The following is a 144,179-nucleotide window of genomic DNA, read 5'->3' as shown; positions in this document are numbered from 1 at the left end:
GGGGTTCAGACCCAGGGCCCCGAGCTTAATGATGAGTTTGGAGGGTACTATAGTGTTGAAGGCTGAGCTATAGTCCATGAACAGTATTCTTACATACAGTTGAAGTCAGAAGTTTACATAGACTTAGGTTGGAGTCATTAAAACTAGATGTTCAACCACTCCACAAATGTCTTGTTAACAAACTATAGTTTTAGCAAGTCGGATAGGACATCTACTTTGTGCATGACACAAGTCATTTTTCCAACAATTGTTTACAGACAGATTATTTCACTAATAATTCACTGTATCACAATTCCAGTGGGTCAGAAGTGTATATACACTAAGTTGACCCTGCCTTTAAACAGCTTGGAAAATTCCAGAAAATGATGTCATGGCTTTAGAAGCTTCTGAAAGGCAAAGTGACATCATTGAAGTCATTTGGAGGTGTACCTGTGGATGTATTTCAAGGCCTACCTTCAAACTCGGTACCTCCTTCCTTGACATCATGGGAAAATCAAAAGAAATCAGCCAAGACCTCAGAAAAATAATGGTAGACCTCAACAAGTCTGGTTCATCCTTGGGAGCAATTTCCAAACACCTGAAGGTACTACATTCATCTGTACAAACAATAGAATGCAAGTATAAACACCATGGGACCATGCAGCTGTCATACTGCTCAGGAAGGAGATGCGTTCGTTCTGTCTCCTAGAGATGAATGTACTTTTGTGTGAATCAATCAATCAATCCACAATCAATTGTGAAGATTCTGGAGGAAACAGGTACACAATTATCTATATTCACAGTAAAATTTGATTTTGTTCAGTGTAGGCCTCTACTTGATATTGACATAACCTGAAAGGCCACTCAGGAAGGAAGAAGCCACTGCTCCAAAACCGCCAATAAAAAAAGTCAGACTACGGTTTGCATCTGCACACGGGGACAAAGATTGTACTTTTTGGAGAATTGTCCTCTGGTCTGATGAAACAAATATAGAACTGTTTGGCCATAATGACCATCATTATGTTTGGAGGAAAAAGAGGAAGGCTTGCAAGCCGAAGAACAACATCCCAACCGTGAAGCACGGGGGTGGTAGCATCATGTTGTGGGGGTGCTTTGCTGCAGGAGGGACTGGTGCACTTCACAAAATAGATGGCATCATGAGGGAGGAACATTATCTGGATGTATTCAAGCAACATCTCAAGACATCAGTTAAAACTTGGTCGCAAATGCGTCTTCCAAATGGACAATGACCCCAAGCATACTTCCAAAGTTGTGGCAAAATGGCTTAAGGACAACAAAGTCAAGGTATTGGAGTGGCCATCACAAACCTCACTCCTATAGAAAAATCCTACAGAAAATTTGTGGGCAAAACTGAAAAAGTGTGTGCAAGCAAGGAGGCCTACAAACCTGACTCAGTTACACCAGCTCTGTCAGGAGGAATGGGACACAATTCACCCAACTTATTGTGGGAAGCTTGTGGAAGGCTACCCAAAAGTTTGACCCAAGTTAAACAATTTAAAGGCAATGCTACCAAATACTAATTGAGCGTATGTAAACTTCTGTGATGAAAGAAATAAAGGGTGAAATAAATAATTCTCTCTACTATTATTCTGACATTTCACATTCTTAAAATAAAGTGGTAATCCTAACAGACCTAAGACAGGGAACTAGGATTTGTGAAATTGTGAAAACTGCGTTTAAATGTATTTGGCTAAGGTGTTTGTAAACTTCCGACTTCAACTGTATATTATTTTGTTCAGTGTAGCCCTCTATTTGAATGCATATTCTACAGGCTACCTCTATCCTAAAAGTTACCTTTATGTTCACTGGGAATGAATCACACGACTGCTATACAGTTGTTAGTGAATGTTGCACTGAACTGTCACAATGACAATGTTACAATGAATATTGCACTAAAGAACCAGATGAAATGTTACAATAAAGTTGTAATATTAATGTTTAAATACATGTTGCACTAAAGTAACAATGTTACAATGTATGTTACAATGTTGAAATATGTTGATGGTTGTTTTTTTGTCTTTACTCTCAGTATTAAGCCCATTTTGCTCGAATTTGTGCATTACAACATTGAAGTGTAAGAGACCTCACATTATTTTTAATAGGCTGGATCTTTATATTTACCACTTGGATCCTGTTTCAGTAATAATGAAATCAGACTGTCCGGCCCAAGCTCCCAACTGCCAGGCCAACAGCCCTCCAAGATCCCCACCCACAGTTCCCCAAGAGCTGCCCCTCAACCGTTCAAAATCTCCCCAACAGTCCCTCCCCGAGAAAAAATCAAAATCAAAACAATTATTCCATTCCCCACCCCAATTAACAAAATTGACACAGGGAACAAATTGAGGACCAGACAGATATACCGTGCCTTGCAAAAGTATTCATCCCCCTTGGCATTTTTCCTATTTTGATGCATTACAACCTGTAATTTAAATGGATTTTTATTTGGATTTCATGTAATGGACATACACAATATAGTCCAAATTGGTGAAGTGAAATGAAAAAGATAACTTGTTTTTGCGGTGCATGCTTAAGTGGTGGATGCATATGTATTCTCCCCCTTTCCTATGAAGCCCCTAAATAAGATCTGGTGCAACCAATTACCTTTAGAAGTCACATCATTCGTTAAATAAAGTCCACCTGTGTGCAATCTAAGTGTCACATGATTTGTCACAAGATTTCAGTATATATACACACCTGTTCTGAAAGGCCCCAGAGTCTGCAACAATGCTAAGCAAGGGGCACCACCAAAGCAAGCGGCACCATGAATACCAAGGAGCTCTCCAAACAGGTCAGGGACAAAGTTGTGAAGAAGTACAGATCAGGGTTGGGTTATAAAAAAATAGCCGAAACTTTGAACATCCCACGGAACACCGTTCAATCCATTATAAAAAATGGAAAGAATATGGCACAACATTTAACCTGCCGAGAGAGGACCGCCCACCAAAACTCACGGACCAGGCAAGGAGGGCATTAATCAGATAGGCAACAAAGAGACCAAAGATAACCTTGAAGGAGCTGCAAAGCTACACAGCTAAGATAGGAGTATCTATCCATTGGACCACTTTAAGCCGTACACTCCACAGAGCTGGGCTTTACAGAAGAGCGTCCAGCACCTCTCATCATTCCGAGAACACCATCCCGAGAACACCATCTCCACAGTGAAGCATGGTGGTGGCAGCATCATGCTGTGGGGATGTTTTTCATCGGTAGAGACTGGGAAACCGGTCAGAATTGATTGAATGATGGATGGAGCTAAATGCAGGGAAATTCTTGAGGGAAACCTGTTTCAGTCTTCCAGAGATTTGGACGGATGTTCACCTTCCAGCAGGACAATGACCCAAAGCATACTGATAAAGCAACACTCGAGTGGTTTAACGGCAAACATATATATATCTTGGAATGGCCGAGTCAAAGCCCAGACCTCAATCCAATTGAGAATCTGTGGTATGACTTAAAGATTGCAGTACAACAGTGGAACCCATCCTGAAGCTAGCACCAGTTAGCCTTGAGCTAGCCTCGAGCTAGGCCCATCTCCCGGCTTGCCGAAGAGGTCCACGAGCTAATTCTTGGGCTACTGCCAATTGGCCTTGACCCTTTACTGCCGAACGGAGCCCCGCCGATCCATCACGATTGGTCTGCCGACATAATCGTCCGAGGTGGCTTCAACAGGCTCTTCCGTTGTGACATCGCCGAAGCCCCATCTGCTAACCCTGGCCCGCTAGCTGTCTGAATCGCCGTGTCTCCAGCTCGCCTACTGAAGCGGCTCCCTGACTCACCTGTTGCTACTATTTGGACCCTATGATCACTCGGCTACACATGCCTCTCCCAAATGTCAATACGCCTTGTCTATTGCTGTTTTGGTTAGTGATTTATTGTCTTATTTCACTGTAGAGCCCCCAGCCCTTTCCAATATGCCTTAGATAGCCCTTTTGTCCCACCCCCCACAACTGCAGTGACCTCACCTGACTTAACTGGTGCCTCTGGAGACAAAACATCTCTCATCGTCACTCAATGCCTAGGTTTACCTCCACTGTACTCACATCCTACCATACCCTTGGGTGTACATTACGCCTTGAATCTCTTCTTCCACGCCCAGAAATCTGCTTCTTTTACTCTCTGTTCAGAACGCACTAGGCGACCAGTTCTTATAGCCTTTAGCCGTACCCTTATCCTACTCCTCCTCTGTTCCTCTGGTGAAGTAGAGGTTAACTCAGGCCCTGCAGCCCCCAGAACCACTCCCATTCCACAGGCGCTCTAATTTGTTGATCTCTGTAACCGTAAAAGCCTTGGTTTCATGCATGTTAACATCAAAAGCTTCCTCCCCAAGTTTGTTTTGTTCACTGCTTTAGCACACTCCGCCAACCCTGATGTCCTTGCCGTGTCTGAATCCTGGCTTAGGACGGCCACCAAAAGTCCAGAACTTTCCATCCCCAACTATAACATTTTCCGACAAGATAGAACTGCCAAAGGGGGCAGAGTTGCAATCTACTGCAGAGATAGCCTGCAGAGTTCTGTCATACTATCCAGGTGCCAAAAAAATTTGAGCCTCTACTTTTAAAAATCCACCTTTCCCCATCTAGTCTCTCACTGTTGCCGCTTGTTATAAACCCCCCTCAGCCCCCAGCTATGCTCTGGACACCATATGTGAATTAATTAACGCCCATCTATTTTTAGAGTTCGTACTGTTAGGTGACCTAAACTGGGATATGCTTGACACCCTGGCCGTCCTACAAATCTAAGCTAGATGCCCTCAATCTCACACAAATTATCAAGGAACCCACCAGGTACAACCCTAAATCCGTAACGATGGGCACCCACTTAGATATCATCCTGCCCAACTTGCCCTCTAAATACACTGCCTCAGCACAGATAGGACACAGGCAATGCATTTGCTCAGACATTAATCATAAAAAATACAAATGGCACCACATCAGTGAGATTCAAAAGCTATGATCTTCTGTTCTCTATCCATGGAATTAGTCAACTGCACCACAAGGATGGAGCTAGCATTACATGTTTTTTTTTAAATAATATGAAGTTGTTTATTTTTGTCTAACTGAAAGGTTGCTGGATCGAATCCCTGAGCTGACAAGGTAAAAATCTGTTGTTCTGAACAAGGCAGTTAACCCACTGTTCCCCAGGTACTGAATATGTGGATGTTGATTATGGCAGAGGGGTTGGGTTAAATGCGGAAGACACATTTCAGTTGAATGCATTCGTATGTACAACTGACTAGGTATCCCCCTTTCCTTAAAAGAGTGCATGACCACTACCACCCCTACAGGTCAAAGACAGTACTACATTAGGCCAGCCAGAGCCCAACATGTGCAGCAGCCAGGGTGTTGCATTCTTTTGTTCCTCAGAGAGAACAGTCGGGCAGTATGACGAGACAAGAGGGGTGGAGAGGAGGCAGGTTACACTGGGTGGGTGTCTACCATGGAGAATGACTACAGAAACCAATAGGACTCTCTGCTGAGCTGAGGACAGTGTAGCATTGGCTTAGTGTGTTATGTAAAGAGCCAAGCTGGCAGTCCTCCAGTGACCTTTTACAGAGTGCCGCCACCCCGCCACAGGGCTCTGGCACTGTACACCTCTTCTTCCCCTGCCAGGTAAAATGATCCCCTAGGTTAGAACATAAAGTAGGCAGTAAGGTTTTATTACGTGAGCCATATGTATCAGCTCTCTGAGAATGCATGCATGGTGCCACACATCAGCCTTAAAAGGACAGCTCGCTCATAACCATCTCACACAAATGTTTCATTTTTCAGAGGGGAATGTAAACAACATTGAGCTCAATACAGTCATCATTGTACAGAGTATTCTGTTCAGCAGCAACACAGTGGGACCCTATCAGGAAAATACGTGTTGATTTGAACAGTGGCCTATTTACAACCAGCAACGCAAGAAGGGCTGACAACCATACCGTGTGTGCTAAGCTCAAAGTTGTTTGGGTGGCCTAATTCACCATTTTTATTACACTGACACAAAGAAACATACTGTATTACTGTCCACATCTACACTCATGTACACTTGCATACACGCGAGCACACACACACACACACACACGCACACACACACAGTCAAACACACACGGCACGCTCGCTTGCATACACGCACACCCACCCACACACAGTCAAACACACACACTACACGCTCGCTCGCACTATGCAGCCATCACCTGAATTGTGGGAGGCGTTATTTGTCAACCAATCATTAGGGTGTTTTTGTTTGACCCATGCGAACGTGGCCATAGGCATGGCTGAAACAGGAACCAACTTTGCCATGATTCTAAAGCCACAGGGGATACAAACTAAATTAATATTGGAGACCTCGCTCTAATCAAATAATTGTAGACGTTTTCAGTTTGGGAGTGTGGGATATAAGGGTATAGAAATGTTTATTTTGACGTTCATACATAAAAACCTTAAAAATAGCAGCTATGTTGACACTGCCATGTTGATCTCAGCCTTGCTGTTGGAAAACCACTACAGTGTCCGACTTTCAGCTGTCGTGGATGCACCTCCCCCGACTTCCCTGGCCGACTTTCATCCGCAGTCAGCTTCGTTGGGCCACACACACACACACACACACACACACACACACACACACACACACACACGGTTCACTTTACGAGTTACAAATAGCCTATATAATGTCAGCTTGCCAGTAGATTGTTTTTGTACAATAAATAGACACTGTACATCACAATACATGGTACTTGGGACCAACGTCTTGGGCATAAACCAGAACTATTTTGGACCAGGATTAATTTAGACTTCACACATCAGTTATGGTGTTGACCAGCCACCCAAACATTCCAGGAGCCCTATCAGACAGTAATGTTGTGCATGGACACTTCCTTTATCTGTAGGCTGTAGTATGGATGGTCTGTCAGTGTTTCCTCAGTTAAATCGAGACAATCGTCAAGACAATTGAGACATGAATTAGGTGTGCCATTCAAAGAGTGAATGGGGACAAAAAAATATTGAAGTGCCTTTGAATGGGGTATGGTAGTAGGTGCCAGGCGAAATGGTTTGAGTGCGTCAAGAACTGCAACGCTGCTGGGTTTTTCATGCTGAACGGTCCCCTACCCAAAGGATATCCAGCCAACTTGACACAACTGTAGGAAGCATTGGAATCAACGTGGGCCAGAATCCCTGTAGAACACTTTCAACACCTTGTGGAGTCCATGCCCCGACAAATTGAGGCTGTTCTGAGGGCAAAAGGGGGTGCAACTCAATATTAGGAAGGAGTTCCTAATATTTTGTACACTCAGTGTATATATATATATTTCTGCCAAGATGCGATTTTAAGGAATAGTGCGAGATTTTTGCAATTAAGCCCCTTTTCTACTTACCCAGAGTCAGATGTCTCTGCGTGCAGTTTTTAAGGAAGTTTCTAAATAGCATTGTGTTAGTGCAATGACTGGATGTCTATGGGAACAGCTAGCTATGGAAACAGCTAGCTATGGAAACAGCTAGCTATGGAAACAGCTAGCTATGGAAACAGCTAGCTATGGAAACAGCTAGCTATGGAAACAGCTAGCTATGGAAACAGCTAGCTATGGAAACAGCTAGCTTTTCCCATAGACAATGGCATGTGTAACTACCTTCAACTGCTTTTAATGCATGCAAAGACATAAAAATGGTATCCACGAGTTCATCTGACGCTTGATAAGTGGAAAAAGGACTCAATTGCCAAAATCTCACACTATCCCTTTAAGAACAGAGTGACAAGTTAAAAACATATTTGTATCAAACAGAGCAAGCAGTGGCGTGCATCAGTTATGTTTCAGACGGTATCAACGTAATTACATTTTCATGCATTTTGGAGTAGAATGTCCTTTTAAAAAGTTAGTGGCCTTCTCACAGTTGTTCTATAAAACAAATTCCCTGATCTATACAGTATAAGTAACCACTACTGTAAATACCTGCATACAGAAAGTACCAACTACAAACTAACTCACAGATGTGGCATTAAGCACTTTGAACTCTTCATATCTATATGGCCAGGAGGAAATGTTCATATCTCTCTATTCCTTTTGCCAGTGTGTTGTACTACCTTATAAACAGAGTATTATGTAATGCTCTACCACTCTGAGTATGTGGGAGGAGGCAAGTCAGAATAATAACTGTCCTCCCCTGACATTCAAAACACACACACTGACTACAGGACGTCAATAAGGCCTGTTGGCTCGGCTGTTTATTGGCTGTGTGTGATCCCCTATTTAAATATATGACAGTGAGAGGCGGTTATGGTTTACTCACCCACCACACCCCTGATGATTAGGGTGGGTGTCCCGTGTCAGAGCTGTACTTTGGTTTTTATCAGCCTCATCTGGTGGTTAACACTGGGCTGTGGGACGTATCTGCTGTAAAACTGCGTCCTGCCTGCATGAGGAGGAAGAAATAGTGAAATAGTGTATACTATAGATGGAATTGTACAGATTTGACACCCTTGACAAAGATGAGCTAAAATTACTGTATGAAATAAACAATTCAAATACTGAGCTACAGTGCCTACAGAAAGTATTCACACCTCTTGACTTTTTTTTTGTTGCATTTAAAATCGATTAAATTTAGATTTTCTTTTGTCGCTGGCCTAGAGACAATACCCCATAAAGTCAAAGTGGAATCACAATGTTTGTGATCATTTTTTTGAAAAAAATAAAATAATCATTCCACTTTGACTTTATGGGGTATTGTGTGGAGGCCAGTTAGTTAAAAATGAAAAGCTGAAATGTTTTGAGTCAATAAGTATTCAACCCCTTTGTTATTGTCAAGCCTAAATAAGTTTAGGACTAAAAATGTGCTCAACAAGTCACATAAGTTGCATGGAATCACTGTGCAATAATAGTGTTTAACATATATTTTTGAAGACTACGTCATCTCTGTACCCCACACATACAGATAATTGTAAGGCTCTTCAGTCGCGCAGTGAATTTCACACAGATTCATCCGCAAAGACCAGGGAGGTTTTCCAATGTCTTGCAAAGAAGGGCACCTATTGGTAGATGGGTAAAAATAAAAAAGCAGACATTGAATATCCCTTTGAGCATGGTGAAGTTATTAATTACACTTTGGATGGTGCATCGATACACCTAGTCACTACAAAGATACTGGCATCCTTCCTAACTCAGTTGACGGAGATTAAGCAAACTGCTCAGTGATTTCACAAGGCCATGGTGAATTTAAAACAGTTACAGAGTTGGCTGAGAAAACCGAGGATGGATCAACAATATTATAGTTACTCCACAATACTAACCTAATTGACAGAGTTAGAAGAAGGAAGACTGTACAGAATACAAATATTCCAAAACATGTATTATGTTTGCAACAAGGCAATAAAGTAATACTGCTGTAATACTCCGGGTGTCGTGGGTGTGGAGTCAAACGCAGGAGACAGAGAGTACAATGCTGTGCACTTTAATTGCACCAACGCACCACAGGGTGCTCACAATAATAACGGCCCCAAAACACAGGGAATGAAAAATGACTACTGAAAAATGCACGACCAGGAACTAACACGTTCCTCTACTATAGAGCCGAAGGTTACAATGAATAATCCCGCACAACAACCAGGCGGGCCGGCTGTCTAATAAAGACAAACTAATCATCACAAACAGGTGCTACCAATAAACATACAAGGAGGGGGAGGAAAGACAATCAGTGGCAGCTAATAGGCCGGTGACGACGACCGCCGAGCGCCACCCAACCGGGAAGGGAAACCACCCTCGGTCGGACTCGTGACAACTGCAAAAAATGTGATCAAGCAATTCACTTTTTGTTCTGAACACAAAGTGTTAAGTTTGGGGAAAATCTAATACAACACATTACTGAGTACCACTCTCCATATGTTCTAGTATAGGGGTGGCTGCATCATGTTATGGGTATGCGTGTAATCGTTAAGGACTGGGGAGTTTTTCACATCAGAAAACTAAACGGACCAGAGCTAAGCACAGGCAAAACCCTAGAGGAGAACCTGGTTCTGCTTTCCACCAGACACTGGGAGATTAATTCAGATTTCAGCAGGACAACAACCTAAAACGCAAGGCCAAATCTACACTGGAGTTGCTTACCAAGAAGACAGTGAATGTACCTGAGTGGCCTGAGTTACAGTTTTGACTTAAATCTACTTGAAAAAACATGGCTATACCTGATAATGGTTGTCTAGCAATGATCAACAACTAATTTCACAGAGTTTTAATAATTTTGTTCAGAATAATGGGCGAATGTTGCACAATCCCAGTTTGGAAAGCTCTTAGTGTCAAGGGTGCATATTGGCGGCAGAGAAGTCAGACGCAGGAGAGCAAAACTGTGTTTCCAATGGCTAAGTTTAATTATCAAAACCCACCGGATACAGAACAATAAAATACATGAGTACATAACACAACGCATACCAGAACATAACGTGCACAAGCACTGACAACAAACAATTACAGACAAGGACATGGGGGGAACAGAGGGTTAAATACACAACATGGAATTGATGGAATTGGAACCAGGTGTAATGGAAGACAAGACATAACCAATGGAAAATGAAAAGTGGATCGGCAATGGCAAGAAGGTTGGTGACGTCGACCCCCGAACGCCGCCCGAACAAGGAGAGGGACCGACTTCGGCGGAAGTCGTGACACTTAGAGACTTATCCAGAAAGACTCACAGCTGTAATCGCTGCCATAGGGGCTTCAACAAAGTATTGATTCAGGGCTGTGAATACTTATTTAAATTAGATATTTCTGTATTTCATTTTCAAGAAATTTGCAGAACTTTACAAATGTCATGTTTTCACTTTGTCATTATGGGGTACTGTGTGTAGATGGGTGAGAAAATTATATGTTATCCTTTTGAATTTAGGCTGTAACACAACAAATTGTGGAATAAGTCAAGGGGTATGAATACCTTCTGAAGGCACTCTATATTGTACGGAAACAAATTTGAAATGTATTTTATACCAATACGAGAAAGATTTAAAAAAATGTTAAGTACAATTTTTTTCTCAAAAAGGGAGGGTTTAAAATCCACAAAAAATTGTCAATTGGCCACAAAAATCAACATTTTGCAATAGCCATCTCAGTCTCCAGACTTGAAACCTTTTGAAAACATGTGGTTTGAATGGAAGAGGGCAGTCCATACGTGCAGACAATGGATATCAAGGATCTGGAAAGATTCTGTATGGAGAAATGGTGTAAGATTCCTCACAATGTGATCTCCAACTCATAAAACATTGGCTGTGGATAAGAGCATCTGCTAAATGACTAAAATGTACATGTAAAGTGAAGCATTGAATGGCAAAAAAAAACACAGGGCTGTCAATCATTTTGACCACTACCTTTTTGAGAGAAAAAAATAGTACTTGTTAGACAAAATCTCTTTCTCTGAATAATTGTATTAGTATAAAATAATATAATTTCCCCATTCTGTTTTAGCTTACATTTAGCTTACATCAGCATTTAAATCATTTATTTTATACTTTAGCTGTATACTTTAGCATCTCTTATCTTCAACCAACTTCCTCAGTTTAATAATACAGTAGGAGGACTATTCCAAATGTTGATCTGCATTGGGGGAAAGTGAATTCTCTTAACTCAATGTTTCCAATGTCATTATGCGACACATTACCCTGACACAAATACACAATTAAATATATGTTAATCACAACTAAAAGACAAAACAGTAAGTCATTATTTCAAAGGAGCCACGACGTTTGTTTGATGCAAACTTATCTACAAAGGAGGTTGATCGACCCTGTTTTGCCACTCATACGCTTGACTGGATAATGTCTATCAGGAAAAGTAATGTGGATAATGCATACAATCTGGGCTGTGCATGCCAATATCACCCCTCTAAACGTATGGCTGGTGTTGGCAGGACACGCCTGGCACCACGACAGGTCCAGAGGAGGGATGCTTCATCATCATTATTGCCCCATTTCTGTTACTCCTCAATGTTCAAAAGTACTGTTGATGTTAACTCTTATAAGAGCCTCAATGTGCACAATATTGGACAACACAAGTCTTACATCTTAGAAGAATCTGTTTAAAATATCACAGCATCCAAATATCCCATTTTGCTACTTGATTAATTAACATGGCCGCAGCAATAAAAGATCATTGTATGAAGTGAGATCTGAATCTGCTAAATGAGCTGTTTATATTGTGCGTCACGCTGTAGGCCTATTTGCCATGGTCCGTAAAAAAAGAGCTGATACTGTACGAAAGTTTTTTTTCACAATGAGAAGATCATATTCAAACACAGCCATGAGCATCAAAGACACACAAAGGCAACACATTATCTTCAGTGTCAGATGACAAATGTGACGTTCAGCAACCATAGGGGAAAAGGACAGACTACCTTGTTATTTACCACGAGTAAGGAAGACTCATGTGATAACATCATTAGGGAGCTTCGTGCCCCCATGCCATGCCTAATCACTAGACATATTATCTAAAACAAGGTCATTTAAAGGCCTCCCTGAGGGGCCATTGAAAGAGGCTGTGGTGCACCTAAACCAAATGTTTCAACCACAGGAGAGGGGGAGAACGACTCACAATAATGGCCAGAACAGAGCAAATGGAAAGGCGTCAAACACCAGGAAACCATGTGTTTGATGTATTTGATATCATTCCACTGATTCTGCTCCAGTCATTAACACGAGTCCGTTCTCCCCAATTAAGGTTCCACCAACCTCCTGGTGTTTCAACCACAACCACTACTGTTGATTGGAATATGTTTCGGGACTCCGCCGATAACATCCATGAGCTAACCACCTCCATCACCGGCTTCATTAGAAAATGTATCGGCCACGTTGTCCCCACGGTGAGGGTTCCATGCTTCCCCAATCAAAAGAAATGGATTAACACCAAGGTTGTCACGACACTAAAGGACAGGGCTACCGCACACAGAGCCATCGTAGAGGACCCTGAGGCTATAACCGAGGACAGGAACAAGTATACAAAGTCCCGCTATGACCTCTGCAGAGTCATCAAAGGAGTAAAAGGACAATATAGGGATAAGGTTGAATCATACTACACAGGCTCCGCTGCCCGCCACATGTGTCAGGGGCTACAGTCTACTACGGATTACAAAGAAAGACCCAGCCATGACCTGCTCAACGATGACTCTGTACCAGATGAACTCAATGCATTTTTTGCACGCTTCAACAATAACCACATTGCACCGAGTGTGAGGTCCATCACCAACCCAGAGGACTGGCTGATCTTGCTCTCCGAGGCTAACGTAAGCAAGATCTTTAATCAGGTCAACACCCGCAAGGCCGTGGAGACCAATGGTATTCCAGGGCACGTTCTGAGAGCAAGCACAGAACAGCTGGCATATTTACAGTAATTGAATGAATTAAATGTCATGAATATCGCCAAAACCATGTTTATTTTTTGTTCTAATTTCATGAGGAATCACCTTATTCACTTACACCAGGGCCTTCACACTGATGGATAAATTGAGGAATTTAATAATCATGCTTGATTGAGAGAGCGCTGACATTGAGGGGTTTGCTTTTGAAATGTGTCAGATTAAGTTTGCTACTCTGGCTCCAGGCAGACACAAAAGGCCTGCAGCCCAGTACAGGTCCTGCAACTGAGATGTGCTGCTCTCAGGATATCTTTCTCCACTGTCCCTGTCCCCAACGGCCTGAAACCAGTGATCCTCTGCTCACAAACACACTTGACCGTCCTTGATAACGTACCAACCGTTTGAGCTACACAAAAGGAAACTGAATTAGCTCCATCATCAACATTTCAAGCTAGCTGTGGAGTGAGTTTACAGCACGTTCTTAACGCCGTTGCACTCACCCCTTCTAAAGTCGCTACACAGCGAGCTACCCTGGCTGTTGAGCTGAGCCCAACTGCCGATACGGATCGAACGGCACCAGGGAAACCGACGTCAGTGTGCGGCTAACAGTATAGCTTCCTTTTTTTGTTGTTTCTTGTAGGGTTCTCTTGGAATTTCTTCAGAAGTGTAAGGTTTTGATGCAGATATCATACAGGCACAATAATAGGCTAACCATTAGCCACAAAGGACAACTGCACTGAGACAGCGACAAGCCAGGGAAAGCAGTAAGAATAACTATTTCTTAAGTAAATAACTAATCTCCTTCCTCAACCCCCTCGGGGAACAGGGTCCATATGGGAAGGGCAACTGGCTACATCTGAGGCCATCTGTGTTAAAACAAGAGCAAGAAAAAAAAATTGAGACAGACACCACAAGAAGCAGCTGGGCCTGATGGGTGGCCGATGCCTCTTCTTCTTCTCTGGTATAATGGTGAACCCGCAAATGTTATGTGCAATGCCGCCATCTACTGTACGGGTAGTGAACTGGAGAAAAAATGAAAGTCCATTGCGGAAAAGAGTAACAGCATTACACAAACAAAATAAATCTGACCACACGTTCTCAGAGACTTGTGAGGGTAGAAATTCGTAGAAAGGATTACTTGCAAGGCTTTGGCTGTGAAATCGCGGGTACCAAAAAAGCATTCAGCTGCACTCTGCACTCACAATGATGCCAATTTTCTCCAATGTATTCTCTGATTGTGCTGTAGAGTTTATAACATTTGCGATAAGTATATAAAGTCCACTTTTTCACATGCAATAAATCAGAATCCTTCCACTGGTTGCTCTACTACCATTGTTAATTCAATTCAAATCAAATGTATTTATATAGCCCTTCTTACATCAGCTGATATCTCAAAGTGCTGTACAAAAACCCAGCCTAAAAACCCCAAACAGCAAGCAATGCAGGTGTAGAAGCACGGTGGCTAGGAAAGAATTCCACACTTATCTCTCCTTCAACTCTTCTCATCACCTTTGGATAGGAGACAGGGTGAAGGAGACAGAATTAGCAATAAGGGCTGTAGAGCCTAAGGGCACTCCAGGAATTTGGGCCAGTGTGCGAATGAGACATTTTTCCATTTCTTTCTAGAATCATTATACAGCACATGACTATATTCTTCTTTTAGCAGTAAGCTACTGTTTGTAGCTCATGACCAGTTCTTTATGCACATTTTTGTACAGTATTTTCAAATAGTCAGTTCCACACATAAATGCAGTTATTTAGGCTACCTGTTTCCTGCCTACAACAGTGAAATGTTGTTTTGGTGCACAGAATCATTGTAAACACTCAAGTTAGAGAATATGTTTGTTTAATTCTGTTAATACTTTCCTTTGTTCATACTTCCCACGTTGTGTCAAAGTTCCGTTTGTCATGTCTTGTCTGTGTCATTTGAGTTATTATGGAGGTAATTATGTGGTTATTATGAGGAAGCCAGTTACATTGGCTATTAGTTATGTGGTTACTTGTCATTTCTACAGACCTATTTCTATTCTACCCTGCCTTTCTAAGGTCTTCGAAAGCCAAGTTAACAAACAGATTACCGACTATTTCGAATCCCACTGTACCTTCTCCGCTATGCAATCTGGTGTCAGAGCTGGTCATGTGTGCACCTCAGGCACACTCAAGGTCCTAAACGATATCATAACCTCCATCGATAAGAGACATTACTGTGCAGCTCTATTCATCGACTTGGCCAAGGATTTCGACTCTGTCAATAACATTCTTATCGACAGACTCAACAGCCTTGGTTTCTCAAATGATTTCCTCGCCTGGTTCACCAACTACTTCTCTGATAGAGTTCAGTGTGTCAAATCAGAGGGCCTGGGGGTTAAATGCTCGGGCCGACTCTCTTCTCTGTATACATCAATGATGTCGCTCTTGCTGCTGGTGATTCTTTGATCCACCTCTATGCAGAGGACACCATTCTGTATACTTCTGGCCCTTCTTTGGACACTGCGTTAACTAACCTCCAGACAAGCTTCAATGCCATACAATTCTCCTTCCGTGGCCTCCAACTGCTCTTAAATGCAAGTAAAACTAAATGCATGCTCTTCAACCGATCGCTGCCCACACCTGCCTGCCCGTCCAGCATACCTACTCTGGACGGGTCTGACTACGAATATGTGGACAACTACAAATACCTAGGTGTCTGGTTAGACTGTAAACTCTCCATCCAGTCTCACATTAAACATCTCCAATCTAAAAATAAATCTAGAATCGGCTTCCTATTTCGCAAACAAAGCATCCTTCACTCATGCTGCCAAACATACCCTCGTAAAACTTACCATCCTACCGATCCTCGACTTCGGCGATGTCATTTAAAATAGCGATGTCATTTAAAAATGTTAAAATAGCCTCCAACACTCTACTCAACTAATTGGATGCAGTCTATCACAGTGCCATCCGTTTTGCCACCAAAGCCTCATATACTACCCACCACTGCAACCTGCACGCTCTCGTTGACTGGCCCTCGCTTCATACTCATCACCAAACCCACTGGCTCCAGGTCATCTACAAGTGTCTGCTACGTAAAGCCCCGCCTTATCTCAGCTCACTGGTCACCATAGCAGCACCCACCCGTAGCACTCGCTCAAGCAGGTATATCTCACTGGTCACCCCCAAAGCCAATTCTTCCTTTGGCCGCCTCTCCTTCCAGTTCTCTGCTGCCAATGACTGGAACAAACTACAAAAATCACTAAAGCTGGAGACTCTTACCTCCCTCACTAGCTTTAAACACCAGCTGTCAGAGCAGCTCACAGATCACTGCACATAGCCCATATGTAAATAGCCCATCCAATCTACCTCATCCCCATACTGTATTTATATATTTATCTTGCTCCTTTGCACCCAGTATCTCTTCTTGCACATTCATCTTCTGCACATTCTACCATTCCAGTGTTTTATTGCTATATTGTAATAATACCATGGTCTATTTATTACCTTACCTCTCTTATCCTACCTCATTTGCACATGCTGTATATAGACTTTTCTACTGTATTATTGATTGTCTGTTTGTTTATTCCATGTGTAACTCTGTGTTGTTGTATGTGTCAAACTGCTTTGCTTTATCTTGGCCAGGTCGCAGTTGCAAATGAGAACGTTGTCACGTAGAGTAGGCCAGAAGGCTAAACTGGAAAACCTAACCTCTATCGAAATAAAAAGATGGCGGAGCCACAAAAGTTCTGTGCATGGGTGTTTATTTACATAGTGATTCCAGAACAAAAACAACACTACTGCCATCAATCATTTACCTTTATGGGACAGCTAAAAACAATGCTGCCCCATCCACAGCTCAATCCAAAATGTCTCTCCATGAACTGAGAGAGGCTCCTTTTATAGGACTAGCCCCTCAGAATAATTAACACTAATTAATTAAGCAATTACCTATTCAATCCTACATTTTCCATTCACTAAACATACTAAAGTATATACATTGCAACATGTTTTTTATGAAACAATATCCCAATATAACATTTACAAAATTACATCACTACTGACATAGTGTCTTTCAATATGGCCATTTACATTAATGAGCCATTCGGGACAGGCACTACAAAGTCAGCCCATTCCCTTAGCTCGGGTCCCTATCCAGCATACCCGGAAGCTACAGAGATGGAGAGAGAGAGGAACAGAACAAACAAACAAACAAACAAATTGTCTGTTTATTTCTTCATCCCATAACTGGTTACTGAAGTAAGTGTGAAATGTATGTACTAAGATAGAGAAGTTAACCTGTGTGTCGACCCACATTGTTATCTGATAATGGAGCAGGGAGGAGTGAAGAACATGTGCGTGCGTTAAAGTACCAAATGCTGCCCGCGGCCATTGGCGGACATCTACGTCACACTTATTCTCAACTTGTCTACCTGGTTAAATAAAGCTTAAATTAAAAAAATTGGACATGTGTCTGTTCAAGGGAGGGGTTTAGACAGTGGCGTGCCGTGGGCCTGGGGGCTGGGCCTTCAGTGAGGTCCTACACAGACCCACCCAAATTAATCCACCTCTTATTACCATCATTATGATGCCATGGCTAGACACTATACATTTAGACAGAAACGCAGTATAAAACCAGGCGTTGCGTCACCTTGAAATTTACATTTTTATTCATAGAATTGCAGGGGAAGAGTACAATACCTTTTCATTGTGCAGCTCCCGTTGCCCTGCGCGCTTGTTCGTTGAGCTGTAGGTCCACTCGGGTGTCCCCAAAATTTTTCAAAAGCACCATTGCTTGTAAGTGCCCAGCCGTCTCATTGCTGCCTTGGTTAGACAACTCAAGTTTGCAAAGCCAGTGTGGCTCCAAACACCAAATCTATCACTTGCAAATAATAGGCATTCCCAGCAGTACAGTTTGCAGTGCTTCTCGGAGCCTGTGAGCCATTGATAGCGCTCGTAGTTGGAACTTTGAAAGTGGCGAACGAACCCCTTTCCCGCCTGTGACAGGCTTTGTAGCGTCGGGCGACCTCTCCTGACAATGTCTAGCTTTTCTTGAAAAGTTTGTCTTGAGAATGGCGTTATAATTGTATCCTCGACCAAATCGATATCTTCTCCTCCTTCCGCCATTGTGGGTTAAAAAAACAGCTTAGTAGTATGCAAATTAATTAGTTTATCAAATTCAGTTTCCTAGTTCTGAGGTTTGCATATACCTGCCTCTCAATATTGGTAATCCAATCAAAAGACGTGCACGCACTACGCCTGCTAGCTGGCTCCTGTGTAACACTGGAGCCATCCAGCAGGCGTACAATAGCCAACTCTAAAGCTGATTGGTTGACACTAAATTTTCATTTCCATTCACTTTAAGCTACAAGCGCCCGCACTGTTGATTCTGAAGGCCTGAGGGCAGATTTTAGACCCCTGGCAACACATGATGGCTGAATATGATTGGATAAAAGATCTAACATAAAGACCAGCCCTCCAAATCTCAACCTGGGGCTGGAAGCAGTGCAACCAAGAGGAAAGCTATGAAATGAAGAGTATAACTCTTACTCTGGGGAATAATTTAATACATCATTTGTGGGAAAATATATATTTTTTAAATGTATATTCTGATGATGTTTAGGCCAGCAGAGAAGGCCTTGCTGGCCCTGACGGCCCACCACTGGGTTTAGAGGATATAAACGCCTGTTTTGGGTTTCTGCGTAGATTAAGTTTGACGATAGAGTAGGTTGCTGGAGCCAGATACACCCCTAACTTCTAAAAATGTTGTAATTAGCAAAGTCAATGCCCTTATCCATGATCGAATCATTTAACACGGTCTCTGATAAAAAACACCTAGAATCCTATCTCAATGTATAGCCCTTCTCTTGCAAATCGAAGATGGGGAAAAACATAAGAAAATGTTTCTATTTTGTATTTACCTTTTACCAGATCTAATGTGTTATATTCTACATTACTTTCACATTTCAACAAACTTCAAAGTGTTTCCTTTCAAATGGTATCAAGCATATGTATATCCTTGCTTCAGGCCCTGAGCTACAGGCAGTTAGATTTGGGTATGTCATTTTAGGAGGAAATTGAAAACAAGGGCCCGATCCTAATCATGTAGCTAATGTAGATTTCCTTGACTGGAGTAGAGTATTTAACATCAGAAACAGTTTGATGTGTGATGATGGTTGGGATAACCTGGGTAAAATGTGGGTTATATTGCAGTCAGTCTCTCAGAGCAGCCTTAAAATGGCCGTGCAATGTATAATCCCGAGACAGTGACAGTTTGGGTGAATTCCATCTTCTTTGTAGAATCTTTTCTCTTTCCAAAAAGTGTAAAAGTTATCAATAAAGACAACATTGGCAGCGTTACAAGAACTTTTTAGCCAGACCTGAAGTGATAGCAACCTACTGAATCTACTCTATCCATGCCTTATCGTGGGTATGAGACCGTTTATAATGGGACGCTGGTTTGGTATCTACAGTTTTGCATTTAGTTCCATGGAGTCACTTTTGAGCAGTTCAGAGCTGGCCAACTTAGTGTCATTAAATCCTACATGTACTATAACAGTATCCGTCTGCGTATTTTGGCTTATGGCTTCAGGAAGTAGCGTAGTGAAATACTTAACTTTTGCACCCGGATAGCATAGGGTTCGAATCCCTGGCAAGGAGATGTTCCTTACCATTGAGCTTCCAATGATGAGCGCCGGTCAGAACCCCCTGCTACCGTATCTACCGATCAGCGACAGGAGCCGCAGAAATTGGCTGGGGAGAAGGCCTCGTAGATCCCAATTGCCGGGTGGAGACGCTAGCCGCCCTACACCCTGAACACGACAGCGCATAGTGCAGCGGTGGTCGTCAGTGTAGAAGCTACAGCGTCTGCGTACCCGGTGTCCGTACACCCTGAGGAACACAGCGGGGACAGTAGCTCCAAACGAGTTGAGCATTTAATATCATGATGCTGCGAGAGAAAAAACTGAACGCTGGGGTGCAGGTCTCTTATTTGACACAGGTGAAGTTTCCAGAAAGGTCCTTCACTGGGATGACTGTGAACGTGTCACATTAAATACATTTAATGGCCTTATGCTTACTTGCAGGATCCTTTTCGTCAATACAACAACTATAAGAAATGATCAAATATAAGAATATGAACATAAAGTAAATGGCTCAGTAGAATAGAATCACATTTTAGCATAAGTACAGTATATTACAGGAGGGCACAATTTATTTACACGTGTTTTGGGGAAGGGGATTCAGGGACAAGCGCTTAAATTGTGCAGTATTTAGCAATCATAAATAGAGTCTGGTAGCAGCAGTTGTGGTGTGTGCGTGTGCATGCGTGTGTGTGTGTGTGTGTGTGTGTGAGAGAGAGAGTGCATGTGTTCTAAGATACGGAGAGTCAGTGCAGGTGGTCAGTCCAGTTCAAGTGTTCAGTAGTCTGTTTAGCTTGAAGATAGAAACTGTCTCTGAGACCTCATGCCCTGATACTGTCTGCCTGATGGTAAAAGAGTGAACAGCTCGTGTGTGGGGTCTTTGATGATGCTGCGGTCCTTCCTCAGGCACCGTTTTGAGTAGATGTCCTGGATGGATGGATGGATGGGAGCACGGTCCCAGTGATGTACTGGGTCATTTTCACTACTTGTTGGAGAGCCTTGCGGTCGTGGACGGAGTAATACCGGTACCAGGCTGTGATGCAAACAGTCAGGACGCTCTCAATGGTGCAGCGGTAGTATTTGGAGAGGACCCGGGTGGCATGCCAAATTTCTTCAGCTGCCTTAGGAAGTAGAGACACTGTTGCGCCCTCTTTACAAGAGTGATGGCGTTGTTAGACCATGTCAATCCCTCTGTGATGTGGATGCTGATGAACTTAAAACTGCTGACTATCTCTACTGTAGTTCCATTGATCAAATCCAATTTTATTTGTCACATGCGCCGAATACAACAGGTGTAGACCTTACAGTGAAATGCTTATTTACAAGCCCTTAACCAACAGTGCAGTTTCAAGAAAATACCTAAAAAAAGTAAGAGATAAGAATAACAAATAATTAAAGAGCGGCAGTAAATAACAGTAGCGGGACTATATACAGGGGTACAGAGTCAATGTGCAGGGACACTGATGTTGAGGTAAAATTGTACATGTAGGTAGAGTTATTAAAGTGACTATGCATAGATAATAACAGAGATTAGCAGCAGTGTAGAGGGGGGGGCAATGCAAATAGTCTGGGTAGCCATTTGATTAGATGTTCAGGAGTCTGATGACTTGGGGGTAGAACCTGTTTAGAAGCCTCTTGGACCTAGACTTGGCGCTCCGGGTACCACTGGGCGTGCGGTAGCAGAGAGAACAGTCTATGACTAGGGTGGCTGGAGTCTTTGACAATTTCTAGGACCTTCCTCTGACACTGCCTGGTATAGAGGTCTTAGATGAAAGGAAGTTTGGCCCCGGTGATGTACTGGGCCGTATGCATTACCCTCTGTAGTGCCTTACGGTTGAAGACTGAAAAGTTGCCATACCAGGCAGTGATGCAACCGGTCAGGATGCTCTCGATGGTGCAGCTGTAAAACCTTTTAAGGATCTGAGGACCCATGCCAAATCTTTTCAGTCTCCTGAGGGGGAATAGGTTATGTCGGGCCCTCTTCACAACTGTCTTGGTGTGCTTGGACCATGATAGTATGTTGGTGATGTGGATTCCAAGGAACTTGAAGCTCTCAACCTGCTCCACTACAGCCTTGTCGATTAGAATGGGGGCGTGCTCGGTCATCCTATTCCTGTAGTCCACAATCATCTCCTTTGTCTTCATCACGTTGAGGGAGAGGTTGTTGTCCTTGCACCACACGATCAGGTCTCTGACCTCCTCCTCTGATGGTGTTGGAGTCGTGCCTGGCCGTGCAGTCATGAATGAACAGGGAGTACAGGAGGGGACTGAGCACGCACCCCTGAGGGGCCCCCCTGTTGAGGATCAGCATCGCGGATGTGTGGTTACCTACCCTTACCACCTGGGGGCGGCCTGTTAGGAAGTCCAGGATCCATTTGCAGAGGGAGGTGCTTAGTCCCAGAGTCCTTAGCTTAGTGATGAGCTTTGAGGGCACTATGGTGTTGAACACTGAGCTGTATTCAATGAATAGCATTCTCACATAAGTGTTCTTTTTGTCCAGGTATGAAAAGGCAGTGTGGAGTACAATACAGATTGCATCATCTGTGGATCTGTTTGGGGCGGTATGCAAATTGAGTGGGTCTAGGGTTTCTGGGATAATGGTGTTGATGTGAGCCATGGCCAGCCTTTCAAGGCATTTCATGGCTACAGACGTGAGTGCCACAGGTCGGTAGTCATTTAGGCAGGTTACTTTAGTGTTCTTGGGCACAGGGACTATGGTGGTCTGATTGAAACATGTTGGTATTACAGACTCAGACAGGGAGAGGATGAAAATGTCAGTGAAGACACTTGACAGTTGGTCAGCGCATGCTTGGAGTACACGTCCTGAGAATCTATCTGGCCGTGCGGCCTTGTGAATGTTGACCTGTTTAAATGTCTTACTCACATTGGCTACGGAGAGCATGATCATACAGTCATCTTGAACAGCTGATGCTGTTTCAGTGTTACTTGCTTCGAAGCAAGCATAGAAGTTATTTAGCTTGTCTGGTAGTTTCGTGTCACTTGGCAGCTCACAGTTGTGCTTCCCTTTCTACACTGTAATCGTTTTCAAGCCCTGCCACATCCGACGAGCATCGGAGCCGGTGTGGTACGATTAGATCTTAGTCCTGTACTGACGCTTTGCCTGTTTGATGGTTCATCGGAGGGAATAGCAGGACTTCTTATAAGCTTCCGGGTTAGAGTCTCGCTCCTTGAAAGAGGCAGCTCTACCTTTTAGCTCAGTGCCATAATCCATGGCTGCTGGTTGTGGCATGTACATACAGTCACTGTGGGGACGACCTCATCGATGCACTTACTGATAAAGCTGGTGACTGATGTGGTGTACTCCTCAATGCCATCGGAAGTATCCCGGAACATATTCCAGTCTGTTCTTGAAAAACAGTCCTGCAGTTTAGCACCTGCTTCATCTGACCACTTTTTTGTCACTTAAGTCACTGGTGCTTCCTGCTTTAATTTTTGCTTGTAAGCAGGAATCATGAGGATAGAATTATGGTCAGATTTGCCAAATGGAGGGCAAGGGAGAGCTTTGGGTTTCAGGTTATGTTCCCTCCTCTGCTGAAGTCAATAATCGACTCCTTTGTTGACATTACCAAGGGAAATCGATCTCTCTGAAGAAATTCAGATTTTCACTTTGAATATGCTGTAGACATAATCAATAATGGTTAGTGTACACATTTAACATTCTGTTTTCCACAGAAATATTACGTTAAAACTTAAATACATTGACAGGTTGTTAAATCAAATTAATTTCAACATAATAATCAGAACCATGAAAATGTGACAGAAATAGAAATTGAATAGAAATTATGTAACATTTTAAATTTGATTCGACATACTGTATGTTATTTGACATTGTTTCAATGTAGATATAATAAAATGGTATGTTTGAACCAACGTCATTGTTTCAACGTCATGCCATCAACCTAAATAAAGAGATTGAAGTCAAATGTGGAGCCACAGTCCAATGATTTCTGCTCTAACAGTGACTCCTACTGGTATATGAGGGGTAATGCACTTCATTGAGAATAAGTCTACCATCCAGAGTCGTATCGCTACAGTATGTACTCTGTTCAGTTCAGCTGAGCTATTATGTCAACCCACTTAAACATTGATCAGCTTCCATACCTATTTGAGTAGACTACCTAAATAACATTGAATAGTAGAAAGTCACTCCTCTAACTTTTCTTAAATCAAATAACATTTTATTGAATGCAACGGGTGTAGACTTTACAGTGAAATGCTTACTTACAAGCCCATTCCCCATTCCAAGAGTAAGAACATGTGACAAACATTTACTAAATAAAAAAGGAAATAGTAACACAATAAAAACAATAAAGTGGCTTTATACAAGGAGTACCTGTACCAAGTCAATGTGCAGGGGGATGAGGTTGTTGGGGTAATTGAGGTCATGCAGTATGTACATGTGAGTAGGGTTAAAAGGGACTAGGCGATCAGGAAATACAGTATAATAAACAGAGTAGCAGCAGTGCATGTGAAGTGTGAAAGTGTGTGTTGGAGTGTCAGTGTAGTATATGTGAGTAGAGTCTAGATAACAATTATGTCATTTGATCTTTATTTAACTAGGCAAACCAGATAAGAACAAATTCTTATTTACAATGACGGCCTAGGAAGAGTGGGTTAACTGGCTTGTTCATGGGCAGAACAACATATTTTTACCTTGTCAGTTCAGTGATTCAATCTAGCAACCTTTCGGTTACTGGCACAAAGCTCTTGTAAAGCGGTGCGTAACTGGTGGCAGGGAAGCCAGACGTAGGAGAGCAGAACTAGGTAGTAGCCGGAGCAGTTTAATCCAAAACCCAACAGCATAAAAATACAACAGAATATGTGTACAAAGAACCGACGCGCATCAATAAACATGTGCATGCACTTACAACAAACAATTCCACAGAAAGACATCGGGGGAACAGATGGTTATATACACAACAAATAATGAGGGAAATGGAAACCAGGTGTGTAGGAAAACAAGACAAAACAAATGGAAAATGAAAAGTGGATCGACGATTGCTAGAAGACCGGCGACGCCGACCGCCGAACGCCGCCCGAACAAGGAGAGGAAACGACTTTGGTGGAAGTCGTGACAGCTCTAACCACTAGGCTACCTGCCACTCCAATTAAGGTCAATAAATAAATAATAAACGTGGTCAATGTAAATTGTCAGGGTAGCCATTTGATGAAATTTTCATCAATCTTTAGGCTTGGGGAGCTGTTCAGGTGCTTTTTGGTTCCAGACTTGGTGCTCCGGTACCACGTGCCGTGCCGTAGCAGAGAGAACAGTCTATGGCTTGGGTGGCTGGAGTCTTTGACAATTGTTTGGGCCTTCCTCTGACACCTCCTGGTATAGAGGTCATGGATGGCAGGTGGCTCGGCCCCACTGATGTACTGGGCCATACGCACTACTCTCTGTAGTGCATTGGGGTCAGGATGCCGAGCATATGGCATACTCAAATCAAATCAAATCAAAATTTATTTGTCACATACACATGGTTAGCAGATGTTAATGCGAGTGTAGCGAAATGCTTGTGCTTCTAGTTCTGACAATGCAGTAATAACCAACAAGTAATCTAACTAACAATTCCAAAACTACTGTCTTATACACACAAGTGTAAGGGGATAAAGAATATGTACATAAAGATATATGAATGAGTGATGGTACAGAGCGGCATAGGCAAGATGCAGTAGATGGTATCGAGTACATACATATGAGATGAGTATGTAAACAAAGTGGCATAGTTAACGTGGCTAGTGATACATGTATTACATAAAGATGCAGTAGATGATATAGAGTACAGTATATATACATATGAGATGAATAATGTAGGGTATGTAAACATTATATTAGGTAGCATTGTTTAAAGTGGCTAGTGTTATATTTTACATCATTTCCCATCAATTCCCATTATTAAAGTGGCTGGAGTTGAGTCAGTGTGTTGGCAGCAGCCACTCAATGTTAGTGGTGGCTGTTTAACAGTCTGATGGCCTTGAGATAGAAGCTGTTTTTCAGTCTCTCGGTCCCAGCTTTGATGCACCTGTACTGACCTCGCCTTCTGGATGATAGCGGGGTGAACAGGCAGTGGCTCGGGTGGTTGTTGTCCTTGATGATCTTTATGGCCTTCCTGTAACATCGGATGGTGTTAGGTCTCCTGCATACCAAGCAGTGATGCAGCCAGTCAAGATGCTCTCAATGGTGCAGCAGTAGGAGCTGAGAATCTGAGGGCCCAACGCTGAGGGCCCTACGCTGGTTGAAATGAAATGAAAACAGTACTTGTTGATTACTTTTTTCAAATCCAATGTATTTTTCACATGGATTCCATGTCACAATATGTAGAAAAATTACATTGAAACAACGTTGATTCAACCAGTGGGTTGTACATCTTCTGACATAGTTATGGTGTTTGGATTCTTTGCTGCATCAACAGGGCAATTCAGGAAAAGCAGTGGGCGTCCACTAATGACGAACGTTTGGTCAGCGTGTTCAGATGCAAAAGTCTTCTCAATTACCTGACCACATATTTTTGAATCCATGGAAATGTGTCTTTGTTATGGTGGGTACACCGTGCAACAACACACTTTACTGTTGAACAGAAGTCCCAATATAACAGGCTTACTGCTATCCAATCAATGTGTTCAGCTACAAACAAGCTCTGTTCACAGTCCCTTTGTCAAAACGCTTGATGACAACATGGAAAGGACATGAGAAGGACATTATGACCGTATGTTACTAGTTAAATGAGGATGATTTGGCCCACAAAGGGGGCACATTATGTAACTAGAGATGGGGTTAAACTTGCTTCCCTTTAGCTGTCAAAAGAGGACATAGACTCCTATCTGTCCTATCATGCTCCCATTGATTGCATTTCACAGATAAAGTAGCAAACCATTACACCAAAGACAGTACAGTCTGAAGATACGCTAAAACTGCTTCTCCAATAGAAATCCCCGATCACACTTGTATGGGATGTCATGGCGATGTTGGCTAGCTAAGCTCATGCATAGAAAGACATCATCGGGTCTAACGGTTTTCTCGCGCCGAACTGCACATGTGCAGGCCATCAAATCAAAGTCACTCCTTCCATATAAAGTTGTTTTGATTCAAAAGATTAAAACAGGTCAGTTTGTCACTTTCATAAGGTTAGAGTAATACAATGTTCAACTACTTAAGACATTGGCACAAATCTAGGTTGTGCCTTTAGACATTGAGAAAATGAACAACAAGAGGAAGAACTCTTGACTTCTTTCATTGACATCTCAAACCTCAAACCCTGGCCTGGTCTGTTTGGTCTGTTTCGGAAAGCGTTCCCGGAAGTCTCGCAATGTTGCGCCTCTGAGTTTAAAAACTCTGTGATTACAGTGTTATCATCATAGAATTAGGAATTAAATCATATTCTTAGCCTATATACAATGTTGCTTTCAGTCCTGTAAATAACTGACAATAAATTGATATTGTAAAACAGATACATTAAATCCTTCCTGAACGATCTTAGACAGATATGTCCATGAGGCAATGTCACTGTTTGTGTTTGGTTAATATACTGTATCTGACTTCTTGCAATGCAGTTGTGAAGCTTTTTTCTGCATATGTTAGATAAAGTAGGGGAGTAATCTGCCCTCTCCAACTCTGCAGGATGAGAGTGAATTAATTAGATATAGAGCAGGAGATGTGAGGGCCTATTTTCGCCACCGGGGGACATTGAAACAGACAGCCAGCATCCTGGAGGGGCTGTTATTAAATCCTGGCTTCTTGTGTGAAAACAGCAGATTTATATGCACTGTCTGTGACACAGGTGTTTTTTGCTGCTGTGTGGCAGTGTGGAGCTTGTTTTGTACAACCAAACATAAGATCAAGACCAACGATGGAAAAGGCAACAAAAAGATAAGAAACTCTGGGCCTAGTCTACACGGTCAGGGTTAATACACACAAAGTATTGGTTCACAGAATCACTACATAATTCAAACGCTTTGCTTTGCCCACCGTCATTCACAGGGGAAATGAGAGCAAAGCTAACAACACTCACTGACATCTCTGGCCATTTGGGTAGTAGTCTGACACAGAGTGTAGTCTGACTAGACCCTGTGGCTTCCCCAACTAGGCTACTTACTTCTCTTCTTCCTTTACATCCTCCCTTGCTTTATGTAATGGATAGAATCTCTATTCAACTGGATGGATTTACTGATTTTTTTTTAGCCCTTTTGTTTCTCTAGTCCTCAAAATAATGTCATGGCTATTCACAGGCAACTATTATTTATTCTCTTAATGTTTAAAAAAGCAGAAAACTCTCAGAGTGTAACAGAGGCCCAGTCACATCAAATGCCATCTGAGTGGACATCACATTATCCACACTCATTCAGCCATTCATCATCAAACAGGAAGTGATTCACTGAAAGGAAACAATGGATGTGAGCCCTCAGCTCCTGTAGCCAGGGTCCTGGGACACGCTACTCACACAGCTGAATAGGTGCTTCCCATAATGTCCTTGGATATGACTATGCAATAAGAAGAATGACTGGCAGTGAGGATATGATAAGGATAAGCTGCTTACTGAATCAAAAACTGATTTTAAAGTACCAAGCATAAAGATTCAATCAAAGATCAAGCATGAGGCTTAGAAGATTGATTGTGTTATCTGGTTCTGAGTGTCACAATAATGAGTGTCGTAATGATAACTGCCTCCTTTTCTCTGATTGTCATGTGCGTCTTCTTTTCAGCTTGATACAAGTGTCTCTTGCAATGCAGCCACGACAGATCATTCTACTCTCTGCACGCTCGCTGGTTTGGGGCTTGTTGACTGGGGTAACTGTAGTTAAAACATAATAAAAAATGTACCACAACAGAAGTACATGAAAATTACAACACACAATATACTAATAATATTACAGATGTACCTGATATTAAAAAAACACATGTTTCCCTTTGTTCATTTCAGAGACAAATAATCCTGTTAAAAAAAAAAATGCTATACAGTATCCGCCTCACTCTCAAAGAAATAAGTAGTACTACTAGGTTTTACAAATTTTTAATATTGAAATGTACAAATGATCCATTTTGTGATATTAATATAATTATTTTGTATTTGTATTGTAATATGAGATCTGTATGTAAAACATGTACATTTGACATTTCAGTCATTTAGAAGATGATCTTATCCATTGCAATTTACAGTGAGTGCATTCATCTTAAGATACACTACATGACCATAAGTATGTGGACATCTCCCTTTTGACCGTCTCATTCCAAAATCGTGGGCATTAATATGATGTTGATCCCCCCTTTGCTGCAATAACAGCCTCCACTCTAGTAGAAGGCTTTCCACTAGATGTTGGAACATTGCTGCGGGGTCTTGCTTCCATTCAGCCACAAGAGCATTATCAATCAATCAATCAAATGTATTTATATAGCCATTTTTACATCAGCCGATGTCACAAAGTGCTGTACAGAAACCCAGCCTAAAACCAATAACAGCAAGCAATCAAGATGTAGAAGCACAGTGGCTAGGAAAAACTTCCTAGGTCGGGCATTGATGTTGGGCGATTAGGCCTGGTTCGAAGTCGGCGTTCCAATTCATCCCAAAGGGGTTGAGGTCAGGGCTCTGTGCAGAACAGTCAAGTTCTTCCACACTCACCATGCTGTGTTTTAATGTGTTGCTGCCATGCTATGTTGCAGTCTTAGGTCTCTCTTTATGTAGTGTTGTGGTGTCTCTCTTGACGTGATATGTGTTTTGTCCTATATTTTTATTTTGTTTTTTTTTATATTGAATCTCAGGCCCCCGTCCCCGCATGAGGCCTTTTGCCTTTTGGTAGGCTGTCATTGTAAATAAGAATTTGTTCTTAACTGACTTTCCTAATTAAATAAAGGTTAAATAAAAAAATACAAAATGACGGTGCCACGTTGAAAGTCATTGTGCTCTTCAGTAAAGCCATTCTACTGCCAATGTTTACATGGAGATTGCATGGCTGTGTGCTCGGTTTTATACATCTGTCAGCAACGGGTGTGGCTAAAATAGACGAATCCTCTAATTTGAAGGGGTGTCCAAATACTTTTGTATACAGTGCACTCGGAAAGAATTCAGACCCCTTGACTTTTTCCACATTTTATCACATTACAGACTTCTTCTAAAATTTATTAATAAAAAATAAAAAATTTACACTCAATACCCCATCCTTTTTGCTAATTTATCAAATAAAAAAAACCTGAAATATTACATTTACATAAGTATTCAGTCCCTTTACTCAGTACTTTGTTGAAGCAGCTTTGGCAGCGATTACATCCTTGAGTCTCTGGGTATGACGCTATAGGCTTGGCACACCTGTATAAGGGGAGTTTCTTCCATTCTTCTCTGCAGATCCTCTCAAGATCTGTCAGGTTGGATGGGGAGCGTTGCTGCACAGCTATTTTCAGGTCTCTCCAGAGATATTTGATCGGGATCAAGTCCAGGCTCTGGCTGGGCCACTCAATGACATTCAGAGACTTGTCCCGAAGCCACTCCTGCGTTGTCTTGGCTGTGTGCTTAGGGTCGTTGTCCTGTTGGATGGTGAACCTGCGCCCCAGTCTAAGGTCCTGAGCACTCTGAAGCAGGTTGTTATCAAGGATCTCTCTGTATTTAGCTCCGTTCATCTTTCCCTCGATCCTGACTAGTTTCCCTGTCCCTGCCGCTGAAAAACATCCCCACAGCATGATCCTGTCACCACCGCGCTTAACTGTAGGGATGGTGCCAGGTTTCTTCCAGAAGTGACGCTTGGCATTCAGGCCAAAGAGTTTAATCTTGGCATCATCAGACCAAAGAATCTTGTTCCTCATGGTCTGAGAGTCCTTTGGGTGCCTTTTGGCAAACTCCACGCGGGCTGTTATGTGCCTTTTGCTGTCTGGCCACTCTACCATAAAGGCCTGATTGGTTGTCCTTCTGGAAGGTTCTCCCATCTCCGCAGAGGAACTCAAGCACTATGTCAGAGTGATCATCGGGTTCTTGGTCACCTCCCTGAGCAAGGCCCTTCTCCCCCAATTGCTCAGTTTGGCCGGGTGACCAACTCTAGGAAGAGCCTTGCTGATTACAAACGTGGTCTATTTAGGAAGGATGGAGGCCACTGTGTTCTTGGGGACCTTCAATGCTGCAGAATTCTTTTGGTACCCTTCCCCAGATCTGTGCCTAGACACAATCCTGTCTCGGAGCTCTACGGACATTTCCTTTTACCTCGTGGCTTTGTTTTTGCTCTGAGATGCACTGTCTACTGTGGGACCTTATATAGACAGGTGTGTGCCTTTCCAAATCATGCCCAATCAATTGAATTTACCACAGGTCGACTCCAATCAAGTTGTAGAAACATCTCAAGGATGATCAATGGAAACAGGATGCACCTGAGCTCAATTTGGAGTCTCATAGCAAAGGGTCTGAATATATTTAATAAATGTGCAAACATTTTTTTTTAAACTGTGTTTTCATTTTGTCATTTTGGTATTGTGTGTAGATTGCTGAGAGAAAAATATGTATTTCATCCAATTTAGAATAAGGCTGTAACATAACAAAATGTGGAAAATGCCAAGGGGTCTGAATACTTTCCGAAGGCACTGTATATAGTGTTCCTAGGTTACAAAACCACATATCACAGTCAAATATACAGGATACGAACCTTCCATTCCAGCTAAACAGTGGATATATAGCTTTTGCCAGAAAATAACACATTTTCATACACATCATAAATCTATTATTAAAAAAATCTGAGAACAGTAATATTTTACACACACATGAAGGTACTCATAAGCAATCAGTTCTGATGAAATAACAAATGTGAAAGTGTTTTAGAAAGCGTTTTAATCTAGTCAAGTATCGACCAACTGATCAACAGTGGCAAAGATCCTCACGCCTCTCCTTAAACGCTAAGAGACCTCAAATAAATCAACACTTCTATTGATTGTGTTGATCATCAACCCTGTTCAAGCTGGAATGGGAGGATGAAGCCTGAGGGGTCTGTAGTTAATGTTTATCTTGAGATGTTGGTTAAAGGTGGAACAGATCAATTGAGTGACAGACTATTTTTAATCTTCATCTCTCTGCCCCCCCCCCCCACCCCCCACCACCCCACCCCCACCCGGGATTGAACCACTGTTCATGAGCCCACAGCTTGTCAATGGTTTATGTATAGTTTCACTGGTACAGATAGCCTAGCGGTTAACAGTGCTGGACCAGTAACTGAATGGTCACTGGTTTGAATCTCCAAGTCGACAAGGTGAAAGCTCTGTTGACGTGACCTTGAGCAAGACACTTAACCACAATTGCTCCTGTAAGTCGCTCTGGATAAGCATATCACTCTTAATGGAAATGAAATACAGAGATATGTAATCGACGTAAGTACCTGTGTTTATGAAGCATGTGAAACATTTTATTGTATTTTATTTGTCTGCTAAATTACTAAAATGTAGACCACCTTCAGAAATGATTCAGACCCATTGATCTATTCCGCATTTTGTTGTGCTACAGCCTCAATTCAAAAGGGACTACATTTGTTTTTTTTTCTTTCTCACCCATCAGCAGATAATACCCCATAATGACAAAGTGAAGACGTGATTTTAGAAATGTAGCAAATTTGATTATGATAATACACAGAATATCTCACTGACATACTGTAAATACGTGATCTGTGAGTCTTTCTCGAGTAAGTCTGTAAGAACTCTGCACACCTGGATTGTACAATATTTGCACATTATTCTTTTAAAAATTCTCAGAGCTCAGACTAGTTGGTTGTTGATTATTGCTATTTCAAGTCTTGCATTAGATTTTAGGTCAAAACTGTAACTAGGCCACTCAGGAACATTCAATGTCATCTAAGGTAAGCAACCAGTGTATATTTGGCCTTGTGTTTTAGGTTATTGTCCTGCTGATAGGTGAATTTGTCTCCCAGTGTCTCCAGGAAAGCAGTGAACCAGGTTTTCCTCTAGGATTTTGCCTGTGCTTACCTCTGTTCCTTTTACTTTTTATCCTAAATAACTCCCTAGTCCTTGCTGATCACAAGCATACCCCTAACATGATGCAGCCACAACCATGCTTGAGAATATGAAGAGTGGGGTGTGAATACTTTCTGAAGGCACTGTATATCGTCTGTAAATATCAGTGTCTAATCATGTAAACCATTAACTGATTGGGCTTTCTGGACTTGTCTGTGAAGTATTGTGAGTTATCCTTTGAGGGCAGGGTGCCAGGCTGTGTAGTTTTTACAACTTTTGTCCGTTTTACATCAACTTCCACAATGATTACTTGGTATTCTTCAATGGGTTTCAGCTGACATACAAACATCTTGACAAATGTTTGTTTTAAGCCCAGTGTTTGACACATTTCTATGATGCAAAGTTCTGCAATCCAGGTTTTTCTTTCAATAAATGGCAGACATGCAGGAGACTTTCTCGATCACCAATGTTTGCCTCAGGACACCAACACAAGGGGGCGCCATATAACAAGTTCAGAATCCATTCCATGTTTTGGTCTACTTTCTGTGGTAATGGAGGGTTTTCCTCAGTCAGTAATGAGTTATTGTTTAAATTGGGTGGAGGCATTGTCTCTGCAGCTAAAGGAATGCCAACCGCACCCACAGCATGAGCAGACAACATTATGATTTATTATTTTCAAATTAATGTTTTCATGCCTGATGGATATGGCACTCAATTACAGTGCTCGTTCACTCTTTCATTGCTTAGACTGTAATAAGCAATGCAAGGGAAGACCTTGGGAACATATTTCTGATGTCCGCTGTTCATTCTGTATGTTGCACCTCTAAGGAGAGTAAATGTAGGTCACTTCAAGGAATTTGACATTATCCTGTCAGTTGTGTCAATTTTGGAGTGTTACCCACATTCCAACGTTTACACGGAATCTCCAAGTGAATTCAACAGTCTATTGTCTTTAGTTGCTATGGCAAATAATCAGGTGAACTTGGCTCAGAGAAGGTTGGAAAACTTTGAGCCAACATTCCAGGATTTTCCTGGAGTTGTTGTAGATTATTCTAAATATTCTGATTTTCCAGCCTCTGGCTGCTCTTTTGTAATTATGTTGCAATAACATCTGCCTCATCAGTATTTTCTCACATACATTATACTGCTCTTTGTAAGGGACATATCTACGTTTATGGGAAGGGGGTTGTGTGTGTTTTTTTATGGGGCACAAGGGAAGGTAGTACATTTTCCCCCTGGTTTACATTCACCATTTTGCAGGTTTTACTATGTAATGTCTTCCATCGTAGCCAAATATCCTCATCTGCTTGCATGCACCTCCCCTGTCAAGGTGTTTTGGTACTCCCCATATGCACTAAGCCTTTCCATATGTTTACTATACTGTCTATCCTACCCTCTATACACCAATCATAGTGACAATAGTGGTAGGTGAATAGTTTGTCCAGATCTGCAATAGGGTAATTAGCAATCAGACCAAAGGTAAAATCATTCAAAGCTGCACCAATTTTCAATATAAATCCACAAGAACACAGAGGAAATGCTGATAGGCGGCGGAGAGGCCATCTGCGTCGTTTGTGCATGAAAGAACAGTGAAGACATGAGACACGCAGATCATAAAGCTCCCCTATTGATCTTGTTCCGGGACAATACATAGATTAGCCTACAACACCACAATGTAATGAATAATTGTATTCAGGCCTATATTTGGCCCAAACATAGACATCTAAAGTTGGCAACGATTTGGTCCGTTCTGGACCAAATCTAAACCAATCATAGACAAGTTTGGACAGCACAGCACAGTACAGTACAGAAGAGCACAGAAAAGTTAAGTGTACCCTACTTTACTCTAATCTACTCTACTGAACTAACATGTACTGTACTTCTACTTTATGGAATTAAACTCTACAGCACTGTACTCAACTAAATTAAACTATATTGTACTGTACTTTACTGAATAAACTCTAATGTACTGTACTGTACCACACTATACTGAAAAAGCTGTACTCTACCGTACCATACCGTACTGTAGTCAGGAGTGGGTAGGTTACTTTCTAAATGTAATCCAATACAATTACTAGTTACTTGTCCAAAATTGTAATCAGTAATGTAACTCTCTGATTGCATTCAGTTACTTTTAGATTGCTTTCCCCTCAAGAGGAATTAGAAGAAGACAAAAATATATGTTTTCAACTGAACGACATCTATTGCAGGATAAATCAATGTTAAAGTTTACATAGCTGGCCATATATGGATGTTAAATTTTCCTTTATGGGTTAGTTATGTAGGCTTCTTCTAATGCATCGCTTTCTACTACATATAATAATACAATTAAATTATATTGTTACATTAAAAGCCCAAGTATATCAGAATTCCACTCATTCCAATAAATGTTATGCCCCTTGATCTTCAAGAATAGGACTTGGAAATATGGAAGTATAGATTATCCAAATTGTTTTACCTGAGCATGACCCCAAAACGAAATACTTATTAGCCAGCCCTACTCCGTTGTTTATGATTTTGTTGTCATGGAGAACTGATTGGGATCAATTGATTCAAGTTTTAAAATAAATGCTGTGCTCATGGAATGGCATGCTTTGAGCACTACTTGAAAATAGCTGTTTACATGTGACAAATGAATGCCATATGCTGCATTTGCTATTGGCCTATTGTTGAACTTTTTGTTGGTGACACTTTTATATCTTGACAATATGCAGCTGTTTAAAGGGCAAACCCACAGGTGCAACAATAACAAAATGGTCTCTGTTTTGGTAAAATGCTGAGGGATGGGCATGGAGAAATGTAACCACTCTCAGATTAATAGGCAGAGCTATGGATGCAATGACTGACCATCCAAGATATCAAAATTGTTGTTTTAACCATGTTATGAGTCTATACAGTGTTTGTTTACATTTACAATGTTTACAAACATTGGAGAAATACATGCTTATATTTTGGGTTCTCATGGAGAGTGACAGTTGAACTAAGCTCATGAGGCATTTAAAAGTTATATTCTTCAAGAATCAATGGATATATATATATTAATATATAGTATATTTAATTTATAAGTCCAAAAATGGGATGTAGCAACTACAGATTGTGTCTTTAAGTGTATCAAAAATGTGCGAGTTTGAGCTTGTGTCCATTAGACCTATGGATTTTTTTGTGTTAATCTGCATGAATTAGATTAAAAGCCCCACTTATATTCCATAGGCTGGGATCCCCGCTATGCAGCTGTTGAAAGAGTGCATTTTTCAGTGGCTGTCCACTGGTTTAAAAAACAATGATTGACAGGCAGCTTAAACTTCTTGAATTTAACCATTATTGGGTTCAAATACAGATTTAGATGTGTGAACAGCCTACAAAAGCCTATTCCTGCTCTTTTCCATCAAACCCATTTGGTGTGTCATCATAGTGGTCTCTGATATGTGGTCAGACTTGCTCAGGTGGATCAAATTGACATGTGTCTTGTTTCAATGCTGATTTGAATGTCAATGAGAAAACAGAGAAGTGTCAAAGATTTTTTTCCGCAAACGTCCTTTCTGAATTTAAAAGTAATCCTCGAAATAATTATCTGGTTCTTCAAAAGTATCTGTAATCTGATTACAATATTTTTGCTGGTGACGTAACGGATTACAGTTACCGTTTTTTTGTGACCCATTACATGTAATCCGTTACTCCCCAACCCTGACTGTACTATAATATAATGTGCTCTACCTTACTAAACTAAAATATGTATCTTTGCTTATTGGGCGGGAGTAGGACAGTCTGGCTGTATTTTTACTTCTGATACTGAGATGCGCTGTCAATTGTGTACCATCATTCTCTCACGTCGTTTTATAATAATGTGCCCCCATAGGCCTATGTTACCAGCAGGCCAAGTTATTCAGGATGCGCAATATGCGTCCTCTCTGACCGGAGCGGCTATTTCTCGCGCACCTAGAGCCATAACGCCTCAATATAATCCAACTATTTTTCCTTTAACCTTTAAAATGTACAATTCTAGCATCCAAACTGTGCACCTGTCATTTGAGGAAAGGAAAGAGACATTAAGATCAAGATCAAGATCACTTTATTGGTCGATTGCATGCAAGGTCCAACGGAAATGTGTACTTTCTGTTTGTTGAGATTGATACACTCTAGGCCTATTTGATTGTGGTGTTGAAAACTCAAACCATGATGTTGAAGTGCCCGAAATCGGTAATCGGTATGGAGTTATGTATTGCTTATTGGTTGTGTGTGGTGCATTGGCACAGAAACCTGTTAAAATAATAATTAGAAATATAGCATCAAAATGTTGAAAATCTGATTCACCCCTAGCTGATAAATATTTGCAGTCATCTCTGATTGTATTGTAATGAGACAGACAGGGAGAGAGTTCATGGTGGTCGGCGAACCTTCACCCTTCTGGCCCATAGCCTTGCGTAGCATCGACAGTGCCACAAAAGCAAGTTCACGTGGAAAAGTCGATATCCGCATTTAAACACAGTGTCGCTACAGTCAGGGGTGTCATGTACTCATTATTTTAGAGGGGGCACAATGTACATGAGGATGCTTTTTTAAAACACCAGAAACACCCTTTTTCTTGCAATCTGGTGCCATAATCATTATGGCTAAACTGAAATTGAGAAAACAGTGTAGAATTTTAGCAACCAGGAAATTATAGAATGATTTCCACTAGATAACACAGCCACAAAGTCAGAACAGCTTTCCGATTTTGACAACAGATGCTGCTCTGGCAGGAGAAATCAATAGGCGATTATCACAACCAATCACAACACTGGCGGGTAAGTAATACTGTTTAACACTATCATAATGCCAAATATATTATGGACATTTTCTGAAATTGCAATGCAAAAATGTAAATAAGCACCTTTAATTCAACGGGCTCCCATGTGGTGCAGGGGTCTAAGGCACTGCATCTCAGTGCAAGAGGCATCACTACAGTCCCTGGCTGAAACACATCTGGCAGTGATTGGGAGTCCCATAGGACGGTACACAATTGTTTGGCTGGGGTAGGCTGTCATTGTAAATAAGAATGTGTTAAATTTAGTTAAATTTAGTTAAATTTAGTTAAATCTAGTTAAATTTAAAAAAGGGGGGAGGGGGTGCAATTATTATTATTTTTTACAGTAGAAGGGGAGTTTCATGTGAAAATATGTTTTAAGGTGGGGAGGTGTTTTTTTTTTTAATGACACCTGGAGTTGGACCTTATAGATTGAACCTGTTCCCATCTCAGTTACACTATGCTGAGTGGTTTCCCAGAGTCTTCTCCCTTTGTCCTCCTCTCTCCCCCGCCCATTCCTTACCTATATTTCTCCCTTTCTCAGTCCCCCTCTTTTCTTCGTGAGAAGCAGTCACCTTGTGATGTGTGCTCACTCCGCCTCTTCCCAGCGGATGCTCGCTCCCTGTCAATTTATTTTCTGAGATGAAGAGTTGAGGAAGGGGGAAAAGAAAACAAGAGGGTCTGCGGGGGTAGCGCAGTTAAAACATCCATGGGTGGTTGTGTGGGCAGTCACCATGATTCTTCAGGCAGTCTAAACGAAAACTCTGACGGAACTGGAGGTAGGAAATAAGTTACATAACGTCGGGGTGGTATTTGGTCTGTAGTCGGTGCTTTTTGGTACATGCCAATTTCATGCGTCTTGCCTCCGGGTGTCTTCCTTTATTACAGCCGCCTAGAACATCGTGGCGGCCACGACTTTTCAGCTCGATAGCCCATCTGGCCCCGTGCTAATAGCTTCATAGCTAGGCAACATTTTATGATCTTGAAGATGCCTACTGTTCGGTGTTAAATGACTGCCTTTGTCTGCTTTGAATGAAGGCGTTTGATGTTGTAGTTAGCCAGCCGGTTAGCATGCTAGCTAGCTATCTTGCTACATAATACGTCAAATGTGGGTCACCGTTTTGGCTCAAGAATGTATAAAATCATAATGGTCAACACAAACAACAATAATGCTTTGTAGTGTTCTCAGATGCATTTTTTTTTGCAATCCTGTAGCCTAATTCTGTTTCAATTTCATGCGTCTTTTTTTGGGGGTCGACATTCTAAAGTGGGGGAGCGTACAATTTTTATTCTCAACTAACTGCAGGACTCAAGAGGATGGGGGAGTTGCACCAAAAACACCGGTGGTGGTGGGTCTAGATTTCGAGAGAACGCCACCGCTTGGCCCGTTCACGTCTCCATTAACTGTACTTTATCTCTGTATTCAACATGAACCAATATCTGCATATCTCAGTGACGCATAGTTGATGTTTTTTTTGCTGCCACCGTGTTCATTCGTGTAGCACACTGTATCCAAGGCTTTGTGAATGAGAGGCTGGTATTAATCTGCTGGTTGGTCTCCTATGACCAACGTTGGTCTCCTATGACCCTCGGGTCCCTACTTCACGTTGTTGTTTCCTCACCTAGTCGGGATTTCCGGTGTCTAATGTTGCATATGTTGTTATTGTTATGATTGTAACGTGGTTTGATTGAGCTTGTGGTTGCGGGGATGAGGCTTGTACAGGCACACAAAGAAGAAGTGTAAATGTTGTCTCCTTGCATAGATAACCGGTATCTTCTTCATGTTTGCATGGCACACCGAGGCAATGCACTTGTCCCTGAGGTGGGCCTCCCAATGCAACAGTGTCTTGGGATCACTGTGTTACCACATGTTATTAGGCCCACACTGTTATATTGCTATAACCAGGAGGCAAAGTTTTAGCCTGGGTACCTGTTAGCTAAACTAACATTTCACTCCTTGCCATGAGGAGTTGGCAAGAGCGCAGAAGCAGACTGGCATGCACCCAGGCTAGTGATGTTTGTGTTGTCACCAAATGTACACTGCTGAACATTTGTGGAGCTAATGTAACTTGCAACTGTCAAGATTCTACATATTAATGTAGAGCAAGATAGGGATTCATCCAGGAAAAGGCTTAACCCAGGGGGGTTGTTCTATATGAATTCAATCACATTCTGACTGCACCCCTTTTGATTTGACAGAACCTTCCAAACATGTTTGTCCATGGTAGAAGTGGTCAGAAAGTGACTTTTTGGACCTGAAAACCAAAACATTCAGGAGATGGGGGTGCTCAAAGTTGACCTATTTTCCATATCCCACCCTACCATGAGACATCTGTCTTAGTCCCTGAAAAATATAAACAGTTGAGTTTTATATAAATTGAAAGTTTACAGACAGGGTTGTCAAAATATTCTATGATTTTGTTTGAACCAAGTTTTTAAATAAATGTCATGTTTTTTTATTTATTTAAAGGGCCAATCCAGAGTTCAAACAACAACAAAGCCATCACTCCACCCCTAGTTTTGGTAAATAGCTGAGGGAGAGAAATAAAACCACTCTCAAATTCATAGACAGAGCAATGGATGTAAGGACTGACCATCCATGAGATCAAAATGATTCAGTTTTAACCATGTAGCAGAACGAGCTCTCTTTTAGTGGTACGTTCTAATGCCTTGATTCCATCCGAAATACACAGCAAAATTATTGAATACTACTTTAACGACTTTATCTCCCAGATTGGTAAAAATGAGTTGCGGTATTGAGGAGAAAGATTCAGTGTGGTGTTTTGGATATCGTCCAGGCCTATTTGATAATATCATTTTTTAATATTAAACCTGTCTTCTCTTGAGATTAAAGCCATATTTAGAGTTTTACTGCAAGATATGAATTGTTACAATGATGTTTGTTCTTCAAATGATGTATTTTATTGACTCTGCGGCTGTGGACACTTAGGGTAAGGAAACCAATTTGTAATTTGGGTGAACTATCCCTTTTAACACTTTGGCCTGTCAATCAATCACTTTGGGTGGGACTGTCAGTGAGTGGGCAGGATGTTTGAGTCAAAGTGGCAGGTCTGAAAGCCTACCAAATCAATCACTTAATCTAGCCAGAAAACTAGTCTAATCTATTCTTTGAATTTCATTTATTGTGGTAAAAACCTAAGAAAAAAGGTTGTGTTCTGTCAAGTACACATGAATTCCCCGTTGAGAACAATATAGAATTGCAGGAAAATGGTTTTAAAATTGCTAAAACAAGTCACTTTAGCAATCACTAGCAAGTCTCGACGTGGGCTTAGAATTCTAGGACAATACAAACAAGATATTTGGTTTACTTGTCCCTATGCGATACAGTAACGGAGAAGGGCAACATCTTACGAGTTCCAACTTTGCTATATAGTTAGTTTTGTGTTTATCTTTTCTTTTTTTGTACTATTATCACACTTGACCGCCAAGCACTTCTCGACATCAGATCGACAGTTACTAACCTCAATTTCTACTTCCACTACAACTCGGCCTCAGCTGTTCCACTGTTCGTACCGGACCCTATTCCTTTGTTCCATGGGCTAGACGAGGTGGAGTCCTGGTGAAATTGTGGCGAAGAGAGAATCAAATGGCATTCCCCTCAGTTATATTGGCAAATGTCCAGTCACTCGAGAATAAGATGGGAGACTCTCGACCGAAGCTTGTCCATCAGCGAGACTTGAAAAGTCGCAATATTATGTCTTACTGAGACGTGGCTGGTTGACAACGCTATGCACGTAGTACTCAGTAGATTCTTCATGCAGCGACAGAATCGAACGGCCCGGCTTCAGGGAAGTTAAAAGGAGGTAGTTTTTTTTTTCTCTTTTTCTTTTCCTCATAAATAACAACTGTTGTTCTGCTTCAATTGTGAAGGAAATCTTGAGCTTTTGCTCACCTGATATAGAATACCTCATGGTAAGCTGCAGACCTTTTTTATCTACCAAGAGAGTTCTCATCTGTAATTATCACTGTTGTCTACATCCCTCCACAAGCCAACACCACTCTGGCACTCAACAAACTGTATGGGGCCCTAAACAAACAAGAAACCGCTCACCCGGAGGCAATGTTTTGGTGGGCGGAGACTTTAACACGGGGAGACTTAAAACCGCCCTACTTCACTTCTACCAACAAGTCTCCTGCGCCACTAGGGGCACTAAATACCACTTTTATTCTACCGACAGAAGCGCATACAATGTCTCTCCCCTCGTTCTCTCTTTGGAACATTTGACCATGACTCCATTTTCCTGCTTCCTGTTTACAAACAAAAGCTCAAACAGGAAGTACCAGTGATATGCTCAATACGGAAGTGGTCGGATGAAGCAGACGCGTTGCTTCAAGACTGTTTTGCTAGTACAGACTGGGATATGTTCCGGGATTCATCCGATTTCATTGAGGAGTTTACCGCAATAGTCACAGGCTTCATCAAAAAGTGCATAGACAATGTCATCCCCGCAGTGACTATATGAACGTATCCAATCCAAAAACCATGGATTACAGGCAATATCCACACAGGGCTAAAGGCTAGAGCTACCGCTTACAAGGAATGGGACAAGGACGTATTCAAGACCTCTGACCTCCGAGACATCAAACGTGCAAAAGGACAATATAGGAGGAAGGTCAAATCCTATTACACCGGCTCTGACGTTCGTCGTATGTGGCTGGGCTTGCATTTGATAACTGATTACAAAGGGAAACCCAGCCACGAGTTCTGCGTCACTGGGCAACTCCTAAATTCCCTTTATGCTCGCTTCGAGGAATATAATAGTCTGCCTTGCGTGGAATGCCCCTGTTTTTCCCAGATGACTATGAGCTCTCTCTCTCTGTGGCCGATTTGTGAGCAAACCGTTTACACAGGTTAACACACAAGGCTGAGACTGAATACCACAGGGCTGAGACTGAATACCACAGGGCTGAGACTGAATACCACAGGGCTGAGACTGAATACCACAGGGCTGAGACTGAATACCACAGGGCTGAGACTGAATACCACAGGGCTGAGACTGAATACCACAGGGCTGAGACTGAATACCACAGGGCTGAGACTGAGACTGAATACCACAGGGCTGAGACTGAATACCAAGGCCCTTTCTCAAAGCATGCGCAGACCAGCTGTCAGGCGTCTTCCTAGACATTTTCAATCTCTCCTTGTCTCAGTCTGTAATCCCAACGTTTCAAGCTGACCACCCTGTTCCCAAGAAGTCTAACTTAACCTGCTTAAAGGACTATCGCCCTGTTGCACTCGCATATGTAATGATGAAGTGCTTTGAAAGGCTGGTCATGACACACATCAACACCATCATCCCAGACACCCTGGACCCACTCCAATTAGCATACTGTCCCAACAGATCCACAGATGACACAATCTCAATTGCACTTCACACCACCCTCTCCCACCTGGACAAGAGAGGAAATAACTATGTGAGAATACTGTTCATAGACTACAGCTCAGCATTCAACACCATACTCCCCTCAAGCTCATCACCAAGCTAGGGACCCTGGGACTGAACTAACAGGCTCCGAGACAGCTTCTACCCTCAACCCATAAGACTACTAAATAGCCAGACTACTAAATAGTTTGGGTACCATTAATAGACTATCTTGCACTGACCCTACACACACTCTCACTAGACTATATACATATACTGTACACACACACTACATTGACACTGCCACACACATTCACTACATACGCAAGCACACACACATACAAACACACATGCATACACCATTTTTAAAAATGTAACTAGGCACGTCAGTCAAGAACAAATTCTTATTTACAATGACGGCCGACCAAAAGGCAAAAGACCTACGGGGGCTGGGATTTAAAAAATTATAAAAAGACAAAACACACATCACGACAAGAGACAACACAACACTACATAAAGAGAGACCTAAAGACAACAACACACCAAGGCTGCAACACATGTCAACGCGGTAGTAGCACAAAACATCGTCGAACATTATTGGGCACAGACAACAGCACAAAGGGCAAGAAGGTATAGACAACAATACATCACACAAAGCAGCCACAACTGTCAGTGAGTATCCATGATTGTGTCTTTTGAATGAAGAGATTGAGATAAAACTGTCCAGTTTGAGTGTTTGTTGCAGCTCGTTCCAGTCACTAGCTGCAGCGAAATGAAAAGACGAGCGACCCAGGGATGTGTGTGCTTTGGGGACCTTTAACAGAATGTGACTGGCAGAACGGGTGTCTCTGTAATCTAGCATGGGTAGGATGATCATTTGAATCAGGGTTAGTTTGGCAGCTGGGGTGAAAGAGGAGCTACTACGATAGAGGAAACCAAGTCTAGATTTAACTTTAGCCTGCGGCTTTGACAGTACACTGTCCTCTCAGCACATGTCTAGCCATACTCCCAAGTACTTATCTGAGGTGGCTACCTCAATCTCTAAACCCTCAGAGGTAATAATCACACCTGTGGGGAGAGGGGCATTCTTCTTACCGTTCTTACCAAAATGTGTATATATATTCTTTAAACAATAGCACATTTTACATAGGTATTCAGACCCCCTTTTTTCTCCCCAATTTCTATCTTGTCACATCACTGCAACACCCCGACAGGCTTGCGAAGGTGGAGTCATGCAACCTCCGACACATGACCAGCTAACTGCGCTCCTTAAAACCTGCCAGCTTAACCCGGAAGCCAGCCGCACCAATGTGTCGGAGGAAACACCGTTCAACTGGTGCCCTGGTCAGCCTGCAGGCACCTGGCCCACCACAAGGAGTCGCTAGGGCACGACGAGCCAAGTAAGGCCCAAACCCTCCCTTAACCCGGACAACGCTGGGCGAATTGTGCTCTGTCCTATGGGAGTCATGGCACAGTCCGGGAATGAACCCAGGTCTGTAGTAATGCCTCTAGCACTGCTATGCTGTGCCTTAGACCGCTGCGCCACTCGGGAGGCCCTGATGCTGCAAGCTTGGCACACCTGTATATGGAGAGTTTCTCCCATTCTCTGCAGATCTTCTCAAGCTCTGTCAAGGTGGATGGGGAGCACCGCTATTTTCAGGTCTCTCCAGAGATGTTTGATGGGGCTCAAGTCCAGACTCTGGCTGGGCCACTCAATGACATTCAGAGACTTGTCCCGAAGCCACTCATGTGTTGTCTTGGCTGTGTGCTTAGGGTCGTTGTCCTGTTGGAAGGTGAACCTCCACCCCAGTCTGAGGTCCTGAGCACTCTGTAACAGGTTTTCATCAAGGATCTCTCTGTACTTTGCTCCATTCATTTTTCTCTCTCCCAGTCGATGCCTCTGAAAAACATCCCCACTGGCTCATTATCCACCCTCCATCCCAGAAGCCCGGAAGGGATGACAGAGCCAAGCCAATGGGTTCGTAGCTACTGAACTCCACAGCACACACACTGCTGAATGTATTCTTTTCTCTTGCTTTGTTTTCTCTTTTCCATATTATGTCTATCTCTGATAAGCTACCCAGGAAAGGGCTTAAAATAGCCCATATGTAGCCTTAGAAATAAGGTTCATGAAATCAATAACTTTCTAACATCAGATATATTAATATATTAGCCATTTCTGAGACTTGGTTAGATAATTCATTTGATGCTACAGCAGTAGCAATATAACATCTATATAAGAGACATAAATGCTTATGGGGGAGGTGTTGCTGTATATATTCAGAGCCACATCCCTGTAATGCCTAGAGAAGATCATGTGTTATTGAAGTGTTGTGGTTGCAGGTTCACTTGGCACATCTAAAGCCTTTTCTTTTGGAGTGTTGCTATAGGCCACCAAGTGCTAACAGTCAGGATCTAAGTAATGTGTGAAATGCTTGATAGTATGTGATGTAAACCAAGGGGTCTACTTTCTCGGGGGCCTGAATATTGACTGGTTTTCATCAAGCTGTCTGCTCAAGAGGAAGCTTCTCACTGTAACCAGTGCTTGTAATCTGGTTCAGTTTATTAATAAAACTACCAGGGTGTTTACAAACACTACAGGAACAAGATCATCCACATGTATCGATCACATTTGTAGAACTTTGTTCTAAAGCTGTACCCGTACCCATTGGATGCAGTTATCACAATGTAGTGACTATATCCAGGAAAGCCAAAGATAATACAACATATTTTTGCTGTGACTTTTATGTGGATGATGTTTAAAAATATTTGTTGCTCTGATGTGATTAATCAGGAGAATCCAGATGCTGCACTTGAGGAATTTATGGAATTCTTCTTCCAATTATTGAGAAACATGCACCTGTTAGGAAACTGACTGTTAGAACTGGGTTGATGATAAATGGAAAAACTGTTTGGTTGAAAGAGATGGGGCAAAAGGAGTGGCTGAGTCTGGCTGGCACTCTGACTCGCTGACTTACTGCAAATTGAGAAATGATGTGACTACACTGTATTATGAATCCAAGATGAGTGATAGAAAAACAACTTTGGAGTACTTTAAATTAAATTTTTTGAAAATTCAAATTGAACTCCATCGTTCATCGAATCAGATGGCTTATTCACCGAACCATTTGTTTTTGCCAATTATTTGAATGATCGTGTCATTGGCAAAGTGGGCAAACATTGAGGTTTCGTATCCATGCATAAAAAAGAAAAGCATTGCAAGTTTTAAAGTTAGTGTGGGAGAAGTGGAAAAAGCATTATCAATCAATAATGACAAACCTCCTGGCATTGACAACTTAGATGGAAAGCTACTGAGGATGGTAGGAATGGCTATAGAGTCTTTGTCCTCAGGAAAGTCTTATTCCTCAGGCATGGAGGGAAGCCAAAGTAATTCCGCTACCCAAGAGTGGTAAAGAGGCCTTTATTGGTTCTAACAGCAGACCTATAAACTTGATGCCAGCTCTTGAAAAAGTTGTTTGTCCAAATACAATGCTATTTCTTTGTAAACAAATTAACAGACTTTCAGCATGCTTCTAGAGATGGGCACTCAACATGTACTGACACAAATGACTGATGATTGGTTGAAATACATTTTTAAAAAGAAGATTGTGGGAGCTGTATTGTTAGATTTCAGTGCAGCCTTTGATATTATTGACTGTAACCTGTTGTTGAAAAAACATGTGTTATGGCTTTTCAACTTCTGCCATATCTTGGATTCAGAGCTATCCATCTAATAGAACGGAGGGTTTTCTTTAATGGATGCTTCTCTAATATCAAACATGTAAAGTGTGGTGTACTGCAGGGCAGCTCTCTAGGCCTTCCACTCTCTTTTTTTCTATTTTTACCAATGACCTGCCGCTGGCATTAAACAAAGCATGTGTTTCTATGTATGCTGATGATTCAAGCATATACCCATCAGCAACCACAGCTAATGAAGTCACTGAAACCTGTAACAAAGAGTTGCAGTCTGCTTTGGAATGGGTGGCCAGTAATATACTGCGCCTGACCATCTCTAAAACTAAGAGCATTGTATTTGGTACAATCATTCCTTAAGTTCTAGGCCTCCGCTGAATCTGGTAATGAATGTTGTGGCTGTTGAACAAGTTGAGGAGACTAAATTACTTGGCGTTACCTTTTTTAGATTGTAAACTGTCATGGTCAAAACATATAGATTCAATGGTTGTAAAGATGTGGAGAGGTCTGTCCGTAATAAAGAGATGCTCTGCTTTTTTGACACCACACTCCAAAAAGCAAGTCCAGCAGGCTCTAGTTTTGTCTTATCTTGATTATTGTCCAGTCATGTGGTCGAGTGCTGCAAGGAAAGACCTAGTTAAGCTGCAGCTGGCCCAGAACAGAGCGGAACGTCTTGCTCTTCATTGTAATCAGAGGGCTGATATAAATACTATGCATGCCAATCTCTCTTCTTTAAGAGTTGAGTAGAGACTGAATGCATCACTTCTTTTCATAAGAAACATTGTTGAAAATCCCAAATTGTTTGCATGGTCAACTTACACACAGCTCTTACACACACACACACACACACACACACACTTACCCCACCAGACATGCCACCAGAGGTCTTTTCACAATCCCCAAATCTAGAACAAATTCAAGGAAGCATACAGTATTAGATATTAATGCATGGAACTCCGTTCCATCTCATATTGGTCAAGTAAACAGCAAACTTGGTTTAAAAAAAACAGATAAAGCAACACCTCGTGGCACAACGCCTCACGGTAGACTGTGTGCCTTTTTGGAAGAAAAAAATGTAGTTCTGTCCTTGAGCTGTTGTCTATTAATGTTTTGTGTGGACCCCAGGAAGAGTAGCTGCTGCTTTTCCAACAGCTAATGGGGATCCTAATAAAATACCAAAATACAGCATGATGTGGCCACCACCGTGCTTCACCGTAGGGATGGTGCCAGGTGTCCTCCAGACGTGACGCTTGGCATTCTGGCCAAAGAGCTCATTCTGGTTTCATCAGACCAGAGAATCTTGTTTCTCATGGTCTGCAAGTCCTTTAGGTGCCTTTTGGCAAACTCCAAGCGGGCTGTCATGTGCCTTTTACTGAGGTGAGTGTCGTGTCTGTGACTATCATTAAATGTGTAGACTGTTATTTATATCATATCAGTTCTTTAGGTCTAATTATTACGTGATTAATCATGTAAACTTGAAGTCGACCGATTTTAATTAGGGCCGATTTCAAGTTTTCATAACAATCGGAAATCTGTATTTTTGGACACCGATTTGGCCAGTTTATTTTTTTTTACACCTTTTATTTGATCTTTATTTAACTAGGCAAGTCAGTTAAGAACACATTCTTATTTTCAATGACGGCCTAGGAACGGTGGGTTAACTGCCTCGTTCAGGGGCAGAGAGACAGATTTTTACCTTGTCAGCTCGGGGGATTCAATCTTGAAACCATACAGTTAACTAGTCCAATGCTCTAACCACCTGATTACATTGCACTCCACGAGGAGACTGCCTGTTATGCGAATGCAGTAAGCCAAGGTAAGTTGCCAGCTAGCATTAAACTTACCTTATATAACCAATCAATCATAATCACTAGTTAACTACACATGGTTGATGATATTACTAGATATTTTCTAGCGTGTCCTGCGTTGCATATAATCGATGCGGTGCGTATCGTTGCTCCAAAGTGTACCTAACCATAAACATCAATTCCTTTCTTAAAACCAATACACAGAAGTATATATTTTTATACCTGCATATTTAACTAAAAGAAATCCAGGTTAGCTGGCAATATTTAGCAGGTGAAATTGTGTCACTTCTCTTGTGTTCATTGTACGCAGAGACGGTGTATATGCAACAGTTTTGGCCGCCTAATTTGCCAGAATTTTACGAAATTATGACATAACATTGAAGGTTGTGCAATGTAACAGGAATATTTAGACTTATGGATGCCACCCGTTAGATAAAATACGGAACGGTTCCGTATTTCACTGAAATAATAAATGTCTTGTTTTCGAGATGATAGTTTCCGGATTCGACCATATTAATGACCTAAGGCTCGTATCTCTGTGTGTTATCATGTTATAACTAAGTCTATGGTTTGATAGAGCAGTCTGACTGAGCGATGGTAGGCAGCAGCAGGCTCGTAAGCATTCATTCAAACAGCACTTTTGTGCGTTTGCCAGCAGCTGTTTATGACTTCAAGCCTTTTTCCCGAGATTAGGCTGGTGTAACCGATGTGAAATGGCTAGCTAGTTAGCGGGGTGCGCGCTAATAGCGTTTCAAAAGTCACCCGCTCTGAGACTTGGAGTGGTTGTTCCACTTGCTCTGCATGGGTAACGCTGCTTCGAGGGTGGCTGTTGTCGATGTGTTCCTGGTTCGAGCCCAGGTAGGAGCAAGGAGAGGGATGGAAGCTATACTGTTACACTGGCAATACTAGTGCCTATAAGAACATCCAATAGTCAAAGGTAAATGGTATAGAGAGAAATAGTCCTGTAATTCCTATAATAACTACAACCTAAAACGTCTTACCTGGGAATATTGAAGACTCATGTTAAAAGGAACCACCAGCTTTCATATGTTCTCATGTTCTGAGCAAGGAACTTAAACGTTAGCTTTCTTACATGGCACATATTGCACTTTTACTTTCTTCTCCAACACTTTGTTTTGCATTATTTAAACCAAATTGAACATGTTTTATTTATTTGAGGCTAAATTTGATTTTATTGATGTATTATATTAAGTTAAAATAAGTGTTCATTCAGTATTATTGTAATTGTCATTATTACAAGCAAATTAAAAAAATTGGCCGATTTAATTGGCATCGGCTTTTTTGGTCCTCCGATAATCTGTATCGGCGTTGAAAAATCATAGTCGGTCGTCCTCTAATGTAAATATTAATTAACTAGGCAGTCGGGGCACCACGGAAAATGTTAAGATTAACGTTGTAATTTTCCGAATATAACTCTTAAGATATTTTAATCTGATCAATGAGTATTCTATTAATGAATTATTAATTGTTACCTCATTAGTCTCATTCCAAACGTCATAAAATAATTGGTTATCTGCACAAACCCTAGTTTCCATAATGAATCAGCAATAGACCAATTGGCTTATTTTCCACCATAATTTGCAAATTAAATTCATAAAAAATCCTACAATGTGATTTTCTGGATTATTTTTTTCTCATTTTGTCTGTCATAGTTGAAGTGTACCTATGATGACAATTACAGGCCTCTCTCATCTTGGGAGAACTTGCACAATTGGTGGCTGACTAAATACTTTTTTGCCCCACTGTATATACTGTACTCGATACCAACTACTGCATCTTGCCTATGCCGTTCTGTACCATCACTCATTCATATATCTTTATGTACATATTCTTTATCCCTTTACACTTGTGTGTATAAGGTAGTAGTTTTGGAGTTGTTAGATTGCATTGTCAGAACTAGAAGCACAAGCATTTCACTACACTCGCATTAACATCTGCTAACCATGTGTATGTGACAAATAAATTTGATTTGATTTGTCCCGGTGTTCTCTGACTTCTTAACCATTCAAAACGTCCGGCTTACCGTGGGTCTCTTTGGCATGAAATGTATATTTCCTCACAGGTGGTTACTTCAGAGTAGAGAAGGGCGGTTCCATGACGCTGACGTTATGTCTATGCTCACGTGGGCTTGGCCATTGATTTGGTTAACCTTATATGAAAACCTTCTAAATGAGAGTATGGGTTAACATCACATGACATCTTTTCACAAATGGGTTCATGTTTAATCACATATGTTTCACAATATTTAGATGTAAACCTGACAGCTGGGAAATACAGAGATACAGTTGTGTGTTTCCTGTCCTTCATGAGATCACCAAATGAAACACACTTGTCGTAACTGTCCGTTAAGTCCTTAAGTGTCCACAGACCATTCTCACATTCTCAAAAGTAGGAGTATTCTTTAGTTCTCCCATTTTGGGGATTAGGAGTTTTGAACAAAATAAGGTATCTGTTCTGGTAGACTCTCTCAGTACTGCATGGCAGTTTCTACCAAGTATTTATGTCCTGTCATAAAACTGGAGAGAGAGAGCCCCCCCATGATCCTCCCCGCCAGGACACGTCATGACATGAGGCTTCCGTCTGGCCACTCTACAATAAAGGCCTGATTTGGTGGAGTGCTGTAGAGATGGGTGAACCTTCCAGAAGGACAACCATCTCCACAGAGGAACTCTGGAGCTAGGTCAGAGGGACCATCGGGTTCCTGGTCACCTCCCCGACCAAGGCCCTTCTCCCCTGATTCCTCAGTTTGGCTAGGCAGCCAGCTCTAGGAAGAAAGAGTCTTGGTGGTTCCAAACTTCTTCCATTTAAGAATGATGGAGGCCACAGTGTTCTTGGGGACCTTCAATGCTTTAAACATTTGTTGGTACCCTTCCCCAGATCTGTGCCTCGACACAATCCTGTCTCTTTTGCTCTGACATGCACTGTCAACAGTGGCACCTTTTTATAGACAAGTGTGTGTGCCTTTCCAAATCATGTCTAATCATTTGAATTTACCACAGGTGTACACCAAGTTGTAGAACCATCTCAAAGATGATCAATCAAAACAGGATGCACCTCTGCTCAATTTAGAGTGTCATAGCAAAGGGTCTTGAATACTTGTGTAAATAAGGCATTCATTTTTTTAAATCAATGTACAAAAATGTCTAAACCTGGTTTTGCTTTGTCATTAGGGGGTATTGTGTGTAGATTGACACACATAATTTTATGTAAGAACATTTGGAAAAAGTTAAGGGGTCTGAATACTTTCCGAATGCGCTTGGGCGGTATACCATATGGGCTTGTACAGTAAACAGGGATGTTTGACGGTACTGTCGGTCTGGTTTTTCAATACCGTTAGAACCGTTTGTAATCTATTACATTTGTATTTTTGATTTATGTGCGCTGTTTGCTAAATCACATCACAACAATATGAGTAAGGGTCATTACACTTCTCTTGACATGAGGGGGTGGGGGGGGGTCATACAGCCTACAAACTTTTGGGTGATAAAAGGAGTGAACTCTTCTACCTTTGTAGTTAGATAAGAGAGATGGGGGAATAAAAGGAGGGAAAATGGCTCAAAAAATGCCACTGCCCCAATTTTGGATACTTTTTGGCTTTAGACCCAACGAGAAAGAGGAAACCAAAGATTTAACGAAGGTGATTTTCCTCAAGGCAATAACAGCAAAAGAATACATCAAATAAGTGCTCCCACCTCAGGGACCGCCCTCTGACCTATGCACAGTTAGGGACCGCGAGTACTGGGGCAGGGCCCTCATCACCGCTTTCCCCAACCCCATCTACATCACAGCTGACAATTGTAAACAATTAAATACAAAATGCACAGCACCCAGTGGAAGAAGTGCACAGACGCTGTTACCACATAGGCGTATATAACTAAATAAATGGTTTCCATCTAAACTGTGGGAAAGAAAGCTGTCAAGGGCATGATCCACACATTAGACCCGTAGGCTACGAGCTGCCTCGGAGAAAATGTGTGGTTCTCATGAAAGCAGTTTTAAAATGTCTGTAGCAAATTGAGTTACAAAACCATGATGCATCCTAAAAAATCAACTATTATTCTGAGTACTAAGATGTGTAGTTTTTGGGAAAGTGTCATTTTTAAATAAATGTTACATTTTCGCCAGAATTTGTTACATTTTCACCCCAAATTATAATTTACAAAATGCGTCCGGATTAAATTCTCGGTTCATTTTATAAAAACAAGGTTTTTATAAGCCGCCTCCAACGTTTTTAGGGAATTTGGTAGTACGTCCAACCGGCCTCACAACCGCAGACCACGTGTAACCACGCCAGTCCAGGACCTCCACATCCGGCTTCTTCACCTGCGGGATCATCTGAGACCAGGCACCCGGACAGCTGATGAAACTGAGAAGTATTGCTGTCTGTAAGAACTCCCCTTTGTGGGGAAGAAAATAGTATGATTGCCTGGGTCTGGCTCCCCAGTGGGTGGACCTATGGCTTTCCATGCCTACACTCCTGCCCAGTCATGTGAAATCCATAGATTACGGCCTAATTTCCTTTTATATGAACCGTAACTCAGTAAAATCAATTAAATTGTTGCATGTTTTATTTTGTTTAGTATAGATTGTGATTATCCTCACCCACACAGGAGCTGGGATTTAATTAGAGCTTATTCCAGATGCTTCTCAATTGGAATTTTGGTCAAAATTCAATTTGCATGTTCTAATCCTGCAAAAACATGTCTAATTCAGTGGGTAATGGCACAGTAACTATACAGCATATTCTTTAGTACTTTGTGTTTCAGTAATGATACATCCATTGCATATGTTCAGAAGCTGTTCTGTTGTTCAGGGTTTAGATGTCTGTGGTAGTGTCGGCATTTCTACTATTGAGCTGGCCATCTTGCATCCTCTAGGAGAGTGTTCATTCCGTCCATGCTAGGGGGCACAGATGTTGGCCGGGTCTATTTTAAGTGGAACACAATGTATTTGGTCTAAACCGCATGCTTTTATCTCCATGACACACTGGTGTCTAACAGTAATAGCTCTTTACTCCTGCCAGGCCCAATGTGAATGGTGGTTTACCCCATATCTCTGATCTCTACAGCTCCCTAGGCCCTAGTACGGCCTTCACTACACCACCGCCAGTCAGTCAGTCTTACATCCCGTGGCCTCAGATACTGTTTACAGGCATGTTACGTCAGGGCCCTCTTAAGGTCACAGACTGTTCCCATATGGGCCCCTGCTGTGTATTAGAGGTGTTGTTAACCTGTGTTTATTGAGTCCAGCCCATGCCCCACGCAGCTGTATCTCTGTCCATACTGTTGAGATGGTTCTGTTGTGATCAGTAATGTTCCAGCCTGGTGATCCGGGAAGGAGGGCTATGCCTGCTCTGCCCAGGGTGACTAACGGCTAGGGTTGCACATTTTGGGGAATATTCAGAGGTGGAAACTTTCTGTGGGAATTAACGGGAACACATGGGAATTAATGTAAATATATGCAAATGAATAATAATAATAATAATAATAATACCATTTAAATGTAGATGTTTTTTGCATTGGATATATTTACCATATCATATGGAGACAATCATAAACCTTTTACCTTATCATAAGTAGACATAATGGCAAATTATTAAATCCTTCCAATAGAAATTTTAAAAACGAATTAAATGAGTTGACTCTTCACATGGGATGATTTCACTGAACAACAAAAGAAAGATTAATATTGAATGATCCCCAATGATCCATTGCATCTCCCGCCAAAAATGATTTCAACATACATCTGTGAAATGATAGTCTAGAAACTAACATGCTGACCAGACTGGACACGTCGCGTGCGCGAGCGTCGCAAATTAAATTTAGAAATCTATGTTATTCAATTATTGCACCCACACTGCTCGCGCGCGCCAACGAGCGTCTGCGACACCAAGGGCTAAAATAAAACTCATTCCTATTTCTGACGCAGATCGCGCTGAAAGTCCGGCCTCTCCCATCTCCTCATTGGTTTATAGAAGCAATGAGGAGTGTCATCTCCTCATTGGAAGCAGGTACCCACGTGGGTGACTGAAAGACAAACTGTTTTGCCAGTAGTTGTGGTAATACAATGAAAGTTTAGATGCGATCACCATATAAGTTAAACGATGAAAAGGCCTGGAAAGAGGAGAGATGACTAGAAACTATTCGGTTGGCCGTTTTATGTGTGGATTAATTGTCGGAGTAGAGGTCCTTGTGCATTTCAGGTAAAATAACAACTCAATGTTTATATCCCAGGACAAATTAGCTAGCAACAGCAAGCTAGCTAAATAGGACAAATTAACGTTAGCTAGCATGTGCAAGCTAACTTGCTAAATTGCCATGCATATTTAATGATTTTCGACCTATCCCCAAATGAATGTCATTGGTTCAGAGTTTGTTTTGATATTTTAACCTGCGTGTCGTGATCGCGTTTGGTGTGGGGGGGCAAAATACATTTCTGCACGATGGCGCACGCGCGCAGCCGGTTTGGGTTCCGTGTAAAGCTTTGGTTGTCTTCCTCCCTCTCAGGCTTCCACGTCTTCTCCCTGGACCTCCTCAATATCCACCTCTTGAACATCATACTCTGAGGCCTCATCTTCACTGTCACTTTCCAACCTTTTTGAGGATGGCTCGTTGTCAGGCTGAAAAAGCCTCAAATTTGCCCGGGTGGCCACCAATTTTTCAACCCTTGTATTGGTCAGCCTGTTTGTGTGTTTGTTTCCAAACAAGGACCAGTTGCGCTCTGAGGTGGCTGATGTTGGTGGGATTTGGAGGATGATTGAGGCAACGGGGGAAAGAGCCTCAGATCCACAAAGTCCCTTCCACCAGGTGGCTGATGAGATGTTTGCACGACTGCCATATTGCATCTCCATCCCAAAGCCCTTGCTTGGAATTGTACTTTGCCAGACTGCCAAGAACCTTGCCCTCATCCAGGCCAAGGTGGTGAGACACAATAGTGATGACACCATAGGCCTTATTGATCTCTGAACCAGACAGGATGCTCTTGCCAGCATATTTGGGGTCCAAAATGTACGCTGTGGCGTGTATGGGCTTCAGGCAGAAATCTTGGCAAGTCGGATAGGACATCTACTTTGCATGACCCAAGTCATTTTTCCAACAATTGTTTCCAGACAGATTATTTCACTTATAATTCACTGCATCACAATTCCATTGGGTCAGAAGTTTACATACACTATGTTGACTGTGCCTTTAATTCCAGAAAATATTATGGCTTTAGAAGCTTTTGATAGGCTAATTGACATCATTTGAGTCAATTGGAAGTGTACCAATGGAAGTATTTGAAGGCCTACCTTCAAACTCAATGCCTCTTTGCTTGACATCATGGGAAAATCAAATGAAAGCAGCCAAGACCTCAGGATAAAAATGGTAGACCTCCAAGTCTGGTACATCCTTGGGAGAAATTTCCAAACGCCTGAAGGTACCACATTCATTTGTACAAACAATAGTACTTTAAGTATAAACACCATGGGACCATGCAGCTGTCATACCGCTCAGGAAGGAGACGCGTTCTGTCTCCTAGAGATGAACGTACTTTGGTGCGGAAAGTGCAAATCAATCCCAGAACAACAGCAAAGGACCTTTTGAAGATGCTGGAGGAAACCGGTGCAAAGTATCTATATCCACAGTAAAACAAGTCCTATATTGCCATAACCTGAAAGGTCGCTCAGCAAGGAAGAAGCCACTGCTCCAAAACCGCCATATAAAAGCCAGACTACGGTTTGCAACTGCACATGGGGACAAAGATTGTACTTTTTGGAAAAATGTCCTCTGGTCTGATGAAAGAAAATAGAACTGTTTGGCCATAATGACCATCGTTATTTTTGGAGGAAAAAGGGGTAGGCTTGCAAGCCGAAGAACACCATCCCAACCGTGAAGCACGGGGTGGCAGCATCCTGTTGCGGGTGTGCTTTGCTGCAGGAGGGACTGGTTCACTTCACAAAATAGATGGCATCATGAGGGAGGGAAATTATGTGGATATATTGAAGCAACATCTCAAGACATCAGTCAAGAAGTTAAAGCTTGGTCACAAATGGGTCTTCCAAATGGACAATGACCCCAAGCATACTTCCAAGGTTGTGGCAAAATGGCTTAAGGACAACAAAGTCAAGGTATTGGAGTGGCCATCACAACGCCGTGACCTCAATCCTATAGAAAATGTGTGTGCAGAATGGAAAAAGTGTGTGCGAGCAAGGAGGCCTACAAACCTGACTCCGTTACACCAGCTCTGTCAGGAGGAATGGGCCAAAATTGTGAAACAGAGTTTAAATGTATTTGGCTAAGGTGTATGTAAACTTCTTACTTCAACTGTGGTCCTTGGCTCGGACAGTGTAGTAGTGTGGGCTCAATAGCATCTCATTAGTGTGCAAGATCTTGAGAATCAGCTGTACATGTGATGGAAGAATGCACATTGGGGATAGTTTAACCAAAATATGCTACAAGACCTGAAATTGCCTTGTATCCCACAAAAAAAGGTTCACTGTTATAAGCAAACTTTTTTTGATGAATTCATGCAAAATTCCACAAATTCCCAGCTTAACTACCCATGGAATTTACCAGAAAGTTTCACTACCCTTTGCAAAACCTACTAACAGCACTTGTAAATGCAACGGTGGCTCTGACAAATTAGATTAATGTGCCCGCCCATCTTATTTCAGTTCCAGTACATTAGTCACTGAACAGGAAATACGCCTGTGATGCTAATCAGAGCATGGATTTTGTGTCTGCAGCTGGAGTGTAAACATGACCTCTCTTTCGAATGAGGAATCACTTATCTACTGTTTTCATCTTAAAGCCCCGGTAGGCAGGGAACACAGCAGGCAGGCTCTCTCACACAACAAAGGAACTAATATTGAATGAGGAACTGGAGCAAAAGGTAGTGGTAGTAGGAGTCATGGTGGTAGTAGTTATTGTAGTGGTGGTGGTATTAGTTGTTATGATCATGGTGAAAGTATTACTAGTATCAATAGTAGTAGTAGCTGTGGTGGTGGTAGTAGGGTCATTCCATGAAATGAGTCCCTTTTGCACCCATTTAATATATATATATATAGTTTTTTTCCCCCCCCCCAATTTCAATCTTGTCTCATCATTGCATCTCCCCAACGGGCTCGGGAGAGGAGAAGGTGGAGTCATGTGTCCTCTGAAACATGACCCGCCTAGTCGCACTCCTTATTAACACCAGCCAACTTAACCCGGAAGCCAGCCGCACCAATGTGTCGGAGGAAACAATGTGTCAGCCGCAGCCACCCAGCCCGCCACAAGGAGTCGCTAGAGCGCGATGAGCAAAGTAAAGTCCCACCGGCCAAACCTTCCCCTAACCCGTACTATGCTGGGCTAATGAGTGTGCCGTCCTAAGGGACTCCTGGCCACGGCCAGTTGTGGCACAGCCCAGGAATTAACCAGGGTTTGTAGTAGTGCCTCTAGCATTGCGATGCAGTGCCTTAGACCACTGCGCCACTCGGGAGGCCCTCATTTTTTATATTTCAAGTAGAAATTGTGCACCAATATTTTAAAAGCCTGTTATATTAAAGTGACATTAAGTGAACTAATAATATAGTCATATATATATATATATATATATAAAAGAAATGTAACTTTTTCAGGACCATGTCTTTCAAAGTTAATTCATAAAAATCCAACTTCACAGATCTTCATTGTAAACGGTTTAGACACTGTTCCCATGCTTGTTCAATGAACCATAAACAATTAATGAACATGCACCTGTGGAACGGTTATTAAGACACTAACAGCTTACAGACGGTAGGCAATTAAGGTCACAGTTATGAAAATTTAGGACACTAAAGAGGCCTTTCTACTGACTGAAAAACACCAACAGAAAGATGCCAAGGGTCCCTGCTCATCTGCGTGAACATGCCTTGGGCATGCTGCAAGGAGGCATGAGGACTGCAGATGTGGCCAGGGCAATAATTTGCGATGTCCGTACTGTGAGATGCCTAAGACAGTGCTACAGGGAGACATGACGGACAGTTGATCGTACCCTTCCTGCAGGCTCATCCTGACATGACCCTCCAGCATGACAATGCCACCAGCCATACTGCTCATTCTGTGCGTGCCATACCAGCCATACTGCTCATTCCTGCAAGACATGAATGTCAGTGTTCTACCATGGCCAGCGAAGAGCCTGGATCTCAATCCCATTGAGCACGTCTGGGACCTGTTGGATCAGAGGGTGAGTGCTAAGGCAATTCCCTCCCCAAGAATGTCCGGGAACTTACAGGTGCCTTGGTGGAAGAGTGGGGTAACATCTCGCAGCAAGAACTGGCAAATCTGGTGCAGTCCATGAGGACCAAATCTGCCATGTCAGTCATGTTTACATGGCAGGAGATGAACAATTCCATCCAGAATAACCTACTGTTTATTTTTTTGCTTACTCCAAGGTCTTCTGATAATACTTGTCCCGTGTGATTCGACATCTGTGTTTTTTGAGAGAAATGTCTTGAGTTTGACAGGTGTTACTCGTGGTTTGAGTAAGAAAACAATACCTGATTCGATAAATTGAACGAAGTGCTGCGCATAGCATACAGTGCATTCGAAAGGTATTTGGACCCCTTGACTTTTTCCACATTTTGTTATATTACTGCCTTGTTCTAAAATGGATTACATTTTTATTTCCCCCTCATCAATCTACACACAACACCTCATGATGACAAAGCAAAAACAGGTTTTTAGAAATGTTTGCACATTTTATAAAAAAATATACTGAAATATCACATTTACATAAGTATTCAGACCCTTCACTCAGTACTTTGTTGAAGCACCTTTGGCAGCATTTACAGACTCTACAAGCTTGCCACATCTGGAGAGTTTCTCCCATTCTTCTCTTCAGATCCTCTCAAGATCTGTCAGGTTGGATGGGGAGCATCGCTGTATAGCTATTTTCAGGTCAGGGCTCTGGCTGGGCCACTCAAGGACGTTCAGAGACTTGTCCCAAAGCCACTCCTGCATTTTCTTGGCTGTATGCTTAGGGTCATTGTCCTGTTGGAAGGTGAACCTTCTCCCCAGTCTGAGGTCCTGAGTGCTCTGGAGCAAGTTTTCATCAAGGATCTCTCTGTACTCAGTTCAACGGACCAAATTTGGAGATAGTGAAAGGTTCTGAATTACTTCCCCGAATGCCTACATGCATTAACTTTCACAATGAATGATTTTGTTTATGTTTTGTGCGAATTAATTGAACATCGCCAAAGGCATCACAAAAAAATATTTAATGCAACCCTTGCTATTAATAGTAGTCTAAAAACCCATATAAAGTGCAAGTGAGCGGGTTGAGCATAACTGAGCGGGTTGAGCATAACTGAGCGGGTTGAGCATAACTGAGCGGGTTGAGCATAACTGAGCGGGTCGAGCATAACTGAGCGGGTCGAGCATAACTGAGCGGGTCGAGCATAACTGAGCGGGTCGAGCATAACACGTCAACCCTGTTACCCATAGATAGACAAAACGGGCTCAAAGTACTTTAACCACGTCAATTTTCCAATGTCAATAACTAGGTTTCCATCCAACCTTGAAGTACATGTCGGTTAAAAAATGTTATGACAGGCCTGATGGAAACAGACAATTTTTCCAAATGTCAACAAAACTAAATACGCTATTCAAGGTGGGATCTTTTTTTGTCTGTAAAATTAATTATGCGAGATGTCGGTGGAAATGGTTATTATGTCAATATTTGCACATAAAAGCATCATATCGAAGTATACTTGGAGTCACGCTGTGTGTGTGGTCCTCCAACTACAACTTGTCGGGAAAGCATGGAGTTTAGGACTATTAGGCTACACATGAAATAAGTGATGATGAACTTCACAGGGTGGTGAATGTGCAAGGTGATGAGCTTGATTTCCAATAAATATTGAGTGTCTTATTCTGGTGACATGATAATTGATTCTTTGCTGCCATTTGACAAATAAAAATAATCTCGCTCTTTTGTCCATAATAATAACCTTATCGTGTAATAGTGCTGTTAGCTACAGCGCACGTGCCAATACCAGAGGGGGAGAACTCGCTATATAACCCAACATTTATTGTGAATGTAGAGTTGAAAATGCAATGGAAGTATAACTTTTATTTTGTTAGGTACATAGAATTTAACCTCAAGGTATTTTTATGTGCACTACGTCATCACGCAGTACACCATATACAGCTCCTTTGGAAAGTATTCAGACCCCTCAACTTTTTCCACATTTTGTTAGGTTACAGCCTTATTCTAAAATTGATTAAAACATTTTTTTTCCGTCATCAATCTATTTTTGCAAATGTATTTATTAAAAACAAACGGAAATCGCATATTATCCAGACCCTTTACTTAGTACTTGGCAGACCTGTATTTGGAGAGTTTCTCCCATTCTTCTCTGCAGATCTACTCAAGCTCTCTCAGGTTGGAAGGGGAGCGTCGCTGCACAGCTATTTTCAGGTCTCTCCAGAAATGTTTTGTCCGGGGTCTTTCTGGATCATTCAAGGACATTTGTCACAAAGCCACTTCTGCATTGTCTGTGTTCAGGATCATTGTCCTGGTTATCTTTCCCTCAACCCTGACTATTCTCCCAGTCCCTGCCATTGAAAAACGTCCCCACAGCATGATGCTGCCACCACCATGCTTCACAGTAGGGATTCTTCACACCAGGTTTCTTCCAGATGTGATGGTTGGCAAAATCCAAAAAGGCCAAAGATTTCAATCTTGTTTCTCATGGTCTGAGAGAGTTTAGGTGCCTTTTTGGCAAACTCCAAGTGGGATTTCACGTGCCTTTTTATTGATCAGTGGCTTCCGACTGGCCAATCTACCATAAAGGCCTGATTTGGTGGAGTAGAGATGGTTGTCCTTCTGGAAGTTTCTTCCATCGCTACAGAGGAACTCTAGAGCTCTGTCAGACCATCGGGTTCTTGGTCACCACTCTGACCAAGGTCCTTCTCCCCTGATTGCTGTGTGCCGCCCCATGGGTCTCCGCCTGAAACAGAGCCTGGACTCGAACCAGGATCTCTCGTGGCACAGCTAGCACTGGGGTGCAGTGCCTTAGACCACTGCGCCAATCAGGAGGTCTCTAGGGGACCTTCAATGCTGCAGACATTTTGGTACCCTTCCCCAGAACTGTGCCTTGACACAATCCTGTCTCGGAGCTCTACGCACAATTCCTTCGCCCCCATGGCTTGGTTTTTGCTCTGACATGCTCTGTCAACTGTGGGACCTTATATAGACAGGTGTGTGCCTTTCCAAATCATGTCCAATTTAATTGGTGGACTCCAAATCAAGTTGTAGAAACGTCTCAAGGATGATCAATCGAAACAGGATGCAGCTGAGCTCAATTGAGTCTCCTAGCAAAGGGTCTGAATACTTAAGTAAATAACCTATTTCTGTTTTATTTTTCATACATTTTCAAAAATGTAAACCTATTTTCGAGTATTGTGTGTAGATTGAGGATTTTTAAGGCTGTAACGTAACAAAATGTGAAAAAAGATCAGGGTTATGAAATCTTTCCGAAATCTCTGTGAACCGGGGTATTTGGAAATAGCCACTGGGTGATTTTTCAATACCGTTTTAAACTACATCTTTGAAGTTTTTAAATACATTTTTATTTATTTGTAGCTACATTTTAAGTAAACGCCTGCAGTCAACTTGTGCAATACGTTAGGAGATACAGTAGATCACGTTCTTCATTTCACCTTTCACATTATGAAGCTTACCATAGTTTGTAAGCAGCACACTGGGTGAAAGCGGGAGCAGGTCCATCTGTGTATTGACAGGGGTTGCATTTTATATTGAAAGCCAAGTGTTTATATATATATTTTTGCTTCAATAGGGTGAACAGGCACATAAAGAAAATGCATTAGCGCAACACATCCAGCAGAAAATGGCTTAATTTTCATCAGATGACGACAGAACTGCTACGCTATTTTGCCGGCAGCCACACAAGTAAATGAGTTTACAATGAAAAAGCAGTCATTTTTTTGCAAAAACGATGCATGACCATTGTATTTTGAATGTTTATCATATAAATAATGTCGCCGGCTACTTTTCCTAATCTTTTGCTTAACGTTAATCTTGAATTTTACAGGAGAAAAGTAGGTTGGCTACGCTGAGGAAAAGTCTGAGCACTGTCTGCTGATAAATGCCCATTTGTGAATTCTCATCTGATTGGAGAAGTTCAACTGAAGCACAAAATGAGTCTGATGCAGAGCAGAAATTACAATGAGAAGCATTTTAGATCTGCATTTACCAAACGCAGCAAGAGATTTCTTAGTATTAGTGTTTTTATATTTTTTTCTGCACAACCCCTAATTTTAACTTGCTAGTAAATGGTGCCGGAGGAGATGGGTGACGTTTTTACGGGCTCCTAACCAATTGTGCTATTGTGTGTTTTTTTTTCCCCACGTGATTTGTAACTTGTATTGTACATAATGTTTCTGACACTTGCTCTTACGACCGAAAAGAGCGTCTGGATATCAGGAAAGCGATGACTCACCTTGGTAAGACATGGGGTCTCGGTCTATTTGTAAATAACAGCTGCTGTAGAATTTAAAAAATATATATCTTTTATTTATCTAGGCAAGTCAGTTAAGAACAAATTCTTATTTTACAATGACTGCCAAACACCCACCTAACCCTGATGACGCTGAGCCAATTGTGCGCCACCCTATGGAAGTCTCAAGGTTTTGCTCACGGTAGAGTATCTAATGATAAGCTGTAGACCACACTATTTGCCAAGAGTTTATCTATATTTTTCGTAGCTGTCTATTTACCACCACAAACCGATGCTGGCACTAAGACCACACTCAACCATCTGTGTAAGGCCTTAAGCAAACAAGACGATACTAATCCAGAGGCGGCGCTCCTAGTGGCGGAGACTTAAATCCGTTTTTACCTAATTTCTACCAGCATGTTAAATGTGCAACCAGAGGGGAAGAAAACTCTACTCAAGACCACCTTTACTCCACACACAGATATGTGTACAAAGCTCGCCCTCCATTTGGCAAATCTGACCATAACTCTATAATCCTCATTCCTGCGTACAAGCAAAAACTAAAGCAGGAAGTAACAGTTACTCGCTGAATATGGAAGTGGTCAGATGACGCAGATGCTAAACTACAGGACTGTTTTTCTAGCACAGGCTGGAATATGTTCCGGGATTCTTCCGATGGCATTGAGGAGAACACCACATCAGTCACTGGCTTCATCTATAAGTGCATCGATAACGTTGTCCCCACATTGACAAGAATCGTACTACACCGACTCGATGCTCGTCGGATGTGGCAGGGCTTGCAAGCTATTACAAACTACAAAGGGAAGCACAGCCGTGAGCTTCCCAGTGACAAGCCTACCAGACGAGCAAAATAACTTCTATGCGCGCTTTGAGAAAAGATCAGTTTCCACCTAATTTTGTGGGCAGTGTGCACACAGCCTGCCAGGTCTGGCTATGGTGGCCTCTCAATAGCAAGGCTATGCTCAGAGTCTGTACATAGTCAAAGCTTTGCTTAATTTTGTCAGGTGTTCTGCCACTGTGTACTCTCTGTTTAGGGCCAAATAGCATTAAAGATTGCTCTGGTTTTTTTGTTAATTATTTCTAATGTCAAGTAATTATATTTTAGTTTTCTCATGATTTGGTTGGGTCTAATTGTGTTGCTGTCCTCTCTCTCTCTCTGTCAGTGTATAGACTAGTTGTTTCTGTGTCAACTAGGAGTAAGGGCAGAAAGGTGCACTGATTCATCACCCATGGCTGAGTTATTGATGCACAGCATGTGGAGTGGCCTGACAATGTATGACCCGGTGTCTCTGTCACTCACTCACTCACTCACTCACTGGGAATGCTGCAAACTGTGTTCAGACTGAGGGATACCCACCAACTCTCCTATTAGCACAGCAAAATGTGTGTGTGTGCAGTGCGCACACACACACACTATGCGTGCAGACGACTGTCTCCCAGCTCTAACCTCAGAGGCTGTGTGTTTTTGAGACCCTAAACCTATGGAGGCTGCTCTCTGATAATACCATAAGCTAAGTCCCCGTTAAACAACTCACATCAGCCTGCCTCTGCCTGTGGCTGGGTGCCCATGGCAACGGTTATGGAACACGTGTCTGCTGTGCTGTGAGGGAGACTGTGACGATGTGCTGTTGGTACATGTGGCTGGAAGCAGCAGCAGCACCCAAGGAGAGCAGGTCTCTCTCTCTGTCTCTGTGTCAGGGCAGGGCTCTAGCTATTGTTTGTCAGTCCCAGAGCCGAGGTGTTGAATAATAGCAGACAGATGGTTTCCCCAGTATACCTTCCTCTCCCGACCTTCCCTCTATTTTCCACAGGCTCTGGGGTGGGTCAGGCGCAGCAGCCCGCTGATGTAAGGCTGCCTAAGATCTTGGCTTGGATGGCAACCCTGTCTGACTGTGGAACAGGCCTAAAACTAGCCGTTTTTTAAAGATAATTCAATTTATTCGTCAGTTGTACACGAGGTCCAACCAAAATGTTACTTTTGCTTTATCCCAACCTCTCTAAAAGACACACATACAGTACACATACAGGTAGGAGAGGTTGGAGCAGGGGGCTGCCACAACCCTCCGGTTGCCAGCTCACTTCCCGTTATATTTTTCCGGTCAGACCCAAGATTGAACTGGCAACCCTCCGGTTTCTGGCTGGTCTCTCTAACCGGTAGGCTACCTGCCACCTTATTCACCCCCAGGGCTCTCACGGGTTCCATGTTTGACGAGGGCTCAGGCTCAGCCAGTGTGTGGGTCTGCTGATAGCACAGTGTTTAAGGGTGATCATGACTGTTGGGATGGAGCTCTGTGTTTACAGTGTGCCTCCATGCATGAACATGTTGCAGGGTTGAGCTGTGGGCTCTGACTGTTGACACACTGGCAGGTGAGCGTGCGCGTGTGTGACCACGTGTGTGTGTGTGTGTGTGTGTGTGTGTGTGTGTGTGTGTGTGTGTGTGTGTGCGTCTCCCAGCTCTAACTTCAGACAAACAGGCAGAGCAGACTGAGGGGGAGGGGAGGGATGGAATTATTTAAGTTCAGTCAGTCTCCAAAACAGGAGGGAGGGAGGGAGTGTCTCTGTCTGTCTCTACCCTCTTTGTTCTCTCTCACACAGCTTTACATGAATGCAAACAGCCAGGCAGGAGTTGTGCAACACAGTAGCCCACTCACTTTATGTGCACCAGATGCCTACTTCAGCAACATGATTGTAAAGTTATTATGGATATAAATAGTTGTTTTTATAAACCATTAAATTGTGCTTTAGCTGACCTCAGTGGAATTTAAGCAACATTGTAGAACAGGCAAAGTTGTAAATAGGCTGCAATTGCTATACTGAATGTTTCCAGAATGTTATGATGTCCAATTGTTACGACAATTTTCTTGTTACTACCATTTGTCTTTCTCGATTTCTCAATTTCTCTCGCTTTTTTTTTCTTTCTCTCCCTTTCTCAAATTCAAGTGTTAAAATTCATATTGCTTTATTGCCAAAGCAGTATAGTGGTACAGCATTTCAGTAAATACAGTACAATGCAATGAAGTTAATGAGTTCCTTTCAGTAGTAGTAATAATAGTACATATATAATCATGTATAAAAATACAACACTACTGCTGTTGTACTGTGTAGTCTTAAAAAATAAGATTTAAAAAAAAAGAATGGCTAACAAATAAATGAACTGTACATGGATGATGGTTACACTATGTATTACTTGTAAGTTATGTAAATACTTCAGTGAATTAATGGTCAAGGGATGTCCCTCAGGCTATGGCAAATCATATACAGTCAGGCAAAAAAGTATTCAGCCACCAATTGTGCCAGTTCTCCCACTTAAAAAGATGAGAGAGGCCTGTAATTTCCATCATAGGCACACTTCAACTATGACAGACAAAATGAGGGGGAAAAAATCCAGAAAATCACATTGTAGGATTTTTAATGAATTTATTTGCAAATTATGGTGGAAAATAAGTATTTGCTCACCTACAAACAAGCAAGATTTCTGGCTCTCACAGACCTGTAACTTCTTCTTTAAGAGGCTCCTCTGTCCTCCACTCATTACCTCTATTAATGGCACCTGTTTGAACTTGTTATCAGTATAAGACACCTGTCCACAACCTCAGTCACACTCCAAACTCCACTATGGCCAAGACCAAAGAGCTGTCAAAGGACACCAGAAACAAAATTGTAGACCTGCACCAGGCTGGGAAGACTGAATCTGCAATAGGTAAGCAGCTTGGTTTGAAGAAATCAACTGTGGGAGCAAATATTAGGAAATGGAAGACATACAAGACCACTGATAATCTCCCTCGATCTTGGGGCTTCACGCAAGATTTCACCCCGTGGGGTCAAAATGATCACACGAACGGTGAGCAAAAATCCCAGAACCACACGGGGGGACCTAGTGAATGACCTGCAGAGAGCTGGGACCAAAGTAACAAAGCCTACCATCAGTAACACACTACGCCGCCAGGGACTCAAATCCTGCAGTGCCAGACGTGTCCCCCTGCTTAAGCCAGTACATGTCCAGGCCTGTCTGAAGTTTGCTAGAGAGCATTTGGATGATCCAGAAGAATATTGGGAGAATGTCATATGGTCAGATGAGTTTTGGTAAAAACTCAACTCGTCGTGTTTGGAGGACAAAGAATGCTGAGTTGCATCCAAAGAACACCATACCTACTGTGAAGCATGGGGGTGGAAACATCATGCTTTGGGGCTGTTTTTCTGCAAAGGGACGACTGATCCGTGTAAAGGAAAGAATGAATGGGGCCATGTATCGTGAGATTTTGAGTGAAAACCTCCTTCCATCAGCAAGGGCATTAAAGATGAAACGTGGCATTGAAGATGAAACGTGGCTGGGTCTTTCAGCATTACAATGATCCCAAACACACCGCCCGGGCAACGAAGAAGTGGCTTCGTAAAGAAGCATTTCAAGGTCCTGGAGTGGCCTAGCCAGTCTCCAGATCTCAACGCCATAGAAAATCTTTGGAGGGAGTTGAAAGTCTGTGTTGCCCAGCAAATACTTATTTTCCACCATAATTTGCAAATAAATTCATTGAAATTCCTACAATGTGATTTTCTGGATTCTTTTTTTATTTTTATTTTGTCTGTCATAGTTGAAGTGTACCTATGATGAAAATTTAAAAAACAGGCCTCATCTTTTTAAGTGGGAGAACTTGCACAATTGGTGGCTGACTAAATACTTTTTTTGCCCCACTGTATTTCAGTGAAATATGGAACCGTTCGGTATTTTATCTAACGGGTGGCATTCCTAAGTCTAAATATTCTTGTTACATTGCACAACCTTCAATGTTATGTCATAATTACGTAAAATTCTGGCGAATTAGTTCGCAATGAGCCAGCCAGCCCAAACTGTTGCATATACCCTGACTGAGCGCAAGAGAAATGACACAATTTCACCTGGTTAATATTGCCTGCTCAGCTGGATTAGTAGTTATAACTAGTGATTATGATTGATTGTTTTTTATAAGGTAAGTTTAATGCTAGCTAGCAATTTAGCTTGGCTTCTACTGCATTTGCGTAACAGGCAGGCTACTCATGGAGTGCAATGGTTAGAGCGTTGGACTAGTTAACTGTACGGTTGCAAGATTGGAACCCCTGAGCTGACAAGGTGAAAATCTGTCATTCTGCACCTGAACAAGGCAGTTAACCCACCGTTCCTAGGCCGTCATTGAAAATAAGAATGTGTTCTTAACTGACTTGCCTAGTTAAATAAAGGTATAATAATAATAATCGGATATCGGCGCCCAAAAATACAGATTTCCGATTGTTATGAAAACTTGAAATCTGTCCTAATTAATCAGCCATTCCGATGAATAAGTCGACCTCTAGTATGTTTAGCAGCATGAGTGAAGGAGGCTTTGTTGCAAAATAGGAAGCCGATTCTAGATTTAATTTTGGATTGGAGATGCTTAATGTGAGTCTGGAAGGAGAGTTTACAGTCTAACCAGACACCTAGGTATTTGTAGTTGTCCACATATTCTGTGGGCAGCGATCGGTCGACGAGCATGCATTTAGTTTTACTAGCATGGCCAGGTCGATGAAGACAGCTGCACAGTACTGTCTTTTATCGATGGTGGTTATGATATCATTTAGGACCTTGAGCGTGGCTGACGTGCACCCATGACCAGCTCGGAAACCAGATTGCAAAGCGGAGAAGGTACGGTGGGATTCGAGTTGCTGCGGAGGGTGCAGAGCTGTTGGCCGGGGTAGGGGTTTTTGAAGGCCAAATAGCAATTGAGTTTATTCTGTGTTTTTGTGTCATTTGTCAAATAGGTTTTTATATCCGTAACAATGTGATTTGATTTCCCTGTGTATGAAAAATAGGTTTGTTTAGTGTTTTTAACAGCTGACATAGGGGACTCTTTTCAGGGTTCAGGACTTGGGTTTCTAGCTTTGAATTGTAAGGATGTTTTGGGGCTTCATTTCAAATGGTGCCAAAATGTTAGTCCTTTTCTTTATATTTACAATTATAAAGGGAATCTTCCGAATTCCGCTCTGCATGCATTATCTGGTATTTTCTTTTTGATATTTAAGATTATTCTGCAGATGTCTGTATGTAGATTTTCTTTTGGGTTTTTCTCCCAATGCTTATAATCGTAATTAGCGGTTGAACCCTAAACCTCGCTTCCATCATAGTGCAAAAGTTAAAATTACACTTGAATATTTTGCACCAAAATTGGATAGGATTATTGAGAATTGTTTTTTTATGGAGTACAATGCTTTGCGGGCTGTTTCTTTTAGTGCATTCACTGCCAGACCAAATCCACCAGAGGCACAGATTTTTAGTCCAAGGTAGTTGGGCATGTTCAACCATGGTATTTCCTCATTTGAAGGAGTGTCTGCTGCTCTGAATCCTGGCCTTTTACTGGAAAATCACGACTTTGGTTTCCTGAAAGTTGATATGTTGATTGCCCAGTTGATGCTGTATTCCCAAAGAGTGTTAAGTTGTTCCTGTAGACATTGCTCTATTGGTGACAGTAGGACGAGGTCATCTGCGTAGAGGGTGAGTCCAGGGGCTACAGATCGTTCCAACAACACTGCTAGTTCATTGATGTAGATGTTGAACAAGGTCAGACTTAAACTGCACCCTTGTTTCACCCTTCACCCTTGTGCAACAAAAACTATGTTATTTTATTGTTCAATACTACATGTGTTTGTTTAATACTATATATGTTTGTGTAAATTGATTTTGATGTTGTATACTTTCCCCTTTTTGGAGGGTTTTGTAGTATAATCCAGAATGCCATATGGAATCAAAAGCATTCTTAAAATCAACAAAACATGCTAATTATTTTCCTCTTTTCTGATGAACATGCTTTGTGTGTGTGTGTGTGTGTGGTCTGTTCTGTGTTTGGGTAGAAAGCCTATAATTCTTTTGCTGAGAGCATTGTTGTGTAAGGAAGGTCTGTATTTGGTTATTGAGAATACAGCAGAACAGTTTCCCCATGTTACTAGTGACACATAGTATCCTATAGTTATTAGGGTCTAGTTTGTCACCTTTTTTTATATACATGTGGGTTACGAGCCCCTGGTTCCAAATATCAGGGAAGCAGCCACTCTCCAAAACCAGGTTGAATAGTTTTAATAAGGCATCCTGCAGCTCAGTAGTACTGTGTTGAAGCATTCCATCCCTGATGTTGTCAGGACCACATGCATTTCCAGGCTTTGTATTTTCTTTGACAGTTCAGCCTGTGTAATTTGGTGTTCAATTTGGGTTCTTGATTTTTAAAAATTGTTTGTTCAAGGGAGCTGAGATTTTTCTCGCATATTTTTGGGGTCGTCTGATGGTATTATTCCATAGAGACTTTCAAAAATGTATCTTCCAAATGTTGCAATTTTGAATGGCTAGGTCATTCCTCTGTTTTCCATTTAGACTATTTCATTCAGAACTGGTTTCCATCAATGGGGTCTTCAATCTCTTTCAGAGTTCTCAGAATACTCCGAACGTCTCTATCCTGTGGTTAGTGATGTATTCTATTTGATCAAGGTCTGTTTTTTTCCCTTTATGAGATTACATTCAGCATCAAATGTTTTTTTTTTTTGAGGTTTCCAATTAGAACAGTTTTTTTTATTTTTAAATGTTGCTTAAATGTGGTTTTGTGGCTGCTTTATGATAATCTAATTACATTTATTTACAGCCAAAGTTATGTTGGAGGTTTGGGCTGAATATAGTTGAATGGAAATCATTGATACAGGTTGTAATTTCTAGGCAGCGCAATGCTGTGTTTTAAGTGTGTTGAACTGTCAGGGGTCCATATGTATGTTTTATTTACATGAATCAGTGTACGGGGCTCTGTTCGTGTGGTCTTTGGGTGGAGAAGTCTTTTCAAAAAGACTGGCAGTGGTCAGACAATAGTGTCGGTGGTCTGACAGTGGATGCCCTAACGGAGGAGGGGTCCAAGTCTGATATTGCTTAGTCAACAACACTGGTCTGAAGAGCTGAGCAGTAGCTGAACCTTCCCAAACAATCCCCTCTAATCATGCCATTAATAAAATACAGGACTAAGGCTTGACATACTGTAGATGCACCAACTCCTTTCCATTTTTGTTCCCTACCTGGTCTGGGCTATTTCTATTACTAGTGATGGGATGGGTATGTGGAGGGATGTCCAAATATATGTCTATAACCCTCAGGGTCTACACATTCAAGTTCAGAACCGGTTTTAGTATTCAAATATCTACACAAAAGCACATTTCGCTCAGCTTGAAAGGGGTTCTCTCTTTGGACATGATCAGAGAAGCATACACAGCACCTATATAGAAATCATTGTCACTAAGGAATGTGCATTTGAGTTTTAACCAAATGTTTCCCTTTTTGATTTGGCTCAGCGAAAGAACCTGTTTAATACCATATGATCATTCCTCCCGAAACCCTGTTCGGTTTTATATTTTACTGGTGGAAGTAGAATTTCCCTATAGCCTGAAGGACATTGAGTATCTATACTGAACAAAAATATAAACTCAACATGCAACAATTTCAAAGATTTCGCGGTGTTACAGTTTATATTCGGTCAATTGAGAAATTCATTAGACCCTAATCTATGGATTTCACAGATACCAAAAAAAAAGGTAGGGGCGTAGATCGGCCCACCATTTGCCTCATGCAGCGCGACACATCTCATTCGCTTAGAGTTCATCAGGCTGTTGATTGTGGCCAGTGGAATGTTGTCCCACTCCTCGTCAATGCCTGTGCGAAGACGCTGGATATGGGCTAAAACTAGAACACGCTGTCGCACCCTTCGGTCCAGAGCATCGCAAACATGCTCAATGGGTGACATGCAGTCCGGGTGAGTATGAAGGCCATGGATGATCTGGGACATTTTAAGCTTCCAGGAATAGTGTACAGATCATTGCGACATGGGGCTGTGTATTATCATGCTGAAACATGAGGTGCTTTTTAAAAAAAAAAAAATGTATTTAACCTTTATTAACTAAGCAAGTCCAGTTAAGAACAAATTCTTATTTACATTGACGGCATTTGGAGAACAGTGGGTTAACTGCCTTGTTCAGGGGCAGAACGACAGATACCGTGTCAGCTCGGGGATTTGATCCAGCAAACTTTCGGTTTACTGGCCCAACGCTCTAACCACTAGGCTACCTGCTGCCCCAATGGCGGTGGATGAATGGCACAACAGTGGGCCTCATGATGGCCTCATGGTATCTCAGTGCGTTCAAATTGCTATCGATATAATGCAGTTGTGTTCGTTGTCTGTAGTTTATGCCTGCCCATACCATAACCCCAGCACCACCATGGGGCACTCTGACGTGACGCCATACATGTGGTCTGCAATTGTGAGGCCGGTTGGACGTACAGCCAAATTCTCTAAAATGACGTTGGAGGCGGCTTATGGTAGAGAGATTAACATTAAATTCACTGGCAACGGCGCTGGTAGACTTTATTGCAGTCAGCATGCCAATTGCACGCTCCCTCAACTTGAGATCTGTGGCATTGTGTTGTGACAAAACTGCACATTTTAGAGTGGCCTTTAATTGTCCCCGGCACAAGGTGCACCTGTGTAATGATCATGCTGTTAAATCAACTTCTTGATATACCACAACTGTCAGGTGGATGGAGAAATACTAACAGGGATGTGAACAAATTTGTGCAAAAACATTTGAGAGAAATAAGCTTTTTGTGCATATGGAACGTTTCTGGGATCTTTTATTTTATCTCATGAAACATGGGACCAACACTTTACATGTTGCGTTTAAATTTTTGTTCAGTGTAACACCATGTTTCTAGAAGTGTTATTATGTCTTAACCTTTGGTGTTAAGAAACTGGAATTGTGGTCGTAGGTCTTAAGGTCGAGAAGTACAAGCCCAGGATATAACAATAGTTAATGATCTCATTTCATATCAGTGTATGTATAGCCATATATCACATGGTTAGAATTAAAGTACAGATGAAGTTGGAAGTTTACATACACTTAGGTTGGAGTCATTAAAACTTGTTTTTCAACCACTCCACAAATGTTTTGTTAACAAACTATAGTTTTGGCAAGTCGGTTAGGACATCTACTTTGTGCATGACACAATACATTTTCCCAACAGTTGTTTACAGACATTTTCCTTTTATAATTCATTGTATCACAACTCCATTGGGTCAGAAGTTTACATACACCAAGTTGACTGAGCCTTTAAACAGCTTGGAAAATTCCAGAAAATGATGCCATTGCTTTAGAAGCTTCTGATAGGCTAATTGACATCATTGGAGTCAATTGGAGATGTACCTATGGAGGTATTTTGCCTCTTTGCTTGACATCATGGGAAAATCAAAAGAAATCAGCCAAGACCTCAGAAAACAGTTATAGACAAGTCTGGTTCATCCTTGGGAGCAATTTCCAAACGCCTGAAGGTACCACGTTCATCTGTACAAACAATAGTACGCAAGTCTAAACACCATGGGTCCACACAGCTGTCATACCACTCAGGAAGGAGACGCATTCTTTCTTTTAGAGATGAACGTACTTTGATGAGAAAAGTGCAAATCAATCCCAGAGCAGCAGCAAAAGACCTTGTGAAGATGCTGGAGGAAATGGGTACAAGTATCTATATCCACAGTAAAACGAGTCCTATATCAACATAACCTGAAAGGCCGCTCAGCAAGGAAGAGGAAGAAGCCACTGCTCCAAAACTGCCATAAAAAAGCCAGACTACGGTTTGCAACTGCACATGGGGACAAAGATCATACTTTTTGGAGAAATGTCCTCTGGTCTGATGAAACAAAAATAGAACAGTTTGGCCATAATGACAATTGTTATGTTTGGAGGAAAAAGGGGCTTGCAAGCCGAAGAACACCATCCCAACCGTGAAGCAACGGGGTGGCAGCATCATGTTGTGGGGGTGCTTTGCTGCCGGAGGGACTGGTGCACTTCACAAAGATGGCATCATGAGAAGGAAAATGATGTGGATATATTGAAGCAAGATCTCAATACATCAGTCAAAGTTCAAGCTTGGTCACAAATGGGTCTTCCAAATGGACAATGACCCCAAGCATACTTCCAAGGTTGCGGCAAAATGGCTTAAGGACAACAAAGTCAAGGTACTGGAGTGGCCATCACAAAGCCCTGACCTCAATCCTATTGAAACATTTCTGGGCAAACTGAAAAAGTGTGTGCAAGCAAAGAGGCCTACAAACCTGACTCAGTTACACCAGCTCTGTCAGGAGGAATGGGCCAAAATGTACCTAACTTATTGTGGGATGCTTGTGGAAGGCTACCTGAAACATTTGACCCAAGTTAAACAATTTAAAGGCAATACACTCAATTAGTATTTGATAGCATGTAAACTTCTGACCCACTGGGAATGTGATGAAAGAAGGGTTGAAATAAATCATTTCACATTCTTAAAATAAAGTGGTGATCCTAACTGACCTAAGACAGGGAATTTTTACTAGGATTAAATGTCAGAAATTGTGAAACTGAGTTTAAATGTATTTGGCTAAGGTCTATGTAAACTTCCAACTTCAACTGTACATAAGAAATGAATACACAAACAAATTTAGAACTCTCTTTCTTTCTCAGTGGCTCTTGGGCGTAACCAGGCCTTGAAGAGAGAGAAGCCCAAATGGAAGAGTGACTATCCAATGACGGACGGCCAGCTGCGCAGTAAGCGGGATGAGTTCTGGGACACTGCGCCCGCCTTCGAGGGCCGCAAGGAGATCTGGGACGCGCTCAGGGCCGCCGCCCAGGCCTTCGAGAGCAACGACCATGAACTGGCCCAGGCCATCATCGACGGGGCCAGCATAACATTGCCACACGGTACGACACACACATAACATATCTACTCCTTTATCAGCTCTGTCTATCTGCCCCCTCTCTTTGTTAGCCTGTAACATAACACTTCCACTCGATACGTCACACATTCCATAGACCCCTGCCCTCTTTCAACTGTCCCCTCACTGTTATAGCATAACACTGCCTCACGTTATGAAACACACACACACCATCTCTCTACAGCAGACATGACACATCTATCAGCTCTCGCCCTCTATCTGTTCTACGTCTGTCACGATGATTCAACACACACACACACAGCCCTCTTTTTCTGCACACCATCCGTGTCATACTTTTCTGACTATTTTGAGGAAGTGTATACTGGCTACGGCTTCTCAAAATGGACAAACGGTACTATTGCTCCTTTTTTCTCTCGTTTTTCAAGTGAAGGTCCTTTCAGGGAATATGTAAGCACACTTGTTCGGCTAGCTGAAGCATGCTGACGGCTTAACACACCTGGCTGATTTGTGGTGTCCATTTTGGAGAGAGAAATGCCGTGGGATCTTTTGTGACCACAGGACCTCGGTTTAACATCTCATCCTAAGGACTCTGCAGGGCAGGGTCCCTGTCACTACCCTGGGGCATTGGACTCTCCTTAGAGCAGAGGAAAGAGTGTCCCCTACTGGTTCTCCAATCTTACTGTGTCTTCACGGGTGGTCTCTCGACCAGACCCAATCCTGTTTAACTTCAGAGGAAAGCTGGCTGGGTGGTATGCCGGTTGGCTTTCCTGAGTCTTTTTGAGGCCTTCCTTTCTCTTATCTCGTCACACCATTATGTTGTCTCTGTCTCTGTTTTGCTTCAGTCAGTTCTGTCATCCAATTTCTCTGCATGCGATGCAGCAGGCCCCCGCTTCCATATACTTCCCTACCAGCTGAAGCTGTCAGTCCGTGGTCTGTGGAGAGGAATATTACATAATCTCTTTAATCCCTCCTCCCAGACACACACACAGACAGACAGACCAACACATCCATCCGTCCCCCTGCAGCCTTCCTGATTGTGAGGCCGGCTGTTGAACAGAACCAATTAGCTCTATGAAGATAGTCCAACTGTCCTGCTCTGAAGTTACACTGCCGCAAAGAGCCAGAGGCCGGCCGGCTGGCTGAGATACTGTAGAATAGATGGAATGAGCCATCAAGGTTAAGGTCAGCCCTGTGTTTGTCCATACTAGCCTGCCCTCTGCTCACCTTCTCTTTTGACTTCTGCTTTGAAGTCAGGTTCCCCACCCTCCACTCATCTTTTTTGGTCTCTCACCAAAAACACTGCTAAAAGGTTTGTGTGGTGCCTGCCTTGGCGCTGCTCTGGGAGTGGTTTGAATCTGAGCCATAGAGACAGCAGGGGAGAGTGGTTTGATCTGTACAGTGGCAGACAGGGTGAGCTCACCTTTAAAAGTCCATGCACCAACACAGAGCCCAGAGAGAAAGAGAGCGAGAGAGTGCCTGTATCTCAAGAATAAAGTTTTTTATTTTTTATTGTCTGTTTGTGGGAACAGAATATGTGGGAACTCCTTCAAGACTATTGGAAAAGCATTCCAGTTGAAGTTGATTGAGCAAATGCCAAGAGTGTGCAAAGCTGTCAAGGCCAAGGGTGGCTTCTTTGAAGAATCCCAAATATAAAATATGGTTTGATTTGTTTAACACATTTGGTTACTACTGTACATGATCCCATATGTGTTATTTCATAGTTTTGATGTATTTCACTATTTTACAATGTAGAAAATAGTAAAAATAAAGAAAAACCCTGGAATGAGTAGGTGTGTCAACTTTTGACTGGCACTGTAAGTATTCAGACCCTTTGCTATGTGAATTGAAAATGAGCTCAGGTCCATCCTGTTTCCATTGATCATCCTTGTGATGTTTCTACAACTTGATTGGAGTCCACCTGTGGTAAATCAAATTGATTGGACATGGTTTGGAAAGGCACACACCTGGCTATATAAGGTCCCACAGTTAACAGTGCATGTTAGAGCAAAAACAAAGACAGGATTGTGTCGAGGCACAGATCTGGGGAAGGGTACAACAAAAATTCTGCAGTAGTGAAGGTCCCCAAGAACACAGTGGCCATCATTATTAAATGGAAGAAGTTTGGAACCACAAAGACTCTTCTTAGAGCTGGCCACCTGTCCAAACTGAGCAATCAGGGGAGAAGGGCTTTGGTCAGGGAGATGACCAAGAACCTGAAGGTCACACTGACATCTGTGGAGGTGGGAGAACCTTCCAGAAGGACAACCATCTCTGCAGCACTCCACCAATCAGGCCTTTATGGTAGAGTGGCCAGACAGAAGCCACTCCTCAGTAAAAGGCACATGACCGCCTGCTTGGAGTTTGCCAAAAGGCACCTAAAAACTCTGACTATGAGAAACAGGATTCTCTGGTCTGATGATACCAAGATTGAACTCTTTGGCCTGAATGCCAAGCGTCACGTCTGGAGGAAACCTGGCACCATCCCTACGGTGAAACAGGGAAACCAATCATCCTGTTGGTATGTTTTTCAGCGTCAGGCACTGGGTGACCAGTCAGGATCGAGGCAAAGTGCAGAGAGATCCTTGATTTTAAAAACCTTCTCAAGACTTCAGACTGGGGCGAAGGTTCACCTTCCAACAGGACAACAACCCTGATCACACAGTCAAGACAGTGCAGGAGTGGCTTCAGGACAAGTCTCTGAATGTCCTTGAGAGGCCCAGCCAGAGCCCGAACTTGAACCCAGTTGAACATCTCTGGAGAGACCTGAAAATAGCTGTGCAGCGATGCTCCCCATCCATCCTGACTGCGCTTGAGAGGATATGCAGAGAAGAATGGGAGAACTCCCAAAATACAGGAGTGCCAAGCATACCCAAGAAGACTCGAGGCTGTAATCTTTGCCAAAGGTCATTCAACAAAGTACTAAGTATAGGGTCTGAATATTTATGTAAATGTGATATTCCTCTTCTTTATGTTTTAATACTTTTGCAAACATTTCTGAAAAACCTTTTTTTGCTTTGTCATAATGGGGTATTGTGTGTAGATTAGGGATTTTATGGGGTGGGGAATAAGTCTAACGTAACAAAATGTGTAAAAAGTTAAGTGGTCTGAACACTTTCTGAATGCACAGTATTGTGAATTGCTCATGAATGAGAACCTAGATTTTTAGGCCTTATCGCCCAGCCCTAATAAACACATACGCCCCTTCATGAGGTGGCAAAACACTGCCCCCGCTTTGCCTGTTCTATATGTCCGGTTATATGACCAGTGACATGACATGGTTGAAGCTGTTGGTGTCTGGGAAGCACTCGGCAAGGTTACCAACAGTACAAAGTACAAGAGTGCTGCCTCATCAGAACATGGATTTGGCCTGAGTTATTGTAAGACCTCTCCTGAGCCCATTCTCTCTCACGGCCCCCGGTCGCTCCATAATACACTGACATCCTTATCTCCCCCGCCAATCGTCTGCCATTTTGTCTCAGACCGGGTGTCACTGGGTTGGTGTAAATTAGCCTTGTGTATCCCCCCCACCCCTGTCCAGATTAGAGGTAGATTAGCTGGGCTGGCTGGCTGCTTTAATGCGGTGCTGTGGAGCTGCAGCTGTGGATTCCTGAGGCCTGCGGTCAATGTCTCCTGAGAGAGCAGGGGAAAACACACCCCTCTAGTACATTGCAATCACTGGCAGACAGGCAGGGAGGGAGGAATCTCACAAACAGGCCTCTCTCGCTCTCCTCTCTCTCGGTCTCTCACACACAAAGGAAAATCAATCACCAGGGTTCAGTCAATATAGAATCTCTCCCTATCAGCACTCCACTGGCATTGCTGTCCGACTGCCAGGTTCATAGATTCAGGCCTCCTTTGTCTTGTCAACATACTTCTATTACTACAGTAGCTATCAACATTTCTGACTGCTAGTTCATGAACATAATACGAGTGATGTGATCAGTTTGAGATATGGGTTACATGTTTGGTTATGAGAGGGTCAGTTGACAGTGTTCCAGTGTCAGTTTTCCGCTACTGTGCATTCCTTTTAGACACGCCAGTCTTGGGCCTGTATCCACAAAGCGTCTCAGAGTAGGAGTGCAGGTTTTTAAAGTATAGATCATAATGAATAAGACCTATTGACAGGTGGGGACCTGATCCTAGATCAGCACTCCTACTCTTGAGAGGCTTTATTGATACGGGCTCTGATCTACAATGAGTGGATGGATCTCAGCTGGAACTACAAAGTCTTGTGATATTATATGCCGGCCATGATTCTGAGTTACACCTGAGCAACCCCCCCACCTCCCCCCTCCATCCCTGCTGTCTGACACTGGTGCCGAAAGGAGGCCTGCCTAGCTATTTAGGGCATGCTCATGACTCCCAGAGACATGGTTATTTTGAAAGAGACTTCTCATGTGTCCTAGCAGGGAGACAGACGGCCAGACCGCTAGCTGTGTGTCATGTACAGTTGAAGTTTACATACACTTAGGTTGAAGTCATTAGAACTCGTTTTGGTAAGTTGGTTAGGACATCTACTTTGTTTACAGACAGATTATTTCACTTATTCGCTGCATCACAATTCCAGTGGGTCAGGAGTTTTACATACACTAAGTTGACTGTGCCGTTAAACAGCTTGGAAAATTCCAGAAAATGATATCATGGCTTTAGAAGCTTCTGATAATTTGAGTCTGTCAATTAGCCTATTGGAGGTGTACCTGTGGATGTATTTGAAAGCCTACCTTCAAACTCAGTGCCTCTTTGCTTGACATCATGGGAAGATCTAAAGAAATCAGCCAAGCCCTCATAAAAAAAGATTGTAGACCTCCACAAGTCTGGTTCTTCCTTGGGAGCAATTTCCAAAAGCCTGAAGGTACCACGTTCATCTGTACAAACAATAGTACGCAGGTATAAACACCATGGGATCACTCAGCCTTCATACTGCTCAGGAAGGAGATGCGTTCTGTCTCCTAGAGATATCCCAGAACAACAGCAAAGGACCTTGTGAAGGTGGTGGAGCAAAACGGTACAGAAGTATCTATATCCACAGTAAAACAAGTCCTATATTGACAACCTGAAACGCTGCTCAGCATGAAAGAAGCCACTGCTCCAAAACCGTCATAAAAAAGCCAGACTACGGTTTGCAACTCCACATGGGGACAAAGATCGTATTTTTTTTAGAAATGTCCTCTGGTCTGATGAAGCAGAAATAGAACTGTTTGGCCATAATGACCATCGTTATGTTTGGAGGATAAGGGGGAGGCTTGTATGGCGAAGAACACCATCCCAACCGTGAAGCACGGGGGTGGCAGCATCATGTTGTGGGGGTGCTTTGCTGCAGGAGGGACTGGTGCACTTCACAAAATAGATGGCATCATGAGAAGGAAAATGATGTGGATATATTGAAGCAACATCTCAAGACATCAGTCAGGAAGTTAAAGCTTGGTCGCAAATGGGTCTTCCAAATGGACAATAACCCCAAGCATATTTCCAAAGTTGTGGCAAAATGGCTTAACTTCTTATGGTATAGGGAACGGTTGCATCCCACTTGGGAAAAGCCAGGGAAAATGCAGCGTGGCAAATAAAATAAAAATGATATAAACATCAAACTTTCGTTAAATCACACATGTAAGATACTCAATTAAAGCTACACTCATTGTGAATCCAGCCAACATGTCAGATTTGAAAAAGGCTTTTCGGCGAAAGCATAAGAAGCTATTATCTGATGATAGCACAACAGTAAACAAAGGCAAGTCAGTTAAGAACAATTCTTATTTTCAATGACGGCCTAGGAACAGTGGGTTAACTGCCTGTTCAGGGGCAGAACAACAGCTCGGGGGTTTGAACTTCCAACCTTCCGGTTACTAGTCCAACGCTCTAACCACTAGGCTACCCTGCCGCCCCTATCTGTGTTCAATACAGGAACCAAACCAAGCTACTTTTCACGTCTTGCGCAACTCTCAACAGTGTTACGCAGTTCCCAGATGGCCTACTTCTTCATTGCACAAATGAATAACCTCAACCAAATTCCATAGACTGGTCACATCCAGTGGAAGCGGGATGAACTGAAAACAAGTTCCTAAGAAATGTCGTTTGCCAACGAGAACTCACTGAACAGACAGACCTAAAAAAAAATCTGAACGGTTAGTCCTCTGAGTTTTGCCTGCTACATAAGTTCTGGTATACTCAGACATGATTCAAACAGTTTTAGAAACTTCAGGGTGTTTTCTATCCAAATCTACTAATAATATGCATATCTTATATTCTTGGCATGAGTAGCAGGAAGTTGAAATTGGGCACGCTATTTATCCAAAAGTGAAAATGCTGCCCCCTATACCTTAAGAAGTTAAGGACAACAAAGTCAAGGTACTGGAGTGGCCATCACAAAGCCCTGACCTCAATCCTATAGAAAATTTGTGGACAGAACTGAAAAAGCATGTGCAAGCAAGGAGGCCTATAAACCAGTTGCACCAGTTCTGTCAGGAGGAATGGGTCAAAATTCACCCAACTTATTGTGGGAAGCTTGTGGAATGCTACCCAAAATGTTTGACCGAAGTTAAACAATTTAAAGGCAATGCTACAAAATACTAATTGACTGTATGTAAACTTCTGACCCACTGGGAATGTGATGTGATGAAAGAAATAAAAGCTGAAATAAATATCTGTACTATTATTCTGACATTTCACATTCTTAAAATAAAGTGGTGATCCTAACTGACCTAAGACAGGGAATTTTTACCAGGATTAAATGTCAGGAATTGTGAAAAACTGAGTTTAAATGTATTTGGCTAAGGTGTATGTAAACAACACCGGAAACTTTTCCCACACTGCAACAGTCCTCCCTTTCTGTGGAGTCTTATCGCATTGTGATGTAATAAACATACCAGCACTGCAGTGCAGGGAGCATATCACACTGCATCACAAGACATATTCTACCTCCAGGATAAGACAAATAACAAGCTGGCACTTAATGGACTGTACAAGGCTATAAACAAGCAAGGAAACCTACATCCAGAGGCTGCTGTTCTGGTTGCCTGGCGATTTTAATTCTGCGTCACTAAGACACATGATGCCCAATTTACTATGCCTGTACTCAGCCAATCTGTAAATAGCACACTCAACTACCTCATTCCCATATTGTTATTTATCTTCTTGCTCTTTTGCACCCCAGTATCTCTACTTGCACATCATCATCTGCACATCTATCACTCCAGTGTTAATGCTAAATTGTCATTATTTCGCCTCTGGCCTATTTATTGCCTTACCTCCCTAATCTTCTACATTTGCACACACTGTACATAGATTTTTCTATTGTTTATGTGTAACTGTTGTTTTTGTCGCACTGCTTTGCTTTTTATCTTGGACAGGTCGCAGTTGTAAATGAGAACTTGTTCTCAACTGGCCTACCTGGTTAAATAAATGTTAAAATGGCTTAAGGACAGCAAAGTCAAGATACTGGAGTGGCCATCACAAAGCCCTGACCTCAAACCTCTAGAAAATTTGTGGGCAGAATTGAAAAAGCATGTGCAAGCAAGGAGGCCTTATAAACCTGACTCAGTTACATCAGCTCTGTCAGGAGGAATGTACCAAAATTCACCCAACTTATTGTGGGAAGCTTGTGGAAAGCTACCCAAAATGTTTGACCCAAGTTAAACAATTTAAAGGCAATGCTACCAAATACTAATTGAGTGTATGTAAACTTCTGACCCACTGGGAATATGATGAAAGAAATTAAAGCTGAAATAATTCTCTCTACTATTATTCTGACATTTCACATTCTTAAAATAAAGTGGTGATCCTAACTGACCTAAGACAGGGAATTTTTACTAGGATTAAATGTCAGGAATTGTGAAACTGAGTTTAAATGTATTTGGCTAAGGTGTATGTAAACTTCCGACTTTAACTGTACATAAATACAAATGAGTCTTAAGAAGACAGTGATAGTAATTGCAATGAGACCAACAATTGACATAAATACAGGAGTCGTGTATAGGAGTCTATAGTGTTTCTCCTGTTGGAACACTTTTACAACCAAGTCGACGTTTGCAGGATTTTAATATAACAAAATATGATGGGTGGGTGACTAAACTCCATAACGTGTTATGTACAATGGGTGAATAGAGTCTGCAGACTAGAGGTCGACCGATAATGATTTTTCAACGCCCATACCGATACCGATTATTGGAGGACCAAAAAAAGCCCATACCGATTTAAAAAATATATATTTGGTCTAAATAATGCAAAAACAAAGTGTTGGAGAAGAAAATAAAAGTGCAGTGTAGCCTAGTGGTTAGAGCATTTGGACTAGTACCCAAAAGGTTGCAAGTTCAAATCCCCGAGCTGACAAGGTACAAAATCTGTCGTTCTGCCCTTGAACAGGCAGTTAACCCACTGTTCCTAGGCCGTCATTGAAAATAAGAATTTGTTCTTAACTGACTTGTCTAGTAAAATAAAGGTAAACATTAGCTTTCTTTTTATTTTTTTATTTTTTTAAAAATTTTAAGTTCCTTGCTCAGAACTTGAGAACATATGAAAGCTGGTGGCTCCTTTTAACATGAGTCTTCAATATTCCCAGGTAAGAAGTTTTAGGTTGTAGTTATTATAGGAATTATAGGACTATTTCTCTCTCTACCATTTGTATTTCATAAACCTTTTGACTATTGGATGTTCTTATAGCCACTTTAGTATTGCCAGTATAACAGTATAGCTTCCGTCCCTCTCCTCGTCGCTACCTGGGCTCTAACCAGTAACACATCAACAACAGCCACCCTCGAAGCAGCGTTACCCATGCAGAGCAAGGGGAACAACTACTCCAAGTCTCAGAGCGAGTGACGTTTGAAATGCTATTAGCGCGCACCCCGCTAACTAGCTAGCCATTTCACATCGGTTACACCAGCCTAATCTCGGGAGTTGATAGGCTTGAAGTCATAAACAGCCCAATGCTTGAAGCATTGTGAAGAGCTGCTGGCAAAACACACGAAAGTGCTGTTTGAATGAATGCTTACGAACCTGCTGGTGCCTACCATCGCTCAGTCAGACTGCTCTATCAAATCATAGACTTAATTATAACAACACACAGAAACACGAGCCTTAGGTCATTATTATGGTTGAATCTAGAAACTCATTTCGAAAACAACATTCTTTCAGTGAAATACAGAACCGTTTCGTATTTTATCTAAAGGGTGGCATTCATAAGTCTAAATATTCCTGTTACATTGCATAACCTTCAATTTTATGTCATAATTACGTAAAATTCTGGCAAATTAGTTCTCAACGAGCCAGGAGGCCCAAACTGTTGCATATACCCTGACTCTGTGTGCAATGAACGCAAGAGAAGTGACACAATTTCACCTGGTTAATATTGCCTGCTAACCAGGATTTCTTTTAACTAAATAAGCAGGTTTAAAAATATATACTTCTGTATATTGATTTTTAAGAAAGGCATTGATGTATATGGTTAGGTACAGTCGTGCATCGACTTTTCTTTTCTTTTTCGCAAATGCGCTTTTGTTAAATCATCCCCCGTTTGGCGAAGTTGGCTGTCTTTGTTAGGAAGAAATAGTCTTCACACAGTTTGCAATGAGCTAGGCGGCCCAAACTGCTGCATATACCCTGACTCTGTTGCAAGAGAAGTGACACCATTTTTCCTAGTTAAAAGAAATTAATGTTAGCAGGCAATACTAACTAGAATATGCAGGTTTAAAAATATATACTTGTGTATTGATTTTAAGAAAGGCATTAATGTTTATGGTTAGGTACACGTTGGAGCAACGATGGTCCTTTTTCGCGAATGCGCACCGCATCGTTTATATGCAACGCAGGACACGCTAGATAAACTAGTAATATCATCAACCATGTGTAGTTAACTAGTGATTATGATTGATTGTTTTTTTATAAGATAAGTTTTTAATGCTAGCTAGCAACTTACGCTCCTCGTGGAGTGCAATGTAATCAGGTGGTTAGCGCCTGGCTACTCCAACCTCGGCCAACAGCTCCGCCCCCGTCCGCAGCTACTCGCCCAAGCCTCTCCAGGTTCTCCTTTACCCAAATCCAGATAGCAGATGTTCTGAAAGAGCTGCAAAACCTGGACCCGTACAAATCAGCTGGGCTTGACAATCTGGACCCTCTATTTCTGAAACTATCCGCCGCCATTGTCGCAACCCCTATTACCAACCTGTTCAACCTCTCTTTCATATCGTCTGAGATCCCCAAGGATTGGAAAGCTGCCGCAGTCATCCCCCTCTTCAAAGGGGGAGACACCCTGGACCCAAACTGTTGCAGACCTATATCCATCCTGCCCTGCCTATCTAAGGTCTTCGAAAGCCAAGTCAACAAACAGGTCACTGACCATCTCGAATCCCACCGTACCTTCTCCTCTCTCTGCTATCTGGTTTCAGAGCTGATCATGGGTGCACCTCAGCCACACTCAAGGTACTAAACGATATCATAACCGCCATCGTTTTTATTTATTTACTTTTCTGCTCTTTTACACACCTATATCTCTACCTGTACATGACCATCTGATCATTTATCACTCTAGTGTTAATCTGTAAAATTGTAATTATTCGCCTACCTCCTCATGCCTTTTGCACACAATGTATATAGACTCTCTTTTTTTCCTACTGTGTTATTGACTTGTTAATTGTTTACTCCATGTGTAACTCTGTGTTGTCTGTTCACACTGCTATGCTTTATCTTGGCCAGGTCGCAGTTGCAAATGAGAACTTGTTCTCAACTAGCCTACCTGGTTAAATTAAATAAAGGTGAAATAATTTTTTTATATATATTTTTTTAAATCCCCCATTCTGAAATCCCCACATGTATTGTGCTAAAAGTTAACTTACCTTACATTCGCTATAAAGTAGTGGGTGGTGGTCACGAAGATGACTCGAGGTTTGAAGTGTTGCCCCCTTTCGCAGTGATTTAAAAAAATAATTTGCATGTTCTGCAGACAGTGGGACCATCTTCAGTTATGTTTCCCTCAGCACTCTTGAAAACACCCAAAATACGACCACACTTCAGATTTGGTCCTTTTGGAAGGCTGAAAAATCTCCCGATCGCGGTCACTGCCTTCCGCCATGTTTTCACACAAAACAAAACCCAGGTTGCATGCTGCGTCTGCGTCAGACTGTTGCTAACTTTGGTTGATGCTGGACAGCATTTACAGTGAGTTTTTCAAACCGTGATAATCAAACACGGTTTTAATGATAATTAAAATTTGAAACTGTAATATTAACCGTTGAGAATTTTACCGTGGTTTATCTTGAATCTGGTAACCGTGTCTTCCCTACACACTACCCTCTAGTAAACTTGCAGTCGGAGGCTGAGCAGTTACCATACCAGGCAGTGATGCAACAAGTCAGGATGCTCTCTGGTGCAGCTGTAAAACCTTTTGAGGATCTGAGGACCCATGCCAAATCTTTTCAGTCTCCTGAGGGGGAATATGTTTTGTCGTACCCTCTTCACGGCTGTCTTGGTGTGCTTGGACCATGTTAGTTTGCTGGTGATGTGGACACCAAGGAACTTAAAGCTCTCAACCTGCTCCACTACAGCCCTGTCGATGAGAATGGGGGCGTGCTCGGTCCTCTTCCTGTAGTCCACAATCATCTCCTTTGTCTTGATCACGTTGAGGGATAGGTTGTTGTCCTGGCACCACACGGTCAGGTCTCTGACCTCCTCCCTATAGGCTGCCTCATTGTTGTGATCAGGCCTACCACTGTTGTGTCATCAGCAAACTTATTGATGGTGTTGGAGCCGTGTAGTCATGAGTGAACAGGGAGTACAGGAGGGGACTGAACACGCAAACCTGAGGGGCACCCCCGTGTTGAAGATCAGCGTGGCGGATGTGTGGTTACCTACCCTTACCACCCAGCAGTGGCCCATCAGGAAGTCCAGGATCCAGTTGCAGAGGGTGTTTAGTCCCAGGGTCCTTAGCTAAGTGATGAGCTTTGAGGGCACTATGGTGTTGAACGCTGAGCTGTAATCAATGATTACAGCATTCTCACATAGGTGTTCCTTTTGTCCAGGTGTGAAAGAGCAGTGTGGAATGCAATACAGATTGCATCATCTGTGGATCTGTTGGTGCGGTATGCAAATTGGAGTGGGTCTAGGGTTTCTGGGATAATGGTGTTGATGTGAGCCATGACCAGCCTTTTAAAATTATTTCATGGCTACAGACGTGAGTACTACAGGTCGGTAGTCATTTAGGCAAGTTACCTTAGTGTTATTGGGCACAGGGACTATTGTGGTCTGCTTGAAACATGTTGGTATTACAGACTTAGACAGGGAGAGGTTGAAAATATCAGTGAAGACATTTTCCAGGTGGTCAGTGCATGCTTGGAGTATATCTCCTGGTAATCCGTATGGTCCTGCAGCCTTGTGAATGTTGACCTGTTTAAATGTCTTACTTACATCGACTGCGGAGAGCGTGATCACACAGTCGTCCGAAACAGCTGATTCTCTCGTATGTTTCAGTGTTACTTGCCTCGAAGCGAGCATAGAAGTTATTTAGCTCGTCTGGTAGGCTTGTCTCACTGGGCAGCTCTCAGTTTTGCTTCCCTTTGTAGTCTGTAATAGTTTGCATGCCCTGCCACCTCCAACGAGCGTCGGAGCCGGTGTAGTACGGGCATAGCAGGATTTCTTATAAGCTTCTGGGTTAGAGTCCAGCTCTTTTAAAGCGGCAGCTCTACCTTTTAGCTCAGTGTGAATGTTGCCTGTTATCCATGTCTTCTGGTTGGGGTATGTACGTGCAGTCACTGTGGGGACGACGTCATCAATGGACTTATTGATGAAGCCAGTGACTGATGTGGTGTACTCCTCAATGCCATCGGGAGAATCCCAGAACATATTCCAGTCTGTGCTAGCAAAACAGTCCTGTAACAGTCCTGTAGTTTAGTATATGCTTCATCTGACCACTGTTTTTCATAGACCAAGTCACAGGTCCTTCCTGCTTTCATTTTTGCTTGTTAGCAGGAATCAGGAGGATAGAGTTATGGTCAGATTTGCCAAATGGAGGGAGAGCTTTGTATGTGTCTCTGTGTGGAGTAAAGGTGGTCTAGATTTTGTTTTCCCTCTGGTTGCACATTTAACATGCTGATAGAAATTAGGTGAAACTGATTTAAGTTTCCCTGCATTAAAGTCCCCAGACATTAGGAGTGCCGCCTCTGGATGAGCGTTTTCATGTTTGCTTATGGTGGTATACAGCTCATTGAGTGCGGTTTCAGTGCCAGCATCGGTCTGTGGTGGTATGTAGACAGCTACGAAAAATACAGATGAAAACTCTAGGTAGGTAGTGTGGTCTACAGCTTATCATGAGTGTCTTACTGCTGCTGTTCTATCCTGCCGATACTGTATAACCCGCCAGCTGTATGTTCTTAATGTCGTCATTCAGCCAGGACTCGGTGAAACATACAATATTACAGTTGTTAATGTCTCGTTGATAGGATACACTTGCTTTCAGTTCATCCCTTTTATTAGCTAACAGGATGGAAGGCAAAGGAAGATTAGCCACTCACAAAACAAGTTACGAACAATGTGGAAAAACAAACTAAATAGCATTGTTGGTTAAGAGCCGATAAGACAGCAGCCATTCCCTCCGGCGCCATCTTCATGTCCCAAGGGCGCGTTCTGAGAGCAGGCGCAGAACAGCTGGCTGGCATATTCACAGTAATTTTCAACCTCTCCTGGTCCCATGTTTTAAGATGACCACAATCATTCTTGTCCCCAAGAACTCTTAAGGCTTCGTGACACAATGACTGCCGTCCTGTAGCTCTCACTTCTGTAATCATGAAGTGCTTTGAGAGGCTGGTTATGGCACACATTAACTCCACAATCCCAGACACCCTAGACCCACTCCAATTTGCATACCGCACCATCATATCCATAGATGATGCAATCTCAATTGCTCTCCACACTGTCCTCACCCACCTAGATAAGAGTGAATAAAACAGTAAATAAATAAAAAATTACCGCACAAAACATTTTCTGATAGGGATTTATTGATACAAGTGATGCGTGCCGGCAGTCAGTCACGTAACCCCTCTCTCCCACTCTGAGCCATTCGGTGTTGTTTATGTATGTAGCTAGTGAGCTAAGCTGTAGCATTAGCAATGTCTTTCAAAGGGAGACGACTCACAAATGTGGAAATTCTGGAGATTTTTATAAATGAGTATGAAAGTCAGGAATCAGATTCTGACAGTGAGGAGCTGCCCCACCAACCTTGTAGCCATTGAGAACCCTGAATCTGAGGACCCCTTGACCACTGACGAAGTCCCAGGTCCCTTCTGAAGATGGTGGTGGAGGCAGACCGACAGTGGATGAAGTACAGGAGGTCTGTGGTAGCTGGAAGGCCGCCGGCTATTTCACCTCTCCTGGCCCTGCAGTTTGCTTTGAGTCCCAGTCTGGAGTGCAAAGCCCCTTCCCATTTCCCCCTGAGGCAGAGGGCTTCAAGCTATTTCGACAGAGGAGCTGGTGGGAGACTGGTGGCAGCTACATGAGAAGAGGGATCTAGGAGTGAGGGGGAAACTCGCTAAATGGGTGACAACTACAATTAGTGAAATTTATACCTTCCTGGTGACAAAGAAGAACTCCCTAAGAGAATACTGGAGCACATATCCCATGTTTGCAACTCCCTTCGTTGCCTCCCTCTTTTCCCAAGACCGACCGCTTCCTAGTTCTGCTGCGATGCCTGCATTTCGTCAACAATGCTACTGTCGACCTAAATGACCCGTTACACAAAATAAGAAATGTTCTTACCAGCCTGACATCAGCATTTGGTTTGGTCTTTGTGCCATACAAGGACCTATGGATTGATGAGTCCCTGATGTTATGGAAGGGTAGACTGTCGTTCCGTCAATATATTCCCTCCAAAAGGCAAAGGTTTGGTGTCAAGTTCTTTGTCATGTGTGACGTGAAGACATGATTTGTCCAGGACATTATAGTTTACACAGGGTCCACCACTGACATCCAACATTATGAGGGGCTTGGGGTGTCCAGGTCTGTGATGACCACGCTGGCTCCTCATCTCGGCAAGGGACACACTTTGTATGTGAACAATTGGTACAGCAGTCCCACACTCTTCCAGCATCTGCTCTCCAACAGCACAGGGGCCTGTCAACAGGAAGGGGATGCTGGCATTCGGATGCAGAGAGGGGAGGTGGAGTTCAAGAAGAACGGTTGGCAGTAAAGTGGCAAGACAAATGAGACGTCCATGTCCTCTCCACTGTCCATACAGCAACCATGTTGGCCACAGGGAAGGTGGACCACCTGACAGGAGAGAGAGATTAAACCAGACTGTGTGCTTGACTATAACCTCAAAATGGGGGCAGTGGATAAGGCGGACATGATAAACGGCTTTGTGAAATGCACTAGGAAAACTACCAAGTGGTATATGAAGATATTTTTCCATCTGATCGACACTGCTGACCTCAATGGCCACACAGTTCAGCGCCAACTAACAGGTGAGGTGATTACTGAACAAGGTATTTTTTGTAATTGGACGTACAGTTCACATACAGTTTCATTATGCAACTATAGTGACAATATCTCACCCACCTACCCACTGCCTCATCATCCTCTCCCCTCCTTCATCCTCCCCACTCCCTCATTGGTAAAGTAATTACCTACCAAAAGCCTCAGAGAGCTGCTAGAGGAGCACCACACCCCTTGGTGTCCATCCACTGGGGACCGTCCTGCTGCAGACAATCCCCTACGCCTCACTGCGTGGAATTTTCCCTGCAAGTCCCTCCAAACTGGTGCTCAAGGCACACGGAGGCACTGCATAGTCTGCCGGTCTGGCACCGGAAGAAGGAAGCAGAGGAGGTTGACAAAGCACCCGCGTTTAGCTTATGACACACCTCTGTGTTTCACCATGCTTTGGGGAGTACCATATGCTCAGGTACTATTGAGCTTATCTGTAGCGATTACTGACTGACTGACCTGACAGGTGACTTGACCGGTGATCTGCCATGATACTATGATACTGTGCCTTTAGAGGTGGGGGTTGGGGGCGGGGAGGGGTGGAAATGCAGTTGTTGTTCAGTCACTGCATGAATATGGGTTATGCATATTCATAAGTTGCCAGTCTTTTCTTGCTGTTTTTTTCCCCCTCTAGTAAAACACGTTTTTGTTGTTCAACCACCACCCAATACTTCAATAAAATGGATGACAATTCCATATAGTCCTGTGTGTTTTCTTGCTGTGTTTTCACCCAGTAAAACTGTTAAGGAGTGTACACTAACATACAAACGCTGGCCTCAATCTTCAGCTCCAAAGATGTCCAGCTCCAGTTGTGATACTGGCAAATAATGTTCATGACTGTTATCTGGTTTTTGAAAGTACAGAATAAAGAGGAATTATTAGAATACGATATAGCAAGTAACATAACACTGCTATAAAAATCACAAATTGCATTGACAAAATCACAAATATGAGTTATATAACAGTAAGAAACAGTAACTGTTAAGCTCCACAAGGGGGCAGGACGGAGCTATGCTAAACAGGCCAAATGAAAACACAAGGCCAGGGTAGCTTCAAAAGACAACACAAGCTAATACCTCTCTAACGCAATTAGCATTGTTTTACAGCGCTAATAGAAGAATGTAGCTAGCTACATAAGCACGATTGAGTATAACATAAAGGCTATGAAATTAGTGACGTTACCTTGCACGTCTGTGGTTATCAATCAAATTCAAATGTATTTATATAGCCCTTCTTACATCAGCTGATGTCACAAAGTGCTGTACAGAAACCTAGTCTAAAACCCCAAACCGCAAGCAATACAGTTGTAGAAGCACGGTGGCTAGGAAAAACTCCCTAGAAAGGCCCGAACCTAGGAAGAAACCTAGAGAGGAACCAGGTTATGAGGGGTGGCCAGTCCTCTTCTGGCGGTGCCGGGTGGAGATTATAACAGAACATGGCCAAGATGTTCAAATGTTCAAAGATAACGAGCAGGGTCAAATAATAATCACAGTGGTTGTCGAGGGTGCAACAGTTCAGCACCGCAGGAGTAAATGTCAGTTGGCTTTTCATAGCCGATCATTCAGAGTATCTCTACTGCTCCTGCTGTCTCTAGAGAGTTGGAAACAGCAGGTCTGGGACAGGTAGCACATCCGGTGAACAGGTCAGGGTTCCATAGCCGCAGGCAGAACAGTTGAAACTGGAGCAGCAGCACGGCCAGGTGGACTGGGGACAACAAGGAGTCATCAGGCCAGGTAGTCCTGAGGCATGGTCCTAGGGTTCAGGTTCTCCAAAAGAAAGAGAGAGAGAATTAGAGAGAGCATACTTAAATTCACACAGGACACCGGATAAGACCGGAGAAATACTCCAGACATAACAGACTGACCCTAGCCCACCAACACAAACTACTGCAGCACAAATATTGGAGGCTGGGACAGGAGGGGTCGGGAGACTCTGTGGCCCCGTCCGACAATACCCCCGGACAGGGCCAACCAGGCAGGATATAACCCCACCCACTTCGGGAAGACACACATATTATGCTCCATACATACAGTGAGCACTTACTTTGATAGAAACTCACCCGTGTCCAAAGTTATTATCATGTAGTAATGAAAACAACAATGAAGGCGACGTGAGCGCCAGCCAGAAAATGTGAAGGAGTTTATGCAGGTCCTTTTCTAACTGTTTGGGGTCTTGCTGTCAAGTTGCAGTCTATAATTACTTGTAATTATCTTCCGGGCCCCCCGCCCATCCAATCAAGATAAAACTGTCCCGTGGCTGAATCTAGTTGATGATCCCTGCTCTGATGGGCCCTAGTGCACTAAATAAGGAATAGGTTGTCATTTGAGACATGGAGCTGGGTGGGAATGAGAAGGGTCAGTGCTGCTATAGCTATAGCATAACCAGTCCATGGAGACTTCATTGCTTTACAGTACTGTAGCAACATGCAGCCATTAGGCCTGTACAAGCTGAACACTCCATTCAATAGCTCTGAAATATCACACATTACACTTGGCAAGGGCCAGTTTTCCTGCATCATTTCATAAGCAGCACCCATGTGTCTCTAAAGGGGGTTAATGTAACTCTCCTGTTCTGTCAGCGCTGATCTTGTTAAGTCAGTGGGCCTGTGTGAGAGAGAGAACACACTTTGTGCCCCTGAACGCTGCTCCTTTACACTCAGGTGAACATTAAAGGGGCATCTCAAAGACATACCAGCACTGCCTCTACGTCTGATGCATGGTGGTAATTGAGTGGGCCTGTCGTCTGGCCTTGGCTGGTGTTTTGATGGTCCAATTGTTCCCCAGCCATCTGGTGTCATTGAGGAGCTGTTGTAGCGCTGAGTGTAATGGCTCTGGTGGGAGGCCAGACCCATCGCTCTTTAGGAAAATCTTCCGGGGGGGCGCTGGCCATGCTCTCACAGATGCCATAATGGGACAGATACAATGTTGCATCCTCTAACTAGATATTGACTACTATTCTCTCTCTGCCTTTTCATCTCCATCTATCTATTCTCCATCTTTCTATACTGAACTAAAAATACAAAACACAACATGTAAATTGTCAGTCCCCTGTTACATGAGCTGAAATAATAAATCACAGAAGTGTTCCATACACACTAAAAGCTTATTTCTCTCAATTTGTGTACAATTTTGTTTACATCCCTGTTAGGGAGCATTTCTCCTTTGCCAAGATAATCCATCCACCTGACAAGTGTGGCATATCAAGAAGCTGATTAAACAACATGCTCATTACACAAGTGCACCTTGTAATGGGGACAATAAAAGGCCCCTCTAAAATGTGCAGTTTTGTCACACAACACAATGCCACAGAAGTCTCCCCTTTTGAGGGAGCGTGGAATTAGCATGCTGACTACAGGAATGTCCACCAGAGCTGTTGCTAGATAATTTAATGTTCATTTCTCTACCATAAGCCACCTCTAATGTCATTTTAGAGAATTTGGCAGTACGTCCAACCGACCTCATAACCGTAGACCACGTGTAACCATACTAGCTTAGGACCTCCAAATCCGGCTTCTTCACTTGCGGGATTGTCTGAGACCAGCCACCCGGACCGCTGATGAAATTGAGTATTTCTTTCTATAATAAAGCCCTTTTGTGGGGAAAAACAAATTATGATTGACTGGGCCTGACTCCCCAGTGGGTGTGCCTATGCCCACCCATGGCTGGGTCCCTGCCTTGTCGTGTGAAATCAATAGATTAGGCCTAATTTATTTATTTCAATTGACTGATTTCATGCTTACTGTCCTCCCATTACTACTGCCTTCCTTTAGAAGGATAAATTGTTTCTCTTCACTGGCCACTGTACAGTACTACCTCTTCTTCTCCTCCCATCATCACTCATTTTCTCTAAATGGGAAAGAGAAAGAGAGCGAGAGAGAGAGAGAGCTACCAAACATTGGAAAGAGACCACTTTAGCTGAATAGTTAACCAGTGTAAAATACCCCCAAACAAATAACCAAATTAGAATTTAGTGATCATAGCCTGGCAATTGAAACCGGACACCATCAAAATACATGGTTGGCCAGAGAGGACAGACTCATCACTGTGGGTCAGGAGAGATAGAAAGTGGAGAACATCACCTGGCTCAAATATATATGAATTAAAGTTTCCTTCTTCGCAAATTCAAATTGAAAAGTTCTACATTCACAAAACAATCAATCAATGATAAACGTTGTATACTTTTGGGGAAAATTACACAAGGAAGGAAAACAAAGTGTACTATTTTCTCCATATATTATAAGTAAGGCAATAGAAGTACCAGCAGTCATTTTACATTTTATTTGTTGAATTACATTCTAAACGTTGACCATTATTATATTTCTGTATTGGATACTTATTTGCGATATATATACAAGTACCAGTCAAAAGTTGACACACCTACTCATTCCTGAACAACAGCCTATCGACTAAATAATCCACCAGTCAAATAAAATGGGGTCAGCGCTAATATAATACACACATATGTAGTATACACTCAAGGACATTCAGAGACTTGTCCCGAAGCCACTCCTGCGTTGTCTTGCCTGTGTGCTTAGGGTCGTTGTCCTGTAGGAAGGTGAACCTTCGCTCCCAGTCTGAGGTACTTAGCGCTCTGGAGCAGATTTTCATCAAGGATCTTTTCTCCAATCATCTTTCCCTCGATCCTGACTAGTCTCCCAGTCCCTGCTGCTGAAAAACATCTCCACAGCATGATGCTGCCACCACTATGCGGGTTTCTCCACGCATCGCGCCGACAGAAACAAACATCTTTCTGGTAAGAAGAGGGGCGGGGGCGTATGCCTTATGACTAACGTGACATGGTGTGATGAAAGAAACATACAGGAACTCAAATCCTTCTGTTCACCTGATTTAGAATTCCTCACAATCAAATGTAGACCGCATTATCTACCAAGAGAATTCTCTTCGATTATAATCACAGCCGTATATATCCCCCCAAGCAGACACATCGATGGCTCTGAACGAACTTTATTTAACTCTCTGCAAACTGGAAACGATTTATCCGGAGGCTGCATTCATTGTAGCTGGGGATTTTAACAAGACTAATCTGAAAACAAGACTCCCTAAATTTTATCAGCATATCGATTGCGCAACCAGGGGTGGAAAGAACCTGGATCATTGTTACTCTAACTTCCGCGACGCTTATAAGGCCCTGCCCCGCCCCCTTTCGGAAAAGCTGACCACGACTCCATTTTGTTGATCCCTGCCTACAGACAGAAACTAAAACAAGAAGCTCCCACGCTGAGGTCTGTCCAACGCTGGTCTGACCAAGCTGACTCCACACTCCAAGACTGCTTCCATCACGTGGACTGGGAGATGTTTCGTATTGCGTCAGACAACAACATTGACGAATACGCTGATTCGGTGTGCGAGTTCATTAGAACGTGCGTTGAAGATGTCGTTCCCATAGCAATGATTAAAACATTCCCTAACCAGAAACCGTGGATTGATGGCAGCATTCGTGTGAAACTGAAGGCGCGAACCACTGCTTTTAATCAGGGCAAGGTGTCTGGTAACATGACTGAATACAAACAGTGCAGCTATTCCCTCCGCAAGGCTATCAAACAAGCTAAGCGCCAGTACAGAGACAAAGTAGAATCTCAATTCAACGGCTCAGACACAAGAGGCATGTGGCAGGGTCTACAGTCAATCACGGACTACAGGAAGAAACCCAGCCCAGTCACGGACCAGGATGTCTTGCTCCCAGGCAGACTAAATTACTTTTTGCCCGCTTTGAGGACAATACAGTGCCACTGACACGGCCTGCAACGAAAACATGCGGTCTCTCCTTCACTGCAGCCGAAGTGAGTAAGACATTTAAACGTGTTAACCCTCGCAAGGCTGCAGGCCCAGACGGCATCCCCAGCCGCGCCCTCAGAGCATGCGCAGACCAGCTGGCCGGTGTGTTTACGGACATATTCAATCAATCCCTATACCAGTCTGCTGTTCCCACATGCTTCAAGAGGGCCACCATTGTTCCTGTTCCCAAGAAAGCTAAGGTAACTGAGCTAAACGACTACCGCCCGTAGCACTCACATCCGTCATCATGAAGTGCTTTGAGAGATTAGTCAAGGACCATATCACCTCCACCCTACCTGACACCCTAGACCCACTCCAATTTGCTTACCGCCCAAATAGGTCCACAGACGATGCAATCTCAACCACACTGCACACTGCCCTAACCCATCTGGACAAGAGGAATACCTATGTGAGAATGCTGTTCATCGACTACAGCTCGGCATTCAACACCATAGTACCCTCCAAGCTCGTCATCAAGCTCGAGACCCTGGGTCTCGACCCCGCCCTGTGCAACTGGGTACTGGACTTCCTGACGGGCCGCCCCCAGGTGGTGAGGGTAGGCAACAACATCTCCTCCCCGCTGATCCTCAACACTGGGGCCCCACAAGGGTGCGTTCTGAGCCCTCTCCTGTACTCCCTGTTCACCCACGACTGCGTGGCCACGCACGCCTCCAACTCAATCATCAAGTTTGCGGACGACACAACAGTGGTAGGCTTGATTACCAACAACGACGAGACGGCCTACAGGGAGGAGGTGAGGGCCCTCGGAGTGTGGTGTCAGGAAAATAACCTCACACTCAACGTCAACAAAACTAAGGAGATGATTGTGGACTTCAGGAAACAGCAGAGGGAACACCCCCATCCACATCGATGGAACAGTAGTGGAGAGGGTAGCAAGTTTTAAGTTCCTCGGCATACACATCACAGACAAACTGAATTGGTCCACTCACACAGACAGCATCGTGAGGAAGGCGCAGCAGCGCCTCTTCAACCTCAGGAGGCTGAAGAAATTCGGCTTGTCACCAAAAGCACTCACAAACTTCTACAGATGCACAATCGAGAGCATCCTGGCGGGCTGTATCACCGCCTGGTATGGCAACGGCACCACCCTCAACCGTAAGGCTCTCCAGAGGGTAGTGAGGTCTGCACAACGCATCACCGGGGGCAAACTACCAGCCCTCCAGGACACCTACACCACCCGATGCTACAGGAAGGCCATAAAGATCATCAAGGACATCAACCACCCGAGCCACTGCCTGTTCACCCCGCTGTCATCCAGAAGGCGAGGTCAGTACAGGTGCATCAAAGCTGGGACCGAGAGACTGAAAAACAGCTTCTATCTCAAGGCCATCAGACTGTTAAACAGCCACCACTAACATTGAGTGGCTACTGCCAACACACTGTCAATGACACTGACTCTACTCCAGCCACTTTAATAATGGGAATTGATGGGAAATGATGTAAATATATCACTAGCCACTTTAAACAATGCTACCTTATATAATGTTACTTACCCTACATTATTCATCTCATATGCATACGTAGATACTGTACTCTATATCATCGACTGCATCCTTATGTAATACATGTATCACTAGCCACTTTAACTATGCCACTTGGTTTACATACTCATCTCATATGTATATACTGTACTTGATATCATCTACTGTATCTTGCCTATGCTGCTCTGTACCATCACTCATTCATATATCCTTATGTACATATTCTTTATCCCCTTACACTGTGTATAAGACAGTAGTTTTTTGGAATTGTTAGTTAGATTACTTGTTCGTTATTACTGCATTGTCGGAACTAGAAGCACAAGCATTTCGCTACACTCGCATTAACATCTGCTAACCATGTGTATGTGACAAATAAAATTTGATTTGATTTGATTTGACTATGCCTCACTGTAGCGATGGTGCCCAGTTTCCTCCAGACATGACGCTTGGCATTCAGGCCAAAGAGTTCAATCTTGGTTTCATCAGACCAGAGGTCAGTCTTTAGGTGCCTTTTGGCAAATTCCAAACAGGCTGTCATGTACCTTTTACTGAGGAGTGGCTTCTGTCTAGACACTCTACCATAAAGGCCTGATTGGTGGAGTGCTGTAGAAATGGTTGTCCTTCTGGAAGGCTCTCCCATCTCCACAGAGGAACTCTGGAGCTCTGACTGAGTGACCACAGGGTTCCTGGTCACCTCCCTGACCAAGGCCCTTCTCCACTGATTGCTCAGTTTGGCTGGGTGGACAGCTCTTGGTGGTCCCAAACTTCTTCCATTTAAGAATGATGGAGGTTAATGTGCTCTTGGAGACCTTCAATGCTGAAGACATTTTTTGACATCTGTGCCTCAACACAATCCTGTCTCGGAGCTCTGACATGCACTGTCAACTGTGGGACCTTGTATAGACAGGTGTGTGCCTTTCCAAATCATGTCCAATCAATTTAATTTACCGCAGGTGGACTCCAATCAAGTTGTAGAAACATCAAGGATGATGGAAACAGCATGCACCTGAGCGCAGTTTTGAGTCTCATAGCAAAGTGTCTGAATACTTATGTAAAAACAACATTTTTTGAAAATATTTTTCTCTTTGTCATTATGGGGTATTGTGTGTAGGTTGAATAATAATTTAATCCATTTTAGAATAAGGCTGTAACGTAACGAAATGTGGAAAAAGTCTAGGAGTCCGAATACTTCCCGAATACACTGTATATAAAAAAAAATTAAAAACGCAACATGCAACAATTAACAATTTTACTGAGTTACAGTTCATAGGAGGAGATGAATGGAGAGCATTAGTCTCCAGTCCCGCCTAGTCTCAGCACGCACCGCACCGCCATGTCCTTCACAATCACTTACCTCATTCTGCCTGAGAACGCATTACATTTAAATATAGGAAAGAAATCGGTCTATTACCACATCCTGTTATGCTGCGCACATAGAACATGTCCAGGAGTAAAACAGAGAAAGCTGTATGGCTGGCTCTACACTACCGTTCAAAAGTTTGGGGTCACTTAGAAATGCCCTTGTTTTTGAAAGAAAGCAACTTTTTTGTCCATTTAAAATAACATCAAATTCATCAGAAATACAGTGTGGACATTGTTAATGTTGTAAATGACTATTGTAGCTGGAAATGGCAGATTTTTTATGGAATATCTACATTTCAAAAATATCCTTGTTTTTGAAAGAAAAGCAAATTGTTAATGTTGTAAATGACTATCGTAGCTGGAAACGTTTTCTATGGAATATGTACATAGGCGTACAGAGGCCATTATCAGCAACCATCACTTCTGTGTTCCAATGGCACGTTGTGTTAGCTAATCCAAGTTTATCATTTTAAAAGGCTATTTGATCACTAGAAAACCCTTTTGCAATTATGTTAGCACAGCTGAAAACTGTTGTTCTGATTGAAGAAGCAATAAAACTGTCCACCTTTAGACTTGTTTAGTATCTGGAGTATCAGCATTTGTGGGTTCGATTACATGCTCAAAATGGCCAGAAACTAAGATCTTTCTTCTGAAACTCGTCAGTCTATTCTTGTTCTGAGAAATTAAGGTTATTCCATGCAAGAAATTGGCAAGAAACTAAAGATCTTGTACAACGCTGTGTACTACTCCCTTCACAGAACAGCGCAAACTGGCTCTAATAGAAAGAGGAGTGGGAGGCACATTTGAGCAAGAGGACCAGTACATTAGTGTCTAGTTTGAGAAACAAATGCCTCACAAGTCCTCAACTGGCAGCTTCATTAAATATTACCCACAAAACACCAGTCTCAACAGTGAAGAGGTGACCCCGGGATGCTGGCCTTCTAGGCAGAGTTGCAAAGAAGAAGCCATATCTCTGTCCAGTGTTTGTGTACTTTTGCACAACTTAATCTTTTGTTTTTATTGGCCAGTCTGAGATATGGCTTTTTGGCGTTTCTGTGACATCAGCTTCTGTAGCGGCAGGTAGCCTAGTGGTTAAAGCGTTGGACTCTAACCACTTGGACTTGCAAGTTCGAATCCCTGAGCTGACAGGGTAAATATCTGTTGTTCTGCTCCTGAACAAGGCCCACTGTTCCTAGACTGTCATTGAAAATAAGAATTTGTTCTTAACTTGCCTAGTCAAATAAATGTTTAAAAAAATGTAAATAATAATAATAATATTATCATGGAGGGCAGGTAGTTTGCATCCGGTGATGTGTTGTGCAGACCACACCACCCTGTTGTGTCATCTGCAAACTTGATGATTGAGTTGGAGGCGTGCATGGCCATGCAGTCATGGATGAACAGGTAGTACAGGAGGGGGCTGAGCATGCACCCTTGTGGGGCCCCAGTGTTAAGGATCAGCGATGTGGAGGTGTTGTTTCCTACCTTCACCACCTGGGGGTGGCCTGTTAGGAAGTCCAGGACCCAATTGCACAGGGCGGGGTTCAGTGCCAGGGCCTCGGGCTTAATGATAGCTTGGAGGGTACTATGGTGTTAACTGCTGAGCTATAGTCAACGAACAGCATTCTTACATAGGTATTCATCTTGTCCCGATGGTTGTGGCCTTCAAGCTAAACTGATGTGATTTGATTGATGCCTGACAGTGAAGAGGCTGTAGTTAATCTCCATAACTGAACAGTAGCGTACTACACACTCTACATAGTGAAAAGGATCGCCTTTTTTTACCCAATAAATTATTTGAAAAAAATTCTATATAGGTCTCTCCCCACTACCTGCTGGCTGTGTGGGACTGACTGACTGCACTGCAGTGACTGGTCTGGTCTAGAGAGGCTGACTGGGGCCAGATGGACTGTTTGCTGAGCCTCGGTAAAGACAGGGAGACTGAGTAATAATGATGGTAGTGTCTCCAGAGGCCAGACATCGCTCACTCTCTTTTTATACCATTACTACCATGTTGACATAGATCAAATAAGTCTTATATGTATGAGGTGGATGGGCTTTATAGTTTTCAACAGAGAGAAACGCTTAGCTGTTTTTAAATGATACTCAAGGTAAAATCAAGCCTTTTTTGTAATTGGCTGAGGAGAAATAGACTGGGGGGGTGGGGGGCGTTGTACGAAAAAAAGTAATCAGCGATTGAATCGTCTTTAACCAGTCAGAGTATCAAAGCCAATGACACATTTTCATTTTCACATTTTACCCACGTGCGTTCTGGCTCGGGCCTAATCCATCGGTTTTCTGGACTAAGGGTCGGAAAGATACTCCGATCCAGACTCACTGCTGAGAAGGAACTAATGTCCGTAGCCGTGGGTTAGCGTTTGGCCGGAGCAGGGAGTCTGGGTAGCATGTAGGTAAACGGATAGTATTTTTCTAACCTGTCTGTATCTCCATTTCAACCCCCTGAAGACTGTACAGTATATCAGTGACACCATTTGACTACCGTATGTTTTCTCTTCACACAGTGATGCTGCAGCCCTACAACATAGGCTACAGTCCAGTCATCATTTGTTCCACAGCCCAGGCTTTCTATAATGTAAGACCCTTGGTCGTGTCTTGAAGGTCGTGTCTACAATTGACACTTACGTACGACTTCTGCTATCAGAATAACAAGATCGCATTGAAAAGACAGGTCTGTACTGCAGCGCCAGCTGTGCCACCAGAGACTCTGGGTTCGCGCCCAGGCTCTGTCGTAACCGGCCGCGCCAGGGAGGTCCGTGGGGCGACGCACAATTGGCCTAGCGTCGTCCGGGTTAGGGAGGGTTTGGCCGGTAGGTATATACTTGTCTCATCGCGCACCAGCGACTCCTGTGGCGGGCCGGGCGCAGTGCACGCTGACCAGGTTACTAGGTGTACGGTGTTTCCTCCAACACATTGGTGCGGCTGGCTTCCGGGTTGGATGCGCGCTGTGTTAAGAAGCTGTGTGGCTTGGTTGGGTTGTGTATCGGAGGACGCATGACTTTCAACCTTCGTCTCTCCCGAGCCCGTACGGGAGTTGTAGCGATGAGACAAGATAGTAGCTACTAAAAACAATTGGATACCACGAAATTGGAGAGAAAAGGGGGTAACAATTTTTTTTTTTAAAGACTGGTCTGGACTAGAGGTCGACCGATTATGATTTTTCACCGGCGATACCGATTATTGGAGGACCAAAAAAGCCGATTAATCGGCCAATTTTTATTTGTAATAATGAAAATTACAACAATACTGAATTAACACTTATTTTAACTTAATATAAAACACCAATAAAAATCAATTTAGCCTCAAATAAATAATGAAACATGTTCAATTTGGTTTAAATAATGCAAAAACAGTGTTGAAGAAAGTAATATGTGCCATGTAAAAATGTGTGCCATGTAAAATATGTTCCATGTAAAAAAGCTAACGTTTAAGTTCCTTGCTCAGAACATATGAAAGTTCATTTTAACATGAGACTTCAATATTCCAAGGTAAGAGGTTTTAGGTTGTAGTTAATATAGTATTTATAGGACTATTTATCGCTTTACCATTTGTATTTCATATACCTTTGACTATTGGATGTTCTTATAGGCACTATAGCATTGCCAGTGTTACAATATAGCTTCCGTCCCCCTCCTTGCCCCTACCTGGGCTCGAACCAGGAACACACAGACAACAGCCACACTCTAAGAATCGTTATCATCGCTCCACAAAAGCCGCGGCCCTTGCAGCGCAAGGGGAATAACTACTCCAAATCTAAAAGCTAGTGACGTTTGAAACAGTATTAGCGCACACCCAGCTAACTAGCTAGTCATTTCACATTGGTTACACCAGCCATTAGGCTGATAGGCTTGAAGTCATAAACAGCGCTGTGCTTGCGAAGAGCTGCTGGCAAAACGCACTAAAGTGCTGTTTGAATTCATGATTACGGGCCTGCTGCTGCTCAGTCAGACTGCTCTATCAAATCAGACTTAATTATAACATAATAACACACATAATAACAAAACGTTTATTATTTCAGTGAAATACGGAACCGTTCGGTATTTTATCTAACGGGTGGCATCCCTAAGTCTAAATATTCTTGTTACATTGCACAAACTTCAATGTATGTCATAATTACGTAAATTTCTGGCAAATTAGTTCGCAATGAGCCAGGCAGCCCAAACTGTTGCATATACCCTGACTCTGCGTGCAATGAACGCAAGAGAAATGACACAATTTCACCTGGTTAATATTGCCTGCTAGACTGGATCAGTAGTTATAACTAGTGATTATGATTGATTGTTTTTTATAAGATAAGTTTAATGCTAGCTAGCAATTTACCTTGGCTTCTACTACATTCGCGTAACAGGCAGGCTACTCGTGGAGTGCAATGGTTAGAGCGTTGGACTAGTTAACTGTGCGGTTGCAACATTGAAACCCCTGAGCTGACAAGGTGAAAATCTGGCAGTTAACCCACAGTTCCTAGGCAGTCATTGAAAATAAGAATGTGTTCTTAACTGACTTGCCTAGTTAAATAAAAGGTATTTAAAAAAAAATTACAAATAAGAAATTGGTGCCCAAAAATACCGATTTCCGATTGTTATGAAAACTTGAAATCGGCCCTAATTAATCGGCCATTCTGATTAATCTGTCGACCTCTAGTCTGGACGCACAAAAGTCGCCTTGTGGTCTGATTGTGTTCAGGTCTGGCTGACCACTTCAGGAGGTGGTCAGGAATGCATTGTGTTTGTATTTCTGCTCAGTCTGGACGCAATCAGGCTACCGAAGCGCATACAGTTGGCAACGTCATCAGCACTCTCCCCCACAAGTTTCCAGAGAACTTCTGATTTGGGACCAAGAGGCACCTTTTCATTATAATGTTGGAGGAACGTAGTTGCTGGCCTCATAAATGCTAGCCAGCTAGCTAATATTTAGAAAAACAATGTTTTGTTTGGCTAGAGTTATGCTAACCTGTTTGTAATCCCTTTTGCGTTGCTTTCTAGCTTGCAGGCTAGATACAGATGTTAGCCTACTAGTTAGCTACAGTAGTTAGATACTGCCATCAGTTGTTGTGTTATTATATTCTGCCTATTCCACCGTTTGTAGAATGCAAACTCAAAAACAAATTGGGGATGCATACCAGCAAAGCCACTACACTACACAATACTAAACAATACATTAATTGCACTTTAACTGTGACAAGCGGTACCCACAAACTGTTAGGGCCTACACAAAGCTGTCCCAACAGCAGAGCTTTCTTTCCAACACCATGGAGTGAATCCTTACCACTGCTACACCTGGCTGTCAGCTGAGCCTTGTCTGGCAGCGAAACAGTTAATTCAGCCTCATTTACTGCCTTTAAAAAAAACATAGCTGATATGGCTGACTTGCTTAAACAAATGTAGTTTCTAATGACAATTGAGATGCACAAACTATGCTCCCATGTAGCTCAGTTGGTAGAGCATGGTGCTTGCAATGCTAGGGTTGTGCGTTTGATTTCAGTAATAGTCTGCTAAATTACTCAAATGTAAAAAATGCATAAGAGAACAATTGTGCGGATAAAAGGCAAACTGTAATTTTGATTAAGACATTAATGAGCGAGCAAAGACGGACGTAGTCAATATAACTATTTATTTAGTACTTTTGAAATGTACAGGGACAGAATTCAGAACATGGGCCATTCTTACATTATTCTCCCCGTAGGATGAATAAATGTGGCATATAAGCAGACAATGAAAGCTCTTACAATATTTGATGATGACATTTCTCTATTACAGGCTATAGGCTACATAGTAGGCTAAGTTATGGGGGAGAAAGTGACTAAATTATTACGGTGAGGCACATGGGTTACTAACAGCTAACTCCACAACATACACTTAGTATTACTTTCTTAGCTACAATATGCATATCCCCCTGGCATATTACATAATTTATGCAGCAGCATACAATACATTTTTGGACTCAGCATTATGCTAGCTAAGATTTTGAAAGTATGATGTTGACATGATCAGTCCAATCAAAGCCACGGTAGATATAACGTGATTTGACGTCATTTTATCTGTGGCCAATGACCTTGAGCCTTCAAATGTAAATCTATGGCAGCACCCAAGGGGGGGCTTGAACTTTCTAGCTTTCCCTGTAGATTTTGTGGCGACGTCGTGTCCCCATGAGTGACAGAACACTGAGCCAATCACGGCGCAACTAGAGAAAATTGCCAACCCCATACTCTCTGTATTTTCCACTGTCTGCTCCTCCACCACAGAAAGCACTGAGCTAGGCTGAAACACCTGCATTTTGATCTGCCTTACACAAGAAAACAAAAAAGAGACCATGTTTATATGCAGCTTTATTAACACTGTTTATTTATTTTTACATTGTTTGCAAACTGAAATGTGACAAAATGCCAAAATAACATGCAAAACAGGCAACAACACTCTTTTAAAAAAAAAGCTAAACAGGTGGGGCTCTGCCACTGCACAGCACAGAGACAGAGGCAGGCTGTTTGAATGTGATTTGCATCTAGAGTGGATAGTGTTGTCAAAAAGTCAGACGGCGTGATAAAGAAACTGCTGAACGCTGTATTGTTGTGCTTCTGCCTGTCATTGACTGCTCGCTGAGGAGAAAGCCATGCGTCACTCAATGCCCCCTCACTCAGCCCCTCGCACAATCTTGAGTGACAGAACTGGGGTGCTAACTGTAACACACCCCCTCCAATCACTGCGAACACAACTCCTTACAGACACTCTTCACCCTCCTCAAGATTGCTCTTTCCTTATCAATCCTTTTTCCTTTCATTCGTTCTCTCTCTTTCTACCTCTCTCCCCTCTCTGTCTCTCCCTCTCTCTCTCTCCCTCTCTCTCACTCATATGAAGTACTCCTGTGATAAGAGCCGTTGAGAGTAGAAAGCCAGTACTTAATGATCCTCATCAAATCAACATGCTTGCAGAGAGTCTCCGGGTGCTTCTGAGGTGCTGTTACCATTGTTTATTCTGGTGACATTATTGAGTGTGTCGTATTGTCAAGTAGCCTCTGTATGACGAGTGGTGACTGGAGTATTGACATGGTCTGTCCCAACATAAAACAATGATCAACTGAGACCCTGCTTGACACCGTTGAGTCTTTGTTATTCATTGGTATTTCCTTTCTAGTCCTGTGTGCTGATGTGACAGAAAAGTGTGTGACATAAAGAGAGACCTCCAGAGAATCCCAGCTTTGATCGAGGGGATTGGGAAATAAGGTGAATCATATAATATTATGCCATTTAGTAGACACCTTTATCCAAACAGGACTGGCTTTTATCTCTAAATTTACACTTGTCTGTGAGACATCTGTGAATCACCTCACCTCCACCACACATTTTAGCATTTTATCACGACAGTGCTGTTTCTCAGCCTTTGCACTTAAACCAGATTCTATGTGTGCCTGTGTGTGCTATTCAAAGGGGTGTGTGGGGGGTTGGGCTGTTTGTAGGGCTGGGCAATATGGCCCAAATATCAACGTTTCTTTCCAATTTTGACGGTATTTTATGTTTTTTTGAATAATACAAGTTTTAAATTTGCTTTGAGTAGCTTTTGGAATCGTTAGCTAGCGCATACAACTATCTCTGACATCACACTAATTTTCGATTTACCTGATATCGTCGGATGGCTAACATTCGATGTCTGCGGATGCGTTGTCTTCTAGCCAAGATAGGAAATGCGATCATAATTGACTGTAGTGCATAAAAAGCACACAATAGCTACCGGTGGTTCCATGATGACTGAAAACACAACCGTGGGACAAACGAGTGACACATCTCTGGGCAAGGGCTATCCATTTTAAAATGAATTCATTCATTCTTCCCTTGCCCTGCAAGTGTCAACTCCTCATACGTCATCAGAAGTGTCCACCTTATTTGAGGGCTGAGGGGAGAGGATGTATTTTTATGTTTGGAATGCAGCCAGTGTTGTTTGACATGAAAAATAATGAAAATGCCAGGGAGGAGTTATTGTGACGGGTAGGAACCAAAAGTGTTGGTCAGTGTTTCCTACGGGAACCTACAATCTTGAGCTACATTAAATGTTTTATTTTAATGTATTAAAACATTAAATGTTTTCTTTTTTAGAACGAACATCAAAAAATGTATGCTAGGCTGTTTTCTGGCAATTGTGCCCGATGTTAAGACTACAAACCGTTATAAATGGCCCATTTGCGAGATTGACTTGTCATTTCAATAGGCACAGGCTACAGACTAAAATCTGGGTTTATGATTGCAACTATGCCATGGTTTGCTTATATAAACCTAGGTAGCCTATAGCCCCTGATAGGCCTAAATCTAATTTCAGATCGTCTACAGTAGCCTAGGCAATATGTAGGCAATATTTAAACTAAACAATTTAGCAGCTTGCTTAGTTCCAATTAACAGACTAATTTATTCAACATGAATAGTGAGTCAATTTCGAGATAAGAAGTGCTTGTGTTTCCCAATAGCCTGCTGGATTAGGCTACTGAGGAGTGGGTGATAATTGCAATCACTGAATTAAATATTAAGCATATTCAATTCATATAAATATTATTGTCAACAACAGCCAGTGTTTAATAAAAAACATTTGTTTTACCTGTAGCCTAATCTGACTAGTTACCGTCAATCTAATACGTTCTAATTGACAATTGCGATAGAGCTTTGATAACTTCCGATTGAATGAACTAAACATGCCCATTAATAATTGCATAATAACACCAGGCTACAACAATAAACTGAAGTTATGGGCTATTTATTTCATCCGTTTGCCATCTCCCGGTAGGCTACACAAGTGTCACAAATTGATTTGCAATGACTCCAGTGATATCTTCATTTCAACATGTTTATTGTATCAGTAGCCTACAATGGCATATAAATGAATAGGCTACATTATGCCCAAATAGAAACAAATGTATCATTTTTCACATTTAATGTCAGTTTCATTGAAGACTTTAACCCCACCCACCTATTAAAAAGAACCACGTGGGGGAATTCCTTCACTTCCCTTTCAAATTTCCCAAGAACTGAGCATGCGTTTTCTTCTTTCAGCTAAGTCTACATTGGAATGCAGTTTAAACCAAAATCGTTTTCCATTGCTTTGTCTCCATTATTTCTTGATGTGTATCAGTTATAGCATGTTAATGTCTTATGGAAAGAGGGTGGGAAATAGGTTCCATAATGACAATCTACAGCGCATTTGGAAAGTATTCAGACCCCTTGACTTTTAACCACATTTTGTTCCCTTACAGTCTTATTCTAAAATGGTTTAAATAAAAAAGAATGTACTCACCAATCTACACATAATACCCCATAATGACGACGCGAAAATTGTAGAAATGTTTTCATATGTCTTAAAAATAAAAAACAGACACCTTATTTACATAAGTATTCAGATCCTTTGCTATGAGACGCGAAATTGAGCTCAGGTGCATCCTGTTTCCATTGATCATCCTTGAGATGTTTCTACAAATTCAATTGATTGGACATGATTTGTAAAGACACACCTGTCTATATAAGGTCCCACAGTTGACAGTGCATGTCAGAGCCAAAACCAAGCCATGCGGTCAAATGAACTGTCCATAGAGCTCCAAGACAGGATTGTGTTGAGGCACAGACTGGGAAGGGTACCAAAACATGTATGCAGCATTGAAGGGCCCCAAGAACACAGTGTGGCCTTCATCATTCTTAAAAGGAAGAAGTTTGGAACAACCAAGACTCTTCCCAGATGTGGCCGCCCGGCCAAACTGAGCAATCAGGGAACAAGTGCCTTGGTCAAGGAGGTGACCAAGTTTCTCTGTGGAGATGGGAGAACCTTCCAGAAGGACAACCATCTCTGTAGCACTCCACCAATCAGGCCTTTAAGGTAGAGTGGCCAGACGGAAGCCACTCCTCAGTAAAAGACAGCCCACTTGGAGTTTGCCAAAAGGCACCTAAAAACTCTATGAGAAACAAGATTCTCTGGTCAGATGAAACCAAGATTGAACTCTTTGGCCTGAATGCCAAGCGTCACATCTGGAGGAAACCTGGCACCATCCCTATGATGAAGCATGGTGGTGGCAGCATCATGCTGTGGGGATGTTTTTCAGTGGCAGGGACTGGGAGACTAGTCAGGATCGAGGGAAAGATGAACGGAGCAAAGTACAGAGAGATCCTTGATGAAAACATGCTCCAGAGCGCTCAAGACCTCAGACTGGGGCGAAGGTTCACCTAAGCACACAGCCAAGACAATGCAGGACTGACTTTGGGACAAGTCTCTGAATGACCTTGAGCGGCCCAGGCAGAGCCTGGACTTGTACCCGATCGAACATCTCTGGAAAGACCTGAAAATAACTGAGCGACACTCCCCATCCAACCTGACAGAGCTTGAGAGGATCTGCAGAGAAGATGGGAGAAACTCTCCAAATACAGGTGTGCCAAGCTTGCAGCATCATACCCAAGAAGACTCGGGGCTGTAATTGCTGCCAAAGATGTTCAACATAGTACTTAGTAAAGGGTCTGAATACTTATGTAAATGTGATATTTCTGTTTTTTTTTATATACATTAGCAAAAATCTCATCTGTTTTAATTATTAAAAACGATTTAATCTGCACTGTAATATAAGAATATGAATATGTACTGTATTTATGAATAGTGTGTAAATAGTATTTTTGTTGTCTTTCCATTATGTAACTCTATAGAATTTATTTCGAATTTTATGTATGTCATGTTTTTCTTGTCTATCTATAACTGTTCTGTACTTTGTTGGGTATTTGTACGTTTTGTGTGGTCCCAAGGAAGAGTAGCTACTGCATCTGCATTAACTAATGGGGATCCTAAACTAAACTCTAATTTCTCTCCATTCTCCCTCTCTCCAACTCTCACTCGCCACTCTCACTTCCCATGACAGGCCATTCACAAGGAGGAGCAGCCACAGTGTCACTACTACAGTTGACTGAGGGATACTTGTCTGTCTGTTTAGGCTGTATAGTCTTCCACTGGTTCACTCGGTCACATTCATCTATTTTGTCAAATTCAACATTCCATCATGATCATCATGACATAAAAAAAAACACCCATACGGCATAATTGATCAAAACGAGCAGAGGGCGAGAGATTGAGAGTACGGGAAACATCATTTCACTAGAAATGCAATAGCTAGAACGTTATCGAGCAAAACGGATGAAAAGACAATGTTCACAGTCCTCTGAATATGAGGGAAGGATTTTGAACTGACTAAGTCAGACTGAGTGAATAATCAGAAGTCAATGGTCTGTCCTGTTCCGTGAGTGACTTTGTTCCTCTGTCCTTCTGTGTCCCCCTGCAGGTGCGCTGACTGAGTGCTATGACGAGCTGGGGAACCGCTACCAGCTGCCAGTCTACTGCCTGTCGCCACCTGTCAACATGATCGAGGAGAAGAGTGACCCAGAGAGTCTGGAGGTCAGCGAGCCGCCACCCAGCGAGGGCCAGGAGTGCCAGCTGCGCCTGCGCTTGTCTACGGGCCGGGACCTGCGCCTGGCGGTGAGGACCACGGACACGGTGCAGCACATGAAGCGCCGGCTGCAGACGGTGGAGGGCGTGGCGGCGGCCACCCAGCGCTGGTTCTTCTCGGGCCGGCCACTCACGGACAAGATGAAGCTGGAGGAGTTGAAGATCTCCAGGGACTACGTGGTGCAGGTGATCGTCAGCCAGCCGCCCGCCCCCCTGCCCACCCAGGCATCGCCCACCCTTGTACCAGCCACGCCCGCCACACTACCCCAGGACCCCACACCCGTGGAAAACTAGTGCCTGGCACTCGGAGAGGGCATGCAGGAGGAGAGAGGACCACAATGGGAGGACCAGCTTGTGTCTAAGAGAGCGAGTGAGAGAGGGGTGGAAGTGTGTGTCTGTGTTGAGGGGGTGTGTGTGTGTGTGTGTGTGTGTGTGTGTGTGTGTGTGTGTGTGTGTGTGTGTGTGTGTGTGTGTGTGTGTGTGTGTGTGTGTGTGTGTGTGTGTGTGTGTGTGTGTGTGTGTGTGTGAAGGAGCTAAGCAGGTAGAAGATTAGACACGTGTCTGCAAATGGGCTGAAACAGGACTAGAGAACCATTGAAAGGGTTTATTTACAGTTGTGTTTTTTAAGCTGTGTTACCTCCCTCCCTCTTCTCCCTCCTCGACGGGACGGCGAGGTTATTCTGCAAGGCATGCTAGGATAGCAGCAGGGGCGTGTCTGTGTCTCAGCCGGAACAGGAAGACTCCGCCTCCTCGATTGAAGACAACCAACCAGGAGCAGAAGAGACTCAACCACAAGACAGGACCACCTGCCAACCTGACTTTTAACAAATCAACCTTTTATAAAAACTATTTTTAAAAACTTGTCTTGCTTTTAGTGGAAACTGAACAACCAAAAAAATAAAGATCTGGGGAAACTATAAGGAACGGGGAAGAATATACAGTAACAACTTTTTAATTTTGCATTGTTTTTACTCTTGTTTTGATTTCACTGCTGTTGCATTTTAGTCCTTGTCATTGTCAAGGATGATTCTGTATTGATTTGGAGGACTGGGTCAATGTTCCAGAACCTTACCTGCCTGCCTGCTCTCCATCTCCTCTATAGCTTCTAGTCAGTCAGCTGTCTGTCCTTCTATTGCTCCATTTGTTATGCATCCTACCTGTAACAGTCTTGACCTGTAGCTTCTTTCTGCAGACATTACATGTAGCTCTGCCATTCAACTCTTAAGCAGACGAATCACATGCTCTGGACAATACCTTTTTAATTCCTGTCTTGGTTTGTGAAGTTAGTAGGCTGTCACTGCGTCAGATTAGTTCCCTTCTCATTCTCCAGTGTACATGTAAACTTGACACTCTCACTCTACAGTTGTCTGTGTGCACCTGATATTTGCTTGAGATGGAAATACAGTAGGTTTCCAGTTATTACAGGTGCAGAACTTTTTTTTAAAAAGAAGGAAAACATGCAAACTGAATGTGCTGGGATGAGGTGTCAGTCATCGCAAAGTGTTACTAGCACTGTGTATAGAAATTCTGCTTCACTATACTTTAAGATACTTATCAGCGCAGTGTGTATTCAATTGGTGTGTGTGTGTGTGATCGAGAGAGCGAGAGTAAATGCATGTTTGAGAGGTTGTCGAGAGAAAGTGTTGGATGTACAGCTATGTTCACGTGCACAATATCTTCTGGTGACAAGAGCCAGACCTCAGAACATACCAAGAAGAGGTTACGACCTTAGCAGGTCTCTAGGGGTTGTACTGTGGAGTGTGGACATAAGTCACACCAGAGGTCTTGTCCTGTACTCCTGTAGCTGTTAAGACTTTGAGTAACATTTTTCTGCTTCTCTCTTTGTGTGTATGAGTGTTTTAAGGCACATCAAGACTTATTCATGAAAAATGTATTTCAGAAACCTAGTTGCATATTTTGAAATAGAATGTTTTTAATTAAATTGACCAACATTTGTACTCCACAATCTCTCTCTCATTTCATTGGACCAGTTGTTGGAAATAGAAGAGCCTCTGGGGGTTTCAGTTAGAAAGCAGAACTAAATGGAATTAGAGTCATGTTTGAAGAACAGAACCAGCCTATTTGGAATATGACCTATCCTGTATAGAAGACTAGCTGTGGTTTCTACTTCACACAGGTGTGAAGAATAGGGTTGCAAAGGGAGGGTATATTACTGGAAACTGCCAAATTACTGGTTTATCAGTAAACTACCAGAATCCTGGTATCTTTCAAGGATTTGATGTAATCTATCACAAGACATCTAGTGGCTCTTTAGGGTACTTCAGATTATCACGTGTCCGTAATAATCCTGGGCCTTATCACCAAAAAATATATGAAATATTAACATGATTTTAAAATAGAAAATAGAATGAGCTGTAAAATGTAGGTTTCTCCCATTTCGTGCCTAATGACCCCGTACACTGACGTTTTGTTGTGGGTTTAGAGGATGTTGACCTACGTCTGCAGCTGTGGAGGAAGAAATGTCCTCCACTTCCTCTGTGGGATTCCACCTATTGGAAAGACAATGAAAAACAGGGAAGCAGCTTTGTGATCGTGGTTCCATATTTCCTTTCATATGCTGACAGAGAGTAAATCACTTGGTTTTATCACAGTGGAGAGAGAGAGATGGGACCTTATGGCCATGTTAGGAAGACTAGATATTCTGTGCATATACTCATTTGCCTGGCCACCCATGGCACGCAAACCACCATCCACTCCTGTCCATGAGGCATCCCATGGACCTAATCCTGTTTTTTCCTGCTAGAGGAAAGTCTGCTGTCAGCCATAAATTATGAGTTGTTTAGCTTGTGGACCTTTGCCCTTGTAATATTTTCATACTTTTACTACAAATGATTTGTCAGATAAACAGCAATGGGGATTTCCCCCTGGCCATGTGAAAGCCTGGTATGATGTATTAGGGGAGGGAAACCCAGAGCTGATGTAGGAAGTTTGTAGGAACATCAAAGATTTGTCTTTGCTTTTCACATTATACAGCTAGCTACTTATATTCAGGGGTGTGGGGCTCACAATAATGCATTTGTCTATTTCTCAGTAGACCCAAAACAGCACGTGCCATGACACATTCACCCTACGATATGCTTACAATCCTCTGCGACAATAATGTCCCTGAATCCAACTACAGGAAGCCAAACAATGTAACCCGTTATTATGAATTCATCAAATGTGACATGAATTGTAGTGTATGACATTGAGAGAGGCCCTCTGACAGCTACAGCGCCACCCAAGAGGAAGTCATTGAGAATGCTCTCAGCTCGCCTCTCCTTTGCAATTAGTCTGATGGTGTAATCCATTCCTCTGTAAACGGATGCCATATCTAATCAACATTCCAACGCTAGGATAATTAGTAGGCCATCTTATCTGGGGGAGGATGCTGCTGCTGCTAATGAACTCTACCATGCATCCCGACATATGAAGCCCACATGGCCGAGTCAAAGGAGCACACAGATTGAGATTCTGTCCCCCTCGTTTCATAAGGCAATCACAGTTTCATTTACCATAAAAACATACATTCTGATTAGGTTCATTAGCCTCTGAATTGGTTTGCAGTGTCGGGGGATAAGCTATTCAAAAACAAATTACCCAATGATATGAAGTGTATAAATGAAGAAAACCTTTCATTAGCTTATTTGAGATAAACTCAGCAAAAACAGAAAAGTCCCTTTTTCAGGACCCTGTCTTTCAAAGATAATTCGTAAAAATACCAATAACTTCACAGATCTTCATTGTAAAGGGTTTAAACACTGTTTCCTATGCTTGAACCATAATTAATGAACATGCACCTGTTGAACGGTCGTTAAGACACTAACAGCTTACAGATGTAGGCAATTAAGGTCACAATTATGAAAACTTAGGACACTAAAGAGGACTTTCTACTGACTCTGAAAAACACTAAAAGAAAGATGCCCAGGGTCCCTGCTCATCTGCGAACATGCCTTAGGCATGCTGCAAGGAGGCATGAGGTCTGCAGATGTGGCCAGGGCAATAAATTGCAATGTCCATACTGTGAGACGCCTAAGACAGCGTTACAGGGAGACAGGACGGACAGCTGATCGTCCTCGCAGTGGCAGACCACTGCACAGGATCGGTACATCCGAACATCACACCTGCGGGACAAATACAAGATGGCAACAACAACTGCCCAAGTTACACCAGGAAAGCACAATCCCTCCAAAAAAGTGCTCTTCACTGACAAGTCGCGGTTTTGTCTCACCAGGGGTGAGGGTCAGATTCGTGTTTATCGTCGAAGGAATGAGCGTTACACTGAGGCCTGTACTCTGGAGCAGGATCAATTTGGAGGTGGAGGGTCCGTCATGGTCTGGGGCGGTGTGTCACAGCATCATCGGACTGAGCTTGTTGTCATTGCAGTCAATCTCAATGCTGTGCATTACAGGGAAGATATCCTCCTCCCTCATGTGATACCCTTCCTGCAGGCTCATCCTGACATGACCCTCCAGCATGACAATGCCACCAGCCATACTGCTCGTTCTGTGCATGATTTCCTGCAAGACAGGACTGTCAGTGTTCTGCCACGGCCAGCGAAGAGTCCAGATCTCAATCCCATTGAGCATGTCTGGGACCTGTTGGAACAGAGGGTGAGGGCTAGGGTCATTCCCCCCAGAAATGTCCGGGAACTTGCAGGTGCCTTGATGGAAGAGTGGGGTAACATCTCACAGCAAGAACTGTCAAATCTGGTGCTGTCCATGAGGAGATGCACTGCAGTACATAATGCAGCTGGTGGCCACACCAGCTACTGACTGTTACTTTTGATTTGGACCCCCCTTTGTTCAGGGACACATTATTGCATTTCTGTTGTTCAGTTTATGTCTCAGTTGTTGAATCTTGTTATGTTCATACAAATATTTACATATGTTAAGTTTGCTGAAAATAAATGCAGTTGACAGTGAGAGGATGTTTCTTTTTTTATTCAGTACATAGCTATTAGGTACACATTCAGGAACCCTCTGGAACCCTCAGAAACTTTCATATGTTTTACATCACAATGAACTTGAGGCGCTATGCTTGAACCTCAGACACAGTTCCCTGTTCCAGTTCCTTGATGACACATCTCGAGCGTGGTTAGATACTAGGTAGGCAGTGTTACGTGATTCCCACCTCAGCCCAACTATTTCCAGTTCCCCTTCATCGCTGTGTCATCTTTAGTCTCAGCCTCCTACTGCACGTCCAGGATTCCTGTCCTCACGTCACTTCACACAAATGTCGTCTAAAGTCTGGGTGCAAACCTGACTTGTCATATGATAGCACAGCCAGGATGGAGCCCACACAAAGTTAGAACAAAGTCATGCCCCTGCAAAAAAGAGAAACCAGTATGGGATCTTGAGATGCCTGGTCATTCGCTCTCATGGCAGATGAATGGATTGCATCACTGCTACGTCCCTCTCAGGTAGTGACGTCAGTCACCATACCACAGAAGTTGCAAAAATAGAGCCCTCATCCATTCAGTCGTCGAGTTCTTAATTAAAGGCCCAGTGCAGTCAAAAACATGATTTTACTGTGTTTTATATAGATTTCCACAATATGAGTTTGTAAAATGTGAAAATTTGAGTGGATAGCTTGTCTAACTATCTTAGCTGGCATGCCTGCTGGCAAGATTGGTAGACTTTAGAAAAGCAAGAGATTACTAAATAAGACACAGAGAAGCATATTTAGTTTCATTAAAAAATAACCACCAGTCAGGAGGACAGACAACTCAAGAGGTATGCTTAGATATGCAGAAAAATAAACATGTTTTTTTTTACATGGAATTAAGCATAATGATTATGGCTCTAGATTGCAGGAAAAAGTTGTTTCAGGTGTTTGAGAAATGCAAAATTCTCAAACTTCCGAACGGAGGGGCCTACCCCCTACGGACCACCCTCCAGCCATCCTCATGCATTTTGTGCCCCCTCAGATTTTGCGGGTGCATGACGCCCCTGCTCCCAGACAGTCCTTTAAAAATGATTTGCTTGAGAAAAAGCTCTTCTATTTTTATTTATTTTTGACCATTTTAATTGAAATCAATCACAGTAAGGTGCTTAATTATTGCCCAGAAGTGATTTGATATAGAGATACAAACAGCTCCATTGGACCTTTCAACTGACTACACATTCTCAAATCCCATTTAAATAAATACCAATAGGTCAGTTCCTCTAACCTGACAGGCTGGACCTTTTTTATTTTGAGCGTGTCTGTCTTTACTCCTTGTTCCACTGATATATAAATACTGGCTGGGTCCACATGACAGCACGACACTCCAGCCAGGCTCACACTCTGCTTATATCTCATTATCAAGGTAAGATATGCACATACTACTACAGTATAGCTTATTGATTGGAGTATACTGACTTTTGTCTGGTTCAGGAGAACGTCCTTAGCATTTGGATCCAATAGATATCAATAGACATGAACTTGAAAGTGCTCTTGATTTTCTTTCTGCCAGATGAATGTGTTACTACTCAACGTCCTGTATCTCATCCTACATATGGCATCGAGCAGCCAACATGAGACCATTGTGACTCTCATGCCAAATGGTGACTGTTTATCTCTACCTATGTCTACTTCTCTTTACAGATACACTATCTACTTCTGATTATATAACTTCTGCTGTCATAATATTCATATTTCCGAGACACCAAAGCAATGCAAACGTTTGTATAAAAGGTGTTTTAACATGGAGGCTATTCTAAAACAGTGGTGGTCATGTGGTTCCCAGTACTTGTCATCAAGGTGGATCGAAAGGTCTTCACTGAGACGCAGGTCCCTCTGCGATGTGGGGACTACCAGGACACAGAGGTGATCTGGAGGAATGGCAAGGAGCGTCTAGAAAACAAAGGCAACCAGATAAATGTGGAAGTGGTGGAGATGATGGGAGGGAACTACAGCTGCCACAACGCTGCTGGAGACTACCTCAACCACACTCTGGTGTTGGTGCAGGACATACCATCACCCAACAGAACGAGACGCGTCCTGGAGAAGTCACATGACACAGATGGTGTGTGTGTGTGTGTGTGTGTGTGTGTGTGTGTGTGTGTGTGTGTGTGTGTGTGTGTGTGTGTGTGTGTGTGTGTGTGTGTGTGTGTGTGTGTGTGTGTGTGAGAGAGAGAGAGAAAGATAGAATCAGATAATCATTTTTTTCATTGGGTTAACCTTTTTACACAGAGTACATCAGATGTTTGGCGAAAAATTATAGTGGAATATTTCATTGCTCTTGGAAGAAGACCGAATATCGGATGTCAGCAGCTGTTGTTTTTGTCCAAGTAGGACGGTAAGTCTTCAAACACACGCAGTGGATAGTAAATAGAAACAATAGTCGGCTTTCATGTACTTGTGTTGACATCGTTTGATCTTGTCGCATGAAGTTGAAACGCAGCACAGATGCTCTCTTCATTGACTCCCTGTGAAGAGCTTATGATTTGTTGTTATGTTTGGACCTGAGGCTTCTCTCAGAAAGAGGGCTCCAAGGCTAACCAGGAGATTTGTGGTCCTCATCTAGCACCATCTCTTGCTCCGAAGACAGTGATGGTGAAGGCCTGACCTGTCAGGACCGGGATAGTTGCCCCTTTGCTGAGGAGTTGTCCCGCATCAAACTCACTGTATACTTCAGGACTAACTACCTCCTAGAGGACTACACCATCACACCCTTCTACATCCGAGAAATAGGTACAGTAAGGCCAGGATTCAAATGCTCCACACTCATTCACTGGAAACAGCAACGTCACATCATACAGGTATTAGTTAATATACAGTACATCTCATTTCATCCTTGCTGTATGTTGCTCAGTACATCGTAGGATTTACACGGCCCCCCACTTCATCCAATTTAACCCTTCAGAAATATTGATTCTGTCTGGTCTCCCTCCTCAGTGAAACCAGACAAGATCGACATCACCAAGGTGGAGGGGAACACATTTCAGTGGGGGTACCCAGCGACATGGAGCCGCCCCTGCCCTTACTTCCCCCTCACATTCCGAGTCAAAGTGGTCCAACACGAGGCAAGCTGTGACTCTAAGGAAAAGGTATAAGCACCTTTTTATTTTGTACAATGATTTTATCCTTGGAATCCCCAATGTCCTGATTTACACTCTAGTCTGTGATACATGGCCGGTCTGTCTAAGGTAGGGCGGCAGGTAGCCTAGCGGTTAAGAGCGTTGAGCCAGTAACTGAAAGGTCGCTGACTAGGTGAAATGTGCGATGTTCCCTTGAGAAAGGCACTTAACTTTAATTTCTCCTCTAAGTCGCTCTGGATAAGAGCATCTGCTAAATGATGTAAATATAAGGTGATGGTAACATCTCTCCTCTTTGATAGGTGTTTATAAGTGAAACCAACATAAATGCAACAGAATTCACTGTTCGTTGCAGCTACAAAAAATATTGTTTCTGCCTCGGGGCAAAGGATGACCTGGTTGACTCCCAATGGAGCCAGTGGACACGTTATGAGTGAGTCTAGACTTTTTCACTGTGTCCTGCCCTCTAATACACAACTTCATTTGTAGTTAAGAGTGTAAAAAAAATTCAACAGCACTAAACTGTGCAAAGAGGAAAGATTTGTGACTGGCGTGTCTTTGTACAACAGGGTGAAGAATAAACCTAAAAAACACTGACAGGTTTGATGGCTCCTTATCACCCATTAATCAAAAACATTCCAATACTTACATATATTTTTTAACTCAATTGTCATTTGTAGAAAAATGTCAAATTTCTGTCTCTTTATTGTAAAAAGGTAAGGAAATCCAGATGAGGACCGACAACATACCATCACTCAGCTTCAACCAAAACATCCAAATATGGAATAGGCTGGTCATTGTACAGAAACAAATATTTGACATTATACTGAAGACAAGTTATGAAATGTAGCTAGTATAACATGTTTGTTGGGATTTTTATTTATTTGTAAAAATTCTGAAATGTAATTACACCATTATTTATGTTACTCATCTCTTTTCCAAGACGGTTTTCATTGCTGTAGCACGAAGATGTTTGCTTAAATGATTAAATAGACGCAAAAATAAAAAGCTACTGCACACTGATTCACGCTCATGTTCATTTGTTTGCATCGGAATCAACAAAGCAAATCATATTTAGATGACTTTAAGAAACTTGGAACAGGAGAGTGTTTACAATGGGTACACTAATTAAAAACTGACGAGACGACTGGGTGTAAAAATCTGACTACAAAAGTTTATTTTCTAAAAAGTGTCATCTTTTATTTACAGTCGGGATATGTTCACAACAGGAATACGGTGTCCGCTTGTTAAAAACATGTTCACGCTGTCCGACACCTCCCCCTACGTACTTGGACAGTGAAACTTAAAACTTCTAATTTGGCACTATACTGAAGCATTTTGTATTTCAGATCAAATGTTTTACATGAGGTGACAGTACAGAATGTCACCTTTTATTTGAAGGTGTTTTCTGTTTTACCATTTAGGAATGAATGCACTTTATGCATCTAGTCCCCCAATTTGAAGTATTTGGACAAATTCAATTTGTGTATTAAATTGTCAAAAAGGTATAGTATTTGGTGTACATTCCTAGCGTGCCATGACTACATCAAGCTTGACTGTACAGACGTTTTGGATGAATTTGTTTCATTTCTATTGTGCACAACATAATTGAAACATAACCAAAACAACCAAAAGCATCCAACAGGTTTGTAGAGTCACAAGCTTGATGTAGTCATCGCGTGCTAGGAATATGGGACCAAATACTACACAAGTGAATTTGTCCTTACTTACGACACCTTCAAATGGGTGGGCGGGGGGGGGGGCGGGGGCGGGGTAGAGGGCTAGATACATAAAGTGCTTTCATTTCTAAAAAGTAAAACAGATGTCTAAAAATACCATAAAATAAAAAAGGTGACATTACGGACTGTCGCATCATATAAAACATGATCTTAAATCCAAAATTCTGGAGTATAGAGCCAAATGAAACATTTTAGTTTCACTGTCCAAATATATACATAGGGGAGTGTACAACAGTCTGCAAATGACATCTCACAGGACAACAAATGTGATGGTTTCCTCATCTTTCACAAACCATGTGATTGTGAAGCAAACTTAACTGGAGGTAACAAATATGACAAGCTGAGAACTAAACAAATAATAGTTTGACAAGTGCTGCTTCAGCAACAGACATGAGTTACCATACATACTGAATGTCGGTTATCCAAGTGTGTATTCAGCAACAGACATGAGTTACCATACATACTGAATGTCGGTTATCCAAGTGTGTATTCAGCAACAGACATGAGTTACCATACATACTGAATGTCGGTTATCCAAGTGTGTGTTCAGCAACAGACATGAGTTACCATACATACTGAATGTCGGTTATCCAAGTGTGTATTCAGCAACAGACATGAGTTACCATACATACTGAATGTCGGTTATCCAAGTGTGTATTCAGCAACAGACATGAGTTACCATACATACTGATCCAAGTGCTGCTTCATGAGGTTATCCAAGTGTGTATTCAGCAACAGACATGAGTTACCATACATACTGAATGTCGGTTATCCAAGTGTGTGTTCAGCAACAGACATGAGTTACCATACATACTGAATGTCGGTTATCCAAGTGTGTATTCAGTGCCTAAGATGCATGTAGACAGTGTACACACAGCTTGGTAAATGATAGTACCAAAGACAGTACAGTATGTCAGTACAGGCTAAAACAGCTTCTCCAACAGAAATCCCCAATCACACCCGTAGATGATGTCATGGCGACGTTGGCTAGCTAAGCTCGTTTAGAATCACGTCATCGGGTCTAAAGACCATCAAATCAAAGGCACTCCTTTGATATAAAGTTTAGGACGAAAATGTTAAATGTGTCAGTTTGTCACAAGGTTGGAGTAATAGCATGTTCAACTACCTAAGACATTGGCTCGAATCTAGGTGGTGCCTTTAGATTGAGAAAACATGTACTACTAAGGAAGAATTATTTCACTTCTCCCATTGACGTCTCAAACACCTTAGTCTGTTTCGCAAGCGTTTTCCGGAAGCTCGCGATGTTGCGCATCTGGGTTTAGAAACTCTGTGAGAGTACCTTAATTTAACAACTGAAATGCTTATTTAAATTGACCTTTGACACCTGACATGAAGGCGGCAAAACATGTCCTTTACAAGAAAACAAAGAAGTTAGTCTGTAAAATGAATATTTGACAATCCAAAACAGAAAATAACAGAGTAAACCCTGACGTGTTCATATCCTCTGATAGCAGTTGATCTTTAGATTATTGCATAACTTTGCGGGATGACGTGAGAGCATTGATGCTCTAGTGTTAGAGCCAATAAAGCAAAATGTTGGCAAATATTGAATTAACCTAAATACTGTCAAAGACTGTTCAATTGCCTCTTAAAGAGAATACTAGTAATAGATACAAATGGGTTTGATTCCATGTTCAGAACCATATCCATTCTTCCAACTATCCAACTGAAAACAATACAATTCTATTTCCAAATAAACCTCATGCAAAATCTGAGAAGTTTAGTCTGAGAAGTTTAGTGTCTAGTGCTTGTGCTTAGTCTAACACAATGCCTTTCAAATTTTCCCACCCAGCTTCAAAAACATAAGTGCCTTTTTCCAACTTATTTTCAATCATTCTACAGCAAGTATAGTTTGGTTCATTAACTTCAGTGGCCTTAACATTTGCCTGAGAATATGACAAAAGTGTTCAGCTCAAATCAAAATTCAGTCAAATGCATAATAATAATAATTATAAAAAAATACTGTTTAGCCACACGCAAAGATACAGTGCCTTCAGAAAGTATTCACACCCTTAGACTTCTTCCACATTTTGTAACAACAAAAATGAAAAATTGATTTCATTGTCATTTATTTTGTCAATGATCGACACAAGATACTCTGTAATGTCAAAGTGGAAGACAAATTGTAACATTTGAAGAAAAAATATATATATATTTTTTTTCTTTTAAATTCTACATCAAATATATATATAGTGATTACATAAGTATTCAACCCGTTGAGTCAATACATCCACACCTGGATTGTTCTTTTTAAAATTCTTCAATCTCTGCCAAGTTGGTTGTTGACAGTCATTTTCAAGTCTTGCCATAGATTTTGAAGCAGATTTAAAGTCAAAACTGTAACTAGGCCACTCAGGAACATGCAATGTCATCTTGGTAAGCAACTCCAGTGTATATTTGGCCTTGTGTTTGAGGTAATTGTCCTAATTTGTCTCCATATGTCAGTTGAAAAGCAGACAGTCAGGGTTTCCTCTAGGATTTTGCCTGCGCTTAGCTCTATTCAGTTTCTTTTTATCCTAAAAAAACTCCATAATCATTGCTAATGACAAGCATACCCATAACATGATGAAGCCACCACCATGCTTGGATTTGCCCCAAATATAACACTTTGTATGCAGGACAGAGTTAATTTCTTTGCCACATTTTGTGCAGTTTTATTTTTGCAATGCCTTACTGCAAACAGGACGCATGTTTTTGAATATTTTTATTCTGTACAGGCTTCTTTCTTTTGACTCTGTCATTTAGGTTAGTATTGTAGATAACTACAATGTTGATCCATCAGTTCTATCACAGCCATTAAACTCAAACTGTTTTAAAGTCACCTTTGGCCTCATGGTGAAATCCCTGAGCGGTTTCCTTCCTCTCTGGCAACTAAGTTATAAAAGACGCCTGTATCTTAGTGACTGGGTGTATTGATACACCATCCAAAGTGAAATTAATAACTTCGCCATGCTCAAAGGGAAATTCAATGTCTGCTTTTTTTTTTTACCCATCTACCAATCTTTGTGAGGCATTGGAAAACCTCCCTGGTCTTTGTGGTTGAATCTGTGTTTGAAATTCACTGCTCGACTGAGGGACCTTATAGATAATTGTATGTGTGGGCTACAGCGATGAGGTAGTCATTCAAAAAATAAATGTTAAACACTATTATTGCACACAGAGTGAGTCCATGCAACTTGTTAAGCACATTTTTACTCCTGAACTTTAGGCTTTCCATAAAAGGGGTTGAATACTTACTAATTCAAGACATTTCAGATTTTCATTTTTAATTTGTTTTAAAAAATTAAAATGTAAATAAGATTTCCACTCTGACATTATCAGGTAATGTGTGTAGGCCAGTGACAAAATCTTTACGTAAATCCATTTAAAATTCAGACTAACAACAAAATGTGGAGGGTGTGAAGACTTTCTGAAGGCACTGTAGATGTTATTTCCAGGCAGGCATAGCTGATGTCAGTACACAATGACATAAACTAAACTGCCTGTTGGACAACATCCTCCCTCTCCTTCTGAAATGACCTCGGTGACAAGCAGCAGCATATGGACATCATCCAAATAGAGGCCTAATCCACCTCACTGGTTAGTTAAGTCTGATCAACTGTACCTCAGTGTCAGGTGCACTCAGTAAAAGTCAGTTCCTGTGCTAGCTTCCCCATCTCTACTTGGTATGGTGCCATAAGGGAGAGAGAAAGAGAATATGCAACGGTATCAGTATAGAACATGTTCATATAGCTACAGATGATAAGAGTCACTACTCTGAAAGAGCGATTGGATGAAACCTAACAAAAACCATTGAATGTAAAACTGTGTACCGGTATGTGTACAGTCCTAACCGTGCCTCTCCTGGTTTATGGATAGGTGACAGAACTGTTATACTGAAGGTAACAAAGGATTTCAGAGATGAGGGGGAAGAACAGAAATCAAAGAACAAGCCATACAATGGGAAACAGCTCCCAGTCAGAAACAGGCAGTAGTAGTTTGGTGAGGGCTTCAGTGTCCAGCACTGTTCCTGGTTGAGGAATGACCATCCCTTCACATATCCACAGCAATGCTCTCACTGGCTCTGTTTCTTTGACAGATACCTGCAGACATACACCAGGACAATGGTCACAAAGCTATCTTCATCTACCAACGACTCACTCAGATAACATTTTTAAAAGTCAGTATTGCAGCAGCAAAAAAACAGGAAACGGAATTAGTTACAGAACAATATTTCAGTAACGTTACCTCTCCCAATGCTTGTGGTTGAGAAAAGAGAAGTCCTCCAGTTTGGCAATCTCTTTAAGATACTGAGACAGTTTGAAGAGCTCTTTGTCTTTCTCACGGTTTAAGTGTGCTTTCATGAATGGACGAATCTAAAGGGGGAGAAAAAAACAACAAACATTGAAAATGGCTTCTATAAGAATTAACGCCATAATAACGGTCAACTCAAAAGCCTCAAGTAGGCTTTGGTTGGGTAACTTACCGTAATACTGAGTCTCAAACAAACGCTGGTCTCTTATAAAATGGGCCGGCCATCACATTTTTAGCAAATAAACGCCAGTCTCTAATAAGTGCCGAGTCCAATGAAGTGTAATTACGCTTGCAATGCATTTTTTTTTAAATTCTACCGGAACAGTCCAAGCATCAAATCCAATTTCATTGGTCGCATACACGTTTAGCAGATGTTATTATTTCGGGTGTAGGGAAATGCTTGTATCTCTACCATGTGCCGAATGATTGAGCCCTGCATGTCAAAACGCAATTCTGTTTATGTAAACAGCGAGGAGAACTGATTAGTTCACCCCTTTCGTAACATTTACAATGCACTCTAAAGCCAAAACAGTGTTATTCAGTTGTGATGTAATAGATTTTTTTTTTTTTTTTTACAAAATCGATGAGAAATATCGGGATATATCGTTTTGACAATATTGCAAAATTATTTTTGCACTAGTTGACTGTTCCTGCACCAGAAATATTTGCTAATTTCTAAATTGAAATATTACATTTACATAAGTATTCAGACCCTTTACTCAGTACTTTGTTGAAGCACCTTTAGCAGCGATTACAGCAGCGATTCTGGCACAGGTGTATTTGGGGAGTTTCTCCAATTCTTCTCTGCAGATCCTCTTAAGGCGGCAGGGTAGCCTAGTGGTTAGAGCGTTGGACTAGTAACCGGAAGGTTGCAAGTTCAAACCCCCGAGCTGACAAGGTATAAATCTGTCATTCTGCCCCTGAACAGGTAGTTAACCCACTGTTCCCAGGCCGTCATTGAAAATAAGAATTTGTTCTTAACTGACTTGCCTGGTTAAATAAAAGGTAAAATAAAATAGATAAAGCTTTGTCAGGTTGGATGGGGAGCATTGCTGCACAGCTATTTTCAGGTCTCTCCAGAGATGTCCGTTTGGTTCAAGTCCGCACTCTGGCTGGGGTAGTCAAGGACATTCAGAGACTGCATCGTCTTGGCTGTGTGTTTGGGGTCGTTGTCCTGTTGGAAGGTGAACCTTTGCTCCAGTCTGAGGAACTGAGCGCTCTGGAGGTTTTCATCAAGGGTCTCTGTACTTTTCTCCATTCAGCATTCCATTTAGCTTCGACTCGTCTGCCAATCCCTGCCGCTGAAAAACATCCCCACAGCATGATGCCGCCACCACCATGCTTCACTGGTGCCAGGTTTCATCCAGATGTGAAGCTTGGCATTCAGGCCAAAGAGTTCAATCTTGGTTTCATCAAGAGAACTAGAGAATCTGTTTTTTTGCTGCCTTTTGGCAAACTCCAAGCGAGCTGCCATGTGCCTTTTACTGAGGAGTGGCTTCCATCTGGCAATTCTACCATAAAGACCTGATTTGTGGAGTGCTGCAGAGATGGTTGTCTTTCTGGAAGGTTCTCCCATCTCTACAGAGGAACTCTAGAGCTCTGTCAGAGTGACCATCGGGTTCTTGGTTATGTCCCTGACCAAGGCCCTTCTCCCTCGATTGATCCGTTTGGCCGGGCAGCCAACTTTAGGAAGAGTCTTGATAGTTCCAAACTTTTTCCATTTAAGAATGATGGAGACCACGGTGTTCATTGGGACCTTCAAAGCTGCAGACATGTTTTGGTACCCTTCCCCAGATCTGTACCTCGACACAATGCTGTCTCTGAGCTCTATGGACAATTCCTTCGACCTCATGGCTTGGTTTTTGCTCTGACATGCACTTTCAACTTGTGTGACCGTAGACAAGTGTGTGCCTTTCCAAATCCTGTCCAATCAATTGAATTGACCACAGGTGGACTCCAATCAAGTTGTAGAAACATCTCAAGGATGATCAATGGAAACAGGATGCACTCAATTTCAAATATCATAATAAAGGGTCTGAATACTTATGTAAATAAGGTATATAATTGTATTATGGGTATTGTGTGTAGATTTTTTTGTTTTATTCAATCCATTTTATAATGAGGCTGTAACATAACAAAATGTGGAAAAAGTCAAGTGGTCTGAATTCTTTATGAAGGCACTGTAGAATCGTAAGAATCCCAACACATGTTCTATCTAGAGGTCGACCGATTATGATTTTTCAAAGCCGATACCGATAATAGGAGGACCAAAAAAGCAGATACTGATTAATCGGACAATTGTCTTAAAAATGTATTTGTAATAATGACAATTACAACAATACTGAATGAACACTTACTTTATATAATACATCAATAAAATCAATTTAGCCTCAAATAAATAATGAAACATGTTCAATTTGGTTTAAATAATGCAAAAACAAAATGTTGGAGAAGAAAGTAAAAGTGCAATATGTGCCATGTAAAAAGGCTAACGTTTAAGTTACTTGCTCAGAACATGAGAACATATGAAAGCTGGTGGTTCCTTTTAACATGAGTCTTCAATATTCCCAGGTAAGAAGTTTTAGGTCGTAGTTATTATAGGACTATTTCTCTCTATACCATTTGTATTTCATATACCTTTGACTATTGGATGTTTTTATAGGCACTTTAGTATTGCCAGTGTAACAGTATAGCTTCCGTCCCTCTCCTCGCCCCTTCCTGGGCTCGAACCAGGAACACATCAACAACAGCCACACTCGAAGCAGCGTTACCCATGCAGAGCAAGGGGAACAACTACTCCAAGTCTCAGAACAAGTGACGTTTGAAACGCTATTAGCGCGCACCCCGCTAACTAGCTAGCCATTTCACATCGGTTACACCAGCCTAATCTCGGGAGTTGATAGGCTTGAAGTCATAAACAGAGCCATGCTTGAAGCATGGCGAAGAGCTGCTGTCAAACGTACAAAAGTGCTGTTTGAATGAATGCTTACGAGCCTGCTGGTGCCTACCCCCGCGAAGTCAGAATGCTCTATCAAATCATAGACTTAATTATAACATAATAGCACACAGAAATACGAGCCTTAGGTCATTAATATGGTCGAATCCGGAAACTATCATCTCGAAAACAAGACGTTTATTCTTTCAGTGAAATACAAAACAGTTCCGTATTTTATCTAACAGGTGGCATCCATAAGTCTAAATATTCCTGTTACATTGCACAACCATCAACGTTATGTCATAATTCCGTACAATTCTGGCAAATTAGGCGGCCCAAACCGTTGCGTATACACTGACTCAGCGTGCAATGAACGCAAGAGAAGTGACACAATTATACCTGGTTAATATTGCCTGCTAACCTGGATTTATTTTCGCTAAATATGCAGGTTTAAAAATATATACTTCTGTGTATTGATTTTAAGAAAGGCATTGATGTTTATGGTTAGGGACAAATGAGCTTTTGTTAAATCATCCCCCGTTTGGCGAAGTTGGCTGTCTTTGTTAGGAAGTAATAGTCTTCACAGTTCGCAATGAGTCATGTTAGCAGGCAATATTAACTAAATATGCAGGTTTAAAAATATATACTTGTGTATTGATTTTAAGACATTTGCGTAACAGGCAGTCTCCTCATGGAGTGCAATGTAATCAAGTGGTTAGAGCGTTGGACTAGTTAACTGTAAGGTTGCAAGATTGAATCCCTGAGCTGACAAGGTAAAAATCTGTCATTCTGCCCCTGAACAAGGCAGTTAACCCACCGTTCCTAGGCCATCATTGAAAATAAGAATGTGTTCTTAACTGACTTGCCTAGTTAAATAAAAGGTATATAAAAAAAATTGGTCAAATCAGTTTCCAAAAATACAGATTACCGATTGTTATGAAAACGGCCCTAATTAATCGGCCATTCCGATTAATCGGTCGACCTCTAATTCTATCGGCACCTAAGTATTGTGATAATATTGTATCATGAGGTTCCTGGCAAGTCCCAGCCCTATTATTCAGTATTTTTTTACATTTTTTGTAACAGAGGGGTGCAGAACCCCCTTCCACCTTCCCGCTCGGGGGATCCGGGGGTAATTTTATTGTAGAACGACTGAAACAGTCAGCTCTGGTGACTTTCAGATAGCATATTAAACACATAAGCCATGCCAAAATGTTAAATGTTTAGAATGACTGTAGATTTGCTTTAAAACTGCAACATTTTCTCTCAGCCCCATGGCTGGAAATATAGAATAGCATGAGCTTAGCTATAAAACGTCCCTCTCTGCCCCATGGCAAAATATGTAGAAATACTAGAAGTTAACAGTTTTGTCTGACCTTTCAGAGGGGGGGACTTGACTAGTGCAGTACTGAGACTTGACTAGGTGAGGTCTGAGGAGGAATGATGAAGTTCCTAATACGTATTCCGTACCAGTGACTGGCGTTGTCTTGAGAACGGGTGCATTGTGTTTTGTGCAAAGGCATGTTTGGCTGCTAGTGGCACATTTATTTATTCGTTATTTTACCAGGTAAGTTGTCTGAGAGCACGTTCTCATTTGCAGCAACGACCTGGGGAATAGTTACAGGGGAGAGGAGGAGGATGAATGAGCCAATTGGAAACTGGGGATTATTAGGTGACCGTGATGGTTTGAGGGCCAGATTGGGAATTTAGCCAGGACACCAGGGTTAACACCCCTACTCTTACGATAAGTGCCATGGAATCTTTAATGACTTCAGAGAATCAGGACACCCGTTTAACGTCCCATCCGAAAGACGGCACCCTACACAGGGCAGTGTCCCCAATCACTGCCCTGGGGCATTGCGATATTTTTTAGACCCGAAAGAGTGCCTCCTACCAACACCACTTCCAGCAGCATCTGGTTTCCCATCCAGGGACTGACCAGGACCAACCCAGCTTAGCTTCAGAAGCAAGCCAGCAGTACTATTGCAGGGTGGTATGCTGCTGGCATACAGCTAAATAACCTTTAGAACGGTGTTCAAAGTAGTGAGCAATGATTTTGCCATGGCGCACCGCCACAGCTAAATGAATGCAGCAGATACACTCATTTTAAACTGGCTATAGAACTGATTGATGACAATAGCTGGTTCTTAGCAACATGTAGAGCTAGAAAAGCAAATCATAATGCAGTGGGCTGGACTTTCCATACTTCGAATGGTAATAAATGCCAGTCTCCAATACGTGTCCGTCTCCAACAACCGCAGTTGAAGAAAAGAAACACCGGTCTATTAAATTAATGGACGTTTTACCATAACTTACCTTGAGTCCGTTCTGTGGGTTCATGAGGAAATTTCTGCCAATGTCGTCGAACATGATGGTGTTCCTCTTGCTGTAGAACTCACTGTACTTGCCCCATATCACCCCGAGAGGCTTCACCTGAAACACACCCAACATGACAGACTAACTGGAGACACAGTTACATCAGGCGAATGGGACATGAATCAGTGGGATTTATGAGGTTGCATGCTCCAATGTAGGACGACTCACCTCCACTACACCCCTCTTAGGTGTGTGCACTGTGATCATGGCTGCACTGTCCAGCATGAAGGTGATCTTATAGTTAGGGTTGTCTGTCACTCCTAGCTCCTGAGAAACCAGAGGGTACAGTGAGACAGTCACATACACAACAGGAAGGCAAAACATACACAACAGGAAGGCAACATCTGATCTGATGCTCTACACTACAGGTCAACACAGGCTATTAAATCACTGATCCTCAATTTGTATTAGTCGTGCTGTGAAAACATGCTGTGAAAACTATTGGAGAAACATTGCCCTCTTCTGGCCAAGAAGTGTCAACAAGCTGAAGGGAATTTTCAAAAATGTTCTACTTCATTTTCATCATCTTTCTGCACCACGTGAAAATTACACGTTTCTATGTTTTGTAGTAAAAATAATGTTAACATTTATCTTCCTCTATTTTTTTCTACTACAAAACATAGAAACGTGCCATTTTCACATATGGTGATGTTGGGGTGATGCTGGAGCTGAACATGAATTTGAACATTTTGGAAAATTCCCTTTCACTGAGAGATACAAAAATCAACATTTCAGAAGGGAATACATACTTTCATTTTAGCATCAATCCACTTCATACTCGTGGCAGCTAGAACAAGAAAACTAATTAGGGCGAGTTAACTTGAACTTTCCATTTACTTTTCCAAAATCAAAAAACAAGGAGTTTGGTACTTACACCAAATTACAATGTCATAGTCTTCGAACGCAGAGGTCAAGAACTCATGGAGAAAAGGCCTCATGAGCTCTTGACCTGTCTCTGCACATGACTTGTGATCTGGAATGAAACAAATCACAGAGGAAAACAGTCAAAAGTTTGAAGAACAGCAGGAAAAGAGCAACATCTTTCAATAATAATCAGAATTCTTAAACAAAATCCAAAAAAAACAAAATCACATTTAGAAATTGTGTAATTGTGCATTTAACCAGGAAAAAAACAGAAAGTCTTCCTACACACCAAACAATGTGTAGTCCACATCTAGTACTAGCAGCCTCTTTCCTTCCCTGGGTGGGTTCATCTCCTCCACTTTGTAGTCTTTGACACGGCGGGCTATCTTGGCCAAGTTCTCCTCTCTAAATGAGCAAAGTGCATGGCACACAGTTAAAATAAGACATGGAACCAACTATGAGACGTCTTAGAAAACTTACCATAGTGTCAAGCAACGTTTGAGCCAAATCAATGACTTGTAATTACTGTAACTACAGTATAAATGAGTTGTCTCTGCAAAGTCCTACTATACCTGTTCTCTACTTCAATCACCTCTTCTTCAATGTCAAAGTCATTGACAACGTCATCATTCTCTGGGGGAGGTGCTAAAACGTCTTCCTTCGCAAAAACAAAACACAAAGTGATTGAGTGTTACGAGGTCTTTGACATGCTAAATATAGGACGACATTGCTTCTGGTATACTTCTGTCTGGAGTGGATGGAAGAGGAACCCACCAGACTCTCCTCCCTGCTGCCCATCATCATGATCTTGGTCTTGGGTTTGAGCTTCAGTGAGCCCAGCTTCATGTCATCCTCTGCTGGTTTACCTGGGATAGAGAGAGAAATATTAACACACAATGACTCAGCTGTCAAGACAACGCAGACAGGCGCAGAGGTCCACAATGGTGACATTTTCTTTTTTTTTTAAATCACACGTTCCACTTGCAACTAGCAATGGGAGTTTAGGCGACACGGGTGTCTTCCAAGTCGAGAATGAATAAGGTATTGCCGTGCTTACGGCGAAATAGCAGCCCGTTATCGACGGCTATCACAGCGAAAGACGAGACGTTTGAGTCCATCAGCTAGGTCTTACCTTTGACTTTTAATCCTAGGAGTTTCTGTCTCTCTGGAAGAACCCCAGTCAGGGACTTGATAGACTGCTTGAGGTCCAGCACAGTGTCCTCTTCAGAGAGTGTACTGATGGAGTACTCCTGTCCACCCCATTTAATGATCACAGACACAGACATGCTGGCGCAAACCTCAGACACCTGCACGAGAGCAGAATGAAATCCATCAGCTAGCTAGCTACCTACCTACATCTAGACACCATGACAGGATAGCAATCTAATGGAAATGTAATGCTTCCTTTACTTTGCAATGAAAATAAGTGATACATGAAGTTTAATAAAGCTCCCATGTGTTAGCTAGCTATATTTGGCCATCCCTAACCTAAATAGCGAACTAGGTTATCTAGCAGAAAGGAATCAGTGCAGTACCTTTGTAGTTGCAACATTCAGCCCATTCCATGCAGTAAGTAGGCTAGACGTTAGCTAGGTAGCTTGCAATTATCCGCAACTAATCAATCACTCAGACAAAATCGGATTAAATGATTATTGTATAAACGCACATACTGTCTGGCATGACTAACAAGCAGGCAGTAGTAACAAAACACAGCATTCGTGTCTCTCATTCATCCAACTCCAGCTAGCCACTCAAGCTAGCTAGCAAGCTAATTCAAGGGCCTGCCATACATGGACTGTTGTTAGCTAGGCTATTTGTAGAATAGCAAAGTCAATCCGATGCGTATTCATACCTAAACAATTGCGCTGTGTCACAAAACCCTTCGTTTATGTGGTGTACAGGAACACGTACTAGCTACGATGGGGAATAAATTAATAAAGTAGGTGATTTCTGAAAACTCATTCAGCGTTGATTAATCAGCAATTCTTCCTTTCTCCCAATGATGCCCGGCCCGGTTTGTGACCAAGCACGCTTGGTTTTCGCCTTCCTGTGAGTGTTGTACTACTAAAATACCGACAGATGGAGACAACTAGCAAGGAATATTCTTCTGCTTCGGTGGGGTTTAACAGCGGGTGGAATCCAGTATAATGTTGCATTACCGCCACCAACTGGACTGGAGCATAAATCACTATACTTTGAAATACAAATTAAAGCAAAAAATGACACTGCCAACTAACCCTGCACTCAAAACACATTCTACTATTTTAACCCGATCTGATCCTACATCAGACCAACGGCCTGAGAGGACAGGACACTACCATTCAACACCCCCTCTTCTGCAGTATAATCTCGTAATCCCAAGTATTTGCAGCTACCACCATGACACCTATTTTCTGTGATTTATGTTCCATTCCTGTAGTACAGTTGATAACCTTACTGAAGCACATTTCATTTGTAGGCCTATCACTCTGTACTGGGAAAAGTCTTACTACTCACATAAGCATTTTAGGATCCCACACCCTTCATCCATTTTCCTCTACTTTCTTCACTGCCTCAGCACATGACACCTTCTGTACAACTCTGACCCTGTCAACCTCAACCTGCCTCTCTGGCACCGGACACTTCCAAGATGGGCACTGCTACAGCTGACACAAATACCACTTCTTTCACTGATTCTACACATCCCTTTGTCCCATGCCCTCCTGCACACTACTCACATTTTGGAATCTCCCTCCTACACACTGCTGCATTTGTGATCAGAAACTTGGCATCTGAAACATCGTAGTGGATTCGGCACAAAAGCTTGTACAGCATAACTGATATACCCTATCATTACTTTGTTGGGTAACGACTCTGCATCAAAACTCAAAAGAACAGACGATGACTCTTCTGTTTCACCCCTCTCGCCACCGGGTATGCTGTGCACCAACGGCAAGGACCTGTATTAACTAGATCACTAACTCTAAATATAATACCCACTGCTAGTAGCCATGTATTCATCAAACAGTAAATATAATGTGAAAAAAAACTGTTGCAGTTGTAGGCTAATACCTATGAGACCTATGGGCCTATTCCCTCACTCAACTCCATATCTCAAAGCCATACCAAATATCTTGGTTGTATAGTTGCTATTGAGCTGAATATTGAGAGTTGAGAAATTTAAATTATACCTACAGAAAGCTGAGACCCTCGCCTCTTTGACAGGGATGAGGGGACTAAGCTTCCAACGCTGTGTTCTTCCCACAATTGCATTTTGAAATGTTATATGATCAGAATGCATTTTTCACTCAAGTGACGCACCAGTGACTCAGACCCTGTAATAGGGTAAGAGGCAGAAAATCCCAGTGGAGAGAGGGGAACCGGCCAGGCAGAGACAGCAATGATGGTTCATCGCTCCAGTGCCTTTCCGTTCACCTTCACATCCCTGGGCCAGACTACACTCTATCATAGGACCTAAGAGATGAGTCTTCAATAAAGACTTAAAGGTCAAGACCGAGTCTGCGTCTCTCACATGGATAGGCAGACCATTCCATAAAAATGTATCTCTATAGGAGAAAGCCCTGCATCCAGCTGTTTTCTTAGAAATTCTAGGGACAATAAGGAGGCCTGCGTCTTGTGACCATAGCGTACTTGTAAGCATGTACGGCAGGACCAAATTGGATGTAATGCTAATGCTTTTTGTAATGCTAATGCCATGTAATGCTTTGTAGGTTAACAGTAAAACCTTGAAATCAGCCCTAGTCTTAGCAGGAAACCAGCGTAGAGAGACTAGCACTGGAGTAATATGATCAAATGTTATGGTTCTAGTCAAGATTCTAGCAGCCGTGTTTAGCACTAACTGAATTTGATTTAGTGCTTTATCTGGGAAGCCGGAAAGTAGAGCATTGCAATAGTCTAATCTAGAAGTGACCAAAGACAAAATTGATACATTTTTCCACATCATTTTTGGACATAAAGTTTCAGATTTCTGTAACATTATGTAGATGGCAAAAATCTGTCTTTGAAACAGTCTTGATATGTTCGTCAAAAGAGAGATCAGGGTCCAGAGTAACGCCAAGATCGTTCACAGTTTTATTTGAGATTACTGTACAACCATCAAGATTAATTGTCAGATCCAACAGAAGATCTCTTTGTTTCTTCAGACCTAGCACACACATCTCTGTTTTGTCCGAGTTTAAAAGTAAACAATTTGCCGCCATCCAATTCCTTATGTCTGAAACAGAGGCTTCCAGCGAGGGCAATTTTGGGGCTTCACCATGTTTCATCAAAATGTACAGCATAGCAGTGAAAGTTAACATTATGTTTCTGAATGACATCACCAAGACGTAAAATATATAGTGAAAACAATAGTAGTCCTAAAACGGAACCTTGAGGAACACCGAAATGTGTTCCTCTGTGGACAAACCATCCACAGAGACAAACTGATATCTTTCTGACAGATAAGATCTAAACCAGAACTTGTCCATGTAGACCAATTTGGGTTTCCAATCTCTCCAAAAGAATGTGGTGATCTATGGTATCAAAAGCAGCGCTAAGGTTTAAGAGCATGAGGACAGATGCAGAGCCTTGGTCTGAAGCCATTAAAAGGTCATTTACCACCTTCACAAGTGCAGTCTCAGTGTTATGATGGGGTCTAAAACCAGACTGAAGCGCTTCGTATACATTGTTTGTCTTCAGGAAGGCAGTGAGTTGCTGGGCAATAGCTTTTTCAAACATTTTGAGAGGAATGGGAGATTCGATATAGGCCAATAGTTTTTAATATTTTCTGGGTCAAGGGAGGCTTTTTTTTCAAGAGAGGCTTTATTACTGACACTTTTAGTCAGTTCGGTACACATCCGGTGGATAGGGAGCCTTTTATTATGTTCAGCATAGGAGGGCCAAGCACAGGAAGCAGCTCTTCCAGTAGTTTAGTTGGAATAGTGTCCAGTATGCAGCGTGAAGGTTTTGAGGCCATGACTATTTTCATCATTGTGTCAAGAGATATACTGTAGTATTAAAAAACGTGAGTGTCTCCCTTTATCCTGGGTCCTGGCAGGGTTGTGCAGACTCAGGACAAAGATTCAAAGAGGAGTCCATAATTTGCTTTCTAATGATCATGATCTTTCGTTAAAGAAGTTCATGAATTTATCACTGCTTAAGTGAAAGCCATCCTCTCTTTGGGGAATGCAGCTTTTTAGTTAGCTTGCAACAGTATCAAAAATAAGTTTTCGATTGTTCTTATTCTCCTCAATTAAGTTTGAAAAATAGGATGATCGATACTGCACGGAAGACTTCCAGTTTGGTGTAGCACCATTTCTGTTCCAATTTTCTGGAAGCTTGTTTCAGGGCTCGGGTATTTTCTGTATACCAGGGAGCTAGTTTCTTATGACAAATGTTTTTTGTTTTTAGCGGTGCGACTGCATCTAGGGTATTACGCAAGGTTAAATTTAGTTCCACAGTTAGGTGGTTAACCGATTGTTGTACTCTGGTAGTCCTTTGGAAGGTGGAGGAAGTCTGGAAGGGCATCTAGGAATCTTTGGGTTGTCTGAGAATTTATAGCACGGCTTTTGATGATCGTTGGTTAGGGTCTGAGCAGATAATTTTTTGCGATTGCAAACGTAATAAAATGGTGGTCCGATAGTCCAGGATTATGAGGAAAAACAGTAAGATCCACAACATTTATTCCATGGGACAAAACTAGGTCCAGAGTATGACTGTGGCAGTGAGTAGGTCGGGAGACATGTTGGACAAAACCCACTGAGTCGATGATGGCTTTGAAAGCCTTTTGGAGTGGGTCTGTGGACTTTTCCATGTGAATCCATGTGAAAATTTGGTATGGTAAATGTTAGCAACACCTCCGCCTTTATGTGATGCTCACGGTATATGGTCACTAGTGTAACCAGGAGGAGAGGCCTCATTTAACACAGTACATTAATCTGGTTTAAGCCATGTTTCAGTTAGGCCAATCACATCAAGATTATGATCAGTGATTAGTTCATTAACTATAACTGCCTGGAAGTGAGGGATCTAACATTAAGTAGCCCTATTTTGAGATGTGAGATATCACAATCTCTTTCAATAATGACAGGAATGGAGAAGGTCTTTATTCCAGTGAGATTGCTAAAGCAAACACTGCCATGTTTAGTTTTGCCCAACCTAGATCGAGGCACAAACACGGTCTCAATGGAGACAGCTGAGCTGACTACACTGACTGTGCTAGTGGCAGACCCCACTAAGCTGGCAGGCTGGCTAACAGCCTGCTGCCTGGCCTGCACCCTATCTCTTTGTGGAGCTAGAGGATTTAGAGCCCTGTCTATGTTCAAAGATAAAATGAGAGCACCCCTCCAGCTAGGATGGAGTCCGTCACTCCTCAGCAGGCCAGGCTTGGTCCTGTTTGTGGGTGAGTCCCAGAAGGATGGCCAATTATCTACAAATTCTATATTTTGGGAGGGGCAGAAAACAGTTTTCAACCAGCGATTGAGTTATGAGACTGCTGTAGAGCTCATCACTCCCCCTAACTGGGAGGGGGCCAGAGACAATTACTCCACACCGACACATCTTTCTAGCCGATTTACAGCTGAAGCTGTGTTTTGTTTGGTGACCTCTGACTGTTTCATCTAACATCATTGGTGCCCACGTGGATAACAATATCCCTATACTCGCTACAGTCGACAGTTTTAGCCTTAGCCTGAGCTAAAACTGGTAAACAGTGTATGATCGCTGGATGATTCTTTTTAAGTCTAATACTGCTGGTAATGGAATCGCCAGTGACTAGGCTTTTCAATTTGTCAGAGCTAATGGTGGGAGGCTTCGGGTGTCTCAGACCCCGTAACGGGTGGAGAAACCTGAGAAGGCTCGGCCTCAGACTCATTACTTAATGGGGAGAACCGGTTGTAAGTTTATGTCGGCTGAATGAGCGACACCGGTTGAGCATTCCTACAGCATTTCCTTACAGAAGCCATGAGAAAATTGTCCAGCTGAGGGTACTGTGCGAGGGGATTTATAATACTATCTCTACTTATTGGTGACACAGATGCAGTTTCATCCTTTCCAACACTTAAATGACCCTTGCCTAACGATTGCGTCTGAAGCTGGGCTTGCAGCAAGGTTATCCTCACCATAAGGCAATCGTTTTCCTGTATATTATGAGTACAGCTACTACAATTAGAAGGCATAATGTTTGGGCACGAAGGCACTTACAGGGTATTTCACAAATCCCAAATACATTTCTTTAAAAAACTATAGAATGGAAGGAGGGGGATTCTTCACTCCGTCGACCATGCGGGTCAGTCGGTGTGCACAAACCACTTGATCAATTTCATCACCAGTCAAAAGTTTGGACACCTACTCACTCAAGGGTTTTGCAGCCAGTCAACGGTGTGTTAAAAGGTAGATGTTGGGGTTTTCATTGCCACAGATATAAATGGTTTGGTTCAAGTCTAAAAGAAACTACATTATTGTGGTTGCGGCAGAAATGCTTTTGGGACTCCTGGAGTTTACATCGGAAGACTTGCAAAGGGTACGGCACCATAAGAATGCTCGCCCACCCAGGCTCTCCAGATCTGTTTAACTTTTTTTTTTAACAGAAAAGTAGTTTGTTTTAGCTTATTTATTTACACACACACACACACACACACACACACACACACACACAGGCTCCGTTTTCATCCTGTTTTCATCCCTCACAGTAGGTGGCGGCATGCACACTAAATTGTGGGAACGCCAATATACCATAGAATAAGGAAAAGAAGCGGCGGCAGCAGAAGACTCGATCCATGGTGGAAATCCCATCGTTTCAACCGTTAACTCGGGAGAAGCCGAGTTAAAATGGTTGATATTCGACCGGAGAAGCATCCTCAAACTCACTTTAACGTCGTCAACGTCGCTCTTGCAATGTAGGTTCTTTGTTTTTCCGTGGGGCAATGTTGATAACGCGAACTTGGCTACTCAGCTAGCTTGCTAGCTAACCTGGATTGTTTTGACTCTCGAGGGGCTAGCTAGCACCTAGCATTACCTATTTAGCTGGCTGGTTAGCGACACAATACATGCAGTTCTGCGATAAGGCGTAGTTCGCTAGCAATATTTCTAGACAGCTGTTGCTAGATTAATTTAAATCGTGAGCAGCTGTTGATCTCGTGCTTTATTTTTTTAGCTAGCTAAACTATGCATGGTGGTCGTTTCCATTATTAAAAACATCAGGTAACGTTATTGCTAACGTTACATTGATATAGGCGGGTCATCAATGCAGTTTTTCGCCCGTCCCGACTCTGCTCATCTGCGTTTGCTAACATACGTGATGCATAGCTAGTTAGCTAAACCACTGACTTTTAGCATATTGTCTCGTTTTACGACCCTCTAAATGTACGTAGTTGTAGTTTGGTACATTTTGGAATATGAGATTGAGAGTATGTGACAATTCATCACCCTTCTTGCAGGGCACAACTAATTACGGTTAGCTAGCCGCTGCCAACGTTGGTTTGGCGAGGTTATTAAAGTTCATGTCATGAACGCTCGGAGCCCAACAAACCGTTAATATAGTGTAACTAGCTCGATGTCGGGCTAGACTTGAATAGCTGTGCTAACTTAACCCTCAACATAACGTAATCCGGTGCCTGTATAACCATAGTTTACACCATTTCGGTTATGTAATCATAATGCGAATTGGTCTTGTTAGCTAACGTTACGTTTCCAGTCATCATGGGCATTGCAGATGGATGTGAATTACAAAGTGATGTAACTAGAAAATTGTACGCTTGGTACAGTGGACCTGTATGTTTCATAATTGCCTGTTCAAAAGGCCATCTGAAAATGAGGGCCAGGGGGATGGGATCTCAGAGCTCGTATGAATCAGTTCTATATGTAATTCAATGGATGGGATATCCACTCCGTCAGTGTCTGCCTGCAAATGGAGGACCGCACAGCCTCTCTCAGACCCATAGCAGGAATTTACTCTAAATCAAAAGTATCCTCGCTGTCAAGAGGGGAGAAAACACATTTTTAACTTTGGGCTCGCAAAATACTAAGACTGGCTCTTACTTCATAAACCACTGGGGCCGGCTTGAGTTCAGATTTCGTGTGTCCCCCACCCTCATCAAAGTTTCCCATCCCTCTTATAGGGTGTCCACCTACTCTGTGTGGTTGAAAACACACATTGGTGATAACATTTCACCTTATGTTATAAAATACATTTTACCAAGACATGATTATTCGTGTTCTGAATCGTTCAGTGGGGTCTCTAACATTTCGTTAACATTCTATCCAAGAAGTTGGATTTCATAACCAAATCCATCCGACAAGCTCCGACGTAGCAGTGCAGGTTTCTCGTAACAACTTTGGAGTATTTTACATTTTGTGGTCATCGTCTTCAGAGCAAAATTACCATGATGAGCTGTATTAAATGTAAAAGGTTTGGGAAAATAAAAAGCTTGGTATACGCCAGTGGAGGCTGCGGAGGGGAGGACGGCTGGAACGTAGCGAATGGCATTAAACCCATAAAACCATGTGTTTGATGTTGATACCGTTCCACTTATTCCTTTTCATCCATTACCAAGTGCCTGTCCTCTCAAATTAAGGTGCTACTAACATGTTTTATGTGCTCTGTTGACATTTCAGAGATATGCTTGTTTTTGTGAGAAATCTTTAAAAATGACACTTTTTAAAATTAATATGAAAAGGATATATGAAAAGACGGCATGTCTCAAAATCGATATCAATCTTACCGCTATATTGTTTAATGTCCTGCGATTCGAGAAGAAATATGAGTTCAATGGGAAAGTGAATATGTTAGGTAGCCAGTAACCTTAATTCTTGTGCAGAATCCAGCCTAGCTGGTGTGATTTATTTAATATTTTCCACTTTTTCTCTGGCCTCTTGATTTAGTCACCCTAATTCTGTCTATCCTACAAGGGTAAAACCACCAATAATTCTTGAACGGATTATGATAGAGACATGAGGTTTGAACCTTTGGTTTTCTTTATAGGATTATCTACACAATTAACATTTTACCCATTGGTCAAAAGCTGCATTTTTGATTGGGCGCTAGTTATTAGCATGTTTTTCACGTGGTAGGTTGCATATAACCAACCTGTCTTACAGATCATGTGAAAGGGCAAAGGCAAGCATCATGACCATACACCACCTAACTAACTCATCAATATGACATGAATGCTTACAGTATTTCAGGTCGATGCATGTACAAGTTGGGATGCCTGGCTGTGTGGCAAATAGATACAATTCCACTCTTAAACTAGCAATGTATTTTTTTTTAATGTCAACTAATTACTTTTACTACGTCTTCGATCGGAATAAGTTTTTGCCCTAGAAATACCGATCCAGAGATCATTGTATTGCTATTTTGCATGTCTGTAACTCTTTTACCATGTAACTGTTACTGGATGTTTGTTTCCATTATCTCTATTTCCATTATGAAATATTGCATCAAATGATATAGGGATGTTAATGGGTATCCATTAATCGGTTAGCTGCCGAAAATACATTTGACCGGTCATGCTGTTGTTCTATAGGTTAATTTGCATAATGTAGTGGAATTAAGTTAAGCGGAATAGCCTATCACCTGTCAGACAGCGCGAGAGCGCCTCAGAGAGCTGCTACTGGAGTGAAACGTGCTTTTATAAGCCCAGTCGTTGCGCATGGATGCAATAAAGAGGTCAGTGGAGCGCAAACAGTAGGGAATAGATGGATGCGGTATTTTTATTTTATTTAACTAGGCAAGTCAGTTAAGAACAAATTCTTAATTACAATGACGGATTGGCTCACATTCAACAAATTTGATCTAACAAAGTGAATATTTGTCAAATCCGTCATGATTGATGTATTGTAATAGGCCCACAATGTGGTTAATAAAGTTCGAGTTCGAAATATATTTGGCTGTTTTCAATGCTTAACATTTAGAAGTTGTCCATTTTCAGGTTTAGAAGAAGTGACTGCTAAATGCCGTTCATATAAGCTGGTAGTAGAGTTAGCATACAGAAATCGGTGGTGTGGTAGTCAGTCATTTTTAACTGTAATGCAGTTGATTGATGACGATAACATCAACATTTATTGTGGTTGACATCCATACAAGCGTTATACTTAAGGCACGAGTGGGTGTGGTATATTGGCCATAAACCACAAACCCATGAGGTGCCTTATAGCTATTATAAACCGGTTACGTTTATTAAAACAGTAAAAGCAAATGTTTCATCATACCTGTGGTATATCAATCAGAATTCAGGGCTCGAACCACCCAGTTTATAATCCTATTTTTTACCTCAACATATACTGAACAATAATATAAACGCAACAATTTTACTGAGTTACAGTTCATATAAGGAAGTCAGTCAATTGAAATGAATTTGTTAGGCCCTAATCTATGGATTTCACATGACTGGGCAAGGGGTGCAGCCATGTGTGGGTCCACCCACTGGAGAGCAAGGCCCAGCCAATCGGAATAAGTTTTTCCCCACAAAAGGGCTTTATTACAAACAGAAATACTCATCAGCACCCCCTCAGACGATGCCGCAGATGAAGAAGCCAGATGTGAAGGTCCTGGGATGGCGTGGTTACACGTGATCTGCGTTTGTGAGGCCGGTTGGCTGTACTGCCAAATTCTCTAAAATGACGGTGGTTTATGGTAGAGAGATTAACATAAAATTCTCTGGCAACAGCTCTGGTGGACATTCCTACAGTCAGCATGCCAATTGCACACTCCCTCAACTTGAGACACTGTGGTGTCAAAACTGCACATTTCAGTGGCCTTTTGTCCCCATCACAAGGTGCACCTGAGTAATCATGCTGTTTAATCTGCTTGATATGCCACACCTGTCATGTGTATGGATTATCTTGGCAAAGGAGAAATGCTCACTAACAGGGATATAAACAAAATTGTGCTCCAAATTTGAGAGAAATAAGCTGCTTTTGCATATCGAACATTTCTGGGATCTTTTATTTCAGCTCATGAAACACATGGGAGCAATACTTTACATGTTGCATTTTATATTTTTGTTCAGTATAGTTTGAAATACACAAACAATAGCCAAAATTAGACACATTTTGTCAGGAGGGCAGCGAGGACACTCGTGATCTTTCCCCCACGGAATCTTTTTCCAATGTGTTTCCATGGTATTTCCATTGTTTTGGTTGAGTTCCATTGACCTCTTTGCCTAATCTATTGCGCGACAAAAAACAATTCTAAATGCAACGTTGTGTTAACTTTTTAAAATTGTGGCCATAAAAACAGTTATCAGTCTTGCCATAGATTTTCCAGTAGATTTAAGTCAAAACTGTAACTTGGCCTCTCAGGAACATTCACTGTCTTCTTGGTAAGCAACTCCAGTGTAGATTTGTCCTTGTGTTTTAGGTTATTGTCCAGCTGAAAGGTAAATTCATTTCCCAGTGTCTGGTGGAAAGCAGACTGAACCAGGTTCTCCTCTAGGATTTTGCCAGTGGTTAGCTCTATTCTGTATTTTTTTTTTATCCTGAAAAAATCCACAGTCCTGAATGATTGCAAGGATACCCATAACATGGTACAGCCACCACTAGCTTGAAAATTATGGAGCATGGTACTCTGTAATGTGTTTGGAGCCAATCCAATATAACATCACTTTTTTTCAGTACAAAAAGTGAATTGCTTTGCCACATTTTTAGCATTTTTACTTCAGTGCCTTGTTGCAAACAGGATGCATGTTTTGGAATATTTTTATTCTGTATAAGCGTTCTTCTTTTCACTCTGTTATTAAGGTTAGTATTGTGGAGTAACTACAATTTTTTATTTCACCTTTATTTAACCAGGTAGGCTAGTTGAGAACAAGTTCTCATTTGCAACTGCGACCTGGCCAAGATAAAGCATAGCAGTGTGAACAGACAACACAGAGTTACACATGGAGTATACAATTAACAAGTCAATAACACAGTAGAAAAAAAGGGGGAGTCTATATACATTGTGTGCAAAAGCCATGAGGAGGTAGGCGAATAATTACAATTTTGCAGATTAACACTGGAGTGATAAATGATCAGATGGTCATGTACAGGTAGAGATATTGGTGTGCAAAAGAGCAGAAAAGTAAATAAATAAAAACACCATCCAAAGTGTAATGAATAACTTCACCATACACAAAGGGATATTCAATGTCTGCTTGGATTGTGAGGCATTGGAAAACCTCCCTGGTCTTTGTGGTTGAATCTGTGTTTGAAATTCACTGCTCAACTGAGGAACCTTACAGATATTTTTATGTGGAGATGTAGTCATTCAAAAATTATGTTAAACACTTATTGCACACAGTGAGTCCATGCAGATATTTATTTTATTTAACCTTTATTTAACTAGTTAAGCCAGTTACAAACACATTCTTATTTACAAGCGCCGCCTACCCCGGACAATGCTGGGCCAATTATAAGCTGCTCTATGGGACTCCCAATCAAAGCCGGTTGTGATACAGCCTGAAATCGAACCAGGGTCTGTAGTGACACCTCTGTGCCTTAGACCGCTATGCCACTTGGGAGCCCATGTGACTTGGCAAAGTTTTACTCCTGAACTTATTGTATGCTTGCCATAACAAAGGGGTTGAATACTTATTGACCCAAACATTTCAGCTTATCAT

At 42.3% G+C, this 144,179-nt stretch overlaps 4 protein-coding genes across 5 annotated transcripts in view; 3 read left to right on the top strand and 1 right to left on the bottom strand.

The window, feature by feature from the left end:
* The first annotated feature begins 38,198 nt into the window (after positions 1 to 38,198).
* LOC112258299 (ubiquitin domain-containing protein 2) lies at positions 38,199 to 111,789 on the top strand. The gene is made up of 3 exons (XM_024432578.2): positions 38,199 to 38,432; positions 74,562 to 74,798; positions 110,190 to 111,789. The coding sequence occupies exons 1-3, from the start codon at positions 38,363 to 38,365 to the stop codon at positions 110,645 to 110,647; spliced, it is 765 nt and encodes a 254-aa protein (XP_024288346.1). The 5' UTR covers positions 38,199 to 38,362; the 3' UTR covers positions 110,648 to 111,789.
* A 4,734-nt stretch (positions 111,790 to 116,523) lies between these two features.
* il12bb (interleukin 12B, b) lies at positions 116,524 to 119,397 on the top strand. Its single transcript, XM_024432577.2, has 9 exons — positions 116,524 to 116,663; positions 116,811 to 116,901; positions 117,084 to 117,362; positions 117,530 to 117,635; positions 117,864 to 118,030; positions 118,235 to 118,386; positions 118,677 to 118,807; positions 118,944 to 118,974; positions 119,091 to 119,397. Exons 2-8 carry the CDS (start codon positions 116,811 to 116,813, stop codon positions 118,969 to 118,971), a joined length of 954 nt encoding a protein of 317 aa, XP_024288345.1. The 5' UTR covers positions 116,524 to 116,663; the 3' UTR covers positions 118,972 to 118,974; positions 119,091 to 119,397.
* Positions 119,398 to 124,150: 4,753 nt separating this feature from the next.
* LOC112259390 (ubiquitin-like domain-containing CTD phosphatase 1) lies at positions 124,151 to 132,650 on the bottom strand. 2 transcript variants are annotated; one of them, XM_024434094.1, is made up of 11 exons: positions 132,455 to 132,650; positions 131,735 to 131,909; positions 131,377 to 131,468; positions 131,175 to 131,260; positions 130,892 to 131,007; positions 130,613 to 130,711; positions 130,488 to 130,525; positions 129,907 to 130,005; positions 129,679 to 129,795; positions 124,362 to 124,489; positions 124,151 to 124,216 (listed from the first exon to the last, which is right to left on the bottom strand). In XM_024434094.1, the coding sequence occupies exons 2-11, from the start codon at positions 131,886 to 131,888 to the stop codon at positions 124,189 to 124,191; spliced, it is 957 nt and encodes a 318-aa protein (XP_024289862.1). In that variant the 5' UTR covers positions 131,889 to 131,909; positions 132,455 to 132,650; the 3' UTR covers positions 124,151 to 124,188. The 2 variants fall into 2 exon arrangements, with proteins under 2 accessions (XP_024289862.1, XP_024289863.1); XM_024434095.2 differs by lacking the exon at positions 132,455 to 132,650 and adding an exon at positions 132,138 to 132,395.
* A 5,647-nt stretch (positions 132,651 to 138,297) lies between these two features.
* LOC112258296 (RING finger protein 145) overlaps positions 138,298 to 144,179 on the top strand; it is a 26,559-nt gene continuing 20,677 nt past the window's right edge. The window contains exon 1 of the mRNA XM_024432576.2: positions 138,298 to 138,476. The gene's annotated coding sequence lies outside the window, so the exon portion shown is untranslated. The remainder of the gene's footprint in view (positions 138,477 to 144,179) is intronic.

Source organism: Oncorhynchus tshawytscha, linkage group LG09 (genome assembly GCF_018296145.1).
Source record: "Oncorhynchus tshawytscha isolate Ot180627B linkage group LG09, Otsh_v2.0, whole genome shotgun sequence".
Classification (NCBI taxonomy): domain Eukaryota; kingdom Metazoa; phylum Chordata; class Actinopteri; order Salmoniformes; family Salmonidae; genus Oncorhynchus; species Oncorhynchus tshawytscha.
This window is presented reverse-complemented; position numbering and strand designations above follow the sequence as displayed.

Excerpts from the sequence above, each read along its gene's own strand:
- LOC112258299 (XM_024432578.2), top strand. The coding sequence starts at position 38,363 with ATGGGTGGTTGTGTGGGCAGTCACCATGATTCTTCAGGCAGTCTAAAC. Across the intron at positions 38,433-74,561 it reads AAACTCTGACGGAACTGGAG|TGGCTCTTGGGCGTAACCAG; the intron begins GTAGGAAATAAG and ends TTTCTTTCTCAG. Across the intron at positions 74,799-110,189 it reads CAGCATAACATTGCCACACG|GTGCGCTGACTGAGTGCTAT; the intron begins GTACGACACACA and ends GTCCCCCTGCAG.
- il12bb (XM_024432577.2), top strand. The coding sequence starts at position 116,811 with ATGAATGTGTTACTACTCAACGTCCTGTATCTCATCCTACATATGGCA. Across the intron at positions 117,636-117,863 it reads GTTTTTGTCCAAGTAGGACG|CACCATCTCTTGCTCCGAAG; the intron begins GTAAGTCTTCAA and ends GTCCTCATCTAG. Across the intron at positions 118,031-118,234 it reads CTTCTACATCCGAGAAATAG|TGAAACCAGACAAGATCGAC; the intron begins GTACAGTAAGGC and ends CTCCCTCCTCAG.
- LOC112259390 (XM_024434094.1), bottom strand. The coding sequence starts at position 131,888 with ATGTCTGTGTCTGTGATCATTAAATGGGGTGGACAGGAGTACTCCATC. Across the intron at positions 130,712-130,891 it reads TGTGGACTACACATTGTTTG|ATCACAAGTCATGTGCAGAG; the intron begins GTGTGTAGGAAG and ends GTTTCATTCCAG. Across the intron at positions 124,490-129,678 it reads ACCCACAGAACGGACTCAAG|ATTCGTCCATTCATGAAAGC; the intron begins GTAAGTTATGGT and ends CTCCCCCTTTAG.